Raw genomic sequence first — 144,179 nt, forward strand, 5'->3', positions numbered from 1 at the left:
CCTGTCCAACACCAACTCCCAGAGTTCACTCAGACTCATGCCCATCGAGTCAGTGATGCCATCCAGCCATCTCATCCTCTGTCATCCCCTTCTTCTCTTGCCCCCAATCCCTCCCAGCATCAGAGTCTTTTCCAATGAGTCAACTCTTCCCATGAGGTGGCCAAAGTACTGGAGTTTCAGCTTTAGCATCATTCCTTCCAAAGAAATCCCAGGGCTGATCTCCTTCAGAATGGACTGGTTAGATCTCCTTGTAGTCCAAGGGACTCTCAAGAGTCTTCTCCAACACCACAGTTCAAAAGTATCAATTCTTCAGCGTTCAGCCTTCTTCACAGTCCAACTCTCACAACCATACATGACCACAGGAAAAACCATAGCCTTGACTAGACGAACTTTTGTTGGCAAAGTAATGTCTCTGCTTTTGAATATACTATCTAGGTTGGTCATAACTTTCCTTCCAAGGAGTAAGCGTCTTTTAATTTCATGGCTGCAGTCACCATTTGCAGTGATTTTGGAGCCCAGAAAAATAAAGTCTGACACTGTTTCCACTGTTTCCCCATCTACAGATGCTTTTAAAAACTACTGATGTCAGGACCACACCCCAGATCACTTAAATAGAATTTCAGCCCAGAGTCCATCCAGGCAATCACTATGTACAGTCAGTATGAGGACTCTGTCTTTATTGACTTCTTATGAAACACTCTTTACTCTATAAGTTCTATGAGCTCTTCTGTTGAGTTAGTTGATTAACATTAATCTCTTTTGTGCATTTACAATTCAATCTACACTAATATCTAATCAATATATCTTACCAATATCCCATCTGATATAATTTTAGAAGTCATGATACATAACTGGTTTTGTTGTAAGATAACCCAATATGTAGTCTCGTGAAGATAATTTAGAAAGAAAGAAAGAAAGTGAAGTCACTCAGTCGTGTCCGATTCTTGTGACCCCATGGACTGTAGCCTACCAGGCTCCTCCCTCCATGGGATTCTCCAGGCAAGAGTACTGGAGTAGGTTGTAATTTCCTTCTCCACGGGATCTTCCCGACCCAGGGATCGAACGCAGGCGTCCTGCATTCCAGGCAGATGCTTTAACCTCTGAGCCACCAGGGAAGCCCCACTAACCCATCACGAGGGGCTTTCCAGGTGGCACTAGTGGTAAAGAACCCACCTGTCAATGCAGGAGACGTAAGAAATGCGGGTTTGATCCCTCGGTGGGGAAGATCCCCTGGAGGAGAGCTTGGCAACCCACTCCAGTATTCTTGCTTGGAGAATCCAAAGGGCAGAGGGGCCTGGTAGTCTACATTCCACAGGGTCACAAAGAGTCAGACAGGAATGAAGTGACTTAGCAAGCATGCACCTACTATGAAGTTTCTGTCATAAAATTACAAATCATCAGTTTAACTGCAAATGAAAAAGAAAAACAAAAGTATTTTATCAGATTATCTTGTAAATACAGACCATTTTTATTGAAATTAAATATTTTGCATTATTCATATTTATTTAAATGTCCACACATAATATATATCCCTGTTTCATGATTATGAGAATTCATAATTATATTTGTATTATTGACCATATATCAGGGCTCTAAACCAAGAGTTTGGGGGATGTGTAGAGTTCAATCAGATACGAATCTAGCAAGAGGATTATGATTTATTAAAGAAGATAAGCTAGGTATGAACCTAAATGACTATATTCTACAATAGGAAATGATGCAGTATGATTGGTAGAGATAAAATGGTTGTAGGATGAGGAAATATGAGCACATCTCTAAGGTATAAAATGCAAACTGTCTTAAGTCCCCTAAATATTTCAAAATAGTTGTAACAGTATTTCCCCTTTGAGACAATAAAAAGTGCTTCAAGTGCTTCATGTGCTTCTATATTATATGCACATAGGAAACCTTTTACTATTTCCTAGATGATATTTGTGTTATAATCTAGTTTACAATTCTTTTGATATGTTTGGAAATAACTGGGAAAAATAATTGGCAAAATATATTTCTCTCTATAACAGTGGCATAAAATATGTATGCTAATCACCAACAGATTTAAGAAACTACTCCAGAAAAGAATTTGAAACACAAATCTCTCATGCAGCTGGCTGTTATATTGTGTCATCTCCCTATTGAAGAACCATCATAGGTAAATGAAGAAAAATTTTTTTATATTTTAGATTAGCCACAAGAGGGAACTCACAGAGACCTGTTAATGCTAGCGAAATATATTAACAATGATAAAAAAAAAATGTTAGTCTGCAGAGTTCAAACAAAGTTCATTCTCTCTTACTAGGTTTTAGTGCTGTGATACTTGAAGATTTGATGAAAACAATTATTTTCCTATAGTTCCTGAACTTGTTTCACAAATTTAAAAGGGTTTTTTATTGCCCTATTATAAGATTTAATTATTTGATTAATTATCTCTTTTTAAGGGAGCCTCAGACGGTAAAGAATCTCCCTACAGTGCAAGAGACACAGGAGCCATGGGTTCAATCCCTTGGTCAGGAAGCTGTCCTGGAGAAGGGAAAAGCAACTAAATTCAGTATTATTACCTGGAGAATTCCATGGACAGGGAGATCTGACAGGCTTATAGTCCATGGGGTTGCAAAGAGTAGGATATGACTGAGTGACTAACATGAGGCAAGTATTAGAGATCCTTAATAAACATAGTTTTGAACTGACTAAGCTGCTTTCACTGCAGTTTCACTTTAGGATCTTGGAAGTCATTTAGTCTTTTTTCACATTATTCTATCTATTTCTTAAATAACGACACAAATTAATTAATATTCACACCTTTGTTTCAAAAAGTGCTTCAATGTCAGTGATATAAATCCAGAAGTAAATAGTAGTAATTGTACTATAGTATTGGCATTTTTAAGTTTCAACCATATTTGGCCCTAAGAAGATCTTAAATCTTATTCTCTCTCTAAAAAAAAAAAAGAAGAAGAAATCCAGAGTGGAAATAAGTTAAACTACAAAACTAGCACATTTTTTTGTAGCATTAACCTAATCAGATAATAACCTATTTAAATATTTACCAGAAGCTATAGAAACAAGAAATATCAATAACCTCATATATGCAGATGACACCACCCTTATGGCAGAAAGCGAAGAGGATCTAAAAAGCCTCTTGATGAAAGTGAAAGTGGAGAGTGAAAAAGTTGGCTTAAAGCTCAACATTCTGAAAACTAAGATCATGGCATCTGGTCCCATCACTTCATGGGAAATAGATGAGGAAACAGTGGAAACAGTATCAGTCTTTGTTTTGGGGAGCTCCAAAATCACTGCAGATGGTGACTGCAGCCATGAAATTAAGACTCTTACTCCTTGGAAGGAAAGTTATGACCAACCTAGATAGCATATTCAAAAGCAGAGGGACATTACTTTGCCAACAAAGGTCCGTCTAGTCAAGGCTATGGTTTTTCCAGTGGTCATGTATGGATGTGAGAGTTGGACTGTGAAGAAAGATGAGTGCTGAAGAATTGATGCTTTTGAACTGTGGTGTTGGAGAAGACTCTTGAGAGTCCCTTGGACTGCAAGGAGATCCAACCAGTCCATTCTAAAGGAGATCAGTCCTGGGTGTTCATTGGAAGGACTGATGTTGAAGCTGAAACTCCGATAATTTGGCCACCTCATGCGAAGAGTTGACTCACTGGAAAAGACTCTGATGCTGGGAGGGATTGGGGGCAGGAGAAGAAGGGGACGACAGAGGATGAGATGGATGGATGGCATCACCGACTCTATGGACATGAGTTTGGGTTAACTCTGGAAGTTGGTGATGGACAGGGAGGTCTGGTGTGCTGCGGTTCATGGGGTCGCAAAGAGTTGGACACGACTGAGCTACTGAACTGAACTGAACTGAACTGAACTGAATTGAGGATATAAAAACCATTTTTTACATCTTATATATTTGGTCTAGCCTTTAATAACAGAAAATACCAGTTGGTGATACTGTGACAAGTTTTAAGCAAGTATAAGGACATTGAATTAAAAATAAGCAAGTGAACATACTTTCCTTTATTACTCATTTAATGCAAAAAAGATTTCAAGTAATGCATTTCAGTGTATGGTCCTGAAATTGAACACCTTTAGATCTAAGATACTGACATCATAACTAAGTTGATTTTGTGTTAACAGTTGAGAAAGGGGGATATTTAAAGTATAGTTAAATATCTTTATGAAAAAAGTCAAAAAATTAATAAGGATATGAAGTAGTGCCTAGGTTACAAAAATTAGACTAAAACCAATCTCAGCATCTTTGTGGACATGTTTTAAGACCATATTAAATACCAACGCAATTTGTCTTTGAAAAAACAAACAAAAAAGTCCATGCTGTTGAATTTTTAACTCCTGTTACTTAAAGGTAAGAAAATGTAATAACAAAAATTTAGCATCCTTAAGTAAACAAAATGCTTCTAATATTGTTGTTTCATCATATTTTCAAAGATTCTCCACATCCCAGAAAGTAAAATTTATACAACTTTTAAAGGCAGAAAACAACCTGAATCCTAGGTATCGTTATTAATTCTTGGATTATCTTTGTACTTTTCTTGCAACTATTAAAAGTTCTGTGGGAGGATACATTACAGAATATCTCAGAACAATTGAGACCTTGTTAGCTTTTTTTTTTTATTGCAATCTTGGCTGAAATTTTATTATTTGTTGTTTAATCCCTCAGTAGTGTCCACCTCCTTGCAACTCCTTGGACTGCAGCACGCCAGGTTTCCCTGTCCTTCACCTTTTCCTGGAGGTCGTTCTAACTCATATCAATTGAGTCTGTGATACTATCCAACCATCTCATCCTCTGTCGTCCCTGTCTCCTGCATTCAATCTTTCCCAGCATCAGGGTCTTTTACAGCGAGTTGGCATTTTGCATCAGGTGGCCAAAGTATTGAAGCTTCAGCTTCAACATCAGTCTTTCCAATGAATATTCAGGACTGATTTCCTTTAGGATGGACTGGTTGGATCTCCTTGCAGTCCAAGGGACTGACTCTCAAGAGTCTTCTCCAACATCACAGTTCAAAAGCATTAGTTTTTCAGCACTCAGCCTTCTTTATGGTCCAACTCTCACATATATACATGACTGCTGTAAAAAAAACCATAGCTTTTAATATATGAACCTTTGTCAACAAAGTAATGTCTCTGCTTTTTAATATGCTGTCTAGGTTGATCATAGCTTTTCTTCCAAGGAGAAAGGATCTTTTAATATCTTGGTTACAGTAACTATCTGCAGTGAGTTTGGAGTCCAAGAAAATAGTCTTTCTCTGTTTCCATTGTTTCCCCATCTATTTGCCATGATGGGATTCTATGCCATGATCTAATTTTTTTAATGTTGAGCTTTAAGTCAGCTTTATCACTCTCCTCTTTCACCTTCATCAAGAGGCTCTTTAATTTCTCTTCACTTTCTACCATAATAGTTGTGTCATCTGCATATATGAGGTTGTTGATATGTCTCTCAGCAATCTTGATTCCAGCTTGTGCTTCATCCAGCCTGGCATTTTACATGATGTGTTCTGCATAAAAGTTAAATAGGCAGGGTGACAACATACAGCCTTGACATACTCCTTTTCCAATTTGGAACCAGTCTTCAATGTCTTCAAATGTCCAATTTGGAACCAATGTTCAATGTCCACTTCTAACTGTTGCTTCTTGACCTGAATACGAGTTTCACAGGAGGAAGATAAAGTGAAAGCTGCTCAGTTTTGTCCTACTCTTTGTGACCCCATGGACTATACAGTCCATGGAATTCTACAGGCCAAAATACTGGAGTGGGTAGCCTTTCACTTCTTCAGGGAATCTTCCCAACCCAGGGATCTTCCCAACCCAGAGATCCCAGGTCTCCTACATTTCAGGCTAATTTTTTTTTACCAGCTGAGCCATTAGGAAGCCCAAGAAAACTGGCGTGGATAGCCTATCCCTTCTGCACTGGATCTTCCCAACTCAGGAATTGAACCAGGGTCTCCTGCATTGCAGGTGAATTCTTTACCAACTGAGCTGTTAGGGAATCCCAGTTGTTTTGGTATTTCCATCTCTTTAAAAATATTCCACAGTTTGTTGTGATCCACACAGTCAACGGCTTTAGCCTAGTCAATGAAACAGAAGTAGGTGTTTTCCTGGAATTCTCTTGCTTTTTCTATGATCCAACAGATGTTGGCAATTTGATCTCTGGTTCCTCTCTCTTTTCTAAATCCAGTTTGTACATCTTGAGGTTCTCAGTTCACATACTATCAAAGTCTATCTTGGAAGATTTTGAGAAATTACTTTGCTAGCCTGTGAAATGAGTGCAATTGTGAGGTAGTTTGAACCTTCTTTGGCATTGCCCTTCTTTGTATTGGACGAAAACTGACTTTTTCCAGTCCTGTGGCCACTGAGTTTTCCAAATTTGTTGGCATACTGAGTGCAGCAATTTTCTTAGTTCTTCAGACACTCTGTCAATCAGATCTAATCCCTTGAATCTATTTGTCACTTCCACTATATAATTGTAAGGGATCTGATGTAAATTATACCTGAGTGGTTTTCCCTATTTTCTTCAATTTAAGTCTGAATTTTGCAATAAGGAGTTCATGATCGGAGCCACAGTCAGCTTGGTCTTGTTTTTGCTGAATGTATAGAGCTTCTCCATCTTTAGCTGCAAAAAATATAATCAGTCTGATTTCCATATTGACCATATGGTGATGTCCATGTGTAGAGTCATCTCATGTTGCTAGAAGAAGGTGTTAGGTATGACCAGTGTGTTCGCTTGGTAAATCTCTTTTAGCCTTTGCCCTTCTTCATTTTGTACTCCAAGACCAAACTTGGAGTCTGTTACTCCAGGTATCTCTTGACTTCCCACTTTGCATTCCAACACCCTATGATGAAAAGGACATCTTTTTTGGTGTTAGTTTAGAAGATCTTGTAGGTCTTCATAGCACCATTTAACTTCATTTTATTTGGCATTCATAGTTGGGGCATAGACTTGGATTACTATGTTTAATGGTTTGGCTTGGAAATGAACTGAAATCATTCTGTTGTTTTTGAGATTGCACCCAAGTACTGCCTTTTGGATTCTTGTTAATTATGAGTTTTACTCCATTTCTTCTAAGGTATTCTTGCCCAAAGTAATAGATATAATGGTCATCTGAATTAAATTCACCCATCCTGGTCCATTTTAATTCACTGATTCCTAAAACGTCGATGTTCAATCTTGTCATCCCCTATTTGACCACTTCCAATTTACCTTGATTCATCAACCTAACATTCTGACTCCTCTGCAATATTGTTCTTACAGCAGCGAACTTTACTTTCACAACTAGACACATCCACAACTGGGCATTGGTTCTGCTTTGGCTCAGCCTCTTTATTTCTACTGGAAGTATTTTTCTGCTCTTTTCCATTTCCCAAACCACTGAGTCCGTCTTTCAGTGTCATATCTATTTGCCTTTTCATACTGTTCATGGGGTTCCCAAGGCAAGAACTTAAGGGACTGTCTGTGGGAAAAACTGGGTTTTGCTCTGGTGGGCAAGTAAATATTTAATCCATGCTCAGTAAATCTTTAATCCAATTTTCTACTGATGGTTGGGGCTGTCTTTCCCTGTAGTTTGACCTGAAGCCTTCAAAAGAACAAAAGGACTTATACCAGCACATGGTGCCTCCCAGGATTGCTGTGATCAGTGCCCCTGACCCTGCTGCAGGCCACTGTTGACCTACACCTTGGCCAGAGACTCCTGGACACTCACAGGCAAGTCTGGCTCTGTCTCTTTTGAGGTGACTGCTCTTTTCTCCTGGGTCCTGGTGTGCACAGGTTTTGTTTATGCCCTCCAAGAGGGTACACATAATATTTTTATTAAATACAAATTTATTTGTCCTGCCGTATCATTAAATAATGGGGATGTGTGTTGGTATTTTAAAAATCTATGTCTGATACCATTTTAAAGAAATGTCATGAGATATTTAGTAAGTGGATTTATTAGCCTCTGTAGTTACTATACATTCATCTGTAATGTCTATCTTAGTCTTGATGTGGTAGGCAGAATAATAACCTTTCATAGATGTCCATGTCCTAATTCCAGAAACCTGCACATTTGTTAGATCATGCAGCAAAGGGGAATTAAGGTTGCAAACAAAATTGTTGTCATTTAGTCACTAAGTCATGTCCAATTCTTTTGTGACCCCATGGAGTCCACCAGTCTCCACCCAGGGATCAAACCGTATCTCCTGCATTGGCCAGTGGGTTTTTTACCATTGAGCCATCTGGGAAGCGCTGCACACAAAATTATGTTTATTAATTAACTCTCCTTAAAATAGGGACATTATATTGGATTACTTAAGTGAATCCAATGCATTTTAATAATCACAAGAGTCCTTAAAAGCGTCTCTGTGAGGCAGAAGAAAAGGATCAGAGGAAGATGTGCTGATACAAGAATGATCAGAGAAATGCAACATTACTCGTTTTGAAGATGGAGGAAGGGGGTCATGATCCAGTAAATGGAAGTGGATTGCAGAAGCTGGAAGACAAGGAAATGGATTCACTTCCTTTCACTACCCAGAGCCTTCAAAAGGCAATGAAGCCCTGTAAATGCTCTGGATTTAAGCCAGTGAGAACCAAATCAGACTTCTAACCTACAGAAATGCAAGATGATAAATCTGTGTTGGTTTAAGCTACTAAGTATTTAGTAAATTGTTACAAGTCTATATAAAAGTATTATAGATTTTGGTACCCAAAAGTGGAGTGCTACTGTGACAAATACCTAAAAATGTGGAAGTGTCTTTGGAAGTAGGAAGAAGCTTAAAGAATTTCAAAGGTCTTGATAAAAAACATCTAGATTTACTTGAACACATGTATACCTGTGGTGGATTCATTTTGATATTTGGCAAAACTAATACAATTATGTAAAGTTTAAAAATAAAATAAAATTAGAAAAAAAAGGTAAAATAAATAAATAAAACATCTAGATTTACTTGAATAAACTGGTAGTATTAATATGGGTTTAACAGCTGTGCTAGGGAGGAGGCAAAGTTGGAAGTATGATAGAGAAAACATATACTGCCTTAGAGATTACCTAAACTATCTGAATACACTATAGAAATATGAGCACTAAAAGCACTGCTTGTGATAGTTCAGAAGGAAATGGAAATTGGAAATTTGGGAAAGAGGATTCTTGCTACATGAAAGAAATATTAGCAGAATGATGTCCCATTATTATATGAAAAGCAGAACTTGTAAATGAAGAAAATGGATTTTTATCTGAAAGAATTTCAAGCAAAATGTTAACGGTATGACCAGGTTTCTTCTTACATTCAAAGTAGAATGAGAGAGGAAAGAGCTGGATTAATGGAAGAATTGTTAAACTAAAAAGAAAGTATGAAAATTTCTTCATGACTCAGAAATTTTTTAGCCTTCACTGATAGCAAAGGACTCTACAAAGAGAAAATCCTATGGACAGAGGAGCCTGGTGGGCTACAGTCCGTGGGGTCACAAAGAGTTGGACACATCTGAGTGACTAACACTTTCAATTTCACACTACAATTAAGAGATCCATTCTTCATAGAGAAAATGCTGGGGAATCATATTTGAAGTGGTCAATTAGAAAAACAAGCTAAACTGAAAGTACCAAGCAAGATTTTACTTACTACAAGACTTTGGATGGGTACCAAATTTGATGTTTTGGGAACAGATTTTTCTCATGAAACCTGCCCTGTAATTGTCTATAGTTGGCCCCAGACGATCCCAATAGGATTTTGGCCCAGAGACAAAAATCCTCACAATCATTTTCAAATACAGTGCTTCAGAAAGATCAAAAGGTCAGAATATTTAGTTGAATAAAAAGCAATTGGAAGAGATTAAGGATGAATCGATCCCCTGAGCCATCTCAACAGAAGACAAAAATAGATATGAGGTTATTTAAGAAAAATCTGTGGAGGGATCTCTTGCCTAATGGAGTAATGTCTCTGACATACACTGGAGATCCACAGAATTTTTGAGAATTTTAAGCTAGCAGAAATATTGTATTTTGAACCTGAAAGAACATAGACATAGAGAGTATATGAAATGAAAAAAGGCTATTGAATTCTCAAGTATCTAAAGGTGAGAAAGTCTGATAAAACTACTGAGCTGCAAACATGTGGTCTGTCATGAAAAGAAAAGAATGACTCAAAGAGTGTAGTCATGGGCCTGGAATGCACCACCTATTCACAGACCTTAAAACCTAATGGAATTTACCCAACTTCATTTTGATAATGCTTGCGCTAGTGATTCCTTTTTCCCTTCCATTTTCTCCTTTTTTTGAATAGAAATATATACTACTATTCCTATTTCTTTCTTACAACTGTGTTCTAGGAATAGATAACTTGATTTCTTGTTTCCCAGACGCACAGATGGAAAAGAATTTTGCTCCAGAATTAATTATACACAAAGCCTCACACAAATCTAATTCAGATGATGAAATTTGAGACTTTTTAACTGTGGAGATTTGAGATTTTGCATTTTTTAGTTGATGATATAATGGGTTGAGAGTTTTTGGAGATCTTGATAAGAGGTGAATATTTTTCATATGTGGTGGACATGAACTTTTGTAGCCTACAGGGCATACCATGATAGGTACAATAATATCCCCTCCCCCCCCACACACACAAAATGTTTGCATACTAATCCATCTAACATATGAACATGTTTCAGTTCAGTCGCTCAGTCATGTCCGACTCTTTGTGACCCCATGGACTACACTACTCCATGCTTCTCTGTCCATCACCAATCCCTAGAGCTTACTCAAACTCAGGTCCACTGAGTCAGTGATGCCATCCAACCATCTCATCCTCTGTCGTCCCAATTTCCTCCTCCCTTCAATCTTTCCCAGCATCAGGGTCTTTCCCAAGGAGTCAGTTCTTCGCATCAGGTGGCCAAAGTATTGGACTTTCAGCTCCAGCATCAGTCTTTCCAATGAATAATCAGGAATTTAGGATGGACTGGTTGGATCTCCTTGCAGTCCAAGGGACACTCATGAGTCTTCTCCAACACCACAGTTCAAAAGCACCAATTCTTCAGCACTCAGCTTTCTTTATACTCCAACTCTCACATCCTTACATGACTACTGGAAAAACCAAAACTTCGACTAGATGGAACTTTGATGACAAAGTAATGTCTCTTCTTTGTAATATACTGTCTACGTTGGTCATAACTTTTCTTCCAAGGAACAAGCGTCTTTTAATTGCATGGCTTCAGTCCGTGCAATTTTAAGTCTCAAAAAATAAAGTCTGTCATTGTTTCCCCATCTATTTGCCATGAAGTGATGAGACCAGATGCCATGATCTTAGTTTTCTGAATGCTGAGTTTTAAGCCAAATTTTTCAGTCTCCTCTTTTACTTTCATCAAGAGGCTCTTTAGTTCTTCTTCACTTTCTGCCATAAGGGTGGTGTCTTCTGCATATCTGAGGTTATGAATAAGATTGAAGATGGATTTAAGGTTGCTAATTGAAAGTGAAAGTGATAGTGTTAGTCATTCAGTCCTATCTGACTCTTTGTGACCCCATGGACTGCAGCCCACCAGGCTCCTCTGTCCATGGAATTCTCCAGGCAAGAAAACTGGAGTAGGTTGCCATTTCCTTCCCCAGGGGAACTTCCCATCCCAGGGATTGAACTCAGGTCTCCCACACTGCAGGCAGACTCTATCAGGGAAGACTAAGCCACTTATAATTTGAAGGGAAGGCCTTCAAATTGCAGACATTTTCTTGGATTATCTAGAAAGGTCCAATGTAATCAGAGAATGCTTAAAATTGTAAGATAGAAGCAAGAGTCAGAGGGAATATGACTATAGAAGAACAATCAAAGAGGTGAAAAGTTGCTGGCTTTGAAGATGGTGGCAATGGGGGTCAACTAATTGGGACAATCTCTAGACGATGGAAAATGCAAGGAAATGGATTTATTCCTAGAGTCTCCAGAAAAGAATGCAACTCCACCAGTATTTCTATTTTAGCCCACTGAAATCTGTGTGCAACATCTAACCTTCAGAATTGTAAGACAGTAAATTTCTGTTATTTTCAACTATTGTTTGTAGTGACTTGTTATCGCAGCCTTGGGGGTGGTGGTGGAATTAACACACCTAAGATGGTGAAATCCTTGATTTGTTATTCTTAATTAAATAGTTTGCAATTTAGTCAAAAGTGCTGCAACCTAGCATTAACACAAATTTTAATGTGACTTTTTTTTTTTTAATCTCAGGAATATATATTCTTAAACATAAAAATCAGCTAATGCCTATTTTTTAAATAAAAGTCTAAAATAAATTGAAATAATCATTTGCATTTTTACATTACCAAATAATTTTAAGGATTCTATGTATATATCATTTTTTGTTCTACTTAGTGCCTACAAAACAGCACAGAAGAAAAAAAAATAATACAGATAATGAAACTCAAGATTGAATAAGCCTTTAAAGGTCAAGGATTCTAACAATTCCTTTAATGCTTTTATTCCTTTCTCAGCATCCCTTTCAATTTGATTCTAGACTTTCTTTTGTAATGCACTTTACTTTCTGAAGCATCCTAAGCCATCCCCGTATTCATCAAATCAATGCAATTTTTGTTATTTTGTTATCTATACTTTCCATAATGTTGAAGGTGTGGTTAACTGGTAAATCCCAAATGCATTACACCTAAACTGAAGTAGCAGTTTTTTATTTTAATATCAAAGTAGATGAATTTTGGAACATTTTCATTCTCTTGGCCTTCTAAGCAAGGCTTTTGTACATGATTCTGACACACTGAAAGTTGGCATTTACTACTTTGGTCCATCTGTCAAAATGGAATTTTGCCTATTTTAAAATGTGATGAGGCAACTATACATGAACATGAGACCCAGCAAAATATACACATAATTTTTAATTCTGCATAGCATTTCTAGCATTATCCTTTGGGTGTTATGATATCTGTGGCAGATTTGACTTTCAATGGAAAAAAAGAAAAAAAGATATGTTTTAAACTCCATATCCTGCTGGATTACATCTGATCTTCATGTCAAGTTTTATTTTTATCTCATGCCATGTTCAGCCATAGAAAAAAAAAGAATCACTGTTGTCTTTGTTAAAAAGCTATACTCCATTTAAAGATACTCAAATCAAATATGAGGATAATGTGTGAAAGTGTAAAATACTGCACAGGTATGAAGTGTTATTTTATAACTAAAAGTAGTATTGAGCTTCAATTAACACTATACTAAAATAGTTTCCTTGTATCATGATTTTGAAATAATTGTTTTTTAGTTACTTGGCATAGAAAAAGAGAAATCTTTTGCAGAATAGAACACATTATTTAACACACAAAGATGAAGCTCAGTCTTTGGCACTTCACTTTTCATAAGCAATGTGATTACTACATGGATAAGCCATTTTTTAACAGGTATAGAGCACTGGGTGTTTGCTTCTGAATAAGTCAAAACATGCTTAAAATTTGTTTTTCCCAGTTCTCTAAACTATTAGAAAAATGTCAAATGCTGAGTAAATATTTGTGCTAATGATAAAATTAGATAAAAAATAGGTTAAACATAAGACTCATTAAACATAACTAAGCATGTAGTTCCTATAATATTTTATATGATAAGCACATTTTATATAATATTAATACTTTTCCTTAGTATTTCTGTGCTTTTGAGGCAGTCTGCTACTGCTACTGCTAAGTCTAACATATATTAAAAGGTGAAAATAGATAATTTTCAGTTGAGTATGGTTTTTACTAACAGTCTTAATACTTTAATGTTAAACCAACATAAAGGGGCTTCCCAGGTGGCACTAGTGGTAAAGAATCTGAATGCCAATGCAGGAGATGTAAGAGATACATATTCAATCCCTGGGTTGGGGCAGACCCCATTGAGGAGGGCATGACAATCCACTCCAGTATTCTAGAAAATCCCATGGGCAGAGCCTAGTGGGCTACAGTCCATAGGGTCACAAAAAGTCAGCCATGACTGAAGAAACTTAGCACATATGCACACAAACTAACTTAAAAGGTACTAAATAAAGGATATGAAAAAATATATATAATCTAAAATTATTAACTTTACTCAGTGCTTAAATATTTAAAAAATAATATCTTAGCTGTTAAGATTTTTTAACTGTGTGTAAATTTTCCTATACCTGTGGCCTCTCTAAAGAATCAGGAAGGATGAAGAAGGAACATTTTACTTGGCTTTCAACATCATTTATTTGTCTTTTGTATTGGCTATATGTCTTTATACGGTCATTGTTCATAATCAAAAGAGTATACAAAATTATGCAATTTTTTTTCTCAGTCTTGGAAAATTAATTCAGTTTTTTGCTTCAAAAGCAACCAGCAACATCAATTTCTCATGTATTATTCCAAAGTTAATTTTGTCATACTGGAGAACAGTATGCTGCTGCTAAGTCACTTCAGTCGTGTCTGACTCTGTGCAACCCCATGGACTGCAGCTTACAAGGCTCCTCCATCCATGGGATTTTCCAGGCAAGAGTACTGGAGTGGGGTGCCATTGCCTTCTCCTGGAGAACAGTATGGAGGTTCTTTAAAAAACTAAGACTTACCATAGGATCCAGGGACCCACATTTGAGCATATAGTTGGAGAAAACTTATATTCAAAAAGATACACGTACCTCAATGTTCAGAAGAGCACTATTTACACTTGCCAGACTTGGAAGGAAAGTTATGACCAACCTAGATAGCATAATGAAAAGCAGAGACATTACTTTGCCAACAAAGGTCCGTCTAGTCAAGGTTATGGTTTTTCCTGTGGTCATGTATGGATGTGAGAGTTGGACTGTGAAGAAAGCTGAGCGCCAAAGAATTGATGCTTTTGAACTGTGGTGTTGGAGAACACTCTTGAGAGTCCCTTGGACTGCAAGGAGATCCAACCAGTCCATTCTGAAGGAGATCAGCCCTGGGATTTCTTTGGAAGGAATGATGCTAAAGCTGAAACTCCAGTACTTTGGCCACCTGATGGGAACAGTTGACTCATTGGAAAAGACTCTAATGCTGGGAGGGGTTGGGGGCAGAAGAAGAAGGGGATGACAGAGGATGAGATGGCTGGATGGCCTCACTGACTCAATGGACGTGAGTCTGAGTGAACTCCGGGAGTTGGTGATGGACAAGGAGGCCTGGCGTGCTGTGATTCATGGGGTTGCAAAGAGTCGGACACGACTGAGCGACTGAACTGAACTCAACTCAACTGAGATATGGCATTTCCAGTAATCATGTATGGATGTGATAAGAGTTGGACTATAAAGGAAGCTGAGCGCTGAAGAACTGATGCTTTTGAACTGCGGGGTTGGAGACTCCTGAGAGTCCCTTGGACTGCAAGGAGATCCAACCACTCCATCCTAAAGGAAATCAGTCCTGAATATTCATTGGAAGGACTGAAGCTAAAACTCCAATTTTTTGACTACTTAATGCAAAGAACTGACTCATTTGCAAAGACCCTGATGCTGAGAAAGACTGAAGGTGGGAGAAGAGGGGGATGACAGAGGATGAGTTGGTTGGATAGCATCACTGACTCGATGGACACGAGTTTGAACAAGTTCCAGGAGTTGGTGAAGGACAGGGAAGCCTGGCGTGCTGCAATCCATGGGGTCCCAAAGAGTCAGACACGACTGAGCGACTGAACTGAACTGAACTGAGCTAAAGACATGGAAAATGTCCATGTCCATCAACAGATAAATAGATAAAGAAGATGTGGCATATATACACAATGTAAGATTACTCAGCCATAAAAAGAAAGAAATAGTGCCATGTGAAGCAACATGGATGGACCTCAGTTCAGTTCAGTTGGTCAAACATGTCCGACTCTTTGTGACCCCATGGACAGCAGCATGCCAGGCCTCCATGCCCATCACCAGCTCCTGAAGTTTACCCAAACTCATGTCTATTGAGTCGGTAATGCCATTTAACCATCTCATCCTCTATCGTCCCCTTCTCCTCCCACCTTCAATCTTTCTCAGCTTCAGGTCTTTGCAAATGAGTCAGCTCTTCATATCAGGTGGCCAAAGTATTGGAGTTTCAGTTTCAACATCAGTTCTTCCAATGAAAATTCAGGGCTCATTTCCTTTAGGATGGATTGGTTGGATCTCCTCTCAAGAGTCTTCTCCAACACCACACTTCAAAAGCATCAGTTCTTCAGTGCTCAGATTTCTTTATAGTCCAATTCTCACATCCACACCTGACTACTGGAAAAAACATAGCCTTGACTAGACGGACCTTTGTTAACAGAGTAATACCTCTGCTTTTTAATATGCTGTCTAGGTTGGTCATAATTTAATGGCTCCAGTCACCATCTGCAGTGATTTTTGAGCCCCCCAAAATAAAGTCTGTCATTGTTTCCCCATCTATTTGCCATGAAGTGATGGGACCAGATGCCATGATCTTCGTTTTCTGAATGTTGAGCTTTAAGCCAACTTTTTCACTCTCTTTTTTCACTTTTGTTAAGAAGCTCTTTAGTTCTTCCTCACTTTCTGACATAAGGCTGGTGTCATCTGCATATCTGAGGTTATTGATATTTCTCCCAGCAATCTTGATTCCAGCTTGTGCTTACTCCAGCCCAGCATTTCTCATGATGTACTCTGCATATAAGTTAAATAAGCAGGGTGACAATATACAGACTTGACGTACTCCTTTTTCTATTTGGAACCAGTCTGTTGTCCCGTGTCCAGTTCTAACTTTTGCTTCCTGTCCTGCATACAAATTTCTCAGGTAGGTTAAGTGGTCTGGTATTCACATCGCTTTCAGTTTATTGTGATCCACAAAGTCAAAAGTTTTGGTATAGTCATTAAAGCAGAAATAGATCTTTTTCTGGAACCCTCTCACTTTTTCAACAGTGGAAGTGAGAAATAGATTTAAGGAACTAGATCTGATAGATAGAGTACCTGATGGACTATGGACTAAGGTTCATGACATTGTAGAGGAGACAGGAATCAAGACCATCCCCATGGAAAATAAATTAAAAAAAAAAAAAAATGGCTGTCTGGGGAGACCTTAAAAATAGCTGTGAAAAGAAGAGAAGCAAAAAGCAAAGGAAAAAAGGAAAGATATAAGCATTTGAATGCAGAGTTCCAAAGAATAGCAAAAGAGATAAGAAAGCCTTCCCCAACGATCAATGCAAAGAAATAGAGGAAATCACAGAATGGGAAAGACTAGAGATCTCTTCAAGAAAATTAGAGATAACAAGGGAACATTTCATGCAAAGATGGGCTCGATAAAGAATAGAAATGGTATAGACCTAAGAGAAGCAGAAGATATTAAGAAGAGGTGGCAAGAATACACAGAAGAACTGTACAAAAAAGATCTTCATGACCCAGATCATCATGACGGTGTGATCACTCACCTAGAGTCAGACATCCTGGAATGTGAAGTCAAGTGGGCTTTAGAAAGCATCACTACGAACAAAGCTAGTGGAGGTGATGGAATTCCAGTTGAGCTATTTCAAATCCTGACAGATGATCCTGTGAAAGTGCTGCACTCAATATGCCAGCAAATTTGGAAAACTCAGCAGTGGCCACAGAACTGGAAAAGGTTAGTTTTCATTCCCATCCCAGGAAAGGCAATGCCAAAGAATGCTCAAATATCACACAATTGCACTCATCTCACACGCTAGTAAAGTAATTCTCAAAATTCTCCAAGCCAGGCTTCAGCAATACATGAACCGTGAACTTCCAGATGTTCAAGCTGGATTTAGAAAAGGCAGAGGAACCAGAGATCAAATTGCCAACATCTGCGGGATCATCAAAAAAGCAAGAGAGTTCCAGAAAAACATCTATTTCTGCTTTATTGACTATGCCAAAGTCTTTGACTGTGTGGATCACAATAAACTGTGGAAAATTCTGAAAGACATGGGAATACCAGACCACCTGACCTGCCTCTTGAGAAACCTATTTGCAGGTCAGGAAGCAACAGTCAGAACTGGACATGGAACAACAGACTGGTTCCAAATAGGAAAAGGAGTACGTCAAGGCTGTATATTGTCACCCTGCCTATTTAGCTTCTATGCAGAGTACATCATGAAAAATGCTGGGCTGGAGTGGAGAAAGCACAAGCTGGAATCAAGATTGCTGGGAGAAATACCAATAACATCAGATATGCAGATGACACCACCCTTATGGCAGAAAGTGAAGAGGAACTCAAAAGCCTCTTGATGAAAGTGAAAGAGGAAAGTGAAAAAGTTGCCTTAAATCTCAAGATTCAGAAAACTAATCTCATGGCATCTGGTCTCATCACTTCATGGGAAATAGATAGGGAAACAGTGGTCATTGCAGCCACAAAATTAAAAGACGCTTACTCCTTGGAAGGAAAATTATGACCAACCTAAACAGTATATTAAAAAGCAGAGACATTACTTTGTCAACAAAGGTCCATCTAGTCAAGGTTATGGTTTTTCCAGTGGTCATGTTTGGTTGTGTGAGTTGGACTGTGAAGAAAGATGAGTGCCAAGGAATTGATGCTTTTGAAGTGTGGTGTTGGAGAAGACTCTTGAGAAACACTTGGACTCCAAGGAGATCCAACCAGTTCATTCTAAAGGAAATTAGTCCTGGGTGTTCATTGGAAGGACTGATGCTAAAGCTGAAACTTTATTTCTTTGGCCACCTTGTGCGAGTTGACTCATTGGTAAAGACTCTGATGCTGGGAAGGATTGGGGGCAGGAGGTGAAGGGGACAACAGAGGATGAGATGGGTGGATGGCATCACTGACTCGATGGACATGAGTTTGAGTGAACTCCAGGAGTTGGTGATGACAGGGAGGCCTGGCATGCTGTGATTCATGGAGTCGCAGACTCGGACACCACTGAGCGACTGAACTGAGCAGATGTTGGCAATTTGATCTCTGGTTCCTCTGCCTTTTCTAAATCCAGCTTCAACTTCTGGTAGTTCATGGTTCATGTATTGTTTAAGCCTGGCTTGGGGAATTTTGAGCACTACTTTACTAGCGTGTGAGATGAGTGCAATTGTGCGGTAGTTTTAGCATTCTTTAGCATTGCCTTTCTTTGGAAAGGGAATGAAAACTGTCCTTTTCCAGTCCTGTTGCCACTGCTGAGTTTTCCAAATTTGCTGGCATATTGAGTGCAGCACTTTCACAGCATCATCTTTCAAGATTTGAAATAGCTCAACTGGAATTCCATCGCGTCCACTAACTTTGTTCATTGTGATGCTTCCTAAGGCCCACTTGACTTCACATTCCAGGATGTCTGGCTCTACGTAAGTGATCACACCATCGTGATTATCTGGGTTGTGAGATCATTTTTGTTCAGTTCTGTGTGTTTTTGCCACCTCTTCTTAATATCTTCTGCTTCTGTTAGGTGGATGTACTTAGAGATTATCATACTAAGTGAAGTAAGTCAGACAGAGAAAAACAAATGTCACATGGTAAGGCTTATAGGTAGAATTTTTAAAAAATTAAAAATTGAACTTACTTAAAAAACATAAATAGATTCACAGACATAGAAATCAAACTCATATTACCAAATGTGATGGGAGGCAGAAAATTAAGAATTTGCTATTAAACTATATACACTATATATAAAACAGATAACAACAAGAACCTGCTGTATAGCACAGGGCCATATACTCAATATCCTGTAGTAATTTATAATGGAAAAAGTCTAAAACAGAAGAAAATATATATGTGTATATATATACATATATATATGCATAATGAAATTACTCTGCTGTATATTTGAAACTATATAATTTACAACATAGTAAAATCAACTATTTATTCAACAAAAAACTTAAATTTAAGAGAAGTGAGAGCATCAACCTTAGGGCAATCTGGAGAAAGAGTGCTCAAATCTGGAGGAAGAGTATGTTCAAAGTATGCTTGGGGCTAGTGCACTGGGATGACCCAGAGGGATGGTACGGGGAGGGAGGAGGGAGGAGGGTTCAGGATGGGGAACACATGTATACCTGTGGCAGATTAATTTTGATATTTGGCAAAACTAATACAATTATGTAAAGTTTAAAAATAAAATAAAATTAAAAAAAAATAAAATATAAAAAAAAAAAAGCAATTCAATAACAACAACAACAAAAAAGATCCCCTGAAACACTATAGTTTGGTACTTACTGGCAGATAAGCCAGAATACCTGAAGTATTGATAATAAATTTATGCAAATTACTTTATTTTTGGTGGTTTAGCTTTTTGATTTAAAAATAAAAACTCTAAGTGAATTTCTTCGTATGCTTATGTTAAATAATGTATTAAAATCACATAGCATATTGTTTCACATAAAACATTTTCTTTTCTTTGTTCATTATGTTCTCATTTGAACTCTAAAGTTGGGGGAAGCTACTAGACTATCATTATTATGGATTTTAGAACATCTTTGATGAGACTGTTCAAAACAATGGAAAGACAAAAGCAATATATAATTATTTTGAAGTTGTTTGAAACAGTTCTTACTCTTTTTTGCACACAATATGGAAATTTAAATAAATGAATAGATGAATAAATGAAACAAGTACACATCAACTACCTCAAATATTCCTGTTAGTAGGAAGTCAAAAAGCAATACACTTTTTAAAATATAAATTTACTTATTTTAATTGGAGGCTAATTATTTACAAAATTGTATTGGTTTTGCCATACATCAACAAGAATCCGCCACGAGTATACACGTGTTCCGATCCTATGTTCTCCTCTAGAAGTTTTATAGTTTCTGGTCTTACATTTAGATCTTTAATCTATTTTGAGTTTATTTTTGTGTATGGTGTTAGAAAGTGTTCTAGTTTCATTCTTTACGAGTGGTTGACCAGTTTTCCCAGCACGACTTGTTAAAGAGATTGTCTTTTCTCCATTGTATATTCTTGCCTCCTTTGTCAAAAATAAGGTGTCCATAGGCAAGTGGATTTATCTCTGGGCTTTCTATTTAGTTCCATTGATCTATATTTCTGTCTTTGTGCTGGTACCATACTGTCTTGATGACTGTGGCTTTGTAGTAGAGCCTGAAGTCAGGCAGGTTGATTCCTCCAGTTCCATTCTTCTTTCTCAAGATTGCTTTGGCAATTAGAGGTTTTTTTTTGTATTTCCATACAAATTGTGAAATTATTTGTTCTAGCTCTGTGAAAAATACCATTGGTAGCTTGATAGGGATTGCATTGAATCTATAGCTTGCTTTGGGTAGCATACTAATTTTCACTATATTGATTCTTCTGATCCATGAACATGGTATATTTCTCCATCTATTAGTGTCCTCTTTGATTTCTTTCACCAGTGTTTTATAGTTTTCTATATATAGGTCTTTAGTTTATCTAGGTAGATATATTCCTAAGTATTTTATTCTTTTCATTGCAATGGTAAATGGAATTGTTTCCTTAAATTCTCTTTCTATTTTCTCATTATTAGTGTATAGGAATGCAAGGGATTTCTGTGTGTTGATTTTATATCCTGCAACTGTACTATATTCATTGATTAGCTCTAGTAATTTTCTGGTGGACTCTTTAGAATTTTCTATGTAGAGGATCATGTCATCTGCAAACAGTGAGAGTTTTACTTCTTCTTTTCAAATTTGGATTCCTTTTATTTCTTTTTCTGCTTTGATTGCTGTGGCCAAAACTTCCAAAACTGTGTTGAATAGTAGTGGTGAAAGTGGGCACCCTTGTCTTGTTCTGACTTTAGGGACAATGCTTTCAATTTTTCACCATTGAGGATAATGTTTGCTATGGGTTTGTCATATATAGCTTTTATTATGTTGAGGTATGTTCCTTCTATTCCTGCTTTCTGGAGAGTTTTTATCATAAATGGATGTTAAATTTTGTCAAAGGCTTTCTCTGCATCTACTGAGAGAATCATATGGCTTTTATTTTTCAATTTGCTAATGTGGTGTATTACATTCATTGATTTGCAGATATTGAAGAATCCTTGCATCCCTGAGATAAAGCCCACTTGGTCGTGGTGTATGATCTTTTTAATGTATTGTTGCATTCTGACTGCTAGAATTTTGTTAAGGATTTTTGCGTCTATGTTCATCAGTGATATTGGCCTGTAGTTTTCTTTTTTTGTGGGATCTTTGTCAGGTTTTGGTATTATGGTGATGATGGCCTCATAGAATGAGTTTGGAAGTTTACCTTCCTCTGCAATTTTCTGGAAGAGTTTGAGTAGGATAGGTGTTAGCTCTTCCCTAAATTTTTGGTAGAATTCAGCTGTGAAGCTGTCTGGACCTGGGCCTTTGTTTGCTGGAAGATTTCTGATTACAGTTTCAACTTCCATGCTTGTGATGGGTCTGTTAAGATTTTCTATTTCTTCCTGGTTCAGTTTTGGAAAGTTGTACTTTTCTAAGAATTTGTCCATTTCTTCCACGTTGTCCATTTTATTGGCATATAGTTGCTGATAGTAGTCTCTTAGAGTCCTTTGTATTTCTGGGTTGTCTGTTGTGATCTCTCCATTTTCATTTCTAATTTTATGGATTTGATTTTTCTCCCTTTGTTTCTTGATGAGTCTAGCTAATGGTTTGTCAATTTTATTTATCCTTTCAAAGAACCAGCTTTTGACTTTGTTGATTTTTGCTATGGTCTCTTTTGTTTCTTTTGCACTTATTTCTGCCCTAATTTTTAAGATTTCTTTCCTTCTACTAACCCTGGGGTTCTTCATTTCTTCCTTTTCTAGTTGCTTTAGGTGTAGAGTTAGGTTATTTATTTGACTTTTTTCTTGTTTCTTGAGGTATGCCTGTATTGCTATGAACTTTCTCCTTAGCACTGCTTTTACAGGGTTCCACGGGTTTTTGGGTTGTTGTATTTTCTTTTTCATTTGTTTCTATGCATATTTTGATTTGTTTTTTGATTTCTTCTGTGATTTGTTGGTTATTCAGCAGTGTGTTGTTCAGCCTCCATATGTTGGCATTTTTAATAGTTTTTCTCCTGTAATTGAGATCTAATCTTACTGCATTGCAGTCAGAAAAGATAGTTGGAATGATTTCAATTTTTTTGAATTTACCAAGGCCAGATTTACGGTCCAGGATGTGAACTATCCTGGAGAAGGTTCCGTGTGTGCTTGAGAAAAAGGTGAAATTCATTGTTTTGGGGTGAAATGTCCTATAGATATCAGTTAGGTCTAACTGGTCTATTGTATTGTTTAAAGTTTGTGTTTCCTTGTTAATTTTCTGTTTAGTTGATCTAGCCATAGGTGTGAGTAGGGTATTAAAGTTTCCCACTATTATTGTGTTATTGTTATTTTCCCATTTCATACTTATCAGCGTTTGTCTTACATATTGTGGTGCTCCTATGTTGGGTGCATATATATTTATAAGTGTTATCTCTTCTTCTTGGATTGATCCTTTGATCATTATGTAGTGTCCTTCTTTGTCTCTTTTCATAGCCTTTGTTTTAAAGTCTATTTTATCTGATATGAGTATTGCTACTTCTGATTTCTTTTGGTCTCTATTTGCATGGAATATCTTTTTCTGGCTCTTCACTTTCAGTCAGTATGTGTCCCCTGTTTTGAAGTGGGTCCCTTGTAGACAACATATATGGGGTCTTGTTTTTGTATCCATTCAGCCAGTCTTTGTCTTTTGGTTGGGGCATTCTACACATTTAGGTTTAAGGTAATTATTGATAAGTATGATCCCATTGCCATTTACTTTATTGTTTTGGGTCCCAATTTATACACCGTTTTTGTGTTTCCTGTCTAGAAAATATCCTTTAGTATTTGTTGGAGAGCTGGTTTGGTGGTGCTGAATTCTCTCAGCTTTTGCCTGTCTGTAAAGCTTTTGATTTCTCCTTCATATTTGAATGAGATCCTTGCTGGGTACAATAATCTGGGCTATAGGTTATTTTCTTTCATCACTTTAAGTGTGTCTTGCCATTCCTTCCTGGCTGGAAGAGTTTCTATTGAAAGATCACCTGTTATCCTTATGGGAATCCCCTTGTGTTTTATTTGTTGTTTTCCCTTGTTGCTTTTAATATTTGTTCTTTGTGTTTGATCTTTGTTAATTTGATTAATATGTGTCTTGGGGTGTTTCATCTTGGGTTTATCCTGTTTGGGACTCTCTGGGTTTCTTGGACTTGGGTGATTATTTCCTTCCCCATTTTAGAGAAGGTTTAAACTATTATCTCCTCAAGTATTTTCTCATGGTCTTTCTTTTTGTCTTCTTCTTCTGGGACTCATATGATTTGAATGTTGGGGCATTTAACACTGTCCTGGAGGTCTCTGAGATTGTTGAAATTTCTTTTAATTTGTTTTTCTTGTTTCCTCTCTGATTCATTTATTTCTACCATTCTATCTTCTACTTCACTAATCCTATCTTCTGCCTCCATTATTCAACTATTTGTTGTATCCAGAGTGTTTTTGATCTCATTTATTGCATTAATCATTCTATATTGACTCTTTTTTATTTCTTCTAGGTCCTTGTTAAACCTTTCTTGCATCTTCTCAATCCTTGTCTCCAGGCTATTTATCTGTGATTCCATTTTGATTTCAAGATTTTGGATCATTTTCACTATCATTATTCAGAATTTTTTATCAGGTAGATTCCCTATCTCTTCCTCTTTTGTTTGATTTGGTGGGCATTTATCCTGTTCCTTTACCTGCTGGGTATTTCTCTGTCTCTTCATGTTGTTTATATTGCTGAGTTTGGGGTGGTCTTTCTGTATTCTGGCAGTTTGTGGAGTTCTCTTTATTGCGGAGTTTCCTCACTGTGCATGGGTTTGTACGGGTGGCTTGTCAAGGTTTCTTGGTTAGGGAAGCTTGTGTCGGTGTTCTGGTGGGTGGAGCTGGATTTCTTCTCTCTGGAGTCCAATGACATGTCCAGTAATGAGCTATGAGATTTCAGTGGTTTTGGAGTGACTTTGGGCAGCCTGTATATTGGAGCTCAGGGCTGTGTTCCTGTGTTGCTGGAGAATTTGAGTGGTATGTCTTGCTCTGGAACTTGTTGGCCCTTGGATGGTGCTTGGTTTCAGTGTAGGTATGGCGGCATTTGATGAGCTCTTGTTGATTAATGTTCCCTGGAGTCAGGAGTTCTCTGGTGTTCTCAGGATTTTGACTTAATCCTCCTGCTTCTGGTTTTCAGTCTTATTTTCACAGTAGTCTCAAGACTTCTCCTTCTATACAGTACCGTTGATAATACATCTCCTTTCGAAGACAATGGACTGCTTTTCTGGGTGCCTGATATCCTCTGCCAGCACTCAGAAGTTGTTTTGTGGAATTTACTCAGCGTTTAAATATTCTTTTGATGAATTTGTGGGGGAGAAAGTGGTCTTCCCATCCTATTCCTCCGCCATCTTAGGACCGCCCTCAAAAAGCAATGCACTTTTTAAAAGCCAGATTTATAAAGATACAAAATGGCAAAGTGAAAGCTTAGTTCACTAAATTCTAATACATTATATGTAGAATTGAGTTCAAATGTTTAAACAGGCTTACATTGCAAAGGGGAATTATTTATAAATCTTATTCTTTTTGCCATCAGGTGATATCATGTAATTATTTATATGATGGTATGTTAAAGGAAAGTAATTCTTCAGTATGATGTTTAGGCTTCATTACTACATTTGAGAGATTTTGTGAATAAATGTGGGTTATTTATTTGAAAATGGATATATCTTATATTTTATTCCTCACTGATACAGCTAAAAACAAGAGAAGAATGTGTTTTTACGTACTTCTATTTTCCTGTCTTGTATAGCTTGATTGGAAAATGAATTACTTTATACCTGAATGAAGATCAATGCTGTGCCTTCTCTCCATGGTTTCACTGTAATTGTGGAATATTAAAATAATCAGAAATAGAACATGTTCATTTACATGAGGTTGAAGTCAAGCTATTTTCAGTGATGGTTTATAAGTCTCTCTGAACACAACTGGATGCTGTACCTCAGTTCAGGGCTCCCTTTCTCAAAAGATGATGCATTTTCTGAATTCCAGCTTGACATCTGGCAAGAATATAGTGGTTGCATTTCCTGGTCACTAAAGGTCCTGTCAAGAATAATTTAGTTTGAAGTTCTTTTAGCCTTTTATAACACATGAAAGTAGTGGAAACCTTAAAACAAATGAAAAAATACTAAAACATGAGAGCAGTAATATGACATACAGTATTCTCCCAAGCACAATGACATGTGATATCCAGTTCTGTATTCTTTGGAATATAATTTTAACAAAAACTGAAGGCAGTGTTAGGTCCACATGTCTCCATGTGTTCTGTGTGTGTGTGTGTGTGTGTGTGTGCATGTGTGTGACAAATGTTAGTTAGAAATGGTAATGAGCACTATTTTAATCCAGTTCTTCAGTTGTTGAAATATGAATGATTTTCTCAGTTTTGCTCCACTGCTTCAATTAAATGCTGCTTCCCTTTGCTGTGAAAAATCATTCTAAATTTTTATAAGTGCTTTGCAATTATAGAATTTTTTTATACTTTAGAGGCCAGAGCCAACTACAATTGACAAATAGCTTTATAAAGAAGACACTTTTTAAAAAGAGGATAAGTAATATGCCATGCCAATTCAGAACACATCTCAGATGTTATAATTCTCTGCAAATCTATCTCATAATGATAGATTGAATGAAGTTTGCTGGAGGTTGTTCACTTTTATGCTTATGAAGTGTTTAAACAATTGATTTCAAAGTTTTGAAATAAGTATAATGATTGATAGAATTAGAATTGCTTGACAAGGTAGAGACAGACATCCTGGAATGTGAAGTCAAGTGGGCCTTAGAAAGCATGACTACAAACAAAGCTAGTGGAGGTGACGGAATTCCAGTTGAGCTATTTCAAATCCTGGAAGATGATGTTGTGAAAGTGCTGCACTCAATATGCCAGCAAATTTGGAAAATGCAGCAGTGGCTGCAGGACTGGAATAGGTCAATTTTCATTGCAATCCCAAAGAAAGGCAATGCCAAAGAATGCTCAAACTACTGCACAATTGCACTCATCTCACATGCTAGTAAAGTAATGCTCAAAATTCTGCAGGCCAGGCTTCAGCAATACGTGAACCATGAACTTCCAGATGTTCAAGCTGGTTTTAGAAAAGGTAGAGGAACCAGAGATCAAATTTCCAACATCTGCCAGATCATGGAAAAAGGAAGAGAGTTCCAGAAAAACATCTATTTCTGCTTTCTTGACTATGCCTAAGCCTTTGACTGTGTAGATCACAATAAACTGTGGAAAATTCTGAAAGAGTTGGGAATACCAGACCACCTGACCTGCCTCTTGAGAAATCTGTATGCAGATCAGGAAGCAACAGTTAGAACTGCACATGGAACAGCAGACTGGTTCCAAATAGGAAAAGGAGTACACCAAAGCTGTACATTGTCACCCTGCTTATTTAACTTATATGCAGAGTACATTATGAGAAACACTGGGCTGGAAGAAGCACAAGCTGGAATTAAGATTGCCAGGAGAAATATCAATAACCTCGGATATGCAGATGACACCACTCTTATGGCAGAAAGTGACGAAGAACTAAAAAGCCTCTTGATGAAGGTGAAAGAGGAGAGTGAAAAAGTTGCCTTAAAGCTCAACATTCAGAAAACGAAGATCATGGCATCTGGTCCCATCACTTCATGGGAAATAGATGGGGAAACAGTGGAAACAGTATCAGTCTTTATTTGGGGGGGCTCCAAAATCACTGCAGATGGTGATTGCAGCCATGAAATTAAAAGACACTTACTCCTTGGAAGAAAAGTTATGACCAACCTAGATAGCATATTAAAAAGCAGAAACATTACTTTGCCAACAAAGATCCGTCTAGTCAAGGCTATGGTTTTTCCAGTGGTCACGTACAGATGTGAGAGTTGGACTGTGAAGAAAGCTGAGTGCCGAAGAATTGATGATTTTGAACTATGGTGTTGGATAAGACTCTTGAGAGTCCCTTGGACTGCAAGGAGATCCAACCAGTCTATCCTAAAAGAGATCAGTCCTGGGTGTCCTTTGCAAGGAATATTGCTAAAGCTGAAACTCCAGTACTTTGGCCACCTCATGTGAAGAGTTGACTTATTGGAAAAGACTCTGATGCTGGGAGCGATTGGGGGCAGGAGGAGAAGGGGATGACAGAGGATGGGATGACTGGGTGGCATCACCGACTCAATGGACTCTGGGAGTTGGTGATGGACAGGGAGGTCTGGCTGGCTGCAGTTCATTGGGTCACAAAGAGTTGGACACGACTGAGTGACTGAACTGAACTGGACTGACAAGGTAGAAAGAATTTTATGTTATTTCTCATCTTCCCAAAATTTGTCCAGTGCTTTTCTTGAGAAAAGCAATTTTAATTAATGTAAAAAGGCAGAGAGTAAAGGAGAGAATGAAAGAAGAAAGAAGGGAAATAAAGAAGACCTCAACTTATAATTCTCAGTTTGGTGTAGGCAGAGTCATGACCAAGTCTTTACAAATCTCAATGAAGACTTTTCAATTTAGAATATAGATAGATCATAAAGTAATAGGTTTATGTCTTATCTGCCCTTCATGTATCAGCCTAATTTGCAGTCTTTCTCTAATTATCAACCTCAGTCTCTATATTTGATTACCAAAGACAAATAAAATAATACATATATATCATTTAAATTGATCTTTTCTTTCATATATAATTCACTGTTGACAGTATATTCACACTTGAAAAATGTCAGAAAAACAATATTTAACAGTTGTGAAATATAAGTGAAATATTCATATAAACTATCATATAAGACACGTAGAAGTCATTCAATAAATGGTCTCTATCTGTTTTATTTATCTGGTGTTCTTTGAGTTGAGAAAAATCACCAGGTTCATAGTGAAGTAAAGACAGTTTTTACTATATATAAGGAAATGAAGTCTACAAAGTCCCTCTGAAATATGTTCAATATTTTTTCATTAAATGATCAGCTAGGCATGGCCATAAGAGGGTCCACCCGAGAAAGACAGGGAAACAGTGTTTATAATACTCACATGATCCCCTGAGAACACCAAAAAGTGGGCTTCAGAAGCTGTGGGCAAGTGTCTTATCAGAGGTCAGGATAGAGAACACAAGCAAAAGATGTGAGAAGAGTTCATTAGTGCATTTGAATACTAGGTCATAGCCAGATGAGGGCAAGAACAACTTGTGATAGGGGTCAGCCTTATCACACTGTTACACCTTTCACCTGGGCAGAATGCTCACAACTTGCTTGTGGGGATGTTGAGGTAGCAGGAAAATAAGAAATTTAAAGATTTATAATATAAGGCTGTGTGTGTACTCAGTCACTTCAGTCATGTTTGACTCTTTGTAACCTTCTGGACTGTAGCCTGACAAGTTCCTCTGTCCATGGGGTTCTCCAGGCAAGAATACTGAACTGGGTTGCCCTGACCTTGGGGAGGTTGGGGATCTTCCCAACCCTGGGGTTGAAGCTGTGTCTCCTGTGTCTCCTGCATTGCAGGTGGATTCTTTACCCACTGGACCACCTAGGAAGCCTGTAATATAAGGTTATACACTACTATTAGCAATATACCACAGTGGGCAAAGGCAAGCCACCATGCAAGTATTCTTTTGTTACACCACAAGCAAATGCTGAAACTGGGATTTGAACTCAAGGTATTTGATTTTAGACCCCTTAGATTTGATTGCTTCCTGGCATTTCCTTGAAGCTAAATATTATATTTTGTCAGAAGATATTCCTTATAAGCTTATATAATGAAAAAAATTAATTCAGAGGGGCCCAGAATGTGAATATATTGTTTAACACAATTGGAGAATTGCCATGGCGCTTCTGGGAAAAGACAATGAGAGAGAGGAGAGAAAGAACCTGGGCAGAGGAGTGAGCAAGTCCTTACTATTTCTTGATCCTTTTAGCACCCCCAGATCATCTAGCAAGTATTTGGCAATCATAAGTGATGAAAGAGAACTCTTGGAGAAATCACTGAAGATTAAAGATCCCTTAGCAACTAGATTTCTGTTAATTAAACATTCGTCTGCACCCTCCCCATTGTCTTTTCAAGGGTAGGAGCTAGGTCATGGTAAGTACACAGTAGGGATTTTGAACAAGGAATTAGAAGCTCTGGGATCCTCCCCCAGCTCTGTCACTCACTTGAGTGAGTTAAATGATCTAATTTTTGTCTCAGACTTCTAACCCTTCTGGGCCTAAGAGTTTATAATATCATAAGTAGAGTTGTTCTTTAAAGTTTTCTATAAAATACATAAATATATTGTTATGCTTTTTCAAAGAGAATTTCTTCATCACATGATTAATTGGTCATGGATTAAATCATAAATATAAAATAATATTCTATTAATGTAAATATGTCATATATTATGAATAACAAATATTTTGGAAACTTTTTTCCTTGTTTCTCAACTATTTTAGAGTTATTACTAAACATAATTTGGATTATTGTTTAGTTTAAGAGTCCTACAATTAGGACACTTTTGTTTAAATGAGCATGTGTCACTACATAGTGGGTAGAAATAGCCTAAATCTTACTAACTCTAGTGATTGCTCTCATAACCATTTCAATGGAAAAATGTATGTTGCTGCCAAATATTATCCAATAAATTAAGTCTCTTTGGTTTCATAAGAAGATAAACTAATCCTGGAATATAACATATTCCAAAAATCTGGTGGTTCATGAGGTGAGAAATTATGGGCTTGGGTTTTTATAAAATTTGAAAAGTCAAGAGGGTAAGCAGATGGCTAGCTGTAGAATATATTACACATTAAGCAATTGTTTTTATGTGCCAGGCAAAGTTCTGGAAGCTTATGAGATTGTAAAATCCAATGACCCTGCATTAGACTGAGGGTTCAGACTATGATACACATGCAATTTTAGAGACCACATTTATCACTGGTTTATTAGCTGTCAGAAACTCACACGATTCAACACGATTAATACCCTGCACTGTAGTTTTTATTACTGCTCTTTTTTTAACCTTCCCCCCCCCACCCATCTTGCTATTTTATGCTTCTTTTACAATATTACCAACTTCAGGATAATCAAGTGACAGTTCAGCAATGCTGAATGATTTTCCACTAACTTTTCAGTACTCATAAGTAATAAAATTTTATAAGGGATATAAAGAACTTAGATACTCAAGCCCACATACTGTCTTCAATGTACATGAATAATTTCATTGTCATCAGTTGGAGTTCTGAATAAAAAGAACGGCAGTAATTTTTTTCACAACTATGGAAAATGTCTAAAATAAATTATCTTCCTTAAAAAATTTTAATCCTAAGAAGGTGATTTGTAATAGGATGGTTGCTAAACCTTTCTCAAATCAAAAAAAAAAAAAAAAGCCAAAGGCAAATGACCATTTCAGAGACTTTGAGTTCAGTTCAGTTCAGTTGCTCAGTTGTGTCTGACTCTTTGCGACCCCATGAATCCCAGCATGCCAGGCCTCCCTGTCCATCACCAACTCCCGGAGTTCACTCAGACTCACGTCCATCGAGTCAGTGATGCCATCCAGCCATCTCATCCTCTGTCGTCCCCTTCTCCTCCTGCCCCCAATCCCTCCCAGCATCAGAGTCTTTTCCAGTGAGTCAACTCTTCCCATGAGGTGGCCAAAGTACTGGAGTTTCAGCTTTAGCATCATTCCTTCCAAAGAAATCCCAGAGCTGCTCTCCTTCAGAATGGACTGGTTGGACCTCTTTGCAGTCCAAGGGACTCTCAAGAGTCTTCTCCAACACCACAGTTCAAAAGCATCAATTCTTCGGCACTCAGGCTTCTTCACAGTCCAACTCTCACATCCATACATGACCACAGGAAAAACCATAGCCTTGACTAGACGGACTTTTGTTGGCAAAGTAATGTCTCTGCTTTTCAATATGCTATCTAGGTTGGTCATAACTTTCCTTCCCAGGAGTAAGCGCCTTTTAATTCCATGGCTGCAGCCACCATCTCAGAGACTTTAGGAAATGCTTTTCTGGAGGTTGTTTTTAGTATGATACTAATAAAAGTCTACAAGTATGCTATGAAACAGCCTGCCATTGTGCTCCATTTCAGGAGTTTCTCATAGATGATGTCTAATAACTTAATATTTACTCAAAGCCAGCTTTAAAAAATGTACTCTCCCTTCTGAATTTCAGTAAATATAGTATTTCTAATTTTTAAGAATGCTATATGAGAAATCACAATGTCATTAAATGTACTATTTAAAATTCAAACGCTTAGCATTCTAAACTTGTGACTGGACTAAATCATAGTTTATTACTATGTTCTTTCTAAGTTACTAATTTTAAGTGCATTTAATTTTGTTTAATGGAAGCTCCATATTTAGGGCAAACTTGACTAAGCAGTCTTGAATAAAATATAAAAGACTTTTTAAAATAATCAAGTGATAACATTTCTGCTCCACACTTTTTTGTAGAAAATAACAACATAAGTGTCAAGATATCACACCTGAAAGAATGCTTTTTAAGATAAAACTTAATTCACTGTCCTCATTTCAGGGTTTATTTAGTGTAGAGGATACTGTTGGTAAAGATTTTCACTCTCTTTCAATTCCCTAGGACACTCACTAAATATAGCTGATATTTAATCTAGTAACTATGTCTATCTTCACACCAAATTAAAATAATTTTAGGAGTTATTTATTTCAAATTGTGGGAGAAATTACTATCATTCAATTACAGGCTATCTTGCCCCATAGGCTCTTATTTAAGAAAAGGTTTAAATACATGCTGAACTATTTATCAACGCAGGGACTCCCATCATGTGGGCTTTAAAAAAAATTAATACTAAAAAACAACCTACTGCGGGGATGTAAAGGGTCCGGATGATAAAAGGCAAAAGTATTATATGATCCTGAGAACACTGGGGTATGCTCTTGACAGAAAATGAATCTGTGCAAGATAGTGTACTTCTCTGGGACTAAGTTCAATTTTCTATTTAAAAAAGAAAAAAAAAAAATTGGACTATAGATCATCTTTAAAGTGGTGCCGCAAAAGTATGGTTCTAGTAGGAGGAACCTAAATTTGCTTGGAGACAAACTTAACTGAAGTTTTTTTTTTTTTATTTATTTATTTTTTATTGAAGGATAATTGCTTTAGAGAATTTTGCTATTTTCTGTCAAACCTCAACCTGAATCAGCATATTTATTTTTAATGTGTATCATCCATATCATCATATCTTCCATGTAGCACTGCTATGGAAATTAAATGAGATAAATTTATCAAGACAAAACTAATACAATTTGTAAAGTTTAAAAATAAAATAAAATTAAAAAAAAAAGAATCTAGTTTAGCATAGGACATGTATGAGATGTTATTTAAAAATATGTATTCCTTCAATGGCTCAGTTGGTAAAGAATCCACCTGCAATGCAGGAGACCCTGGTTCAATCCCTGGGTCAGGAGGATCCCCTGGAGAAGGGATAGGCTACCCACTCCAGTATTCTTGGGCTTCCCTGTGGTTCAGCTGGTAGAGAATCCATTTGTCTTCTCTGGCTCTTTCTCTTCATTCTAAGTTCAAACGATTTACATCAAGATATTTTATACCCAGGTCTCCAAAAGTTCTTGAACTCAGATAATTATCGTAGCACAGGAATTCAATTGAGGAGTACGTTCGGCTTCAGATCATATCAATATGGAAAAAAACCCCAAGGTGTAAGGTATCATTGAAAACTTAAGAGAATTCATTCGACTTAAAAGTAAACTGTAGGAAATATTGCCCAGAGATAGGCACAACTCAAATATAAGGAACAATGTTTTCACATTAAACAATATTATGAATTCAGTGAAATTTTATTTTATTTTATTTTTTTGATTTGCTGTTCAGTCACTAAGTCAAGTCTGACTCTGCCACCTCATGGACTGAAGCACGCCAGGCTGCCAGGCTCCTCTGTCCTTCATTATCTCCTGGAATTTGTTCAAATTCATGTCCATTTGAGTTGGTGATGCTATGTAACCATCTCATCCTCTGGTGCCCCTTCTTTTTTTACCTTCAGTCTTTCCCAACATCAAGGTCTTTTCCAAAGAGTTTGGTCTTCTCATCAGGTGGACAATGTATTTGAGCTTCAGCTTCAGCATCAGCCCTTCCAATGAATAGTCAGGGTTGATTTCTTTTAAGGTTGACTGGTTTGATCTCCTTGCTGTCTAAAGCACTCTCAAGAGTCTTTTCCAGCACCACAATTGGAAAGCATTGATTCTTTGGCACTCGGCCTTCTCTATGGCCCAACTCCCATATCCATACATGACTAACAGAAAAACCATAGTTTTGACTATGCAGACCTTTGTCAGCAAGGTGATGTCTTTGCTTTTTAATAGGCTGTCTAGGTTTGTCATAGCTTTTCTTCCCAGGAGCAGGCTTCTTTTATTTATTTATATTTTTTTGATAATCTGTAGAAATATATGCCTCTTGTGTTATTATTGTGTGCTAAGTTGCTTCAGTCATGCCCAACTCTTTGCGACCTCATGGACTGTAGTCTGCCAGGATTCTTTGTCCAGGGACTCTCCAGTCAAGAATACTGGAGTGGATTGCCATGGCCTCTTCCAGAGGATCTTCCTGACCCAGGGATGGAACCCACTTCTCTTGTTTCCAGCCTTGGCAGGTGGGTTCTTAACAAAAGCGCCATCTGGTTATTAGTATTATCTTTATAAATTGAGCCACTGTTTGACAAAATCATGTAAGATAGACAAAATTCAAACTGATTAATTTTTAAATGTCTGTAAGAGTTGTATCTAATGAACGGAAAGGAATGCAACAGTATATAAAGTTCAATGTCTTTATCATTGGACAGAATATATTCTTATATTTATTAAGATACCATCTAGGTCAAATGCTGTTTGAATATAAAGAAAAAAAGAAAAAGTATGTATATATCTTAGAATTTCAAATTCCAAAGAATTTCAAATTTCAAAGATTATTTCAAATTTAATAATCAAATTTGGTAGAAGCTTCTGGTTCTACAGGTAGAAAATAATCAAGTAATGTATATATTCTGAATATCAGGAGTTAAGTTAGATCAGTCTCTCCTCTGTGTTATGGAATAATTAACAAGAAATTCTATATATAGGATTTCATGTGACCCAATGATGTCACCTACACAATTCTGATAAGCATCCCAGTCAATATCCCTGGTTTGTCATAATTTCAGGTATACTGAAAAAGTCACTCCCAAAATTACTTGGGTAGATACAATAGCTTTCTGGATTGATAGTGAAATAAGTTGCTCTTAATGTCTGCAGGTTCAAGTTTCACACAAGGCCAGACTATCTAGTCTTCAGAAACCTTAGATAATAAAGATGGTAAACTAAATATTTTCACACTGAGGAAAATTTAGAGTTCAGTGTAGGGTCTGCTGCTGCTGCTGCTAAGTCGCTTCAGTCCTGTCTGACTCTGTGCGACCCCATAGATGGCAGCCCACCAGGCTCCCCCGTCCCTGGGATTCTCCAGGCAAGAACACTGGAGTGGGTTGCCATTTCCTTCTCCAATGCATGAAAGTGAAAAGTGAAAGTGAAGTCACTCAGTCGTGTCTGACTCCTAGCGACCCCATGGACTGCAGCCCACCAGGCCCCTCCGTCCATGGGATTTTCCAGGCAAGAGTACTGGAGTTGGGTGCCATCGCCTTTGTTTAAAAATTGGTAACATAACATTAATATTTTGTTTGAGAAGAAATTATTGGCATTTTTTGTGTGTACTATAAATTTTGTCTATTGGAGCAATAACCTTAGAGCTTCAATTTGAAGAGAGTAATTAAGAAATCTGTAATTTTAATTCCAAACTGAAATATTACAAAATTTGTACAGTATTAGAACATTTAAGAGAATTTTAATTCCTTCATACTGTATTTACATATTTAAGTTATTAAACATTAAAGTCTATTTATCATTCAGAAAACTTTTGTTTGATAAGTGAGATAACTGAAATACTTATGAAGGGAATCAAATATATTCCAATTTAAAATTCAGTTAAAATATTTGAAAATATTTAATTAAGTTTGTAAATGGAATCAGACATTGCTCAAAGCTTACAAAAATTGCTAATACTCTGTAAATGTACAAACAAAATAATAAAATTTGTTTGCTTAACTTAAAGGCTTAAAATGTTTTTGCTATAATTTTAATAGTTTACATCTTAACACTAAAAAAAAAATCTCTGAATAATCATTTTGTATGTATGGTAAGAGTATGAAATGCATTCTCTTGAATTTTTAAGCACAATACAATACTGTTAAAGGAAGTACAATGTTGTATAACAGATTTCTAGAATTTATTCCCTTGCTTAACTGAAACTTTATACCCAAAGGATTATTAGCTTCCCTATTTTCCTCTGCCTAGCCCCAGGCAACCACCATTCTACTCTTTGATTTTGTGAGTTTCACTATCTGAGATACCTTATACAAGGGAAATGATGCAGTATTTGTCTTTCTGTAACTGGCTTTTTTCAATTGGAATAATGTCTTCAAGATTCATCCAGGTAGCACATATTGCAGAATTTGTTATCTTTTAGGGTGAGTAGTATTCCATGATATGTATATAGCACATTGCCTTTATCCATTTATTTATTGATGAACATTTTGGTTGTTTCAACATTTTGGCTTTCATGAATAGTGTTTCAATTAACATAGCAGTGCTAATATCTCTTTGTGATCACTATTTTAATTATTTTGAACTACCCAGAAGTGAGATTATAGGATTATATTATAGATCTATTTTTAATTTTGGGGGTAATCTGTGTACTGCTTTCCATAGCGGCTACACCATTTTGAATTCCCATTAATAGCGTGCAGAGATTTCAATTTCTCTACATCCTCACCAACACCTGTCAGTTGCTTATTTTTTTTTTTAAATAATAGCCAATTGACAGGTGTGAGGTGGTATCTGATCATACTTTTGATGAATAGTTTTTCAAACATACAAAAATCACCACCATTGAGGGAGTTCCCTGGTGGTCCAGTGGTTAAAACTTGGCACTTTCCCTGCCTTGGCCTGGGATCAATCCCTGTTTGGGGAACTAAGACTCTGAAATCTGTGCTGCGTGGCTGAAAAATAAAAAAACAAAAAACACTCTTGAGAAATCCATAGTTCTTACTGAACTGCAGAGTCCAGTTTTACTACTTTTGTCTTAAAATTTCTAGGATATTAAGAATATAAGTTAATTTTACTCAGCCTTAGAATTTAACCTGGAAAAGGGGGATAAAAGCAACTATTTAATACAATTGCTTTAAGGATTGACACAAACAACATTTATGGAGTGCTGATTAAGTGCTTGGCACCTTTATGCACAACAACTACTGTTACTATCAAACTCCTTCAGTTCAGTTCAGTCGCTCAGTCGTGTCCGACTCTTTGCGACCCCATGAATCACAGCACGCCAGGCCTCCCTGTCCATCACCAACTCCCGGAGTTCACTCAGACTCACATCCATTGAGTCGGTGATGCCATCCAACCATCTCATCCTCTGTCATCCCCTTCTCCTCCTGCCCCCAATCCCTCCTAGCATCAGAGTCTTTTCCAATGAGTCAACTCTTTGCATGAGGTGGCCAAAATACTGGAGTTTCAGCTTTAGCATCAGTCCTTCTATAGAAATCCCAGGGCTGATCTCCTTCAGAATGGACTGGTTGGATCTCCTTGCAGTCCAAGGGACTCTCAAGAGTCTTCTCCAACACCACAGTTCAAAAGCATCAATTCTTTGGCGCTCAGCTTCCTTCACAGTCCAACTCTCACATCCATACATGACCACAGGAAAAACCATAGCCTTGACTAGATGGTCCTTTGTTGGCAAAGTAATGTCTCTGCTTTTCAATATGCTATCTAGGTTGGTCATAACTTTCATTTCAAGGAGTAAGCATCTTTTAATTTCATGGGAACTTCTAACACAACATTATTTTTCTCTTAGTAATTAAAAATGCTTTTTTGAAATACAAATCTGGCCATCTCAATGCCGAAATGTGAAACAGCACTTAATATGATATCTTTTATTGAATACCTCCATTGTAACTAGTCTGTGGAAATGTGTGGAATATTTAGTAAATTAGGCATTCCAAGGCTCTCTAGATATACACATTAGAAGCAGTTTGTCATATTCATATCAAGACTGTGCTTTGCTAAAGAAGTTTTAAAACATATATATTTTTGGCTATAAATTTTTAGTTCAAGTAATTGCAGCTGTTATTCAAACTTTTGCAACTCCTAGGACCATAGCCCACCGGACTCCTCTGTTCATGGGATTTCCCAGGCAGAATACTGGAGGGGGTTGCCATTTCCTTCTCCAGGAGATCTCCCCAACTCAGGGATGTAATCTGTATAGGCAGGCAAAGTCTTTACCGCTGGGCCACCAGGGAAGCCCAATTCTTGCTCTTGTTGTTGTTCAATTGTTTAGTTGTGTCTGGCTCTTTGTGACACCATGAACTGCAACAAACCAGGATTCCCTGGCCTTCACCATCTTCCTGAGTTTGCTTAAATTCATGCCCACTGAGTTGGGGATGCCAGCCAGCTATCTCGTCCTCTGTCATCCCTTCTTCTGCCCTCAATCTTTCACAATATCAGGGGCTTTTCCAATGAGTCAGCTCTTTGCAACAAGTGACCAAGTATTGGCTTGTCAGCCTCAGCATCAGTCCTAAACAAATATATGCTAGGGTCTGGCACAGATTTTCTTGTTAGCTTTTTAAATTCACTAGGTGACTCATCTAAGAGTATAAGATTACCTTTGGCTTAAACAAAACATACAAATCTTCTCCAACAATAGAAATTGCAATAGTAAAATGTATGTTGTATAAAAAATAAAGAGTGCCATATCTCTACATATCCAGGATAAATTCATGCCTTTAGATCCGTGTCACCAGGAGCTTCCCTGGTGGCTCAGATAGTAAAGAACCTGCCTGCAATGCAGGGGACCAGGGTTTGATCCCTGAGTCAGGAAATCCCCTGGAGAAGGGAATGGCTACCCACTCCAGTATTCTTGCCTGGAGAATTCCATGGACAGAAGCTACAGTTCAATAGGTCACAAAGACTTGGAAACAACTGAACACCAATGATTTCACTATCACTTTCACGAATGTAGCCATCTTTCCTAGCTAAAGAGGTAACACTTTTAACTACTTCAGAAACATAAAATTGAGAAATCAATGGTTAGAGAATGTTAAGATTTATTAGGTACATGTATTTTTAAGCTTAGGGATTTCCTGCCATACATCAAAAACCAGTAAGTTGATAATACACATTGTGGAATTAAATGCTATTTAAAATTGAGCATGACTGAAATTTAAAGTTTTTTCCACATTAAAGAAAGAAAATAATCTCAATATAACATTTTATAGAATAATTCCATTGAAAGAGAAATTAAAATTCATTAAATCATTGTGATATGTGTGAATATCTAGGTAATGAATATACCAACAAATAAGACATTATAATATCTATTTCACATTATGTTATCTATTTCTTTGCAATTAAATAATTTTGGGAAAAGAAAGAGTCCATGTAATCAATTTGGGCTTGGTCCATTGTGGTGAAATTATTTCGGTTCAGTTCAGTTCAGTCACTCAGTCATGTCCAACTCTTTGTGACCCCATGAACCTCAGCACTCATGCCTCGATGTCCATCACCAAATCCCAGAGTCCACCCAAACTCATGTCCATTGAGTCGGTGATGCCATCCAACCATCTCATCCGCTGTCATCCCATTCTCTTCCTGCCCTCAATCTTTCTCAGCATCAGGGTCTTTTCAAATGAGTCAGCTCTTCGCATCAGGTGGCCAAAGTATTGGAGTTTCAATTTCAACATCAGTCCTTCCAATCAACAACCAGGACTGATCTCCATTAGGATGGAATGGTTGAATCTCCTCGAAGTTCAAGGGACTCTCAAGAGTCTTCTCCAACACCACAATTCAAAAGCATCAATTCTTCTGGGCTCAACTTTCTTTATACTCCAACTCCCACATCCAAACATGACCACTGGTAAAGCCTTGACTAGATGGACCTTTGTTGGCAAAGAAATATCTCTGCTTTTTAATATGCTGTCTATGTTGGTCATAACTTTCCTTCCAAGGAGTATCTTTTAATTTCATGGCTGCAATCGCCATCTGCAGTGATTTTGGAGCCCCCAAAAATAAAGTCAGCCACTGTTCCCACTGTTTCCCCATCTATTTGACATGAAGTGATGGGACCAGATGCCATGATCTTAGTTTTCTGAATGTTGAGCTTTAAGCCAACTTTTTCACTTTCCTCTTTCACTTTCATCAAGAGGCTTTTTAGTTCCTCTTCACTTTCTGCCATAAGGGTGGTGTTATCTGCATATGTGAGGTTATTGATATTTCTCCTGGCAATTTTAATTCCAGCTTGTGCTTCCTCAGGCCCAGCGTTTCTCATGACGTACTCTGCATATAAGTTAAATAAGCAGGGTGACAATATACAGCCTTGACGTACTCCTTTTCCTATTTGGAACCAGTCTGTTGTTCCATGTCCAGTTCTAACTGTTCCTTCCTGACCTGCATATAGGTTTCTCAAGAGGCACATCAGGTGGTCTGGTATTCCCAACTCTTTCAGAATTTTCCATAGTTTATTGTAATCCACACAGTCAAAGGCTTTGGCATAGTCAATAAAGCAAAAATAGATGTTGTTCTGGAACTCTCTTGCTTTTTCCATGATCCAGCAGATGTTGGCAATTAGATCTTTGATTCCTCTGCCTTTTCTAAAACCAGCTTGAACATCTGGAAGTTCACGGTTCACGATTGCTGAAGCCTGACTTGGAGAATTTTGAGCATTACTTTACTAGCGTGTGAGAAGAGTGCAGTTGTGTGGTAGTTTGAGCATTCTTTGACATTGCTTATTTTTCGGATTGGAATGAAAACTGACCTTTTTCAGTCCTGTGGCTACTGCCAAGTGTTCCACATTTGCTGGCATATTGAGTGCGGCACTTTCACAGCATCGTCTTTCAGGATTTGAAATAGCTCAATTGGAATTCCATCTCCTCCACTAGCTTTGTTCATAGTGATGCTTCCTAAGGCCCACTTGACTTTGCATTCCAGGATGTCTGGCTCTAGGTCAGTGATCACACCATCATGATTATCTGAGTCGTGAAGATCTTTTTTGTACAGTTCTTCTGTGTATTCTTGCCACCTCTTCTTAATATCTTCTGCTTCTGTTAGGTCCATACTATTTCTGTCCTTTATCGAGCCCATCTTTGCATGAAATGTTCCCTTGCTATCTCTAATTTTCTTGAAGAGATCTCTAGTCTTTCCCATTCTATTGTTTTCCTCTATTTCTTTGCATTGATCGCTGAGGAAAGCTTTCTTATCTCTCCTTGGTATTCTTTGGAATTCTGCATTCAGATGCTTATATCTTTCCTTTTCGCCTTTGCTTTTCACTTCCCTTCTTTTCACAGCTATTTATTTGTAAGGCCTCCTCAGACAGCCATTTTGCTTTTTTCCATTTATTTTTCTTGGGGATGGTCTTGAATCCTGTCTCCTGTAAAATGTCATGAAGCTCCATCCATAGTTCATCAGGCACTTTGTCTATCAGATCTTTTCCCTTAAATCTATTTCTTACTTCCACTGTATAGTCATAGTGAAAGTGAAGTCACTGAGTCATGTTCGACTCTTTGCAACCCCAGAGACTGAATACCAAGTTCCTCTGTCCATGGGATTTTCCAGGTAAGGGTACTGGAGTAGGTTGCCATTTCCTTCTCTAGGAGATCTTTTCCACCCAGGGACTTAACCCAGGTCTCCAACAGTTGCAGGCAGATGCTTTACCATCTGAGGCACCAGGGAAGTCAAGGGATTTGGTTTTAGGTCATTACTGAATGGTCTAGTGGTCTTCTCCACTTCCTTCAATTTCAGTCTGAATTTGGCAATAAGGAGTTCATGATCTGAGCCACAGTCAGCTCCCAGGCTCGTTTTTGCTAACTGTATAGAGCTTCTCCACCTTTGGCTGCAAAGAATATAATCAATAAGATTTTGGTGTCGACCATATGGTGATGTCCGTGTATAGAGTCTTCTCTTGTGAAATTACTTATTTTTGTATAAGTAGAACTCCGTAGGTGAGTTTACTGTCAGATAAGTTTAAAGGTAATTATGTGAAGTCTTTTTGCTTATTTAGCAAATATTTATTGAGCAATTACTAAAACCAGGCAGACACTTTTAACACAGCAACAATAGAATTTTAAAAGGCCTTAATTTATAGAATTTATATTACAGTAACAAAATTATAAGATTTTATTTCTCCTCTTTTACTGATTCATGTAACACAGTTATTTTGATTTTAATATTAGTCTTAGAAGTGTTAATTAAATAGCTAGCAAACCATTTTTTTTAAGAGACAAAGACTCAATCTGAAATTAAGCCAAAACACTGACATTATTCTTGTTCATCTGTCCTGGCAATGTTAGGATACAGGCAGATTTCAGTAAACCAAAAAATAAAGGTAAAGAATAAAAGAAGTATCATGCCCTTCCTTTGTCAGTTCCAATATGAGCAAAAAAAAAAAAACAGAGACTTTATTTTGCAAACAAAGGTCCATATAGTCAAAGCTATGGTTTTTCTAGTAGTCATGTATGAATGTGAGAGTTGGACTATAAAGAAGGCTGAGGCTGAAGAATTAATACTTTTGAACTGTGGTGTTGAAGAAAACTCTTGAGATTCCCTTGGACTGCAAGGAGATCCAACCAGTCCATCCCAAAAGAAATCAGTCCTGAATATTCACTGCAAGGACTGATGCTGAAGCTGAAGCTCCAATATTTTGACCACCTGATGTGAAGAACTGACTCACTGGAAAAAATCCTGATGCTGGAACAGATTGAAGGCAGGAGGAAAAGGGGATGATAGAGGATGAGATGGTTGGATGGCATCACTGACTTGATGGACATGAGTTTGAGTAAGCTCTGGGAATTGGTGATGGACAGGGAAGCCTGACATGCTACAGTCCAAGGCATCACAAAGAGTCACACAGGACTGAATGACTGAACTGAACTGAAATAAACTGAATACTGTTGAAAGTTTCAAAACATTACCTAGCAACTAAGCAATAGAGAATTGAGCTGATAAAAGGCAAAGGTTTTCATCATGCATTCTTGTTTGTCTCACTGACATAAGAGAAAATTGGTACACTATTCATTTCATAACAGCAACTGGGATACATTTTTTGACTCTTTGGTTGCAAAATAGTATATCAAATGAGTTTATATAAGCATTAGTCTGGTGTTCATGTGTGTGTGTGTATTTTTTTAAGTTGGGCAAAATAATATTTATTTTTTCAATGTTCTAAGAAGTTAGAGTTAGTCATATAGTAGGTTCACTTGCTTAATACTTATTGAATATAATAAAGATAAGAAAATTAGAATTTAAATAAAGAATATAATTAGTGTATTGAGTATATATGCTTTCTTCTAAGCAGATAAATAATTATATATATCTGCTCAGAGGGAAACATAGATAAATTAAATGTAAACACACCTCACACTTGGATTGATACTAAACATGTGCTTGAGATTATATATAAGAAGAAAAGTATGGGTAAAGATGTATTGTTTGGTTTGCTTTATTTCCTTGGTCATTTTTTCATATCCTGCAGGTGTAATTTTCTTTCAAATCATATTTTACACTATTAAAAATTCATTTACATGCATTTATTTTATTAATTATCATTATTATAAAATGCTGCAGCTCAATACTTCTCCAGTCCACATGGATATGAACTGGATTTTTTAGACCATGTTCTTTGAAAACCTGATAAAAATAATAACCTCTTGTTTTCTCTCTATATTTGCTTTCAAGGTGTGTTTGCCATTATGATTTACCCAATTAACATTTCATACTGATTTCTCAGACATTCAGAGCAGAGAATTACAGGGCTAAGTTCCTTGAAAGTCAAAGAAAAACTGAGTCACTGGGAATTGCAAGAACTTTTATTTGATTTTTCTCTAAATGTTTAAATAGGTTTTAAAGAAAGCATTGATAAACTAACAGGTATAAAATGTAAACCCTTTAATATGGTTGATGGAGAGCAAAGTCTGGCAAATAAAACTTGCAGCATATAGAACTGCCTTAAGCAACCATATAATTTATCATCTAAACTGATCATTATGAAAGTGTACTATTAATAACTACATTAGAAATTTGTGTAACCTGCATCAGTGCTTGGCAAATAGGATTGTGAAAACCCTAGTAGTCAACATACATCATTACAGAGATAACAGGGTAATTATTATGGCTTTTTCTCAAAAGGAAAAAGAAGCAAATGCTTTTTCAAATTTGAATTAAAATTTAAAAACATAATTTAAAAATAGATATTTCACTGGAAAGTTTATATGGTTAACAACTTGTTACTTTTCAAATGGCCATTTCCTTGTATACATATAGAGCTTCTCTGATAAAGAATCCATCTGCAATGAGGACACCCCTGTTGGATTTCTGGGTCAGGCAGATCTGCTGGAGAAGGGATAGGCTACCCAGTACAGTATTCTTGGGCTTCCCTGGTGACTCAGACAGTAAATAATCTGTCTGCAATGCAGGAGACCCGGGTTCAGTTCCTGGGTTGGGAAGATCCCCTGGAGAAGGGAGAGCAAACACTCTCATCTAACAACACAAGGTAAGACTCTACACGTGGACATCACCAGATGGTCAATACTGAAATCAGATTGATTATATTCTTCACAGCCAAAGATAGAAAAGCTCTATACAGTCAACAAAAAAAGGACTTGGAGCTGACTGTGGCTCAGATAATGAACCAATTTATGTCAAATTCAGATTTAAACTGAAGAAAGTAGAGAAAACCACTGGACCATTCAGCTATGACCTAAATCAAATACCTTACGATTATACACTGGAAGTGAGAAATAGATTCAAGGGACTAGATCTGATAGATAGAGTGCCTGAAAAACTATGGATGGAGGTTTGTGACTTTGTACAGCAGGCAAGGATCAAGACCATCCCTAAGAAAAAGTAATGCAAAAAAGCAAAATGTCTGTCTGAGGAGGTCTTACAAATAGCTGTGAAAAGAAGAGAAGGGTAAGACATAGGATAAAAGGAAAGATATACCCATTTGAATGCAGAGTTCCAAAGAATAGCAAGGAGTGATAAGAAAGCCTTCCTCAGTGATCAGTGCGAAGAAATAGAGGAAAACAGTAGAATGGGAAAGATTAGAGATCTCTTCAAGAAAATTAGAGATACCAAGGGAACATTTCATTTAAAGTTGGGAACAATAAAGGACAGAAATGGTATGGACCTAACAGAAGCAGAAGATATTAAGAAGAGGTGGCAAGAATACACAGAAGAACAATACAGAAAAGATCTTGATGACCCAGATGATCAGGATGGAATGATCACTCACCCAGAGCCAGACATCCTGGAATGCAAAGTCAAGTGGGCCTTAGGAAGCATCACTATGAACAAAGCTAGTGTAGGTGATGGGATTCCAGTTGAGCTATTTCAAATCCTGAAAGATGATGCTGTGAAAGTGCTTCACTCAATATGCCAGAAAATTTGGAACACTCAGCAGGGCCACAGGACTGGAAAAGTTCAGTTTTTACTCCAATCCCAAAGAAAGGCAATGCCAAAGAATGCTCAAACTACCACACAATTGTACTTATCTCACACGCTAGTAAAGTAGTGCTCAAAATTCTCTAACCCAGAGTTCAACAGTATGTGAACAATGAACTTCCAGATATCAAAGCTGTATTTAGAAAGGACAGATGAACCACAAATCGAATTGCTAACATCTGCTGAATCATCAAAAAAGCAAGAGAGTTCCAGAAAAACATCTACTTCTGCCTTATTGACTATGCCTAAGCCTTTGACTGTGTGGACCACAAAAACTCTAGAAAATTCTTAAAGAGAGGGGAATACCAGGCCACCTGACCTGCCTCTTGAAAAATCTGTATGCTGGTCAGGAAGCAACAGTTACAACTGCACACGGAAAAACAGACTGGTTCCAAATAGGGAAAGGAGTACTCAAGGCTGTATATTGTCACCCTGCTTATTTAACTTATATGCAGAGCACATCATGAGAATTGTTGGGCTGGATGAAGCTCAAGCTGTAATCAAGATTGCTGGGAGAAATATCAATAACCTCAGATATGCAGATAACACCACCCTTATGGCAGAAAGTGAAGAACTAAAGAGACTCTTGATGAAAGTGAAAGAGGAGAGTGAAAAAGTTGGCTTAAAGCTGAACATTCATGAAACTAAGATTATGGCATCCGGTCCCATCACTTCATGGCAAATAGATGGGGAAATAGTGTAAACAGTGAGAGACTTTATTTGGGAGCGGGGTACCTCCAAAATCACTGCCAATGGTTACTGGAGCCATGAAATTAAAAGACGTTTACTCCTTGGAAGAAAAGTTATGACCAACCTATACAACATATTAAAAACAGAGATGTTACTTTGCCAACAAAGGTCCTTCTAGTCAAAGCTGTGGCTTTTCCAGTAGTCGTGTACGGATGTGAGAGCTGGACTGTAAAGAAAGCTGAGCATTGAAGAATTGATGCTTTTGAACTGTGGTGTTGGAGAAGACACTTGAGTGTCTCTTGGACTGCAAGGAGATCCAACTGGTCTATTCTAAAGGAAATCAGTCTGACTATTCATTGGAAGGACTGATGCTAAGCTGAAACTCCAGTACTCTGGCCACATGATGTGAAGAATGGACTCATTGGAATAGACCTTGATGCTGGGAAAAATTGAGGGCAGAAGGAGAAGGGGACAACAGAGGATGAGATGGTTGGACGACATCACCAACTCAATGTACACGAGTTTGAGTAAACTCTGTTAGTTGGTGATGGAACAGGATGCCTGGCGTGCTACAATCGTGGGGTTGCAAAGTGTCGGACATGACTGAGCGACTGAACTGAACTGATATGTGGCATCTAATAAAACCAAACTTAAATAAAGAGCAGAATGGCAACTGCCAGAAACTGGGGAGGGGTCTGGGGAGAATGAGGAGATATTGGTCAAAATGTATGTACCTCCAGTTATAAGACAGATAATTTCTGGAGATCTAATGTAGAATAGATAGTTAACAGTATTGTATTGAAAGTTGCTAAGGAAATATATCTTAATTGTTCTCACTACACACATAAATAAAATGATAATTATGGAGGTGTTATGGTGGCAATAATTTTCAATATGTAAATATTAATATATTATTTGTTATGTTGTAGACATTAAATTGGATTTCCCTCATAGATCTGTCAGTAAAGAATCTGCCTGCAACGCAGGAGACCGGGGTTCGATTTCTGGGTCAGAAAGATCCCCTGGAGAAAAAAATGGCAACCCACTCCAGTATTCTTGCCTGGAGAATCACATGGACTGAGGAACTTGGCAGACTACAGTCCATGTGGTTGCAAGAGTTTGACATGACTTAGTGACTAAACTACCACCACTACACATTAAACTGACTCATTTTTATATGGTAATTATTTCTCAATAAAGCTGAGAGAAAACTCCTCCTAGTTACTGTGTGGCAACAATTGAGATTTCACTGCCTTGATCAGTAGAGTAAACCTCTTTTCTCAGGAAAGGTCAGTGGCATTGAAATAGGAGGGAAAAGGGCAGGGCACAGCAATTAAAAGAATGACATGGCCATGGAATATGACAAAAACTGGTTGGAACCAACTAGGTCCAAGATGGTAGAAGATTTGACTTCTGAAACTTGAGTCTCATTATAGGTTCATTGCAATATATGAGGATGCTAAATGATATACCACCAGTGCCATGAGAGTTCTGAGGTCAACATAAAAGGTCAAAAAGTGGGCAGTGGCTCAGTTCCTGAAAATCTCCATTCTTTCCCTGAAATAATTGAAAAAATCATCCCATTCATTAGCCTATGAAATTACACAGCCTATAAAAACTAGCTAAACAATAATCCAGGGCCTCTCACCTTCTGAGATGGCCCATGTTCTGTCTGTGGAGTGTGTTTCCCTCTAAATAAATCTATTTCTTACCTTTCACTTGATCTCTCACTGAATTCTTTATATGATGTTACATCATGAACCTGAGATTCATTAAATCCTGAGACCAGGTGTATGATCTCAATTAAAAGATTGTGGGCTCAAGTCCCAAACTGAGGTGCACAGTTTCAGCATGAGGAACATAAAGTTGTAGAGCAGGCTTCCACATCTTATGTTCTGCTTTTGTTTTCTTGAAATCTTAATAATTTTAACTGTGAACTTCTGTTGTGGATGTGAAGTTTGACAGGACATTTGAAGATTCCTGTGAATAGAGTAAACTGTGCAATATGCATGTCTTACACTGTTTCTTGTCACTTCTTTCAAATATAGTATTTGCAATATCCCCTAAGCACTCTCTGGGACATAAAGTCTGGGACATGAAGCCTGGCGTGCTGCAGTCCATGCGGTCGCAAAGAGTCGGACATGACTGAGTGACTGAACAACAAAAAATAAGCGCAGAATTCCAGTGGCTCCATTATGCATGAGAGTTCAGTGAGATTCAAAGCACATTCAAGGTCATTATGCTGTGTCTACAACTGAGTCAGGGGAAACATTGACAATTTGTCATTGAACCAGAGCATGTTTCAAAAGCAAAAAGAAACCAACAGAGTTATAAGAAACATGAAAGACCAAGAAACCCTGTCATATTCTTTCTCACTCATGTTAATCCGTGTATTAGTTATTCATTTACACTGAAAATGACACAGAGAAAGAAAGAAAAGGCAAGTACAGTTCTTTTTTTTCTTTTTTCTTAACTTAATTAGTAAGTCCTTCCTTTCTAATTCTGTACTAAGCCACAGGTCAAAAGTTTTGACAGAATGTGCACATATCAAGAAGTGAAATAAGTTAATTAAATTAGTCTCACACAGTATTTCTATTCTTCTGGTTACAACAAAAATGCATATTCATGTATAAGCTATGAAAAATGAATTGTATACTTTTTACAATTCTGAGTATGAGTTCAATGCTCTTTTAAATTAAATTTGCATTTAAAATTGTCATTGCAAAATAGATGATAAATTGAGAGACTTAAAGAAAAGAGAATGTTTTATATTTTAGTACTATTAAAGTTACTCTCCTGTCTTTTGAACATTTTGATTTTGTTCTTGGGCCCACAAATAGGAACTCCCTTTTTCCAATTGAAAAAGGAATAACAGTTAAATTACAATCTCTACCTTGACCAACTTAAGCATACTGAAGAGATATGCAAGCATTTTGAAGCTCTCTCTTTTCATAGCACATTTTTAATGAACTTTGTGAAGGATATAGTAGAAAAGTATGACTAAATTACACAGAAAAATAAGTTCCAACATTCCCAACTCTCTAGTCCTTAAAATCCTTCAACATTTAAAGGAAATTCAGGCATGACAAACTCACTGACTGTGATTCAAGACTTAGATTAACCAATACAACTGACTAATAAACCACTCAATCATAATTAAACCAAAATGTTGAAACCTGAGTTTTGAGTGTGAGACATTCACTAATAAATTCAGTCTAATGAAGCATTATATGCCTTCTCTGGTGGCTCAGATGGTAAAGCATCTGCCCGCTATGCGGGAGACCTGAGTTTGATCCCTGGGTTGGGAAGATCCCCTGGAGAAGGAAATGGCAATCCATTACTGGCAAGCTTTATATATTTTTTCCCTGGGCTATTCTTTTTCATACGATTATATCTTCCCAGATTCCTGCTGATGCAAATTAGCCACCCTTTCTCTGTCTAAGCTGACATCTCTCAATGTAGACCGGTACTAGTGTGACTGATTGGAATCACTCAGGTGGGGCTTGGGGACTTATAATACTAAAAATAAAGGCATCTTTTTGTATGGAAAAGTCTAACCACTAAAAGTCTTTTATACAGAGGAAAGCTGAATTCTTCAGTAGGAAGGAAAGCTGATTCTGCCAGATAGTTAGTTACAATAGGATTTATAGGTGTACATTTCTACCTTTGTCTTTTTGTTTGCCTAAATATCCCTATGCCGTGTCTCAGGGTCCACTCCTCCCCACACCTTAGTATAAGAAATCAAGTACCAATACAGGCTTGTTTCCTGTGTTGCTACTCAACTTTTATAATCAGACCCTGAACTTGATTTTGAAATATCTTCTCTGAAATTCTTCAAGAGGAGAGAGTCTATCAAGGCCAGCATGAGACTTTCTGATTTTATACCAGTGTGCTAAGTTGTGCTTCTCAGGTTCAGTTTGACCTTTTACTTGTATATGCTCACAGTGACCTTCCAAACCAGTCTCCCAAGTCACAAGCTCAGTAATCACCAACAATGATGCCACCTAAGTGCATAGATTATTAGTACATCACCACCCTCTACAGATAAATCACCTGTACTCCTCAAACATGTTAAAAAATGAATCCAAAATTCCATTGTGAAGATCTGCCCACTGCTAATGCCATGGTTCCAGAGTGATTAAAAAAAGCATTCTTTGGGACTTCCCTGATGGCTCAATGCTAAAGAATCCACCTGTCAATGTAGGAGACATGAGTTCAATTCCTCATCTGGAAGATCCAATATTGCCATGGGGCAATTAAACCGTTGTGACACAGCTATTGAGCCTGTGCTCAAAAGCCCAGGAGCCACAGCTAATGAGCCCACACTCTCCAACTGCTGAGTCAAAGAGCCTGTGCTCTGCAGCAAGAGAGTAGTTCACACTTGCCATAACTAGAAACAAGCCTAAGCAGCAATGAAGACCCAGCACAGCCCAAACTAACCAATTAATTTTTTTAAATAAATTATTCAAAAAAGATAGCATAAATTACACACCCCATTTAAAAGTCAAAATTGTACAAAATTACTATCAAAAAAGCAAGATGATTTCAAACAAGGAGCCATAATAGATTATTTTTCTTTTACAATCTGTACTTTCTTTCTAAATTGTTATACTAAATATTCAATGCAAATTAAAATGTATTGTTGAATTTAGTTGCTAATATTTTGTTGAGAAGTTTGCAGCTATGTTCACCAAAGATATTGTTCTGTAATATTTTTCTTCTGTCCTTGTCTGGTTTTTGTATCAGGATGTTTGCCTCATAAAATAAATTTGAAAGAGTTGCCTTCTTTTTTTATATTTTTCAAAGAGTTTGAGAAGGATTGGTAATTATTCTTTCTGGAATGGTTTTTACAATCTGCCAGTGAAGTCATCCGGTTCTGGGGGTTTTATTTGTTGGAAGGTTTTCAATTACTGTTTTAATTTTCTTACTAGTAAACAGTTCGGAGAAGGCAATGGCAACCCACTCCAGTGCTCTTGCCTGGAAAATCCCATGGACGGAGGGGCCTGGTGGGCTGCAGTCCATGGGGTCGCTAGGAGTCAGACATGACTGAGCGACTTCACTTTCACTTTTCACTTTCATGCATTGGAGAAGGAAATGGCAACCCACTCCAGTGTTCTTGTCTGGAGAATCCCAGGGACGGGGGAACCTGGTAGGCTGCCGTATATGGGGTCGCACGTCACACAGAGTTGGACACGACTGAAGCGACTTAGCTGCAGCAGCAGCAGCAGCAGTAAACAGCTGTTCACATTTTCTATTTCATCATATTTCAGTCTTGGAAGGTTGTATGTTTCTAGGATTTTATCCATTTATTCTAGGTTATCCAATTTGTTGTTGCATAATTCTACATATTAGTCTCTTATGGTCCTTAGTATTTCTGTTACTAGTAATATCAGTTGTTATTTTATTTATGATTTTATTTATTTTGGACTTTTTTCTTTTTTTTCTTAGTGAGTGTAGCTAAAAAGCTTCTTAATTTTGTTTATCTTTAAAAAAAAAAACAACTTAGTTTCATTGAACTTCTGTACTTCTTTTCAGTCTCTTTTATTCACTTCTGTCTATTCTTTGTTATTTCCTTCTTTTTATTAACTTTAGGCTTCGTTTGTTGAGAAAAGTGTTGCTTTTTTTTTAATACATTGGAATATATGCATTCAACATGTATTTTCCAAAGGAACACACTGAAAACAGATATTTCTTAAATACTAATTTGTTTTTAAATTTTATTAATGAAATTTTATTATAAATATGTTCATCAGGAAACAAAACTTTCTTTGATGAAAATGTAAGCCAATTGTAGAATGCTATAAAGTATGGTAAACATGAGATACAGAAATAGAAGTTTAGTTTCTTTTCTAAATTGCCTTATGTATGAAATCTTATTTCTCATCATCATTTAACATAATGCAGAAAAATATAGTATAAGTAAGAAATTAATTATATGTAGTCATTAGACTTCATTGAATGTAGTCCCTGTATTGATTCTTACATTTATCTTAGGATCAAATTGCTCTTTATTTTACTTTGTCTTCTCTCTGTGCATTTGATACCTTTCTTTCTGAGGTGAGATGCATTTATTCTCTACAATTGGAACAGAATTATATTAAGAACTTACAATGGCATAAAACAGTGAAAGGCAAACATTAGCTTGGAAACTAATAGGTTAAACATTCCCACTTTTCTATGTCACTAAATATCCTGCAGCTTGAATTTTTAACCTAGGTTTTAGCATAGATGTTGTGGGGATCACGGTGAAAATATACTCCAGTGAACACTTTATACTTTCCAATCAATGGCTTCCATAATTTGTCACTTGATTGTTGAAAATTCTAGGATCATTGAATGAAAAGACTGTCCATTCTACCTCTATCATCTTTCTCTACTCCTGACTTTTCAATGCACTTGTGTTGAGCACATTTGTCACAATGATTGTTTTAGTTATTGTGCTAAAACATTTGGCTTAAATCACCCCATTAATTCCTTACAACAACCATGAGAATTAGATATGATTAACATGCCCATTTTACAGAAAAAGAACATAAGAACTTGAAATAGCTTAATAAATCTACCCAAAGTAACAAGAAATAGGAAGAACTGTCAGACAGCAAAGTTCAAGAAAAGATGAGTACAGTTCATTTTCTCATTAAGCTTTTTATCCTTTTTTATGAGAAAAATTATGATTTCACAACTATTTGTATGGCTATGGGCTTACCTGTTCAAAATATTATTCCATTTGGTATTGGTGAGGAAAAAAAAAAAATCAGGGAATGAGAATGCTGTAATAACCAGTGGGATTTTTATGTAAAGCCTGTCTGACATTCAAAAAGGGCAAAAGTTGCCAACTGCCTTTCCTATCATAATTCATAGTGAGTATACTTATTATTAGTCTCACCCAAAACTGAACTCCAGGGAATTTACAATGATGTAAGAAAATCTGTTCTCTTAATGATTCACATTTCAATTCTAGTAGAAAAAGGGTGATGAGGGAGTTAATGCAAACTATGGTGTCCAGGTTTAGAAAGAAGGCTTAGGCACTACACATAAAATCTGACTTTCTCTATAATCTGGCTGTTATAGCTTTTGTGTTTAGATACTTAATAAAATTATATATATATATATATGTTTAAAGCAGGAATTAAAAGGTGCTTACTCCTTGGAAGAAAAGTTATGACCAATCTAGATAGCATATTGAAAAGCAGACACATCAGTTTGCCAACAAAGGTCCATCTAGTCAAGGCTATGGTTTTTCCTGTGGTCATTTATGGATGTGAGAGTTGGACTGTGAAGAAGACTAAGCGCTGAAGAATTGATGCTTTTGAACTGTGGTGTTGTAAAAGACTACTGAGAGTCCCTTGGACTGCAAGGAAATCCAACCAGTCCATTCTAAAGGAGATTAGCCCTGGGATTTCTATGGAAGGAATGATGCTAAATCTGAAACTCCAGTACTTTGGCCACCTCATGAGAAGAGTTGACTCATTGGAATAGACTCTGATGCTGGGAGGGACTGGGGGCAGGAGAAGGGGACGATGGAGGATGAGATGGCTGATGGCATCACCGACTCAATGGATATGAGTCTGATTGAACTCCGGGAGTTGGTGATGGACAGGGAGGCCTGGTGTGCTGGGCTTCATGGTGTCGCAAAGAGTTGGACATGACTGAGTGGGTGAATTGAACTGAACTGAAAGTAGGAAAGTCATAAGGTGAGTCTGAAACATTCTAATGGACCAGAAAATAAGGAAATGACTGGAGTTGTATCAAAAGGACAATGTAGCCTATTTAAAGTTGGACACACAACCAAAAGGTTAGTTAAGATGAATAGCACATAGCAAAAAGACTATTCTTGATATAAACATATTTCACAGGTAAAAATCCAGTAGTCTATAATAATCTCAAAATAGCAAAAGCAAAATAAGCCTATTTCTACAATTTGAAGTGTGTAACTAAAATGCCAACTACTTACTCTCAAAATTACTTCTTAAAAGGAAGGACTTAGGCTTTAAACCTGTTTTGCAGTAGACTATGTATAGTCATAGTTGATTCAAGAAAGATCATTTTCTTGTTGAGCTAGTTGATAAACAGTTATTATATCAGTTTCAGGGGTACAACATAGTGATTCAAAATTATTATAGATTATATTCCATTTATAGTTATTATAAAATATTGGATAAATTCCCTGTACTGTACAATATATTCTTGTAGCTTATTATTTTATACATTGTGGTTTGTACTTCTTAGTCCCTTACCCCTACTTGCCCTTCCCCTAGACAGATCTTTTTAGTAAAAGAATGAAAATAATTAAATTTAGAAAGAGTGATAAAATTAGTAAATCAACATTTTGTAATCCACAGAGTATGTCATGAGAAACGCTGGGCTGGAAGAAGCATAAGCTGGAATCAAGATTTCTGGGAGAAATCTCAATAACCTCAGATATGTAGATGACACCACATCTTATGGCAGAAAGTGAAGAGGAACTAAAAAGCCTCTTGATGAAAGTGAAAGAGGAGAGTGAAAAAGTTGGCTTAAAGCTCAACATTCAGAAAACAAAGATCATGGCATCCGGTCCCATCACTTCATGGGAAATAGATGGGGAAACAGTGTCAGACTTTATTTTGGGGGGCTCCAAAATCACTGCAGATGGTGATTGCAGCCATGAAATTAAAAGACCCTTACTACTTGGAAGAAAGGTTATGACCAATCTAGATAGCATATTCAAAAGCAGAGACATTAGTTTGCTAACAAAGGTCTGTCTAGTCAAGGCTATGGTTTTTCCGGGGGTCATGTATGGATGTGATAGTTGGACTGAGAAGAAAGCTGAGCACCAAAGAATTGATGCTTTTAAACTGTGGTGTTGGAGAAGACTCTTGAGAGCCCCTTGTACTACAACGAGTTCCAACCAGTCCATTATAAAGGAGATCAGCCCTGGGATTTCTTTGGAGGGAATGATGCTAAGGCTGAAACTCCAGTACTTTGGCCACCTCATGTGAAGATTTGACTCACTGGAAAAGACTCTGATGCTGGGAGGGATTGGGGGCAGGAGGAAAAAGGGACGACAGAGGATGAGATGGCTGGATGGCATCACTGACTCGATGGACGTGAGTCTGAGTGAACTCCGGAAGTTGGTGATGGACAGGGAAGCCTGGCGTGCTGCGATTCATGGGGTCGCAAAGAGTCGGACACGACTGAGTGACTGAACTGTACTGAACTGAATCCCCAATAAAATGACTGATTCAGACAATGATCATCACTGATCCTAAATCTTTATCTAAAACACTTATGAGACATATTTGTGTTATATCAAAGTATCATTCCATACATTATTTGTTCTCAATGACTGAAGCCAACTTTTGTTACTTTATTAATAGTCAGTGATCTGTATTAATCTCACTTAACCACCTGACATCTTCCCATATGAAATTCACAGCATCCCTGCTGAAATGTGTTTGCAAAAAATATTTAGCCCAAAATATTCCATCTCCTAGATTCAACTTTCTGGTTACAGTAATTCAGATAATGAATGAACAACTAAAGTAAAAACATTCAAAAAGTTCAGAAGGTAGGACATTCTGGGAGCTCTTCTACAAGTCAGTACCATCAAGGAAATAAAGGGTTTGTGTGTCCATGAGTGTTTGTCTAGGTGTTGTCTTTTAGATTAAAGTGAATTAAAAGATATACCAACCAAAAGGAATGATACCTCATTATGGATATTCATTAAATGAAAACAGCATAAAAGATATTTGGTGAACTGGATAAATAAATGTGACTAAAACCAGTTTTTAGATCATGAGGGAGTTATTTATTCTGTTATATCTGAAGATATAATGGTAATGTTACTAACATTATCTTATATGTACAGATGTCAACTGAATTATTTATGTCTGGTATGATATATTTTAGAATTATAACTTAAAATACTTCAGTGAAAGCAAAACTAGATGGACCAAATGTAGCAAAATATCAACAGTTGCTGAATCTTATTGAAAGGCATTAGGTGCTCTTCGCTTCTCTATATGTTTTAAATATGCATTACAAAAAAATTACAAAAAATGCTTCATAAAACTTATAATCAACTTGGCTGTTACTTATTCCACAATTTAAAATTGAAATTTGATTATTCATTATATTTATGCACACATATAATGTGCTTGGGCTTCCCTAGTGGCTCAGAGGTTAAAGCATCTGCCTGCAATGCAGGAGACCTGGGTTCAATCCCTGGGTCAGGAAGATCCCCTGGAGAAGGAAATGGCAACCCACTCCAGTATTCTTGCCTGGAGAATTCCATGGACAGAGGATTCACTCAATCGTGTATAAATCTTTATGATCCCATGGACTGTATAGCCCACCAAGATACTCTGTCCATGGAGATTCTGCAGATGAGTATACTGGAGTGGTTTGCCATGCTTTCTTCCAAGAGATTTCCCAACCCATGGATCAAATCCAGGTCTCCCACATTTCAAGCTACCATCTGAGCCACCAGGGAAGTCCATAAATACTGGAGTGGGTAGTCTATCCATTTTCCAGGGGATCTTCCTGACCCAGTAATCAAACTGGCATCTCCTGGATTGCAGGTAGATTCTTTACCAGCTGAGCTACCAGGGAAACTGCACACACATAATATATATATATACAAAAATACATGTGTGTGTATATATATATATATGTATGTATATATATATATATATATATGATAGTGTGACAACAAGATTACCTTAAATTGTACCAATAAAGCCAAATTTGTGGAAATGATTACCGAATGACAAACTAGAAACCTTGTTGATTCTCTTAAGGTACCTCACCCACAGCTTAACTATTAGGAAAAAGCAAATTTCTTGTAAACGTGCATACTCTGGTCACCAGATGCAAAGAGCCAACTCACTGGAAAAAACCCTGGAGTGGGGAAAGATTGAAGGCAGGAGGCGGGGCAGCAGAGGTTGAGATCATTGGATGGGGTCACCAACTCAATGTACATGAGTTTGAGCAAGCTCCGTGAGATGGTGATGGATAGGGAAGCCTGGCATGCTACAGTCCATGGGGTTGCAAAAAGTCAGACGTGACTTAGTGACTGAACAACGACATCCTGTTTCTGAATGCAAGGGTGGAATGTCTCATTTTTTTTTCTAGCTTTCTAAGTTAGAATAGACTGTCATATAATATTTAATATTTTGTCACTGAAGGATCAATACACTAACTGAAAAAATAAGCTTGTGAAATAGAAAACAGTATCCATTACCTGATATATGGAGTATGGACATTAAGCAGAAAAGCTAGAATCCCTGTTACATTATTGATGCTTTTCTAAGAGTAGCTTTCTAAGGATAGTTTCAGACTTCCTAAGTAGCTCAGATGGTAAAGAATCCACCTGCAATGCAGGACCCAGGTTAGATCTCTGAGTCTGGAAGATCCACTGGAGAAGGGAATGGCAATCCACTAAAGTATTCTTGCCTGGAGAATCCCATGAACAGAGAAGCCTGGTGGACTATAGTCCATGGGTTTGCAGTAAGTCAGACATGACTGAGAGTCTGAGAGTGAAAGTGGAAGTGAAGTCACTCAGTCGTGTCCGACCCTCAGTGACCCCATGGACCGCAGCCTACCTGGCTCCTCCGTCCATGGGATTTTCCAGGCAAGAGTACTTGAGTGGGGTGCCATTGCCTTCTCCATTCATCTCCATAAGCAACCGCTTTTCCCAAAACTCGAGTCTTTGAGTCGGGAGTCAGTGTTTGTTCCAAGATATACATCACATCCTTCCAAGTGAGGTCATAAAGCAGAGTAACACCTTTAAAAGCTCTAATATATTTTCTGGGTCCTCTAAATAGTCTCCCAGATCCTCCTTGACTCTTTGTATTTCTTGATAAGAAAAAGGCTTATTAACTCTCACAGACTGATTATTTCTCCCGGTGGGTGTTTCATAAAGAGGCAACAGCTTGTGTGGCTGTTCCTCAGTCTCTCTGGCTGCTCTGCGCATATGATCCCAGGGATAGATTGGAGAAACCTGTTTTTCTTCTTCTCTTTGTCTCCTGTCCTCCATCTCATCTCTTACTTCTATGGTCTGAGTTTCTACTGAAACCAGAGTAGTCTGAGGTCATACTGAGACAGGAGTTGTTTGGACCTCCAGGTGGGCAGTTTGAATCTCAGTTTGGATTTCCACTGAGACCAAGGCAACCCTTCTGAGGGGGGTTCTCTGGCTTTCAGTTTGCTCAGCTTGGAGCCCCAGGTACGGGGGCAAAGTAGGAGGACAGGAGGGAGCTGAAGTTTTCACACCCAAATCTATACCCTTAGGACATAAGTCTGGCATATTTCACAGAGAGAAAAAGGGCAACACATATGCCACTTCTACCCATTTCCCTTGTTCCTTACAGAACCAGTCTAATTGTGGAACAGTATTATACTTAAGAGACCCTCCAACTGGCCACCGTTGGCCATCCTCCAGTGGGTATCATGGCCATGCAGTATCACATAAGAAGACCAGGTGTGTCTTCTTTAAGCCCTGGGGATCAAATCTATCCCAGTTTTTCAGGATACAGTTCAAAGGAGTGAGGCTGGAATTGTTAGCTCCCATCTTGTCCTGAAGGATCCTGAACGAGCCCCCAAGATGAAGGGTTGTTGTTGAATCACACGAAGACACCGGGATTCTTGGCCCCCAGAGGAGAAGAATTCAATCCAGGGCCAGAGACGAGGCTTGATTTCTCAGAGCTTTTGTGTAATAAAGTTTTATTAAAGTATAAAGGAGATAGAGAAAGCTTCTGACATAAGCATCAGAAGATGGCAGAAGCAAACATAAAAGATAGTTGTATCTATAAAGAGGAAAGGATTTATAGGATGCAACAGTAAGCATTCCACATTTTGAAATTAAAACACCTGCTTTGGGTCTGTGCCATGGAAAGAATGAAAGAGACTGCCATATGGAAAACTCATGGAAAAACATTTGGTTTAAAGGAGGTAAATAAAAAAAGAAACAAAAGACAAAACAAACAGAAAATCCTGCTGAACCAGCCTTTTGGGTCATAGCAACATACAGTTAAAAATATTTCAGAACATGTTTCCCAAGAATATTTCATTTGTGAGAGATAACCAAAATATGAAATTCTAGAATTTCTATTGACTATAATTGGCTTTAGTTGTGCCTTAAAGTTACCTGAGTTTGACTATATGTTGCATTTTAAAAAACCTTAATATATATTCAGGGATAAAAAATGAATTTTAAGATGATAGCAATTCTAACATGATCCCTTACAATTATAAGGGGAAGTGACAAAAAGATTTAAGGGATTAGATCTGATGGACAGAGTGCCTGATGAACTATGGATGGGGGTTCATGACATTGTACAGGAGGCAGTGATCAAGATCATCCCCAAGGAAAAGAAAGGCAAAAAGGCAAAATGGTTGTCTGAGGAGGCCTTACAGATAGAAGAGAAAAGAAGAGAAGCTAAAGGCGAAGGAGAATAGCAAAGAGAGAGAAGAAAGCCTTCCTCAGGGATCAGTGCAAAGAAATAGAGGAAAACATTAAAATGGGAAAGACTACAGATCTCTTCAAGAAAATTAGAGACATGAAAGGAACATTTCATGCAAACATGGGCACAAGAAAGAACAGAAATGGTATGGACCTAACAGAAGCAGAAGATATTAAGAAGAGGTGGCAAGAATAAACAGAAGAGCTGTACAAAAAAGATCTTCATGACTTAGATAACCATGATGGTGTGATCACTTACCTAGAGCCAGACATCCTTGAGTGTGAAGTCAAGTGGGCTTTAGGAAGCATCACTAAAAACAAAGCTAGTGGAGGTGATGGGATTCCAGTTGAGCTATTTCAAATCCTGAAAGATAATGCTGTTAAAGTGCTGCACTCAATATGCCAGCAAATTTGGAAAGCTCAGCAGTGGCAACAGGACTGGAAAGGTCAGTTTTCATTCCAATCCCAAAGAAGGGCAATACCAAAGAATGTTCAAACAACTGCACAATTGCTCTCATCTCACATACCAGCAAAGAAAGTAATGCTCAAAATTCTCTAAACCAGGCATCAACAGTACATGAACCATGAACTTTCAGATGCTCAAGCTGGATTTAGAAAAGGCAGAGGAGCAAGATATCAAACTGCCAAAATCCGTTCCATCATCAAACAGAAAGAAAGTCCCAGAAAAACATCTACTCTTGCTTGACTGATTATGCCTAAGCCTTTGACTGAGTCAGTCACAATTGTGGAAAATTTTTGAAGAGATGAGAATACCAGACCACCTTACCTGACTCCTGAGAAAACTGTATGCAGGTCAAGAAGCAACAGTTAGAACTGGACATGGAACAACAGACTGGTTACAAATTGGGAAAGGAGTACATCAAGGCTACATATTGTCACCCTGCTTATTTAACTTATATGCAGAGTACATCACGAGAAATGCCTGGATGGATGAAGCACAAGCTGGAATCAAGATTGCTAGGAGAAATATTAGTAACCTCAGATATGCAGATGACACCACTCTTATGGCAGAATGCGAGGAACTAAAGAGCCTCTTGATGAAAGTGAAAGAGGAGAGTGAAAAAGCTGGCTTAAAACTCATTCAAAAAACTAAGATCATGGCTTGGGCTCCCATCACTCCATGGCAGACAGATGGAAAAACAATGGAAACGGTGACAGACTTTATTTGTTTGGGCTCCAAAATCACTGCAGATGGTGACTGCAGCTATGAAATAAAAAGACACTTGCTACTTGGGAAAAAAGCTATGACCATCCTAGATAGCATAGTAAAAAGCCATAGACATTACTTTGTTGACAAAGGTCCATTTAGTCAAAAATATGGCTTTTCCAGCAGTCATGTATGTATGTGAGAGTTGGACTGTAAAGAAAGCTGAACACTGAAGCACTGATGCTTTTGAATGTGGTGCTGGAGAAGACTCTTGAGAGTCCCTTGGACTGCAAGGAGATCCAACCAGTCCATCCTAAAGGAAATCAGTCCTGAAGATTCATTGGAAGGACTGATGCTGAAGCTACAATACTTTGGCCACCTGATCCAAAGAACTGATTTAATGGAAGACATCCTGATGCTTGGAAAGACTGAAGGCAGGAGATGGGGACAACAGAAGATGAGATGGTTGGATGGCATCACTGATTCGATGGATGTGAGTTTCAGCAAGCTATGTCAGTTGGTGATGGACCTGGAAGCCTAGTGTGCTACAGTCTGTGGGGTTGCAAAGAGTTGGACACGACTGAGTGACTGAACTGAACAGAAAAAATGAATTCTAACATGATACCAAAACTCGTGGTGATCCAGACTCAGAATTATTCAGTGCAAAGTATTTTTGTCAGCAACATTTGAAGCCTTAGATCAGATCAGATCAGATCAGTCGCTCAGTCGTGTCCGACTCTTTGTGACCCCATGAATCGCAGCACGCCAGGCCTCCCTGTGCATCACCAACTCCCAGAGTTCACTGAGACTCACATCCATTGAGTCAGTGATGCCATCCAGCCATCTCATCCTCTGTCGTCCCCTTCTCCTTTTGCCCCCAATCCCTCCCAGCATCAGAGTCTTTTCCAGTGAGTCAACTCCTCGCATGAGGTGGCCAAAGTACTGGAGTTTCAGCCTCAGCATCATTCCCTCCAAAGAAATCCCAGGGCTGATCTCCTTCAGAATGGACTGGCTGGGTCTCGTTGCAGTCCAAGGGACTCTCAAGAGTCTTCTCCAACACCACAGTTCAAAAGCATCAATTCTTTGGTGCTCAGCCTTCTTTACAGTCCAACTCTTACATCCGTACATGACCACAGGAAAAACCACAGCCTTGACTAGACGGACCTTTGTTGGCAAAGTAATGTCTCTGCTTTTGAATATGCTATCTAGGTTGGTCATAACTTTCCTTCCAAGGAGTAAGTATCTTTTAATTTCATGGCTGCAGTCACCATCTGCAGTGATTTTGGAGCCCAGAGAAATAAAGTCTGACACTGTTTCCACTGTTTCCCCATCTATTTCCCAGGAAGTGATGGGGCCAGATGCCATGATCTTTGTTTTCTGAATGTTGAGCTTTAAGCCAACTTTTTCACTCTCCACTTTCACTTTCATCAAGAGGCTTTTTAGTTGCTCTTCACTTTCTGCCATAAGGGTGGTGTCATCTGCATATCTGAGGTTATTGATATTTCTCCCAGCAATCTTGATTCCAGCTTGTGTTTCTTCCAGTCCAGCGTTTCTCATGATGTATTCTGCATATAAGTTAAATAAACAGGGTGACAATGTACAGCCTTGACGAACTCCTTTTCCTATTTGGAACCAGTCTGTTTTTCCATGTCCAGTTCTAACTGTTGCTTCCTGACCTGCATACAAATTTCTCAAGAGGCAGATCAGGTGGTCTGGTATTCCCATCTCTTTCAATTTGTTTTTAATTATCTAATGCCATTTTCATCCGGTCTGTAATATGCAATACTAGAACTATTCCTCAGAAAATCTGACCATCTTAACAGGTAAATATGCAATTATAACCAGTGTAAAAAGCAGAAGATTTTCTAACTTCTCATAAACTGATTTTTTAATGTCAGAGCTGAGGCACTAGCAGTTCTCTAGAATTTACAGATTTAAGTGTTAAGAGTGTTGACATTTTCAAGAACATGCCACTATTTTTATTCATTCAGAGTAATTATGGGTTCTTATAAAAATTCACACACATTACTTGCTTGAAAAAGTAAACAATCTTCTCTTATTTCTTATCTTATTGTCAATAATAATAGGTTTTTCCTGGTAATGTTGCTTTTACAAAAGATATATTCATATTTTAGAATTCATTTGTATTAATGAAATTAATCAGTTCTATTTCATATGTTAGAAATCAAACTAATAAAATAAAGCATCCACATAGGCAGAAAGCTGCTATTTATTTTAATTTTTACCATGAATCTACTGTCCTCAGAACTGAGAGTAACTGCAACTGAGGCAATAAGATTCTTGTGAAGGATTTGAGGGTTAAGACTAACTCTGAGGGTCTCTGAATCAGAGACTTTACCAGGCATTGGAAAAACTTATACAAAGGACCTACATAATAGATTTGAAATTTTAAAAAATTCCAATAGCGAACAAAAGAAATAGTATTACATGAGGGCAATGCTAGTAGAAACAAGACTGGTTAGGAAGCCCTTGCTTTTATATAGGGGAAAAAGGGTGTCAGCATGAAGTAGATATTAATGATGTCAATGAATGTTTCTAAGAGGCTGACTTTAAAGATATGGTGAAAAATAAATGGGAGAAGATGGAGGATGGCATCGAAGGATTTTAGTTGGTTCATTCAGGGAGGAATATTGTTCATGTGACTGAAATATAGCAGTTAGAGAATTATGTTTGTGTTTTATCTAAGGCCTGGGGGGAAAACCCAGTTTATTCTTTTGAATTTAGACAGAGGCATGGGATGTTGATCTTGACTTGAGAAATCTAGAAAACAAGCAAAGGCTTGGCTGTTTCTATAGCAGACATAGGTGCAAGTGAGCACCTGCTCTGCTTCTTAGAGACTGTGAGGTGAAGGAATGGTGAGTGCCGTTGGGAGGAGCTGTGGACCACCAAGAGAGAGTCATAGAGAAGGAGGAGCCTTGGGACACCCAACAGTAAAACCTGTAGTGTGGATAGAGAGGAAGAAGGGCATTGAAGTAGCTCCAGGATAAAGGACAAAAATTGCCAACAAAATCCTTCTGGTCAAGGGTAACAATGCTGGTGATCAGATTGAGAGGAGATCAGGGTTCTCAAATCCTAATCCCTTTTCTGTTAGAAAGCAGCTCGCGGCACTTATAGCTGTTAGTTGCTCAGTTATGTCTGAGTCTTTATGACCCCCATGGACTATAGCCTGCCAGGCTCCTCTATCCATGGAATTCTTCAGGCAAGAATACAGGCATGAGTAGCCATTCCCTTCTCCAGGGGATCTTCCTGAAGCAGGGATTAAACCTGGGTCTCCTGCATTGCAAGCAGATTCTTTATTCATCTAAGTCACCAGGGAAGCAGCAGTTATAGGCTTTCAGTCAAAAGTAGCCTGAGATTAGGGAAGGGAAACCACTTAGCATTAACTTAAATATTGTGGTTTGAAAAAAGTCTTGTATGCTCTCTAGTAACTAAACTGACATTTTGATTGTGACATAACCTAACACTTAAGAGAGGATGGATACTGGAGTTTTCAGTAAGAGAAAGAGGTTACTCTAAACGGGGAAATTAAAGGGAAAAGAGGGAGAATGACTCAATTTGAGCTCTGGTATAAGCTTACTCAGTGCTTGTTTAACTTACTTGACACAACTGTGTAGCCCCTAACTCTCCACCCTCACCTTTATGCTTCAGACATATAGGAGGCCACCTCTGCCTTCCTAAAATATATACAATTTTTCTTTCAATAGAGTATTTACACATAGTGTTTCCATGACCAGGAATGTTCTTTCCCTGGTAGCTTGCATGTTGACCCCTTTTGAAAATTCACTATTGGATAAAGTTTGAATCTTTCAAATATCCTTCCCTAGCCACTGTCACATAGATTAATAGAAGAATAAAAAGATGAACAGAGAGAAAGGGAGGTTACTTGTAGCTCCACTCATTTGTATATAGCATATACATATACTCATATAGTATATATGTATATATAGCATATATATAGTATATATAGCATATACATATACATATACTCATATAGTATATACATATACTTATATGGTATATAGCATATGTCACTCATTTGTGGCATTTTTTAATTGTTTCTTTGCCTATTATATATCTTCTCCAGTAGGCTGGAAGTCTCACAAAGGCAGATGTTTTGTTCTTTTCATATACATTGTACACCTAGCACCAAGCTCAGTACATATGGTGACTCAACTCATTAGATATTTATGGAATAAGAGAGAATGAATATACTAGGAAGCACATTGAATCACTGTAGTATTTTAAAAGCATCATTTCCCAACAGTTACAGAAATTGAATAATTTGTAATACATGCATATACTAGAATATTAGAAAGCCACTAAAAATCATGCTTCAAATAATTTCCATGACTAAATGAAATGTTTAACATATAGCAATGAGGAAAAATCCAGGACAGAATACTATGTATACACCAAGACCATGATTTTATATATTAAGCTGCCTTTTATCGAGTCCTATTATAAGTAAAGTGTGCTTTGTGGTATATTAAAAATAGGGTTTTAATTAATACAGTTATGAATTTAGATAATGAATTTTTTTATATTTTATAAAACCCTGGTTTGTTGAGATTAAATAGTAACCCTAATGTCATATTGCTAACAAATAGCAGTGTTGAAAATATGGATGCAGTTATGATTTTAAAACACTCTTTGCCAGTAAGCTACAACTTACATGTTAGCAGTAAGTATCTATGACTGGGAGGTTTTTGTTTGTTTGTTTTTTTCCTTAATCTTTAGAGTTTTTCCTAATGGTTAAAAATTACATTTTATTTCAGAAAAATAAATCTTATTTAAAAAACTAAGTTTTTCTTGTTAAGGATACTGTTAGTTCCCAGATTTTTTTTTCCTCCTTATAATGGTTGACCTTTTAAAGTCTGATGTACTAACACTTATTTAGCTTTCTTAATGTCATACTTTGTTATTTCAACACCAATTCAAAAATGACTTTAAGCCTTTATAGGATTTACTATTCAAAGTTATCTTTGTTTTATTACTATTTTTAATTTCAGAAGTATTTAGATGTTAAAGAATACTGGGGGGTTATTATAGGTAGCATAGTGTAAATCCAAACTTTTAAGAGTTAACAAATGTGTACTTTTTTCACAAATTTGGAATGTTCACTTTAAATGTCCAAGTTTGTCATTTAAATTTGTATCAATGTACCTAATATAAAATTGTGTGTGCATGCTAAGCCACTTCAGTTGGCTTCAACTCTATGGACTGTAGGACTAGAGTCACCAGGCTCCTCTGTCCATGGGGATTCTCCAGGCAAGAATACTGGAGTCTTCCTAACCCAGGGATGGGATTCGTATCTCTTACAATTTCTGCCTTGGCAGGAGGGTTCTTTACCACTGCTGCTGCTGCTGCTGCTAAGTCGCTTCAGTTGTGTCCGACTCTGCGCGACCCCATAGACAGCAGCCTACCAGGCTCCCCTGTCCCTGGGATTCTCCAAGCAAGAACACTGGAGTGGGTTGCCATTTCCTTTTCCAATGCAGGAAAGTGAAAAGTAAGAGTGAAGTCCACTAGCGCAAGAATTGTAGATGGATATTAATACTAGTAAGTAGGTCTGCATGGTGCAGTGCTTTATGTTAGCAATAGTGAGACTATTTTCTATATATTTTAGACTTTGAGCAAAGGCATGAACATATTGAAGATAGTGGGAGCCATATTTCATATGTTTGGAAAGAGCTGCAAAGAGAGAGAGGAAAGATTAGGATGTATCCTCTGTCATTGGGTTGGAGATTAAGGTATCAGTATGACATCCATCTTTCTATCTCTTTCTCTATCTCCATTTCTATCTCCCCAGTTGACCATTGAACAACTTGGAGGTTAATTTCAGTATATTTTTAGTTAGTCTTCTGTATCTGAGATTTCTCTGAATCTGTGAATTCAACCAACTATGAATAGAGCAGTATGATAGTATTTACTGTTGAAAAATACCCACGTGTAAGTGGACCTGTGCCTTGTTCGAGTCAATTATGTATTTACATCTATGTATCTGCTTACATATCCACACTCATCTATATATCTACATGTGTATCTATATACATATGTATCTATCTATCTATATATATACACACATATATGAGAGTATGTATATGTATATCCCTCCAAATACATTATAAGTATTTTATATAATATATATCATCAGTATAATTTTGCTTTATATTAATATATTTTAAAATATTTTATAATACACATTTGTGCATTAAACATTACTATACATATGCTTTGGATATTTCATATGTGCTTATTTCATGTGTTTTATATTTTACAATATGCAATCAATTCTTATTATTCCGAGTTCATATTTGTCAATTTACTCACTTACAAAATATATTTTCAATCCCAAAATCAACAGCCACAGTGTTTTTATAGTCATTTGCAGACATGTACAGTGTGGTGAAAAACTGGAATTGCCTGGGGCACCTGTTCTCAGCTTAGATTGAACAAGGAAACTCTGCTTTCATGTTTCAGTTCTCATGCTGAATACAAGTGTACTGCTCATGGAGTACTTAGTGCCATTTTTTTTCACATTTGTCTGTTCTTCATTGGTGATTTTGCTGTTTAGAATTGCTCCTGTGTGTAGTGCTGCAGTGCACTAGAGTGCATCTAAGCACAAGAAAGCTGCAGTGTACCTTAGAGAGAAAATTTATGTGTTAAATAAGTTTCACTTTGACATAGGTTATAGCGCTGTTGGCTGCAGGTTTAATGTTAATGAACCAACAATGGTGTACATTCAAAAAAAAAAAAAGGAAATCACCCATTTGCATGTGAAGCAGCTCTGGAAAGTGCTAACGTAAAATAGATAGCAGGTGATGAAGTTATGTAAAAGATATAAAGATGACTGATAAAGCACAGCACAAGGCATTATAGTGAGACTAAGAGTCAAAGAAATCGTTACTCAGGGTTGCTTGTGTGTATGTGTATAGTCACACATTTGTGTCTTACTCTTTACAACCTTTTGGGCTGTAGCCCACCAGGCCTGGCTGTCCATGGGATTTTTCAGGCAAGAATGCTGGAATGGGGTGCCATTTCTTTCTTTAGGGGATCTTCCTGATGCAGAGATTGAACCCATGTCTCCTGTCTCTCCTGCATTGCAGGCAATTCTTTACCAACTGAGCCATGGGAGAATCCTCATTACCCAGGAAAACGTTAACCTTTTCATGACTCTTCATTTCTTTATTACAAACAAATACCATATAAAATTAATTATTTGCTACATATAGTGTCTTTAAACATACATACACATTAAGAAGGTTATATATTGATCAGTGTATGGAAGTGCTGTAGCCTGGGGCTTGTAGGAATCTAACTCTGTATTTCTCCTAAGAACAATGACTCAGTATTCACTAAATCAGTGTTTGTGGCCACTTTGTAGGATAAAACCGCTATAAATAAAGAGATTGTCTCTATGGACAGAGAAGTAAATAGGACAGACAGACAGACATAGAGATAGAACTTATTTATATATGTTTCACCTCTATCCATTGATAGTACTTAGGGACAAGGATATACTAGTGGCATTAAATTTATTGTTCAGTCACTCAGTTGTGTCCGACTCGTTGTGACCCCATGGACTGCAGAACCCCAGGCTTCCCTGTCCTTCACCATCTGCTGGAGCTTGCGCAAACTCATGTCCATCGAGGTGGTAATGCCATCCAACCATCTCATCCTCTGTCTTCCCCTTCTCCTCCCGCCTCCAATCTCTCCCAGCATCAGGGTCTCTTCTAACGAGTTGGCTCTTCACATCAGGTGGCCAAAGCATTAGAGCTTTGGCTTCAGCATCAGTCCTTCCAATGAATATTCAGGACTGATTTCCTTTAGGATTGACAGGTTTGAAGTCCTTGCAGTCCAAGGGACTCTCAAGCATCTTCTCCAACACCACAGTTTAAAAGAATCAGTTCTTCGGTGCTCAGCTTTCTTTATAGTCCAACTCTCACATCCATACATGACTACTGAAAAAACCATAGCTTTGACTAGACAGACCTTTGTCAGCAAAGTAATGTCTGTTTTCTTAATTTATCATCTAGGTTTGTCATTGTTTTTCTTGCAAGGAGCAAGCATCTTTTAATTTCATGGTGGCATTCACCATCTGCAGTGATTCTGGGGCCCAAGAAAATAAAGTCTATACTGTTTCCACTGTTTCCCTATCTATTTGCCATGAAGTGATAGGATCGGATGCCATGATCTTTGTTTCTGGAATGTTGAGTTTTAATCCAGCTTTTTCACTCTCCTCTTTCACTTTCATCAAGAGGCTTTTTAGTTCCTCTTCCCATTCTGCCATAAGAGTGGTGTCATCTGTGTATCTGAGGTTACTGATATTTCTCCCAGCAATCTTGATTCCAGCTGTGCTTCATCCATCCTGGCATTTCTCGTGATGTACTCTGCATATAAGTTAAATAAGAAGGGTGACAATATATAGCCTTGATGTACTCCTTTTCCAATTTGGAACCAGTCTGTTGTTCCATGTCCAGTTCTAACTGTTGCCTCTTGATCTGCATACAGTTTTCCCAGGAGTCAGGTAAGGTGGTCTGGTATTCTCATCTCTTGAAAAATTTTCCACAGTTGTTGTGATTGACTCAGTCAAAGCCTTTGTCATAATCAGTAAAGCAGAAGTAAATGTTTTTCTGGTACTCTCTTGCTTTTTTGATGATCCAAAGGATGTTGGCAGTTTCATCGTTCATTCCTCTGCCTTTTCTAAATCCAGCTTGGACGTCGGGAAGTTCTTGGTTCATGTACCACTGAAGCCTAGCTTAAAGAATTTTGAGCATTACTTTGCTAGCATGTAAAATGAGTACAATTGTGTGGTAGTTTGAACATTATTTAGCATTGCCTTTCTTTTGAGCATTACTTTGCTAGCATGTAAAATGAGTACAATTGTGTGGTAGTTTGAACATTATTTAGCATTGCCTTTCTTTGATATTGGAATCAAAACTGACCTTTTCCAGTCCTGGACTACTGCTGAGTTTTGCACATTTACTGGCATATCAAGTGCAGCACTTTGACAGCACCATCTTTTAGGATTTGAAATAGCTCAACTGGAATTCTATCACCTCAACTAACTCTGTTTGTAGTGATGCTTCTTAAGGCCCACTTGACTTCATAATCCAGGATTTCGGCTCTAGGTGGATGATCACACCATCATGGTTATCTGTGTCATTCAGATCTTCTTTGTATGGTTCTTCTGTATATTTTTGCTACCTCTTCTTAATATCTTCTGCTTCTGTTAGGTCCATACTGTTTCTGTCCTTTATTGTACCCATCTTTGCATGAAATAGCTGAATTAAATACACCTGTAAAAAAATTCACAAATAAAAGTAACCAGGGTTCATGGATAATTACTCAGCTGAGTAAGAGAAATTACAAGATGAGCCTAGTGCATTTTATTGAGCCAGGAAGTTAGGAGAGGCTTAAAGAATCTTGGAGATATGTGAAATGGACAATAAAAGTAATGAAAGGTGCATGCACTGGTCAAATCTAGGACTTTACTTGAGCATTAAAACCAATCATGATAATAATGGATTAAAACCCATTGAATAAAATAAGAATTCATTTTAACGTTGACATTAATGAATGAAATAATGTCATTTGCAGCAACAAAGATGGATCTAGATATTGTCATTCTGAGTGAAGTAAGTCAGAGAAGTAGAAATATCATATGATATTCATTATATATGAAATTTAAGAAGAAATGATATCAAAAACTTACAAAACAGAAACAGACTCACAGAGTTAGATAATATGGTTGCCAGGGAGAAGGATAGGGGTGAGGGGTAGTTAAGGAGTTGACATGTACACACTGCTATATTTAAAATGGACCATCAACAAAGACATTCTGTATAGTACATGGAACTCTGTTCAATGGTATATAGCAGTGGGAGATGAGCTTGGAGGAGAATGGATACATGTGTATGTATGGCTGAGTGCCTTTACAGGTCATCTGAAGCCATCACAGCATTGTTTATTAATTGGCTACGGTAGTAGTGATTTAGTTGCTAAGTCGTGCCTGACTATAGCAACCCCATGGACTATAGACTACCAGGCATCTCTGTACATAATATTTCCCAGGCAAGAATACTAGAGTGGGTTTCTCCCATACAAAATAAAAAATGTTTAATAAAAAGGAAAGTTCTTCCTTAGAACACAATAAATGTGTGATTGATGGACTAAAGCTAGTCAGTAAGCCTTGTGGTAAGGAACAGGATAAATGCATAGTCTCAAAGTATCTCCTAACAAAATATTTATTGAAAAAAAAAAAAAGAAAACACAGTGACTTTACAATGGTGAAAACTACAGGATACTTAGACCATCTGAATTATCTAAGCTAACATCATTAACATTGGGACAAACCTGCATCAAGCCCCTCCTGAGAAGATTCACTGAGGACAGTTTCATTTCAGTGATATTTTTGCCAAAAATATATGACCTAATTATAATCATGAAGAAATAATGGAATAACCCAATACTGCTTTGTAAAATAATTGACCTATTCAAAAATTCATATTAAAGAAATACAAAGAAAGGCTAAGAGACTATCTCTGATTAAAGTAGACTAAAGTGTTATGACAACTCAATAAAAAGTATGATTCTGGTTTGGATAATGAACTGCAAATCTTGATGAAATTTGCATGTGGACTTTGGATTGGAAAGTAGTTTTATATCAGTGTTATCAATAAATTGTTTTATTTTCATAACTATGCTGTAATTAGGTAACAGAAGGTCCTGTTACTTGGAAAATATACACTGAAAAATTTAAAGCTAAAGGGATATATTTTACCCTTTCTCTCAAAAAATTCAGAAAAAAAGTATTTTTATACATGTGTACAGTATATACATTATGCAATATACATGTGTATATACATAGAGAGAGAGAGACGGTCAGACACAACTTAGTCAACTGAATAACAATGTATTATATATATGTGTGTGTTGTGCAAGTATATGTGTGTATATAAAACTCTAAAGCATATGAAGCAAAATGTAAATAATTGTTGACTCTGGATAAAGGGTATATGGAATTCCTTGTACTATTTTGAAAATTTTTCTGTATGTTTCAAATTCCATCAAATAAAAAGTTATAAAATAATAAAGATGAAATTTTATAAATCACTCCAAATGATAGTAGTGCAAAATTTTCTCTTTTTAAAGAAAACAGAACAGTTTATACACATCATATAGGCTGAGCAATTTTTTGAAAAATCTTGCTATGATGATATTTTTTTAAGATAGTAGTTACCTAAAACAAACAAGCAAACCCTGTTATTCTGCTCGAGAATCTAGTCAGAGTAAATAAAAATTAAAAAAAAAAATTAGAATTCTTTATAAATATTTCTGGACTTCCTTTGTGGCTCAGGTGGTAATCAGCCTGCAATGTGGGAGACCTGGGTTCGATCTCTGGGTTGGGAAGATTCCCTGGAGAAGGGAAAGACTACCCACTCCAGTATTCTGGCCTGGAGAATTCCATGGACTGTCTAAGTCTATGAAGGATCTAGTTCAGTGGCAATAGGACTTATTGTTAACAATGGACTCTCATAAGAAAATAATCTGAAATGTCCATTTTAAATCCATTTATCCCAACTCAATTCATGTTAATATATAACACTGCTTAAACTTAAAGCTTTTGGTATTCATCACAGTAAAAAGTACCACATGTCTTTTTCTCTGATTTGAGCCATGTAATATTCAAAATATAAAATATATATTTGATGAGACAGTTGGTAATTTTAAATGTGGTGAATAAAACTGATCATTTTAAAACAATATAGTGACAAGAATATTATAGGTATGTGCTAATTACCATTTCTTTAAAGATGGCCTGTTATTTTAGGGTTATCATGGAATGTGTGATAAGAACATTGTCTTTGAAGCCAGATTGTGATAGAAAATTCTGGCATAAATGCTTACAAGTTGCGTGCTTCCTGGCATTCTTAGTTAACTTGTCAAGACATTAGTTTCCTTACTGTATAAATAATAGTGGTATCTAATAATAAGATATGAATAATAATGGCATCTACTTCATGGGATGGTTGTGATGAATGTACAAGTTGAAATTTGAGCTATTATATATGAAGCATATAAACATTGTCTATTCTGTAAGTTAACATTAAGTTCTGGCAATTGTTATTCTCAAAATTAAAGAAAATAAATTAACAATCAAGTTAGTAGCATAAAAACAACACCATGTTAATACTGAAAATATTTCCTTGAATCCATGTTTAATTGAGAATTATTGAAAGCAAAGAAGGTCCTCCAGGTAATGCAAAATCAATGAATAATTGTCACACATCTTATTTTTAGTGCACAATTGTCCTTGCACTGTACATAGCTGTAGTTGTAGTGTTAGTCATCTCCAACTCTTTGCGATCCCATGGACTGTAGCCCACCAGGTTCCTCTGTCCATGGGATTCTCCTGGCAAGAATACTGGAGTGAGTTGCCATTCCCTTCTCCAATATTGCACATTATTGCCACCTATTCTTATTTCTAATTTAAACTTTTTAGTATACTTCATGCTTTTATTTCTCTTGTCTTCACCAAGTTGTCTATCTCATTCAATATTTTTAACTTTCATATCTTTTGTTTACTTGGTCATTCTTTTATTTTCTTTCACTGAGTGTCTTTTCCACTCACTTTTCTAAAATATTTCCTGGTCTGTGCTGTCACTAATCTATCTTCTACTGAAGTTTGGTTTCTTCTGTTTTGTGCAGACTGTCCCTCACAGTTGAAACATCTTTGGAGGCAGGTGCTGTAGTGCTAGTATGTGAGGGCTTCACTCCTTAGATTTTGCTCTGTAGTTAACAATTACTACTTCCCAGTGGGAGTGGAGGCAAAGGCTAAGGGTTTAAAGGCCTGAGTCCACACATGGCCTGTTGCAGACAAACTTCATGTATATTAGGTGGGAAGAATCTCAGTGCCAAACTGCCCTTCTAGGCTGCCAGTTAAGAGCTACTGTGCAGACAACTCAATCCTCCATTCATGTATCCTACCACTTCTTACCAAATTAATAATTTCTTGTGAGTGCCACATCCCTTCATATCACATCTCTTAGGAAATATGTATTTGAGGAAATACATGCTTATTTACAACTTACATGAATAGAGATACTACTGACAGTTATGCTGAAAAATCATAAAAACATTTGTCTCTTCAGAATGACTGGCTGAAAATTTTCCTCAAAAACTCAGGAAAAAAAAGCATATATCATCACATTGCTCCAGGCATGCTTTTTAAAAAGCAGAAAAATGTTAAAAGGATCAAATCAGATTTGTAAACTTGTTTGTCTGTGTAGTTGTATCAACTCACTTACCAACTAGCACTAAATCATGTACAAATTATTTTCAACATTAGTCAAAAGTAACATACAAACTCATAAGAAATACCTTCATTAGGTTATATGTAAATATACATTTTAAAATAAGTATTAAATTTATTGCATGAGTGTTTTAACATTAGTAGATGTGACTTTAAACATCTTGGATATTCCCTTAAGAAACCAGTTATTTAGAAGATAGGTTTCTAAATGATATATTCACCTATCACTGATTCCATTGGTATTTTTTGTTTAATAAAGTTTGGAAATTATTTGATTACAGTTAACAAAGCATAAGTTATAAGGTTTAAGTTATAAGTATATGAAGTGATAAAGTTTTATTATGAGATAAAATGAGTTACCTGACATACTCTCTTAAAAACACCTGTGATACTTCTCTGGATTTGATTCTACACTAATCAATTTTTGATAAAGTGATCTCTTTTTATTTTCATTTTTAAATCATGATTTGGTTTTTAGCTTGTGAAGTTTCAGCAAACAGGAATCTTATATGTTAGAAATGCCAAAATTTATTAAAGAAATAGTAGGAAAAATTGATATCACATTTTCCAAAGACTTTCATTTGCTATTTGTATTGCTTTTTCTCTGTGATCTATGAAACAGCATTCTTACAAAATGAATCCTCCCAAAGAAAGCTGAGTGTCAAAGAACTGAGGCTGTTGGACTGCAGTGTTGGAGAAGACCCTTGAGCGTCCCTTGGACTGCAAAGAGAGTCCATCTTAAAGGAAATCAGTCCTGAATATTCATTGGAAGGACTGATATTGAAACTGAAACTCCGATACTTTGGCCACCTGATGCAAAGAACTGACACTTTCAAAGAGACCCTGATGCTGGGAATGACTGAAGGCTGGAGGAGAAGGGGACAACAGAAGGTGAGATGGATGGATGGCATCACTAATGCCAGGAGTTGGTGATGGACAGGGAAGCCTGGTGTACTGCAGTCCATGGGGTCGCAAAGAGTCAGACATCAATCTAATAAGATATTCCCTTTCTGGTATTTTAACTATGGTTTGAATAGACATTCGCATAACTGCAACAGACTTCTGTGTAGTCAGGCATAGAAGAATCCATTTTTAGAACTTACAATAATTAATCTCTATGTTTAAGTGTGCAGGAAACTGCTATGAAGGATTGTGAATGTGCATGTGAATCATAAATTTTGAATGTGTATTTCAGAGTCCTATGTTAATTGATGATGACATATATTCCAATTTAATTATTCAAGAAGAAAAATTATTTTTAAACTCTATTCATACACAAACTAGCTATGCCATACCAAAACCATTACAAATTTTTAAAATTAATTTATTTATTTTAATTGGAGGCTAATTACTTTACAATATTGTAGTGGGTTTTGCCATACATTGACATGAATCAGCCATGGGTGTACATGTGTTCCCCATCCTGAGCCCCCCTCCCAACTTCCTCCCCATCCCATCCCTCAAGGTCATCCCAATGCACCAGCCCTGTCTTATGCATTGAACCTGGGCTGGCGATCTGTTACACATACGGTAATATACATGTTTCATTGATATTCTCTCAAATCATCCCACCCTCGCCTTATCCCACAGAGTCCAAAAGACTTCTTTACATCTGTGTCTCTTTTGATGTCTCACATATAGGGTCATCGTTATCACCTTTCTAAATTCCATATGTGTGCGTTAGTATACTGTATTGGTGTTTTTCTTTCTGACTTACTTCCCTCTGTATAATAGGCTCCAGTTTCATCCACCTTATTTGAACTGATTCAAATGCATTCTTTTTAATGGTTGAGTAACATTACATTGTGTGTATATATACCACAGCTTTCTTATCCATTCATCTGCCATTGGACATCTAGGCTGCTTCCATGTCCTGGCTATGTAAACAGTGCTGTGATGAACACTGGGGTACACATTACAAATTGACTAACATAAAGGTGAATTTGAAAACACAAAAACACTAAGTTGGAAGAGAAAAGTCAATCTTGCATTTCCCTATTTTAGCATAAGTTGAACAAGTACAAAAGGATAAGATGACATCTTTCTTACTGTCTGTAAACACAGGACTATTTCTCTATTTAAACCTGTTTGAGAAGCTGTTAAGAAAATAACTGAGTGGGAAAATAAATGAAGCTTGAGACAGCAAATTACTGAAGAAGAAAGTAATGTGTATTTCTTCAACAAACGAGATAAATATCTGTCATCTCTACTAAAGAGGTGTTCTGAAAGAAAAAAAAAAAAAAAAACTGAATTATAATTGAAGTAATTCACTCTCAGAAGTTGTAAACAGGTAATTCCTGTCTGTACCTATAGCAGCAGGGAACAACTCTCCAGACACTCAGATTTTACAGTACAGGGAATATAAATATATTATTATTATACTTTTGTTATTGCTATCATCATTACTATAATTTCAAGGGATGTGGGGATTGGCAGAAATGAACAGTTTGAATTTCCTGAGTTCTCTCTGAGTAAATTAAATTTAAATTCAGCAGAAGGCACTCAGTAGTCCTAGGTGTTTTGACACCTTATCTTTTCCCTGTTTATTCCATTCTTAGACAAATTAATTTGTATTAGTATGAAAGCAAAGTATTCTATTCCATAGTGTCTTCCAGCATGTGGATTAAAGAGAAGTCAAATTATTGGTTACAACTGAAGTGCAAGTGAGGCTGACATGGCTTCTTGGAAATTTTTACTTCATTTAATATTTCAGTAGCAGTCCCACCTCCAAGAGTGATCCCTAAGTACTTGAAGGTCAGGTTTGCATGCCTTAGCACCAATTCCAAGCTTGGAGCTTCTCAGTTTCTGTTCTTGTACTTGTTCTGCTTTCAGTTCAGTTTAGTCACTCAGTCGTGTCCGACTCTTTGTGACCCCATGGAGCGCAGCACCCAGGCCTCCCTGTCCATCACCAACTCCCGGAGTTCACTCAAACTCACATCCATCGAGTCGGTGATGCCATCCAGCCATCTCATCCTCTGTCGTCCCCTTCTCCTCCTACCCTCAATCCCTCCCAGCATCAGAGTCTTTTCCAATGAGTCAACTCTTCGCATGAGGTGGCCAAAGTACTGGAGTTTCAGCTTTAGCATCATTCCTTCCAAAGAACACCCAGGACTGATCTCATTTAGGATGGACTGGTTGGATCTTCTTGCAGGCCAAGGGACTCTCAAGAGTCTTCTCCAATACCACAGTTCAAAAGCATCAATTCTTTGGTGCTCAGCTTTCTTCACAGTCCAACTCTCACATCCATACATGACCACAGGAAAAACAATAGCCTTGACTAGACGAACCTTTGTTGGCATAGTAATGTCTCTGCTTTTCAATATGCCATCTAGGTTGGTCATAACTTTCCTTCCAAGAAGTAAGCATCTTTTAATTTCATGGCTGCAGTCACCATCTGCAGTGATTTTGGAGCCCCCCAAAATAAAGTCTGACACTGTTTCCACTGTTTCCCCATTTATTTGCCATGAAGTGATGGGACCAGATGCCATGATCTTCGTTTTCTGAATGTTGAGCTTTAAGCCAACTTTTTCACTCTCCTCTTTCACTTTCATCAAGAGGCTTTTTAGTTCCTCTTCACTTTCTGCCACAAGGGTGGTGTCATCTACATATCTGAGGTTATTCCATGAATATTTGGGGGGGAATTTGAATTTTAGAAAACTAGAGATTTAGAACTCAAGTCACAAAGATACATGTGCAAAGATAATTTCAGAACTCCTCACAGATTTTTTAAATGGAACTGTTTTAGAAAGTTTTAAATGTATTGTTTAGTTATAAAGTTTTGCATAATTTTTAAGTAGAAGCATGCTTAACTAGAAAAGAATTCTGAGCTCTTGCTACTGATCTCTGGGCCTATTTAAGAGAACAGAAGCTGGATTTACAGAGGAAATAGGTTTGATGCTGTTGAGGAGGCAGTGTTCCCTGAGATTAGAGTAGCAATGACTATGCATATCCCTGAGATAAATTTCATCCCCCATCCTCTGCCAATGTCTGGGCACACACTTGAGAAGAGATTGCTAATAGATATTAGGTAAAAAGAGATTAAATATGAGGGATAGTAACAATTTCTACCACCCAAATATTTCTCTAGCTCATCTTCTCTTCTAGTTTCCAAATCCTGTATTTTATTTCTGCCCTTTATTCTTTCTGTTCTCTGTTATAAGATTTCCTAAAATGTTACCCTATTTCTTCTTTTTCTGATCTTCCATCAATTTTTAAAAAATGTTTTAGGCCACATCATGTGGCATGTGGGTTCTTAGTTCCCCAGCCAGGAATCAGACCCGTGCCTCCTGCATCGGGACTACAGAGTCTTAACCACTGGACAGCCAGAGATGTCCCCATCATTCATCTTTATATTAGGTACAAATTATTTTTACAAAAAAACAAAATGTGATAAACCTCTTCAAAACATTTTGATAAATGAGCAAACTGTGGTTAAATAAGAAACACACACACACACAAATCTACCTTTATATGTTTCTACTACCATATACCAACAGTAAAGAATCTAGAGGAAACTCTTGCCAATCAAGAAGATAGCTTTTATTCCCCACTGATTTTGGGGACTAAAAAAAGAACACACTTTCCTTGACTCTGTTTTTTAACAAAGCAGACCCTATATTCTACAGCAACTTATTCTATTTTATTTTCTTTGTTGCAGTCAAAAGTATTTGGATATATGTGTATCTCTACATATAATTTAGACCTTTTATTGGTCATCTATCTCTTCTCTATATCTATCTACATTATTCATAGTACATTAAGTAGATTAAATAGATACATAGACAGATATATAGACAGATAAAAAGGAAGGAAAGAAAGAGAAAGACAGAAGGAAAGAAAAGCTATCATTTATTAGGTGTCCTATTCATTATCAGTTTCCCTCTTCTGTATTTACACTGTTTAAGAGAAGAAAAAATATTTCCTTCATTGCTGTCTAAAACATTATTTAGCAAACAATTCTTATTGAATAAATTGATGATTACCAAATGCTTTCTGGCTGTGGTATAGGGAAATGGTTAGCCTCACTGATATACCACTAAAGGGAATGAATTAGTACTTCTTCTAAAAATCATTTTGTTTGGATGTCTACAGTTGATTAGAAACATGTATTTACTTGATCCAGTAACTACTACTTTGAGAATCTATGCAAATAAGACTCATTTTCACAAGGAAAATGAAATCACATTTGTTTTTAAACTTATGAACTTACCACATTGGCATACATATTTTCTTTTCTCTTTCTTGTTATGATAACAAAGATATTTCTACTCATTTCTAAGGTTAATCATTCAACTTGTATAAAATTGCCTTCTATAAGACACACAATAAAGCTGTTCTATTATTCTACTGATTTATGGATTTTCCACAGTCTTCTAAACTCTCCTTCATTTTAACTCATCTGTCTTTAAAGAAGTAAAAAAAAAAAAAGCAAACAAGGAAAAAAACCCTTCGAGATCTACAACCAGTGATGGGTAATCTTTTCTACTCTATTTTGAAGTCATTTTTAATAAAAGGTTTTATATAATAATTACCTTCATTCCCCTCAGTAGCTACTGTCGCTCAGTTGTTAAGAAAATCAATGACTTCTTCAGTCTATTATATAGAAATCATCATTGTCCTACATGTTTCCAAAACAATAATAACAAAACAGTACTAATAGTAACAACCAGTGCTTGTACTCATATTGCTTAGGTGGTGTAATATGTATTTAATGTACACATTTACATTTAATCTTCTTAGTAGTCCTAGGAAATAGGTTCTATTGATGACCCTATAACTGGCACAGTTGATAAATCTATGTATTAACACAGTTAAAAGATTAGTCTAGATTCACAGAGTAAGTTATTGGCCAAGCTGGGACTTCAATTAAATCATATCTGACACCATTGTTTATGGTCCTCACAACTCTGTTGCACTATTTCCACAGTTCTTTAGAATATTTAACAGTTATCTATATTTTTTAGGGGTTTTTGTGTTATAATCTAAATTTTAGTGTTGTTTTACTGGCCATAAAGGGCCTATTCACCACAATTATATCGATTAATTTAAATATCAGATTTTATATTTTTTAATTTTTATCAGCTGACTAAATGAGAAAATGCTAAATGAATATATTATTTACTTAAGACAGAAGTCATTTTTAGTATACAGTCAACATCCAAATTAATAACACATATAGTGAACACGACTGAGTGACTAAACAACAATAGTGGAATAACTTCTAAGGTAATTTTGATGGTTTGTATTTAACTTTAAAATTTTATCCACCTGAACAGTCAGAAAATTAAGCATTTTTTTATTACAAAACTCTACAAGTGGATAAGAGAAAGGACTGTGTATTGAATGTAATGTGTTAGTCACTCAGTCATGTCCAACTCTTTGAGATCCAATGGACTGTAACCCACCAGGCTCCTCTGTCCATGGAATTCTCCAGGCAAGAATACTGGAGTGGGTAGCCATTCCCTTCTCCTGGGGATCTTCCTGAACCAGAGATTGAAGTTGAGTTTCCTGCATTGCAAGCAGATTCTTTATCATCTGACCCACCAGGGAAGCCCACTGAACTGTAAACGTATTTATTGAATGTAAAGACAAGTAGAAAATAATTAAAATGATAGTAACTCCCTAGTGGCTCAGATGTTAAAAGGAGACCTGGGTTTGATCCCTGGGTTGGGAAGATTCCCTTGAGGAGGGCATGACAATTCACTCCAGTATTCTTACCTGGAAAATCCCCATGGATAGAGGAGCCTGGAGGACTTCAGTCCATAGGGTTGCAAGAGTTGGGCATGACTGAATGACTAAACACATAAGCACAATTACCCACTACTCCATCTCCCTCGTCCCAACCACATAATAGAAGATTCTTGAGTTTCTGAGACTCTTATCCCTCTTAATATATAACTTGCTAACTTGTTAGATATTTTTATGACTTTTGATCTTGGCTCTGTTACTTAGCTTTATTTCTGTAGTTTCAGAGAAAGAAAAAGAAACATAGAGAGAAGTTATCATTGTATTGAATATAAACTAGATCAGTCACAACATGTGCTTATGGGACATGTCTTCCTAGTGGCTCAGTTAGTGAAGAATCAGCTTGCAATGTGGGAGACCTGGGTTTGATCCCTGGGTTGGAAAGATCTCCTGGAGAAGGGAACGGCTACCCATCCCTGTATTCTGGCCTATGGAATTCCATGGAGTGTATAGTTCAAGGGGTCACAAAGAGTCAAAGATGACTGAGTGAATTTCACTTTCAAAGCACACTTCTCTGGACACCCTGCCTACAGTAATGTCCTTCAGAGTGAGAAGAGAGGAAAAGCTCTATCTCTTATTACCTAATAATGAATGGTTCAGTGGCTGTATAGTTTGTCAACTTTAATAAATCTGTGCATTCCTCTAGCAGGTAGATGAATTTTTGCTCTCTCCGCCTTGTTTTGCTTGCAGATTCAAACCCCTTCTCAGTTTGTGGGAAACCACAGTTGTGGAGCAAGCAGTTTTGAAGGTATGACACTGTTTTCAAATTTGAAGCCAAGGGTTTGCACATTAGAATTGCATGCAGTTGTTAATTTAGATGAGCAAAAATTTGAGAAATGTATGTTGCTATCAATTCTGAAAGAGCCTTATCTAAAGAGGAATAAAGCTTTTAATCAGTGTTGCTTCCACACACATGTACTTGCCAGAAATCTTGAATTCAGTATTTAAGAAATTCTAATAAAATTAGAATTCTATTAATTCTAATCATAATATGGATGGTATCACCTACTTGATGGACATGAATTTGAGCAAGCTTCAGGAGTTGGTGATGGACAGGGAAGCCTGGTGTGCTGCAGTCCATGGGGTTGGAAAGAGTTGGATGCAACTGAGCAACTGAACTGAACTGGGGCTGAATCACCTGGGGCTTCCCTGGTGATTCAATGGTAAAGAATCCACCTGTCAATGCAGGTTTGATCCTTGAGTTGGGAAGATCCTCTAGAGGAGGAAATGGCAACCTACTCCAGTATTCTTGCCTGGGAAATCCCATGGACAGAGGAGTCTGGTGGATTAGAGCCCATAGAGTTTACAAAAGAGTCAGATAGGACTAGGCAACCGAACAATAATATTTCCTACTAGTTGACTGCTGCTAAGTCACTTCAGTTGTGTCCGACTCTGTGTGACCCCATAAACGGCAGCCCACCAGGCTCCCCCGTCCCTGGGATTCTCCAGGCAAGACTAAAAATATTCAAAAAAATTTCATGATAGCAGGAATTGAAGGATTAGACACATCACTCAAGATTTTGGTAAAGACTGGATAGGGTATTGAGGAGGTTTTAATAGTTACTATTTACTAAGCTGAAGGCCAAATGCAGCAAACCACAAAGGAGGATGCTATCCCTTTTCATGAAGCTTAATTTATAAAGAGAGACAGATACAAAAAGAATATGCTAATGAGTTCTATGAAGAAAAATAACATGTGAAAACAGGATGGCATTTTGTGGAATAAGAAGTGATAGTTTATATAAGATAGTGAAGGAGTACCTCTCTGAAAAAGGAGTAAACGGCATATATATTTGAAGGAAATGCCTTAGTGGTAGAAGTATTTACAGAGCATAGGCTTGGAGGTGCCAGTATTCTTGGAATATTTAATAAATAGCAAGACAAGCAAGTGGCTTGTCTTCAAGGATAAATGAAAGTAATACTATCCTGTACATGCAAAATGTTTGTATAAGTTTACTTTTTTTTTTTTTTTTATCTGAATCTCAATCCCAAATTCTTTTTTCAAGACAATTGAATTTGTTCAACCTTAGTTATTTGACCATAGTTATTTGGCATTACAATCTACTCTGCTAGGTTAGGATGAGTCAGTTTAAACATTGCTGGTAGTGTTCCCTAAAGAGAAGGGGGATGGCTTGTTATTTCTGAAAAGTATGCCAAGATTGTCTCCTATAGGTATAAGAAGACTGAGCTCTCTAGGTCAAAATCTTCAGAATATACGGACCTAGCTTATGTGACATCATTTAGAGGAAGCTGAGTATAAGGAAAATACCATAGGCTTATATAATACTTGGGTTAGAAATGAATTAAATATTTTATGTCCAGTCACTATATCAAAAGTGAAGTCAGAAAGTTTCAGAGGGGTTAAATTACTTTTTCCCCCCCAAGGTTAGGATCACACAGCTAATTAGTGACAGTCCAAGGATCAGAACGCATATCTTGATTCCTTATAATTGTTGACCTAGAAAATAATCTGACTTAGTCCTGAAGAAGCATACTTTTCTAGAAGAGTCTCTGAGAATACTTCCAAACACAATTAATTAAAATGGAACTGATGGCAATGTTAAAAGAAATCTGAAAACAGCACTAAAAACAGAATAAATTTAATGTACATCAAAGTGTGTCATCATGGGAATGGCTCTTGAACCAAACCCTGAAGGAGAATAATGTGGCCTCAGATCATTTCAGAGCCTAAGGCATAAATCTTCTATGAAAAATGCTGTTTGTCTGAAATCTTAAAGTAAAAATATGGGCTTTCATTAAAAGAAAATTTCATAAGGAGAAAGAGAAACCCACCCAAAATGTTTGTGCAAAATTTCCTTACTGTGTTAATACAGCTATGAAAAATATCAAGAAGTGTGAGTTTAAACTTTCAAGTCCAAGTTATCTTTATTTTACTCTTTTCTTGGTCACATATTAAATATACAAGAGAGGGCAAGTGATGCAATATTTCTGAATTGCAACTTTTCCTCACTAATTTTTAAAAAAATGGAGTTTCCTCATTTATTTAAAAAATAAAACAAAGCAAAATGATCAAGTTGGATTCCACTTAATGTTGCCAGCAACATTTTGAGGATTATTACATTTGGCATGCAAAATATCATACACACTTGTTGACATGTTTTATGTGTGTAAAGTGATTTTAGAATAGCCAGAGACATCATTTGACACAAAGTATTTCCAAACAAATAACTTTGTGTTATTGATCTAGAGAAATTTTCTTCTATCTTATTCATTATTCTCAGTTTCCTAACTAATATATCAGATGTAGTTATTGGAAGTGAAATATAGTGAAAACAGTTGTTGTTTCAACTAATGAGCAATACTAGACTTCTTGAGGCATGCAAAGACTAACAGTCTAATAAAGACAATACCAAGTATTTGACAAAAAAAGGTTAAATTAGAGAATCAGAAATTTTGAGCTCAGGGAGAAGGCTCAAAAATTCAATGACCTAATTAATAAAGGAAATGACAAATGATTGATTGGTCTTGATGTTTTAAATAAAATAAAAACCATGGATGTCATGGGGGTAACAGAAAGGACTAAATGGTTTCCTAAGAAAGAATGAATTAGGACAGTCTTTTGGACTCTGTGGGAGAGGGAGAGGGTGGGATGATTTGGGAGAATGGCATTGAAACATGTATAATATCATGTTTCAATATCAATATCATGAAATGAGTTGCCAGTCCAGATTCGATGCATGATACTGGATGCTTGGGGCTGGTGCAATGGAACGACCCAGAGGGACGGTACGGGGAGGGAGAAGGGAGGAGGGTTCAGGATGGTGAACACGTGTATACCTGTGGTGGATTCATGTTGATATATGGCAAAACCAATACAATATTGTAAAGTTAAATAATTAAAATAAGAAGAAATCTTATTAAAAAAAAAAAAAGAGTTCTTTGAAATTAAAAAGTTTCCCATGGCATTTCCTTAATCTATGTAAACAAATTTGTGTTACCAATAGCAATTCAGAAAGTCTGTAGAGCCGCTCCAGGCCTATGTTCTGGGCTGCCTGCATCAGCAGCTCCTTGAAGCGGGTTCTGTGCATCCCAGCAGTCCCCCTGACTTTGCTGTGAAATGAAACCATGAGACGTGGCTCTGCACTCGCTTGGATAACTGTGTGACCTTCAGAACAAGGTCAGGAGGGGCGGCTGTGAGGAGATACCCCTTGTCCAAGGTAAGGAGCAGAGGCTGCACTTTGCTGGAGCAGCGTGAAGAGATTCTCCACGTCCAAGGTAAGAGAAACCCAAGTAAGACGGTAAATGTTGCGAGAGGCATCAGAGGGCAGACACACAAACCATAATCACAGAAAACTAGTCAGTCTAATCACATTGACCACAGCCTTGTCTAACTCAATGAAATTAAGCCATGCCATGTGGGGCCACCCAAGACAGGCGGGTCATGGTGGAGAGGTCTGATACAGTGTGGTCCACTGTAGAAGGGAATGGCAAACCACTTCAGTATTCTTGCCTTGAGAACCCCATGAACAGAATGAAAAGGCAAAATGATAGGATACTAAAAGAGGAACTCCGAGATCAGGGGAGAACTAACTCCAAGAAAGAATGAAGGGATGGAGCCAAAATCACAGTTGTGGATGTGACTGGTGATAGAAACAAGGTCTGATGCTGTAAAGAGCAATATTGCATAGGAACCTGGAATGTTAGGTCTCTGAATGAAGGCAAATTGGAAGCGGTCAAACAGGAGATGGCAAGAGTGAACATCAACATTCTAGGAATCAGGGAACTAAAATGGACTGGAATGGGTGAGATTAACTCAGATGACCATTATATCTACTACTGTGGGCAGGAATCCCTTGGAAGAAATGGAGTAGCCATCATGGTCAACAAAAGAGTCCAATACTTGGATGCAATCTCAAAAACAACAGAATGATCTCTATTCGTTTCCAAGGCAAACAATTCAATATCACAGTAATCCAAGTCCATGTCCCAAACAGTAATGCTGAAGAAGCTGAAGTTGAACGGTTCTATGAAGACCTACAAGACCTTTTAGAACTAAGACCCAAAAAAGATGTCCTTTTCATTATAGGGTATTGGAATGCAAAAGTAGGAAGTCAAGAAACACCTGGAGTAACAGGCAAATTTGGCCTTGGAATACGGAATGAAGAAGGACAAAGGCTAATAGAGTTTTGCCAAGAGAAGGCATTGGTCATAAAAAACACCCTCTTCCAACAACACAAGAGAAGACTCTATACATGGACATCACCAGATGGTCAACAATTGATTATATTCTTTGCAGGCAAAGATGGAGAAGCTCTATACAGTCAGCAAAAAAAAGACTGGGAGCTGACTGTGGCTCAGATCATGAACACCTTATTGCAAAAGTCAGACTTAATTGAAGAAAATAGGGAAAACCACTAGACCATTCAGGTATGACTTAAATCAAATCCCTTATGATTATACAGTGGAAGTGAGAAATAGATTTAAGGGCCTAGATCTGATAGATAGAGTGCCTGATGAACTATGGAATGAGGTTCGTGACATTGCACAGGTGACCGGGATCAAGACCATCCCCATGGAAAAGAAATGCAAAATGGCTGTCTGGGCAGGCCTTACAAATAGCTGCAAAAAGAAGAGAAGCAAAAAGCAAAGGAGAAAAGGAAAGATATAAGCATCTGAATGCAGAGTTCCAAAGAATAGCAAGGAGAGATAAGAAAGCTTTCTTCAGCGATCAATGCAAAGAAATAAAGGAAAACAACAGAATGGGAAAGACTAGAGATCTCTTCAAGAAAATTAGAGATACCAAGGGAATATTTCATGCAAAGTTGGGCTCAATAAAGGACAGAAATGGTATGGACCTAACAGAAGCAGAAGATATTAAGAAGAGGTGGCAAGAATACACAGAAGAACTGTACAAAAAAGATCTTCATGACCCAGATAATCACGATGGTGTGATCATTCACCTAGAGCCAGACATCCTGGAATGTGAAGTCAAGTGGGCCTTAGAAAGCATCTCTATGAACAAAGCTAGTGGAGGTGATTGGATTCTAGTTGAGCTCTTTCAAATCCTGAAAGATGATGCTGTGAAAGTGCTGTACTCAATATGCCAGCAAATTTGCAAAACTGAGCAGTGGCCACAGGACTGGAAAAGGTCAGTTTTCATTCCAATCCCAAAGAAAGGCAATGCCAAAGAACGCTCAAACTACCGCACAATTGCATTCATCTCACACGCTAGTAAAGTAATGTTCAAAATTCTCCAAGCCAGGCTTCAGCAATATGTGAACCATGAACTTCCAGATGTTCAAGCTGGTTTTAGAAAAGGTAGAGGAACCAGAGATCAAATTACCAACATCCGTTGGATCATGGAAAAAGTAAGAGAGTTCCAGAAAAACATCTATTTCTGCTTTCTTGACTATGCCAAAGCCTTTGACTGTGTGGATCACAATAAACTGTGAAAATTCTGAAAGATATGGGAATACCAGATCACCTGACTTGCCTCTTGAGAAACCTATATGCAGGTCAAGTAGCAACAGTTAGAATTGGACATGGAACAACAGACTGGTTCCAAGTAAGAAAAGGAGTATGTCAAGGCTGTATATTGTCACCCTGCTTATTTAACTTATATGCAGAGTACATCATGAGAAACGCTGGGCTAGAAGAAGCACAAGATGGAATCAAGATTGCCAGGAGAAATCTCAATAACCTCAGATATGCAGATGACACCACCCTTATGGCAGAAAGTGAAGAGGAACTAAAAAGGCTCTTGATGAAAGTGAAAAGAGCAGAGTTAAAACAATTGGCTTAAAGCTCAACATTCAGAAAACGAAGATCATGGCATCTGGTCCCATCACTTCATGGGAAATAAATGGGGAAACAGTGGAAACAGTGTCAGACTTTATTTTTTGGGTCTCCAAAATCATTGCAGATGGTGACTGCAGCCATGAAATTAAAAGCCGCTTACTCCTGGGAAGGAAAGTTATGCCCAACCTAGATAGCATATTCAAAAGCAGAGACATTGTTTTGCCAACAAAGGTCCATCTAGTCAATGCTATGGTTTTTCCAGTGGTCATGTTTGGATGTGAGAGTTGGACTATAAAGAAAGCTGAGTGCCACAGAATTGATGCTTTGAATTGTGGTGTTGGAGAAGACTCTTGAGAGTCCCTTGGCCTGCAAGGAGATCCAACCTGTCCATCCTAAAGGAAATCAGTCCTGAATATTCGTTGAAAGGACTGATGCTGAAGCTGAAACTCCAATCCTTTGGCAACCTGATACAAAGAACTGACTCATTCGAAAAAAAACCTGATTCTGGGAAAGATTGAAGGTGGGAGAAGGGGATGACAGAGGATGAGATGGTTGGATGGCATTACTGACTCAATGGAAATGAGTTTGATTAATCTGTGGGAGTTGGGGATGGACAGCGAAGCCTGGCATGCTGCAATCCATGGGTGTGCAATGAGTCAGACACAAGTGAGCAATTGAACTGAACTTAACTGCTAACAATATTACTAATAGTGCACTGTTCTGCCTTTAATTTCCTGTTTGTATCATACCTTGCCTCATAGTATTCCCTCAACTTAAAATATCTTGCCCACCCTCTTTCTAACCCATACAAAGACTTCTCTTCTACTAGAAAGAACATCTGAGTAGATTAGCAAATTGTATGACAGCAATGTATCAGAACCATGTTTTTCATGTTAAACCTAACAGTCTGATTTGTGTGTCTGTTTCTTTTTTTTTTTTCTGTTTATGTCCTACTTTTATGCAGTGCTTCATTTATTCTGATTTAATCTCTCAGTTCAGTTCTGTCGCACTGTCATGTCAGACTCTTTGTAACGCCACAGACTGCAGCACTCCAGGCTTCCCAGTCCATCACCAACTCCCAAAGCTTGCTGAAACTCATGTCCATTGAGTTGGTGATGCCATCCAACCATCTCACCCTCTCTCATTCCCCTCTCCTTCTGCCTTCAATTTTTCCAGGGTCTTTTCCAATGAGTCGGCTCTTTGCATCAGGTGGCCAAAGCATCGTCATATTATCTTTACATTTTATACTGTATCCTTCACGCCCAGATTTTTATAATTAGAGCACAACAGTGACATCATATTCATTGTTTTACTTGCAGGTTCACACAGTGTTTTTTATTAGAAGGTGCTTAATAAATGCTCATTAAACAAAAGGAAAATAAACAGAGTGTGTACCTTTCAGACATGTCCACATACAAGCATATACTTGGAATACTTATTTGAGGCATCACATTCTTTTTTTGACATACACTTCAATCAGATCCAATGTACTTTTTCAGAAAACAGACAAAATTCTAATTCCTCACCAGAGAGCAGCTGATGGGAGAAGTGGGAAGAATCAATCATCAATCTCTTTCATTCACTCTCTCTCTCTCTCCTACAAACTACAGCATTATTGTTAATGATGTTTTGTGCATATAAAAGGTACTTTGGGAAGAAACAGATCTTCCTGATGTTGAATATAAATTAATTGTAAAACATGATCTGCTTCTTTTTTTCCAAGCGGATACAATATACGCATGATTCTGAAGCTCTAAAAGGCTATTCTGAAACTATCTGCAGACAAGGTTGCTATGGAAACCATCTTTTTTGGAATAGTACAATAAATAGTCATCTAAAAGAACACTGAACACAGTGCACCTTGCTCTAGTAATTATAGGTGGTCTAGAATTGAAATATCTATATGTTTTGCCTTCAGGAGTGCCACCAGAGCATTTCTATTACCACAGCAGAATATTTTTGTAAAGAAGTGAGGTGCAAAATGTTTACTCTCAGCAATAACTTGAGTAATGGAGGAAAAAGGACAAAGATTTTTACTTCAAAGTCCCCAAGACTCCCTCCACCGCCACCTTACCTACACATGCACTTCACATATAAACTGAAGAGAATAGGCTGGAGACAATAAATTGGAAGATTCATTAGAGATCTAGCAACATGGAAAACAAACGTATTTAAAGAGATGTACATTCCACAAATAGTTCTAAATCCTCTTTCCTCATACCTCCCAATTTCTTACTGAGAGACTTGAGACCAAAATGGACACAAAGAAGGAGAGAGTAGAATTTGAAGATATATTATAGAAAGAATACGATGGCAGGCTTTCTGTGTCTTCTCCCTAGGGGATTGGGGTGTGAAAGGCTGCCAAGAAGCTAGGGGATGGTGTCTGAACACAAGGACTAGTCTTGCTTCTCAGGAAAACTTCTGCTGGCAACATCTACAGAAGTATTGATACTTAGAGCTTTCTGAGTTGAGAGGACTGCCTTGAGTAGTGACACAACCCAATGTGAACTTGTCCATCTAGGGGACTTAATTTTTTAGGTGAGTCCTAGGCTAACCATGGGCTCAAGCAATCACCCAGAGGTATAAACAGTGTAATATATTTGCTAGACATAAGGATTAGGGGAAGAGGGCCTGTCTCCATACCTCACAAATGCACAGAAGCAGAAGAGATGCATAATTATCCCACATAACAGAGTCAATATTTGTCACTCTCCTTGGTGAGAGAGAAGGAGAGAGTTCAAAGAATAAGCTTTGAGCTGGACAGGGGCAAAAACTTTTTTTAAAGTCTGTATACAGTGAAAATAAAGGAAAAAAATCTCTATCAAGAGACTAATCATTTTAAGAAATTTTCTCATAATCATTTTTTCTTTTAAAAATACATTTTGTCAAATAAGATAAATGATGTGAGATGTGCATGTGTACAAAACCACAGAAGTAGATACAGAAAAAAGAGAAAGAGAGCTCTAAAAAGTGGATCATCACTAACTCAGAGAACACATTTTTCTGTTTTAAAAATGCCTTTGCTATTAAAAAGAAAAAGTGCCTCAGGCTGTCCATGGTCTCCAGTTATACATTTTAAAAGAGGCATCATCTCATGCCTATCAGAATGGCCATCATCAAAAAGTCTACAAACAATAAATGCTAAAGAGGGTGTGGAGAAAAGGGAACCTTCATACACTCTTGTTGGAAATGCAAACTGGTGCAGCCACTATGAAGAACAGTGTGGAGATTCCTTTAAAAACTGGTAATAGAACTGCCATATGACCCAGCAATCCCACTGATGGGCATACACCCCAAGGAAACCAGAATTGAAAAAGAGACACGTGTACCCTAATGTTCACTGCAGCACTATTTACAATAGCTAGGACATGGAAGCCACCTAGAGGTCCATTGGCAAAAGAATGGATAATGATGTTGTGATACATATACCACAGTGGAATATCACTCAGTTATAAAAAGGAATGTATTTGAGTCAATTCTGATGAGCTGGATGAACATGGAGCCTATTATATGGAGTGAATTAAGTCAGAAAAAGAAAGACAAATACTGTATATTAATGCATATATATGGAATTTAGAACCATGGTACCAATGATCCTACTTCAGGGCAGCAAAGGAGACACAGATGTAAAGAACAGACTTTCAGACTCAGTGGGAGAAGACGAGGGTGGGATGATTTGATAGAACAGCACTGCCACATATACGTTACCATGTATAAAATAGATGGCCAGTGCAAATTCAATGCATGAAGCAGGGCACCAAAGTCAGTGCTCTGGGACAACCCAGAGGGATAGTGTGGGGAGAGAGTTGGGGGAGAGCTTCAGGATGAAGGGGACACATCTATACCTGTGGTTAATTCATGCTGATGTGTGGCAAAAGTCTTCACAATATTGTAAAGTAATTATCCTCCAGTTAAATAAAAAATAAATTCTTAAAGCTATGTTTAAGACAAATAATGTTCTTCCTATTTATATGTGTCACTCTCTCCTGAAATTCACGCTTTATCTTAGAGAAAAGAACACTTCATCAGGGACATCCCCTTGCTGCTATTAGAAGGAGCCAGGGAAAGGCAGACACAAACAGGCAAACTGTGTAAACCTCCTATAGACATGGTGTGGTGAGACTGATCAGGAAAGAAATTGACACTTGAGCTGATATCCATTCACCACAAGTTTCCCCAAGTAGCTAGTTTTCAGCAACACCTAAGAGACAGCAAAGTATGGAGACAACTTCTAAATTAGATATTTTTAATCTGTCCCAAAAATGAATTGAAATGATTAGGAAAACAAAACAGAACTTCTTGGTATAGTTAAGTTCATGATTATATACTGAAGTGAACAGTTAAAAGAAAGCTTTATTAAAAATTTGTTGACCTTATTTCAATGCATTTAAGTCCAACATAAAAATACATAGCCTTACTACTGCTATTTTTTCAATATATATAATAAGCAGTAGTAAGGCTATGTATTTTTATGGTACATATACACAATGGAGTATTACTCAGCCATTAAAAATAATACATTTGAATCAGTTCTAATGAGGTGGATGAAACTGGAGCCTATTATACAGAGTGAAGTAAGCCAGAAAGAAAAACACCAATACAGTATACTAACGCACATATATGGAATTTAGAAAGATGGTAACAATAACCCTGTATATGAGACAGCAAAAGAGACACTGATGTATAGAACAGTCTTTTGGACTCTGTGGGAGAGGGAGAGGGTGGGATGATTTTGGAGAATGGCATTGAAACATGTATAGTATCATATATGAAATGAGTCGCCAGTTCAGGTTCGATGTATGATACTGGATGCTTGGGACAACCCAGAGGGATGGTATGGGGAGGGAGGAGGGAGGAGGGTTCAGGATGGGGAACACATGTATACCTGTGGCGGATTCATTTTGATATATGGCAAAACCAATACAATATTGTAAAGTTAAAAAATAAAATTTTTTAAAAATAAAATAAAAATAAAAAGTAAATAGTAATATCAATTTTAAAGTAATATATTTAAATAAATCTGAATTTTTTAGTATTAAAAATTAATATAATTACAATTATTGACTTATAATTGCTTTCTGTTACAAAAACTACATAATTGTTGGATACTTTAGTTATCTGTTGTTTCATAATAACCAGTCTTAAAGCAACAATGAATTATGTTGTTTTAGAGCCTTAAAGCAATAATACATTATTATCTTTGATGACACTATGGGTTGCCTTGGCTCAACTAAGCAGGTCTTATTTAAAAGGTCAGCTAGTCAGTGAAACACTAACACTTCAGTCAATGAAATTCTCATTTGGGTTGACTATTGATTATGACTTTTGAATTTATTTCCACTTTTGATTTCCATCACAAATCTACACAGATTTTTTATTATAGTTAAAACTGAATAATCATTATAATTTGAACACTTCCTAGGCAAACTCATTCTTTTCTTTATATCATCTCTGGAACATTCTTTTTATACCTCAGCCATTTAGAATAGCAATTTACACACAGCAAAGTCTCAATAACTATGTGTTACATTAGATGGAGTTGCTTAGATTATTACTATACTCATGCATTTGATTATTACTTTTGCACAGAAGCATCTGCATAGTGTAAGAATTACATGAGATTAAAAATCCTGAAGTTTAGGAGTTCACAATTTATTGAGATTTCTGCCCAGAAAGCTTTCTTATGCTTTTATATTATTTACTTTGGAAGAAAGAAATAATAAATTAGTAAGAACAATAAATGGCATGGAGGTTTCCCTAAAATTAAAAAAAAAAGGACTACCATATGATTTAGCAAGGACCTGATACCAGTTTTTACTCCAGATTTGATATTCTTGACTACAGGCTTGGACTTCCCCAATGGCACAGGGGGTAAAGAAATGGCCTGCAATGCAAGAGATGCAAGTTTTATCTCTGGGTCAAGAAGATCCCATGGAGGAGGAAATGGCAACCCACTCCAGTATTCTTGCCTTTTTGGAAGTTTACAGCACTCCTCAAAGAAACTGTCTAGAAGCAAATATTAATAATTACACATTTATGCATTAGGAAACACAATATGGTCCAATGGAATACTTAAAAAGGCCATACTTCCAAATAACCACCAGTTTGGAACTATTAGACTGAATCATGTGAAATTAGAATCATGCAGGTTATAAAATTTTGATACTGACAATTTTATTTGAATCAAACTAATATTAAGAGTATAATTTAAGCAATATGTGTAACATTGGAAGATTCTAATTACTTTTTCTGTTTTAACACCTTTACACACAAAAAAAGGATAAATAAACCAGTTTTAGGCCAGAAAGTTTCCAATGTCATAATAAATATAACAGTGTCAGATATATTAAGAAGAATGGCCTTGTGAATGATATCAAAACATCATCATAAAGCAAGAAACTTAAGCCTGCTTGATTGTGTTTTTATAACAAGTGATAACGAGTGATCTAGAAGCTGAACTTATTCCTTTATTGATATAAATCTATTTTCACAAAATTGCTATGAAGTAAAGAATTTTTCTGAAATTTAATTTCTGCAATGAACAACAAATCCTTAAAGTGAGCATTTTTTAAATGCATATGTGCGTGTGTGTGCATGCACACAGGAGAGTGTATGTGTATTCTGTATAATTACATTGATAAAAATGAACCAGGAAAAAATGATTGATAAACATGTAAGAAAAAGTCAGTCAGCTAGGGAAGGTCAGCTTGCTAACTGGCTGTCAAGAGTTCTTTCCAGTTGGCATTTGCTTTCATATGTTTGTCTCACTGCAGTATCTGGCACTCAATTTTGCAGGCTTAGAGACTTGAATTTATGAGTGTCTCAAAGTTGACAGGGCATGCTAATATTGATGCAAAACCACAAACATTATAAGAAAATGTATTCTTTTTTTAGCATATCTATTTAGTAATTTATAGATAGACGTATATGCCTACTAAATCAGACCAGCACATCACTTTTCAATATATTTTCTTCCAGTAGATAATCTACATGGGACACACATTATAATCAGAAGTTTGCAGGGAAAGAATGGAGTATAAGTGAAAAGAACCAGTTTTAAAATTCACAGGCTTGATGGCGTAAGATTAGAGAGGACTGAGTCAGAGTTCCAATATACATGAATTGTTCTTGCCTTTCCATGCAGACAGACAGGATTTTTTGGCTACAGAACACTCTTCCCTGGACAGAGCTTGAATGGAAACTGAAGTGGAAAGGTTGATCTTTGTCTATATGCCTCTGTAAGTTTTAAGGATACATGCCTTGGCAACTCCTGTTACCAAGATGTTATGTCTCTGTTTCTACCACTGGCCTCAGATATTTTGGACTAATAGTAAGCATTTGATCCCAAACGACTGACCTCCAGGCTGGCCAACCATCTCTGACCACACTGTGTCCTGAATGATGAATTAGTCAGTTTCCTTTCTCAGGATTTTAAATGGGAATGGAAATAAAATCATTACTTTGAAGTTATAAGAAACTATAAGGAAACTGAAATAGTCATCTGCCAATGTAAGCAGAAAGGATAAAGAGTAAAAGGTGTGTCAATAGAGTAAGGACAGTGAAGTCATTCTATAAAGAGAATTAAAGAGAATGTATACTCATTGCTAAGTATTTTAAGCAAAATTATTTCCTCCATGCTATTTAAGTAACTTTGCTTTTATAACTCATATCCCAGTTAAAGAAGCAGCACTGAAATATCCTCTATGAATTTTGTTTTTCTATTGCTTATGTTTTATGAAGGAACATTTTTAATGTTTTCATTGTGATATAAAACATATATTTTTTGAAAAATTTTAGTTTGTATTGCAGTATAGCCAATTAACACTGTTGGATATTTTCAGGTGAACAGCAGAATAAAGACTCAGCAAAACATGTACATGTATCTGTTCTTCCCCAAACTCCCCTCCCATCCAGACTGCTAAATAATATTGAGCAAAGTTCCATGTGCTATACAATAGGTCCTTGCTGGTTATCCATTTTAGATATATTAGTATGTACGTGTCCATCCCAAATTCCCTAACTACCCCTTCCCATCATCCTCTGGAAACCATAAGTTCTGAAACATACTATCTTAACCATATTTAACTGTACAGTTCAGTGGCTCTAAGTAAATTCGCACTGTTGTGCAACTCTCACCATCATCTGTCTCCCAAATCTTTCACTTTCGTAAACTAAAACTATGTTCCCATTAAACACTAAGCCCTCATTCTCCTCCTCATTCCCTCCCCTGGTCCCAGGCATCTAACAGTATACTTTCTGACCCTATGAATTTGACTATTATAAGTACCTTGTTTAAGTTGAATCAAATTATTTGTCTGCACCAAATAGGAAAAGGAGTACGTCAAGGCTGTATATTGTCACCCTGCTTATTTAACTTATATGCAGAGTACATCATGAGAAACGCTGCGCTGGAAGAAACACAAGCTGGGATCAAGATTGCCGGGAGAAATATCAATAACCTCAGATATGCAGATGACACCACCCTTATGGCAGAAAGTGAAGAGGAACTAAAAAGCCTCTTGATAAAAGTGAAAGAGGAAAGTGAAAAAGTTGGCTTAAAGCTCAGCATTCAGAAACGAAGATCATGGCATCCGGTTCCATCACTTCATGGGAAATAGACGGGAAAACAGTGGAAACAGTGTCAGACTTTATTTTGGGGGGCTCCAAAATCATTGCAGACGGTGACTGCAGCCATGAAATTAAAAGACGTTTACTCCTTGGAAGAAAAGTTATGACCAACCTAGATAGCATACTCAAAAGCAGAGACATTACTTTGCCAACAAAGGTCCGTCTAGTCAAGGCTATGGTTTTTCTTGTGGTCGTGTATGGATGTGAGAGTTGAACTGTGAAGAAAGCTGAGCACCAAAGAATTGATGCTTTTGAACTGTGGTGTTGGAGAAGACTCTTGAGAGTCCCTTGGACTGCAAGGAGATCCAACCAGTCCATTCTGAAGGAGATCAGCCCTGGGATTTCTTTGGAAGGAATGATGCTAAAGCTGAAACTCCAGGACTATGGCCACCTCATGCGAAGAGTTGACTCATTGGAAAAGACTCTGATGCTGGGAGGGATTGGGGTCAGGAGGAGAAGGGAATGACAGAGGATGAGATGGCTGGATGGCATCACTGACTCGATGGACGTGAGTCTGATTGAACTCCGGGAGTTGGTGATGGACAGGGAGGCTTGCGTGCTGCAAGTCATGGGGTCGCAAAGAGTTGGACACGACTGAGCGACTGAACTGAACTGAACTGAAGGTATATTGGAATCGAATGCCCCTTTTTGATCAACATATTATTTGTACATTTTAGTATCAACTTTCCCACTTTAGTTACTCTTTCTCTTCCAAGATGGGATGGTTTTATCACAGATTATTTTATGAGTTAACTCAAAGGGAAACCCAATTTATCTTATTTTCAACTTAAGTGACTGCATTTCATGGTCTCATAATGTTTACAGTATTAATAAAGTAATAAATGTAATTTCAATATAACAATATTTATCCTCTGTAACTTGGTATTTAGTTTAAGTCTAGTTTGTTAAATAATTAAATTTAGTAATGCATTTCCTTAAAAAAAAAAAAAAACAGACCAGGCATGAGAAATGTATCATTGAGATGTCTGAGGAACCAAGTAGCAGAGTTTAAATAATATATTATTTTAATAATTGTATCTATATCATACCTCTCATATTATTATAAATAATTTATTCTTAAGTAATTTTAAATATTTTATATGAACTTTTAAACTTTTTAACAAATATTCCAATATTCAATATGTTATGAAACCTGAAGTTTAAAAAATTCAAGTGTATCCATGACAGCTTATTAAATGTAAGTGTAGGTACTTAAAAGTGTCATGAATGCTTCCTCTATTATAATCTAGTTTGTTTGGCCCCCAAAAAACTATTTTATCATATTTAAGACTCATGGAAGTATAACAACATAGATTTGACACAATATGGTTTTAGTTATTTCTACAGTGAATAGTATGAATTCAAGAATAGATTTCACTAGTTTTAAAAAATAAGTCTACATTTTTCATCTACATTTTCAAGTCTACAAGTCTACATTTTCAAGTCATCTTTACCTGTCTTATTCCCTTTGAATGCATGCTTTTATGTTCCCTAAGAACATACTGATGCATTTTCATTGCGTGAATTTGATTCAAGGATGCAGCATTGTGTGAAGATAAGCTACTATCTCAAATTCTCAAATCAACATGGAAATCTCAATGACTTTTATTATTGTTGGTGGTTGAGCTCAATCTGAATTATATACCAAATCTGAAGCAGCAATCCAATCTATCACAAAAATACAGTATCTTAGTCCATGGTCTTAGTGAAGACTAACAGGGAAATCTCAGATCTTATTTTCTAGATGTTAAACTATTTATTTAAATGATTTATTTTTATGTAATTAATAACTAAGTTTTAATTTCCAGAATATAATTAAAACTCTTAACAGAGTAATGTGTATATCATTTTGAAACTATTGTTACTCTTACCTAGTTCTTCTCCACCTCTGAAGGTGAGAAGAGATATTGTTTATTAATGTGCATGGGTAGTTATCTATTCAAAATTTACTTAGGCTAATTATATGTTTACCTCTCTTCTACCACACCTACTGTTCAACACAATAATAATTTTGATCCAAAAGAATGACTGAGCCTCATTGTCACTATATATTTAATTATAAGCTATCATGCTTTATTTCTTAAAATGATAACTAAAAGGCACATTTATATACAATATTGAAGAAGGGAATGGAGACCCCACTCCAGCATTCTTGCCTGGAGAATTCCATGGATGAAGGAGAAGAGTTAGACAAGAGTTAAGTATCTAACATACATACATATACAAAATATACATCTGTTTCTCATCTTCTTTTTACCTAGACAGACTTCATTAATTCTTTGATAGTTTCCATTGACTCTTCAGTTTACTTTTTTGTTACTTTTGGACTCTAAAATAATATTATTGTGTAGTCCAATTATGATTCATAACTTTTGTCAATGATAATTTTTATATCAAAAGACATTCCTTCTTATCTACCCATATGATGATTTTCACTTTAATAATTGTCTCATGAAATAACTGTAATTTTGAAATTTCTTTTCAACTAGGCTTTCCTTGGAGAAGGAAATGGCAACCAACTCCAGTGTTCTTGCCTGGAGAATCCCAGGGACGGGGGAGCCTGGTGGGCTGCCATCTATGGGGTCGCACAGAGTTGAACATGACTGAAGTGACTTAGCAGCAGCAGCAGCAGGCTTTCCTAAAGTAAACAAAGTTTTGTTCCTCCTAATTATTTTATAACTGTATTTCTCAGCATGTAAAATATGAGGTGATACTGGGTTACAGCAACTGTTTGATGTCCATTCCCATGTTTCTAAGTGATCACTTCCTGTACATAGCAACAATAAGAACAAGCATCAAAAATATCTTTGAAGGTACAAGTTAGGGTTCACAAATAAGCTCCAAAGAGCACCTGGTTCCAATAAATGCTAATAAACAATCTATGAAAAAAAAGATACCTTAATAGAAAGTTGAAGTTTCTCAAAATTTCCCAGAAAAATCAATATTGAATTATCCCCTTCCACACACACACACACACAGAGTACATCATGAGAAACGCTGGGCTGGAGGAAGCACAAGCTGGAATCAAGATGGCTGGGAGAAATATCAGTAACCTCAGATATGCAGATTTCACCACCCTTATGGTAGAAAGTGAAGAAGAACTAAAGAGCTTCTTGATGAAAGTGAAAGAGAAGAGTGAAAAAGTTGGCTTAAAGCTCAACATTCAGAAAACTAAGATCATGGCATCTGGTCCCATCACTTCATGGGAAATAAATGGGGAAACAGTGGAAACAGTGGCTGACTTTATTTTTCTGGGCTCCAAAATCACTGCACATGGTGATTGCAGCCATGAAATTAAAAGACGCTTACTCCTTGTAAAGAAAGTTATGCCCAACCTAGACAGCATATTAAAAAGCAGAGACATTACTTTGCCAACAAAGATCCGTTTAGTCAAAGCTATGGTTTTTCCTGTGGTCATGTATGGATGTTTGAGTTGGACTATAAAGACAGCTGAATGCAGAAGAATTGATGTTTTTGAAGTGTGGTGTTGGAGAAGACTCTTGAGAGTCCCTTGGACTGCAAGGAGATCTAACCAGTCCATCCTAAAGGAGATTGGTCCTGAGTGTTAACTCTAAGGACTGATGTTGAAGCTGAAACTCCAATACTTTGGCCACCTGATGCAAAGAGCTGACTTATTTGAAAAGATCCTGATGCTGGGAAAGATTGAGGGCAGGATAAAAAGGGGATGACAGATGAGATGGTTGGATGGCATCACTGACTCAGTGGACATGGGTTTGGGTGGACTCCAAGAGTTGGTGATGGACAGGGAGGCCTGGCGTGCTGCGCTTCATGGGGTCCCAAAGAGTCGGACATGACTGAGCGACTGAACTGAACCAACACACACACACAAAATACATTTAGTTTAGGAGTCATAAATATTAAAAAACTATGCTCAAGACATCAAGTGTTAGTAAGAGAATTTGAGGCTATTCTCTGCAAACATCAAGAAGTGAAAATTGTTTCTGCATTGTTAGAAGTTCCTGCCTGAGCGTATATACAACACTGTATATGAGTGTATATAATATGTAGTAGATATAGACCATGTATTATATATGTTATGCTATTTTGTTTTAGTCACTAAGTCATGTCTGACTCTTGTAACCACATAACTGTAGCCCTCCAGGCTCCTCTGTCCATGGGATTTTCCAGGCAAGAATATTAGAGTAGTTTGCCATTTCCTTCTCCAGGGGATCTTCCCAACGTAGGGATCAAACCCTAGTCTCCTGAACTGACAGGTGGATTCTTTACCAGTGAGTCACCAGGGAAGTCCTTATATGTTATATATAATATATGAAATAACCTTAAAGGCTCTGAAAAAATACATCCATTTAATTTTGTTTATCCTCATTTTTCTCAAATTTTGTTTATCTTGGAATATTGTTTCTACATGAGACATTTTAAATTTTATTGTAAGAACTCCAAGAACACAGTTGAAACATTACTGTATATACTAATCTATCACTCTGATAAACTCAAAATATCCCATACCTGGAAAAAACTATTTAAAAAAAAATTAAGATACATTTCAAGCATGAACCATACATGCATTTTAAAAAACTTTGTATTTTTTATAAATATGCAACATTTTGATCGAGTAAATATTAATTTTGATATGACCTGATGAGCCAGACTGAATAGAACATGACTTTATGACTCAAGCATGTTTAAAGGCAAGTCCTGACTTTCCTATTGCTAAAATGAAAGTAAATACTATGAGCAATAAAGCATTTCAGTAGGATTTACCAAACAATGCTAGTATAATTCTAAACTCTAAAGTGAAACGTGCACTTTTAAAATAAGTTGAGGATTTCTCAAGGACTAAACGAAGCATTTTCTTAACTTAATGCATTTATCTCTTAACACCGTTTCAGTGACCCTGTTAAACATTTCAGGAAGGCAGTTCCCATTCTGTGGTTTATTGTCCATAAGAACACCATTTAAGTCATGGGAAATAAACAGTTTCCAATAAACAAACTAATTCTTCAGAAAATTCAATTTAAGCTAGTTATTTCATACTCAGAATTGTAGTTTCCTTTGGAAGCAATGCTGGCACTAGCCAGGGGATATAATATATCACATCTTTAACTAGGCCACTTCATCACCTTTCATAAAATGGTTTTCTATTATAACACTTAAGCAACAATGACAATAAAACTGGCTTTCTCACTTTCTATTATGAATTGTTGTATAATCAAGTTAAAATGTTTTGAGCAGGCATTCTACTTGTTTGGTAAAAAAGTCCTATATCCTGCTGCTATTGCTAAGTTGCTTCAGTCATGTCCAACTCCTTGTGACCCTATGGATTGTAGCCCGCCAGTCTCCTCTGTCCATGGGATTCTCCAGGCAAGAATACTGGAGTGGGTTGCCATGCCATCCTTCAAGGGATCTTCCCAACCCAAGGATCACGCATGTGTCTCTTATGTCTCCTGCATTGGCAGGCAGGTTCTTTACAACTAGTGCCACCTGAGAAGCCCCCTATCTCCTGAGTTAATATGAAATAAATTTCTGTTGATTGAACTCTACAAAACTATGCTGGCTTGAGTATGAAAATTATACCAATAAATCTTAAATTAGTTTTTCAAATATGCTCATGTAGTTATAAATATCATCTCAGTGTTTTTTAATTTGCTGTGGTCCATATATCCATTGAAAAGGTTATTGATGTCTATAGATCATTTTCCTAGAAAAATAAAAATTGAAGTTCCAAAAGGGTTACATTTAGGCAGTTCATAGGTGCTGAAAACTGACTCATGATCTCCAGTGTTAGTGTGATTTTCACCAAAATTGGAAGGTATTCTCTTGAAAACTGAAAGTGTCAGTTTCTCAGTTGTGTCCAACTCTTTGTGACCCTGTAGACTATAGCCCACCAGGCTCCTCTGTTTATGGAATTCTCTGGACAAGAATACTGGAGTGGGTTGCCATTCCCTTCTCCATGGGATCTTCCTCCAGAGACAGAACTCATGTCTCCCGTGTCTCCTGCATTGGTAGGCAATTTTTTACCCTCTGAGCCATCAGGGAAGCCTTTAGGGGTCATTCTTTTAAAACATTGGAATTGGAAATTGCTTCTGCATATTTGAAAGTTCTTGACTGATAGCTCAGTTGGTAAAGAATCCACATGCAATGCAGGAGACCCTGGTTTGATTTCTGGGTTGGGAAGATCTACTAGAGAAGGGATAGGCTACCCATTCCAGTATTCTTGGGCTTCCCTTGTAGCTCAGCTGGTAAAGAATCCACCTGCAATGTGGGATACCTAGTGCGGGAGACCTGGGTTCAATCCTTGGGTTGGGAAGATCCCCTGGCTAAGGGAAAGGCTACCTACTCCAGTATTCTGGCCTGGAGAATTCCATGAATTGTATAGTCCATGGGGTCACAAAGAGTTGGACACAACTGAACCTGAATATCATTTTCTAATAGATGCTTATAACTACAACTATGTTTCCATGTTTTATAAAGGCAGAGGAACAAGAGATCAAATTGCCAACATCCACTGGATAATCGAAAAAGCAAGAGAGTTCCAGAAAAACATCTATTTCTGCTTTATTAACTATGCCATAAGCCTTTGACTGTGTGGATCACAATAAAATGTGGAAAATTCTTAAAGACATGGGAATACCAGACCATCTGACCTGCCTCTTGAGAAACCTATATGCAGGTCAAGAAGCAACAGTTAGAACTGGACATGAAACAAAAGACTGGTTCCAAGTAGGAAAAGGAGTCAAGGCTGTATATTGTCACCCCACTTATTTAACTTATATGCAGAGTACATCATGAGAAACACTGGACTGGAAGAAACACAAGCTGGAATCAAGATTGCCGGGAGAAATATCAATAACCTCAGATACGCAGATGACACCACCCTTATGACAGAAAGTGAAGAAGAACTAAAGAGCCTCTCGATTAAAGAGAAAGAGAAGAGTGAAAAGTTGGCTTAAAGCTCAACATTCAGAAAACTAAGATCATGGCATCTGGTCCCATCACTTCATGGCAAATAGATGGGGAAACAATGGAAACAGTGGCTGACTTTATTTTTCTGGGCTGCAAAATCACTGCAGATGGTGATTGCAGCCATGAAATTAAAAGACACTTACTCCTTGGAAGGAAAGTTATGCCCAACCTAGATAACATATTCAAAAGCAGAGACATTACTTTGCCAACAAAGGTCTGTCTAGTCAAGGCTATGGTTTTTCCAGTGGTCATGTATGGATGTGAGAGTTGGACTGTGAAGAAAGCTGAGCACTGAAGAATTGATGCTTTTGAACTGTGGTGTTGGAGAAGACTCTTGAGAGTCCCTTGGACTGCAAGGAGATCCAACCAATCCATTCTAAAGGAGATCAGTCCTGGGTGTTCTTTGGAAGGAATGATGCTAAAGCTGAAACTCCAGTACTTTGGCCACCTCATGCGAAGAGTTGATTCATTGGAAAAGACCCTGATGCTGGGAGGGATTCAGGGTAGGAGGAGAAGGGGACGACAGAGGATGAGATGGCTGGATGGCATCACTGACTCGATGGACATGAGTTTGCTTGAACTCCGGGAGTTGGTGATGGACAGGGAGGCCTGGCGTGCTGCGATTCATGGGGTCGCAAAGAGTCGGACACGACTGAGCAATTGAACTGAACTGAACTGATGTTTCCATGTAACAATCAAATAGCACACACACACACATGCACACACACATACACACATAAAATTTGGTATAATATTTGAAAATCTGTTAATGCTTAATGCAGAGAGATGAAACACTTGCTTGGATATATAGTAAAGTCTGATAGACTTATTTATAGATTAGTTGCTATAAGACACTAAGTATATGAAGGAAGTTATAGAAAGAAACATCCCTGTACAAGTGATATATGTTTAAATCTTGTGACTTAACAAAAGATTTTCCCTGTCTTTTTCTATTACTCTTTTTCCAGAAGCTCCATCCAAGGCACATAATGTGCTGCTGCTGCTCCTGCTAAGTCACTTCAGTCGTGTCCGACTCTGTGTGACCCCATAGATGGCAGCCCACCAGGCTCCTCCATCCCTGGGATTCTCTAGGCAAGATCACTGGAGTGGGTTGCCATTTCCTTCTCCAATGCATGAAACTAAAAAGTGAAAGTGAAGTCGCTCAGTCTTGTCCGACCCTCAGCAACCCCATGGACTGCAGCCCACCAGGCTCCTCCATCCATGGGGTTTTCCAGGCAAGAGTACTGGACTGGGGTGCAATCGCCTTCTCCAGGCACATAATGTAGGTAGTTTGAATTCAGATGAGACTGAAATCTGACTGAAGACTGAATTGTAGGGCATAGAGGATGGTGATTCCTTATGGCCTATATGAGTCTTCATTAGAAATAGACACCCTTGTGTAAGGACTGAAGAGTAACTTTGAGGGTTTTCCATTTGATATTTTGACATAATAAGAAAAATAGGGGCTCCCAGGTTATTGAAATCAAATTAATCTTTTAAGTTAGAAACCTAAAGTCCTTAAATACTGTGCCAAGCCTTTGACAAAAATGAAGTCAAATTTTCTTATTAAGAAAGCATGTTATTAGCTTTTGAGCAATGTTCATTATCTCACACAGAGATCCCATTAGTGAACTGGGCTTCATCATCAACATCTGCCCAGATGAGCTGGAACTGTATCCTGATGTCAATTTATGTAGGAATAGAGAGCACAGGAATGATGATTTAAGCTTTTTGATCATAAATGCTATTCCCACACAATTCCATCCCTTTGAACTGGCATTTAATTTTATGTAATGCTTAATTTTACATATAAGTGGAAAGAAAAGCCAACAATTTAATTTGTCTAATTATTTTCACAGATGCAAGTAATAATCTCTTAATTCAAGGAGATAAATTTTTAAGTATCCATTTCTGCTCAGGTAACCAAGTTTAACTGTTAGATTCAGATTATTTAAAAAAATAATTTAATTATGTAATCTTCCATGATAAAAATGCTCAGCATTCTTTTATGAATTAATATGGAATCCATATCACACACAAAGGATGAATTTATTTATAGAGAACCTGACATGACTAAATTGTTCCCTTTTGCAGGTCTTTTCCTATTTATTTATAAGATATGTAAAATTAAATGCAACTTTAGCACATAAATATTCATAGACCTTATGTATCTGAATATTTATATAGCACCTGCCAACTAGTTTGACAGGCATGATAGGTTAGAATGCATATTATGAGGAATGGAAAGCATATTTATTTGGCGTTAAGTTTTAGGTCACTTTTAAAACAAATGTGGTTTAAATTCATACAGGCACAAGCAAGAAAAATACAACATTGCTTAGAAATGGACAGATCATGGTAGGTTTCATTGCTATAACCCTTATAAATATTGAGTTAATATAATCTTTATATGGTGAAATTTAAGAGTCCATTTTAATTTTGTTAGTTTTGCAGATGAAAAGTCTTTTCTTGGAAAAAAAAATTTGATTTGGGCCTTTAAATATCCAGGCATGCCACCTACATGAAGACATGAGATGATCCTTTCAATAAGTATGTAGAGTAAGAGACTTAGTTTTCATAATAACATTTCAATATAACTACCCTTTCTTTGGTTTCTAAAACTCTTAGAACTGCCTTAATGAGCAGGCTTACAATTCTGCTGGCTCCTTCTACATAAGGCAAGCTTATTGCTTTATTCATAACTCTCATGAAAAACTTGACATAGAGAAAAATGTAGAGGAGTTAACCCAAGAAACATGCTATTTATACAATACTTAAACCTAAGAATTTAATGAAGAGTTCCTTGTTAAATTTGAGTACTGGAAGACTACATATTTTGAGCACAAAATACTTGCCCTTTGCATTTGCAAGAATTGATTTTAGTGCTATGTCTTCAGCATATATCAGAAGTCACAACATATCCTTTCCACTTCCAATCATTTTCATTAGTGTTCTGCAGACTTCTGCTCAAGGTCCCTCTCTAGAATGTGAAGTAAGACTATATGTTCCAGTGCCAGAATGACTTGATTTGACTTTCAGGTCTGACATTTTATAAGCAGTGTGAACTTGAGAAACTTATTAAATTGCTCTGTAAAACAGCATTATAGTAGACCTCATAGGATTGCTATGAGTATCAAGAATTAAAGTGAAACATTTAGACCTATGCCTCAAACAGTAAACTTCCCTGAGATTTTGGAATCACTGTGTAAACTCCATTCTTCTCACTGAGAAATAGTTCCTTGAGGAATCAACACCCACTTCCTTTGGCTGACATTGCTATTTATTGGCTGATGATCACACAATTATTAACCATTTAGCTCTATTGGCCTACTTAGAGATTTTTACTGAACTGCTCTTTGAGAAAAAAAAATCTCTGTCCCACTTTAAGAGAATTAGAATCTTGGCTGCCTCCAGAACAGTCACTGCATTCTACTCTCTGATATTTTGCTTCATTTTATGTGTTAGATGGAGACACTAATTTTGATCTAGTAACAACCAAACACTCCACTTTTCTATCATCATCTCTAAGAATGTAGCCCCATGTGCATATCCATTTCCTTTTTACACTCATCTACCATGCCCTGGAGATCTCACTTTCTCATTCATAGCTCTCTACTTTGTCTAAGATTTCAATCCTCTGCAAAGGAAAATTCTTCCTTTCTTTAATGGTTATTTCTGATATTTAACACTAAAGTATTTTTCCCAAGAAACTTTAGTTCCTCTTTGATTTTCTGAATAGATATAATCCCCACAGACAGATTATTCAAGACACAGGACTATACATTGTCCTTCTTCGCCTTTGGATTTGCAGTAATCTAGGAATTTAATTTTTGTGTTCCTCTAACAAAATTTATGAAAATGGAATACATTTTAAAAAAATGAAATAGGCTTTTATTTCTATTAAAAAATTATCTACCATTCTGTATATGAAGCTCTTATATGAAAACTCATAATCATGGCTTCTAAAATTCCCAAATCCAGAGTCAACTTTTCATCATATAGATAAGGCTATCCTAATCAACCCCAAAGAAATTTGAAACATTAATAGGAGCGAAATTTTACTGCTAATCTAGTACAACTTACTTATATTTCGAACTAACAGTTTACTGCCAGAATATCCTTATTTTGCCATAGATCACATGTAACTCAGCTGTTTTTGAATTTTTAAAGATGTAGCTTCCTAAGCTGGCTGAGCATCACAGTGCAAACAGGAAATACTATTATTAAAATACTTTCATTTCAGTGTGATTTCCCAGGATCCAAAAGTCTCTCTTAAGGTTACCCCACCCCTGTCTCTCTCTCATTTGAAATTTTAAGAAAATGCACATGGTTTAAGGTCTGCTGTTGCAGCCCACACAGTGAGGCTCCTATGACTGTGTTTACCAAGGTTTCCATGGTAGCCATTTGCCTGTTCCCCCAAGCCTATTATTTTCTAATTTTTCTGTAGCCAGTGACTGCTAAAACTAATATAAGGCATAATGACATCCTGAAGCAAAATGTCCATTATGGTTGTATTTACTCAAGTTTGAGGCCTAAAACCACAATAGCCTATAAATGGGTAGCATCAATTTAAAGAAAAACAAAGAAGTGTGGGACCACTAACATTCTTGCCACATCCTCTGCATCTCCAAGACCTCTGATCATAAGAGATTATTTTTAGTTCCTAGAGCACACTGAGTACCTGTCTCTAAGCTCTGCATGGCCAACATTTACTTGTCCTCAGGATTTATCACTTTCTCCTGGATATTTTTCTTAACCCTCCTCATTAAATTAGTTGCCTGTGTTTATGTGTATTATATTTCTCATAGCAGACCACTTAGCGTATTTTATGGTTTGTTTGTCTCTTTCATTATATTTAAATTATATTGATACAAGGATTTGAAAGAGAGACAAAGGAGATCCACATGGACCACTAGATCTATGTGAACCGTGTGAATGAGTCCTGACAATCTATGGGGATTAGGTAAATAAAATTTTCTACTAGAAGAGAACACTGTTCTGCTTATCTCTATATTCCTGTCACATGGTGGAATTCTTGACTTATGGTAGGAATGCACTGAATGTATAGAGTATGTAACAAAGCTCTATAAGCATCCCCTTTCATTTCACTTTGAAACTGTTCAGTATGTTGCCTAAGACCTATTTTTTATAATAATTCTTTCCATATCTGATGTGAAGGGCTTCCCTTGTGGCTCAGCTGGTAAAGAATTGGACTGCAACATAGGAGACTTGGGCTTGATCCCTGAATTGGGAAGATCTCCTGGAGAAGGGAACAGCTACCCACTCCAGTATTCTGTCCTGGAGAATTCCAGAGACGGTATAGTCCATGGGGTTGCAAAGAGTCCGAAACTAGTTATGTTTACTTCACTTCACTTCTATATGGTTTGAAGAATATATTGGATTCCCCTTGGAAATTAATAACAAACTGAGCTTACCTTTTTCATTTATTAGACAGAAGTTTTAGATCATCTTGTACTCTCAATCCTTCTAGAGTTTGCTTTAATCTCATAGTGGTAGATAGACTGACAAAAAAAAAAAAAAGAAAGAAAAGAAAAGAAAAATTGCTATGAGTTCTTCCCTGATTGTATCCATGCCAGGTAGCAATAGTTTTTTCAGGTTTTCCAATAGGTAGAGGAATCTATTTCTCCACCCCATAAATCTGAGCTAGACTTGTGACTTGCTTAAACCAACAAAATGCAGTGAGAATTATGTGTCAGCTCCAAGCTTGCATTTCAGGAGGCTTCACGTACATTTTCTCATACCTTTGAAACTCTTCCAATCTGGCAAGTGAACAGTCCTGAGTTAGGTTTCCAAGTAATATACCCAAGGTCGAGCCATTTACGTAAACCCAGTCAATAGCCTGAAAAATTCCAGATACGTGAGAGAGTCCATTCTCAATCAAGCAGTCAAGCCAACCCACCATGTGAGTGTAGATGCATGACTGGATCTAGCCAATATCAGCTGAATGAGGTCTTTACCTGTAAAACTACCTGGTTTTACCCAACTCTCATTTTAAGCTACTAACCTTTGAAGTGGTTTGTTAAGTAATTGTTTCTTACTCAGACTTTACTAAATGACCTTATTTTAAAATAGCAACTTCTCTCCCGAAGTTTTGCTCCAGCATTCCCTGTCCTTTCCCCATATTTCCATGTGCTTCTTCAGCAATATACATTTATATATCTGTCTGGGGAGTGTAATTTCCTCAGTTCTGTCTTGCCACAGCAAAAAATTTGAAGTGATGGATAGACCAGTGTTACAGCTCTGTTACAGTTCAGTTTTATTTGGTAAGCAAAGGAAAATACATCCTCGAGGTAGGCTGACCCAAAAGAAGTGAAGAGAAGAGAAGAGAAAGCTCAGCTTTGGCTCCTCTTTTTATATGTTTTTTTTTTTTTTTTCCTCCCCCTGAGCCTGCCTTTTGTAAATTGGGCTAGCCAAGGAGGGCTGTTTGCTTCACCTGAGGTTCTTTCTCACTCAGGTCCTTTGACCTTCCTTTGTTCTATTTTTGTGCACTTTTCCTTTCTTTGTCTTTTAGCCAGTACCATTCTGGACTCCTTTTCCTATTCTAACTACCTAGTTGAGTTCAGTTCAGTTCAGTCGCTTAGTCGTGTCCAACTCTTTGCGACCCCTTGAATCATAGCACGCCAGGCCTCCCTGTCCATCACCATCTCCTGGAGTTTACCCAGACTCACGTCCATCGAGTCAAACATATCTATATTTATTTATTTATATGGTTTCTCCCAATCCCAAATCAGAATGGAAACTCCATGTGCACAAGGATCTTATTTTATTCTGTTTTCTGCTATATCTCCAACAGCTAAAATTGCCTTGGACAGAATGAAAATGGAATTAAGTTTTTATAATTAATCAATTAATTAATCTTGCCCATTTTATTCATTCATATATATGGATTATTTTGTTTCTTTCATCTAAAATCCTCATCTACCTTGCCCCTCACTTGACTAATTCTGTTGCACCTGTCAGATTTGCTACCCAGCATACTCATTATATTAAACAGAACAAACTGAATGGATGCATAGGTCACTGCAAGAATGCATGAAAACCTGTTCTAATATATAAAAATGATAACTCTTCCCAGTGAGATTCAGCCATAACACTTATTTAGAAAAATAAAATCCCTGAGTTTATTTCAACTTCTTATTTAAGAAACTAATAAACTTAAGAACTTTACAGAGTATAGGTAGTTGATTACTTGTTTTCAAGAAATCTCTTCCTGTTATTAATGATTCACCATCTCCAAAAAACACAGGAATATATTGATGTTTCTAGGAAAACAAGAATGGTTACTTCTACACTGTATCTCATTCCCTTCAAGTAAGCAAGCACACAGATTAGGAATATGCAGTTTGTTGATGAACATAAAACTAGCCTTAGGATGAAACTAAATCTAGAAGGCAATTGATAGTACCTTCCCTGGTGGCTCAGATGGTAAAGAATCTACTTGCAGTGCAAGAGACTCAGGTTTGATCCCTGGGTCAGGAAGATCCCCAGTAGAAGGGAGTGGCTACCCACTCCAGTATTCTTGTTTGGAGAATTCCATGAACTGAAGAAACCTGGCAGTCTATGGGGTCACAAGGACATGACTGAGTGACTATTTCTTTTTCCTCTAAGTAGATTAGTATCACATTGTACTGTATATGCTATTTAAGATGCAAGAATTTTAAGTTATCATCTAAAATAAACTGGATATATAACAACCTAAAAAATGACTCAATTTAACACAAAAATTATTAAATGAGAAAGCATTAATCCACACAAAGTACACTTATGGAGTTGAAAAAATAAAAGATGTCATCAAGAGTTCAGTTGTGTTACTTTTATTATTCTATATAGATTTTATTCTAATATTCAAAGCTCATTTCAAAATGAAAGTACTTTTAAGTCTTTTTCTCAAGAGTTAAACATGAAAATTCTGTTTAACAATTTTAGAAGAGTTGTAAAAAAACTGAGAATATTTCAGATTTCTTGATGATAAAGCAAAGCATAATTTTTCAAGTCATAGTGATTATGCTGGCTATCACCCCATTACTGATATAATGTCAAGCTAATAAGCCAAGTAATTAGTATGCTCTAGGTCAGAATCTTCACCTTAGTGACTGGAGGGTAAATGAAGACAAAGCAGGGTAATATTAAACATACAAGCAAAAGAGTAGTAATATATTATAATAAAAGTCTGAAACAAGTTAAGTAGTATATTTTCATTTGTGCATTGAAGAAAAATATAAGCAATTGATTTAATCTTTATGCTTAGATAAAGTTAAGACATTCATTTGTGTTACTAATGGGTGTTATTAAATATATAAATGCTTAAGTGGAATGGGCATGCATTAGATAAGGCTTACCTGGTAGCTCAGTCAGTAAAGAATCTATCTGTATTGCAGGAGACCTGGGTTCAATCCCTGGGTCAGAAAGCTTCCCTGGAGAAGGAAATGGTAACCCACTCCAGTATGCTTGCCTGGAAAATCCTATGTACAGAGGAGCCTGGCAGGCTACAGTCCATGGGGTCACAAAAGTCAGACAGGACTTAGCAACTAAATCACCATGATTAAATCAATACGCAGATCTTAATTAGCTACTGCACTTTCTTAACTGTAATTAGTTTTTGTTGTTGTTTTTGTTGTCTTGAAGAAAAACAGATAAAATTTAAACTTGCATCTTAGAGTTGGTGCACTCATAAAAAGAGAAAAAAGTCAAATGTAATCAGATGTTGAGAGGAGTTTTCCTATTGTCTAATTACTGGGGCTAACCACAATCTGAAGCCAAAAGAGCACATGACTCCCCACTTCTATGTTCAGTATAATACTAGAGATAAGAAACAGCTTCCACTATGTAAAACTTCTTAAGACATACAGAACTGGTACTGAATACACCAGCCCTTACTCCACCCCAGAGAGAGATTTATTTATTTCTGGGAAGTACAGTGCTCTAAATAGAAGTTATTCCCTTCCCTTAAGAGTGGGGGAGTCTTTGCCATCTTCCTCAGGTCAAGGTTCATATATGGAAGGATACATATAAGGTAGAAGGATACATATAAGGGAGCACCCTTGAGACCAACACCTGTGAAAGTGAAGGCAAGGAACTAAGGATGAGTTGAGATAGAAGTTGAGTTATGATACAATGAAGTTAAGATGAAGGACTCAGTCTGCTCTTTAGAGAGTTCTGGAGTTGATGGCTCTTCAGTGGAAAAGTCACAACTGTGGGCTAGGCATTTAACCTAGCCCTTTTAAGTTAAATGGGCTAATTTAGCCCATTGGGTTAAACCTAAGAATTTAACCTAAAATTCGTAAGAAAACTGAGGACTATGGGTCATTTTCTAACAACACTCTCAGAGCTGCAGGAATAATCTCTTTTCTTGAGAGTAATTTGGGAGGCATGTTGGCATTCATTTTGCTGAACTTTTAAATCTTGGCAAGAGATACAATGGAAAACTTACACATAGAAAAGGGGCAGAATTGCCACCACTGATCCTATCACCTCTAAAGGTCCAAGTGATAAAAATGATCATTACTAGAGCTCAATAACTTACTGAAGAGAGTAGATGAGATTAAGGACATGCACCTTGTACAAAAAAAATTAGTATGAGTGTGTGGAGTTGTACAAAGCTATTGTGGGCATAGTGATGGGTGTGGGTTGTCAGCTAAAAGTGGTTGCCAGATATCACAAGAGAAGACCAATTTCTAGGGGGTTTGTACAATAACTGGTCATTTTGTGTCCATACTTAGCTGGAGACATGAGTCAACCACAGAGGAGATCACAACACTGTTTAATTAAATGGTCTTTTCTATGTTCTTTTCTCTGTTCCATACCAGAGAGCAGGGTGAAGAAAGGAGAGAGGGGAGAGTGAACAAAACATCATACTTAATCCCCCCTACTCCAAACTATTAAAGCCACACATAAATCATAGATTATTCTCAGTCCATAGGGTTTCAAAGAGTCAGACATGACTGAAGCGACTTGTCAGTTCAGTTCCACCGCTCAGTCATGTCTGACTCTTTGCGATCCCATGGACTACAGCATGCCAGGCCTTTGTGTCCATCACCATCTCCCAGAGTTTACTCAAACTAGTGTCCATTGAGTGGATGATGCCATCCTCTGCCGTCCCTTTGTCCTTTCGCTTTCAAACTTTCCCAGCACCAGGGTCTTTTCAAATGAGTCACCTCTACGCTTGAGGTGGCCAAAGTATTGGAGTTTCAGCTTCAGCATCAGTCCTTCCAATGAACACCCAGGACTGATCTCCTTTAGGATGGACTAGCTGGATCTCTTTGCAGTCCAAGGGACTCTCAATAGTCTTCTCTAACACCACAGTTCAAAAGCATCAATTTGTCAGCACTCAGCTTTCTTTATGGTCCAACTCTCACATCCATACAACTCTCTCACATACATGAATACTGGAAAAGCAATAGCCTTGACTAGATGGACCTTTGTTGGCAAAGTAATGTCTCTGCTTTTTAATATACTATCTAGGTTGGTCATAACTTTTTTTTCAAGGAGTAAGCATCTTTTTATTTCATGGCTGCAGTCACCATCTGCAGTAATTTTGGAGCCCAAAAAAATAAAGTCAGCCACTGTTTCCACTGTTTCCCCATCTATTTCCCATGAAGTGATAGGACTGGATGCCATGATCTTTGTTTTCTGAATGTTGAGCTTTAAGCCAACTTTTTCACTCTCCTCTTTCGATTTCATCAAGAGGCTCTTTAGTTCCTCTTCACTTTCTGCCATAAGGGTGGTGTCATCTGCATATCTGAGGTTGAGATTTCTCCCAGCAATCTTGATTCCAGCTTGTGCTTCTTCCAGCCCAGCATTTCTCATGATGTACTCTGCATATGAGTTAAATAAGCAGGGTGACAACATACAGCCTTGACATATTCCTTTTCCTATTTGGAACTTAGCACACATCATATCTATTCTGGGGGCTTCCCTGGTGGCTCATCGGTAAAGAATCTGCCTGCAATGCAAGAGCCATAGGAGACAAAGTTTCCTTCCCAGGATCGGGAAGATCCCCTGGAGGAGGAAATGGAAACCCATTGCAGTATTCTTGCCTGGAGAATCCCATGGACAGAGGAGCCTGGCGGACTATAGTCCATAGGGTTGCAAAGAGTCCAACAGGACTGAAGTGACTTAGCACACACATTATGCACAATACAGAAGTATTGAAGATTTAAGGTCCTTGGGGCCACAGTTGACTTTTAAGGAATTGAAGATAAGGGTTTAAAGCCTCTACATTTGTCCTTCAGAGCAGAATATTCTAAAATGCATTATAAGACTCCTTATAATCACCTAAAGGAAATCAGCATGCATGTGTGTGCTCAGGCATGTCTGACTATCTGAGAACCCATGGACTTCTAGGCTTCTTTGTCCACGGGGTTTTCCCAGGCAAAAATATGGGAGTGGGCTTGCATTTCCTACTCCAGGGGAACTTCCTGATCCAACCTATGTCTGCTGTGTCCCCTGCATGGGCAGGCAGATTCTTTACCACTAAGACACCTGGGAAGCTGAAAGGAAATCAGCACCAGTGGCTTCTAGAGTATCCAACTTAATAAATTTTCTTGCATTTTCCTTCTTTGCTCTCTTGTTTCACTCTCCTACTCTTCTTTAATTTCCTTTCAGGGGTCTTTGTATTGAAAGTATAATTTTGTTCCTCATTGAACTTGATCAAGGAGACTTGATTGTATGTTTTCTCCCCATATCATAGATCTTGTCAGATTTATATTGCTGTTTTAGAAATGTGATAGTCTTAGAAATATTTCTACTTAAATTCTCAAGCACCAGAAAACTGTAAAAATAATGTATTACAACCTTGGGTTGGACTTGTATTTAAATAATCACAGAGACTATTCTAGGTTCTCTTTTTGAGAAACTACAGTTGTAGGGCTATCAAAGTCACACTGAAATATTCATGTTATAACTTATATATAATATCAGACCTTCTAATAGCGCACACTTTCCCTTCCACTTTATGGTTTCTGCAATTTTTTTTCCTCTCAGGAAAATGAATACACCTTGGACATTTATATAAATCATCACTAGAGAAATATTTGTACCTATCAAGCTGAACAAATGTTCTACACCCCTTTCGTTGCCATGAATCTACCAACTGACTGCTGGTTTATTCATTCTGCTTACATGTTTGATTTATAAAGGAACAAAGAAAATCCAAATGATTGGATACATTCAGCATTACATCATTTTTAATAGTGAATCAATGAATAGCTTTGGTAGGTTTGAAGGAATTTTCAATTAAAATAAATGCTGAGGATATAAACTTTAAATTAAAAGAAATTTGATCTGAAATAAACATATATTGAACCATCATATGCAAAAAAAAAAAAAAAAAAAGTCAAGATAAAGCATTTATTTAAAGCATATTTTCTTGAAACTGAAAGTAAAGGAGATATTTTATATGAAAAAGTTGCCAAATATAGGAGAGGGGCGGAAAGCATGTATAACCACTATGCTTACTCAAAATGCTTCTGAAAATATGGATGTTGTGGTGTGACTGTATATGTTAACATAATGTGTTACGATTCATTTGGAATCCATTATATTTGTCATAGTTCAATTTTTTTTCTCTTTTTTTTAAATAAGAAATTTCTTTTATCAGAAATAACATTGGTATTTGGTTAGTGGTTCTTGAAAGGTTGTTGTTGAATCACACGAAGACACCCGGATTCTTGGCCCCTGGAGGAGAAGAATTCAAACCGGGGCTAGAGATGAGGCTTGATCGCTCAGAGCTTTTGTGTAATAAAGTTTTATTAAAGTATAAAGGAGATAGAGAAAGCTTCTGACATAGGCATCAGAAGGGGGCAGAAAGAGTACCCCCTTGCTAATTAGCAATGAAGTTATATACTTTCCAATGAATCCAAAGAATGTCTGGAGGTTGTAAAGACCTCACCAGACCTACTCCCATAATTTACATTTTAAGATAACAGAATTAGCCAGAAGGTTTAATCCAGAGACTGTCCTCAGACAGGATACATTATTGTTATATAATCCTAAGGAATGTAGAGAAAGAAAAAAAAGTTTGTCCTTTCTTCCTCCTTGAGAATTCCAGACCCCTCTCTCCTTGTGGACCCCTAGACTCCTTATCAACCTGCCTAGGAAATGACTCTCTCATTCCCCTGTTTTCTTTTAGGAGAATTATGTTGCTTAAGGAAAAGGGGTGTCGTTCTCGTTCCATAACTGCTTCCGAGCTGACAAGGGGCGTTGTCCCTAAATTGGTGAGGCAACATATTCTCCTAATCCTCATATTGACGATATCTGATCCAGGGGCCCCAAATAGTAGTTGGAGGAAGCTGCAGCAGTAGCAGGAATTTGAGCAACCATCTGTAACTTAAAAGCTTTCATGAGGCTAGAAACAAATCCAGTTATTATACAGTTACAGATGCAGGGAGCAAACAGCAAAAACAAAACAATCAGAATCAAAATTAAAAGTTACATTATGTCCATAGTTAAAGTGCAACGTGTTGCACCAGTCCATTTTAGGGTTGGTAGATGTCATCAGATGAAGAAGAGTCATCGCATGTGATTGTTGTCGAAGGTATTCACAGACTTGGAGAAAGTCTTTTCCTTGAAGTGGATATGTCCACCTCCAGAAGCCTTCCACTGATGAAGAGGGGAATGCTCCACAGACCCAGCAGTTAGACCGATTGTAGAATGCAGCGGAGGAGTGTGCCCAGGACCAGGACAGGAAGGCATTGTCTTGAGGATCAAACGGCAAACTCAGGATTTTTGGAGTCAGCAGAAGTAAACTCACATAGATTATCAGGCCCATCTGCTGCCCTTTGCTTAACTCTAGAGCTCGGTCAGAGCCACAAGCTCTGCTAACTGAGCACTGGTTCCCTGGGGGAAATATTTTGCTTCCAAAACCTGTTCAGCAGTCACCACGGCATAACCTGCTTTACACTTTCCATCCCAAACAAAAGAACTGCCATCTGTAAATATTTCCATGTCAGGATTGTCTAATGGGGTATCCTTTAGATTCTCCCAAGCTGCATAGTTTAAAGTTAGGAATTGAGAACAATCGTGATCAGGTGTTTCATTTTCCTTCTCAGGAAGGAAAGTGGCAGGATTTAAATTTCCACAAACTTGAAGCTTAGTTACTGGTCCTTCTAACAACAATGACTGATACTTAAGAAGCCTACTGTCTGTCATCCAAATATTAACCTTAGAATTTAATATTCCACTCACATCATGAGAAGTAAGTAAGGTAAGGTTTTGTCCATTAATTTTTTTTTTTTTTTGCCACTGATTCATTGTTTATTTAAAAATGAAATTAAATTATATGGTAATGAATTTCCCAAGCACATGTGGATCTCTGTATTAGTGCTAACATATCAAGTCTTTTATTTTTTTTTAATTTTATTTTATTTTTAAACTTTACAATATTGTATTAGTTTTGCCAAATATCGAAATGAATCCGCCACAAGTATACATGTGTTCCCCATCCTGAACCCTTCTCCCTCCTCCCTCCCCATACTGTCCCTCTGGGTTGTCCCAGTGCACCAGCCCCAAGCATCCAGTATCGTGGATCGAACCTGGACTGGCAACTCGTTTCACACATGATATTATTTATTATAAAGCTTCAGGTGCTAATAAAGCCGCTGCCCCAATTACTCTTAGGCAGTGGGGCCACCCACGTGAAACTACATATAATTCTCTGCTTAGATAAGCAATAGGTTGCTGGTGAGACCCTCGGGGTTGTATCAAAACTCCCAATGCCACACCTTTTCTTTCAGTGACAAACAAATTAAATTCTGACCCTGTGGGCAAGCTCAAAGCTGGAGCTTGCAGGAGAGCAGTCTGAAGAACCTTAAAAGCCTTTTGAGTTTCTGGAGACCAAACCAGTCAGTTTGGGCTGCTGAGTTTCAGCTATAAGTTTATATAAAGGCCGGGCAAGTTCCCCATAACCCAGAATCCAAATGCGACAGTAACCTGTGATTCCCAAAAATCCTCTCAATTGTCTTAAAGTCATAGGTAGGGGGTGATTTAGTATAGGTTTAATTCTCTCAGGGCCTGTGGCCCTAGTCCCTTCTGATATGATTAGGCTCGGATATCTAACTGATTGTTATCAAAGCTGAGCCTTTCTCTTGATGCCTTGTAACCACAGCCTTCCAGAAAGTTTAAGAAATCTTCTGAGGTTCGCGAACAAGCTTCCTCTGTCTCAGCACAGAGTAAAATATCATCTACATATTGTAACACCACCGCTTCAGAGCTATTAAAGTTTTGTAGATCCCGTGACAAACTTTGTCCAAATAAGTGAGGACTGTCACGAAATCCCTGGGGCAAAACTGTCCAGGTTAACTGAGAAGCTGCTGTGTAGGGTCTTCAGAGGCAAATAGAGATTGACTTTCTTCCGCCAAAGACACTGAATAGAAGACATCCTTTAAATCAATTACTGAGAAATATTTGGCCCGTCCAGGAATTTCAGACAATAGAGTATAAGGATTAGGCACCATGGGGTGTAAAGGAACTACAGCCTCATTTATTATTCATAAATCTTGAACTAGTCTCCATTTACCATTCGATTTCTTTATACCCAAAATAGGAGTGTTGCAAAGACTGTTACAGGGAATTAATAGTCCCTGCTCCTTTAAATTTTCGATGATGGGTTTTAACCCTTCCTTAACTTCAGGTTTCAATGGATACTGCTTCTTATGTGGAAATACGTGTGGGTCTTTGAGCTTAACAACTACAGGAATAGCATTTTGTGCTCTACCCACAGATTTTCCATCAGCCCATACTCTAGGATTTACATTTTGTTGAACTAAAGGGAGAGAAAGGAAGGGCTCCATATTCATGAAAACAGAGGCATGGACCTTGCTCAGTATATCCCTTCCCAAAAAGGGGTGAGGGAAATTTTGGCACGATCAGAAACTTGTGTGAAAACAGCACAGAATCCCAGTTGCAAGATAAAGAATAACTGAAATAACACCTTTTGGCTCGTCCAGACAGTCCCATTATGGAAGCGCATCAGGAAGAAAGTGGGCCAGGGGCTTCAGTAAGCACAGAATAAGTTGCTCCAGTATCTAAAAGGAAATCGACAGATTGGCCCCCCACAATTATTAATACCTGGGGTTCCTCAGGTGTAATTAGGACAGGAGCTTGCGTGGGGACCCCTGGGCACCTTCAGTCCTGATTGTCTTGAGAGTCTGACCCTGGAGACCTACACCTCTGGGGGCAGTCTCTCTTCCAGTGTGGTCCTTTGCAGACCGGACATGGAGCCTGGGGCAGCTTAGATGCCTGAGGGCAATCCCGCTTGAGGTGCCCCTCCTTTCCACAGTAATAGCAAGCCCATCCCTTTTCACCTGGGCCCCTCTGGGCATTTTTCTCAGGCTGTTTAAGAACGTTTTTCATAGCCATGGTGAAGGCTTCTGCCTTTTCCTTTTTTTTTTTTTTTTCCCTTTCTTTCTTTTCCTCATATTCCCTACCATAATAGACTGTCTGAGCCAGTTGTAACAGAGTATCTAAAGACTGATTTGGTCCATACGCCTGTTTTAATAGCTTACTGCGGACATCTGGAGCCGACTGAGTGAGAAATCTATCCTTTAAGATCACTTTTCCCTCTTCACTTTCGGGATCAATCTCAGTGAATCTGCGAAGGCCTTCTCTCAGTCTATCTAGGAATTTACCAGGAGCTTCCTTCTCCTCCTGTTCTATGTCTGCCAATTTGCCATAGTTTGAAGGCTTAGAATGCGCCTGCCTAAGTCCTTCAAGAATACATCTAACAAAATGACTCTGATCCCATCTTCCTTTAGCTGTGTTGTAGTTCCAGTCTGATTCTATAGTTGGGACCACCTGATTCCCAGTGGGGAGGGCCGCTACCTTGTTCTCCCTCTTCCCTACTGATTCATTACCAAGCCATTCATCTCCATAAGCAACCGCTTTTCCCAAAACTCGAGTCTTTGACTTGGGAGTCAGCGTTTGTTCCAAGATATACATCACATCCTTCCAAGTGAGGTCATAAAGCAGAGTAACACCTTTAAAAGCTCTAATATATTTTTCTGGGTCCTCTAAATAGTCTCCCAGATCCTCCTTGATTCTTTGTATTTCTTGATAAGAGAAAGGCTTATTAACTCTCACAGACTGATTATTTCTCCTGGTGGGTGTTTCATAAAGAGGCAACAGCTTGTGTGGCTGTTCCTCAGTCTCTCTGGCTGCTCTGCACATATGACCCCAGGATAAATTGGAGAAACCTGTTTTTCTTCTTCTCTTTGTCTCCTGTCCTCCATCTCATCTCTTACTTCTATGGTCTGAGTTTCTACTGAAACCAGAGTAGTCTGAGGTCATACTGAGACAGGAGTTGTTTGGACCTCCAGGTGGGCAGTTTGAATCTCAGTTTGGATTTCCACTGAGACCTAGGCAACCCTTCTGAGGGGGGTTCTCTGGCTTTCAGTTTGCTCAGCTTGGAGCCCCAGGTACGGGGGCAAAGTAGGAGGGCAGGAGGGAGCTGAAGGTTTCACACCCAAATCTATACCCTTAGGATATAAGTCTGGCATATTTCGCAGAGAGAAAATGGGCAACACATATGCTACTTCTACCTATTTCCCTTGTTCCTTACAGAACCGGTCTAATTGTGGAACAGTATTATACTTAAGAGACCCTCCAACTGGCCACCGTTTGCCATCCTCCAATGGATACCGTGGCCATGCAGTATCACATAGGAAGACCAGGTGTGTCTTCTTTAAGCCCTGGGGATCAAATCTATCCCAGTTTTTCAGGATACAGTTCAAAGGAGTGAGGCTGGAATTGTTAGCTCCCATCTGTAAGAGAGAAAAAAAGCGACCAGGGCCATTTTTCTACCGGAGGCATCCCTCCCTGCTCTAGATGGGGGTGTAGACAGACATTACACCAAAAGCTTTTCCTTCCCGGTCGGACTTAGTCTGTCCCTTACCAACGCAGGTGCAGTCCGCGTCCCTCCCGGTTCTACCACCAAGATGGGGTGGGGATGTACCAGGGGTAGACTTGATAGCATCCCTACTTGACGTCCAGCTCTTCACCTTTAACCTTGCTTGCCTCTGATGTCACCCGGGGTGAATCAGAGTAACCTTCTGGAATGCTTCCCAAGCTAAGACTGCTGGGGAAAACATTTGTCACCTGAGTGCCTGTGCACGACCCTGAGTATTTCCTGACCACATAAGACCGATGCGAGCATAAAACTGAGATGTTCTTTCCAAGCATCACCACAACAGTATAACAGCCTCCTCTGATCCATTAAGAGCCGGCGTTACCAAAGGAAAAAACCCATTGCAGTCCCAATCTGAGTAACCTTTAACCTCAGAAATGTTCCTGGAGCTAGAGCTCCATCTAGCTTCTGAACTTTCGATTCCTAGCGAGGCTAGGTGCTTTCTTGAATACCAATCCAAGTTTGGGACTAAGCCAAAGTACACAGTAACAGTATAGATCACAAGCCCCTTGAAAGTCTATGATCTGATAGATTAAGTTAGTACTTCTAATTCCCAAGGAGTTATGAAATGGTCAAAGAGACCGAAAAGTTTGACCGAGAAAGGAGAGTGCAGTCCACACGCTTTGCCCATTTCTGGTCAGTTCCCGAAGGAGACATTGGGTGCCTCTTGGCATTGGCAGGTTGATATAACCCCCTGACAGGTTTCTGCCATAAGCTGTATGAGATCACCGTGGAACTGCAGAGCAGGGCTCCTTACTTGCTTCACGCAGGACATGCCATTCATTCACACAAGCACACTGTAGAGTTAATAAAGCACAGCAGAAAACGTGTTTGCTAAGAGAACAAAGAACTAAAGCTCCAAGCATCCTTACCTTGTCCTGAAGGATCCCGGACAAGCCCCCAAGATGAAAGGTTGTTGTTGAATCACAAGAAGACACCGGGATTCTTGGCCCCTGGAGGAGAAGAATTCAATCTGGGGCCAGAGATGAGGCTTGATCGCTCAGAGCTTTTGTGTAATAAAGTTTTATTAAAGTATAAAGGAGATAGAGAAAGCTTCTGACATAGGCATCAGAAGGGGGCAGAAAGAGTACCCCCTTGATAGTATTAGCAATGAAGTTATATACTCTCCAATGAATCCAAAGAATGTCTGGAGGTTGTAAAGACCTCACCAGACCTACTCCCATAATTTACATTTTAAGATAGCAGAATTAGCCAGAAGGTTTAATCCAGAGACTGTCCTCAGGCAGGATACATTATTGTTATATAATCCTAAGGAATGTAGAGAAAGAAAAAAGTTTGTCCTTTCTTCCTCCTTGAGAATTCCAGACCCCTCCCTCCTTGCGGACCCCTAGACTCCTTATCAACCTGCCTAGGAAATGGCTCTCTCATTCTGACTGACTGAGTATATTCTTTGGAGCCAAAGATGGAGAAGCTCTACACAGTCAGTAAAAACAAGACCGGGAGCTGACTAGCTCAGATCATGAAACTCTTATTGCAAAATTTAGACCAAAATTGAAGAAAGAAGGGAAAACCACTAGGTGATTCAGGTATGACCTAAATCAAATCTCTTACTATTTTACAGTGGAAGTGACAAATAGATTCAAGGTATTAGATCTGATAGAGTGTTGAAGAACTAGGGATGAAGGTTTGTAACATTGTACAGAAGGCAGTGACCAAAACTATCCACAAGAAAAAGAAATGCTAAAGGCATTTGGTTGTCTGAGGAGGCAAAATGGTTTTCTGAGGAGGCCTTACAAAGAGCTGAGAAAAGAAGAGACAGGGTGTGGAGAAAAGGGAACCCTCTTACACTGTTGGTGGGAATGCAAACTAGTACAGCCACTATAGAGAACAGTGTGGAGATTCCTTAAAAAACTGGAAATAGAACTGCCTTATGATCCAGCAATCCCACTGCTGGGCATACACACTGAGGAAACCAGAAGGGAAAGAGACACGTGTACCCCAATGTTCATCGCAGCACTGTTTATAATAGCCAGGACATGGAAGCAACCTAGATGTCCATCAGCAGATGAATGGATAAGAAAGCAGTGGTACATATACACAATGGAGTATTACTCAGCCATTAAAAAGAATACATTTGAATCAGTTCTAATGAGGTGGATGAAACTGGAGCCTATTATACAGAGTGAAGTAAGCCAGAAGGAAAAACATAAATACAGTATACTAACACATATATATGGAATTTAGAAAGATGGTAACAATAACCCTGTGTACGAGACAGCAAAAGAGACACTGATGTATAGAACAGTCTTATGGACTCTGTGGGAGAGGGAGAGGGTGGGAAGATTTGGGAGAATGACATTGAAACATGTAAAATATCATGTAGGAAACCAGTTGCTAGTCCAGGTTCGATGCACGATACTGGATGCTTGGGGCTAGTGCACTGGGACGACCCAGAGGGATGGTATGGGGAGGGAGGAGGGAGGAGGGTTCAGGATGGGGAACACATGTATACCTGTGGCGGATTCATTTTGATATTTGGCAAAACTAATACAATTATGTAAAGTTTAAAAATAAAATAAAATTTAAAAAAAAAAAAAAGAAAGACAAAGGAGAAAAGAAAAGATATATCCATCTGATTGCAGATTTCCAAAGAATAGCAAGGAGAGATAAGAAAGCCTTCCTAAGTGAACAATGCGAAGAAATAGAGGAAAACAATAGAATGGGAAAGACTAGATCTCTTCAAGAAAAGTAGATATACCAAGAGAACGATTCATGCAAAGATGGGCACAATAAAGGACAGAAATGGTATGGACCTAACAGAAGCAGAAGATATTAAGAAGAAGTGGAAGGATACACAGAAGAGCTATAGAAAAAAAGATCTTCATGACCCAGATAACCACGATGGTATGATCACCCACCTAGAGCCAGACATCCTGGAATGCAAAGTCAAATGGGCCTTAGGATGCATCACTATGAGAAAAGCTAGTGGGGATGATGGAATTCCAGCTGAGCTGTTTCAAATCCTAAAGGATGATGCTGTTAAAGTGTTGCACTCCACGTACCAGCAAATTTGGAAAACTCAGAAGTGGCCACAGGACTGGAAAAGTCAGTTTTCACCATAACAGTGGTTCCTGTATAATACTGCCTTTTTCCAGAATATACCTTAATATCAAGAGTAAAAGTTTGGCTGTTCTGTTTTTCCTCTTCTCTTTACCCTAGTATTGACTAACTTCTTCTTCCTTCATCTTGCTCTTAATTGTATATGAGAGTTAAAACAGAAATGTTATTGTAAGATATTTAACAGTACTTATCAAAAGCAGACCGAATTCAGAGTTCTGTATTCAAATTTCTCAACCAAGCTCTACAAGAAAAAAGTTGAGGCTACTCCTTAATTTCCCACTCATTTGTTTTGACTACATGTGAAGAAAAGATCATTTTATGAAGTGAGATTTAATCTCCTATCCATATTTCAGAAATCAGGTCCAGCTCCTGAGAGACACAAATATAAAATCCATGTAATCAACAATTTAAAAAAAAAAAAAGGAGAGGCAAAAATGAAGCCAAGTCCTAAAGAAAAGGCATCTTCCTTATGAAGCACAAAGAAACACATGGATGTAGTATAGACTGGGAGGGAGTATGTCTGGAACTGACCTCTGTGTATTCTATATGTGTTTACGTAAGAAGAGGTACATGAAAAGCCATTTGTGTTATGATAGTAAGTGGGAAAATAACAAATAAGCAGGAATAAATCTCTAATATATTTTTTAAACTGGAGGACAATTGCTTTACAATGTCATGTTAGTTTCTGCTGTACAAACATGTGAATCAGCTATAAGTAAGCAAACATCCCCTCCCTCTTAAGTCTCCCTCCCACTGCTCCCCCTCCATCCCACCTTTCTAGTTCATCATAGAACACTGAGCTGAGATCCCTGTGTTATACAGCAGCTACCTCCTAGCTACCTATTTTACTCATGGTGGCATACAGATGTCAAGGCTACTATCTCAGTTCATTCCACCCTCTCCTCCCCCAGCTGTGTCCACAAGTCTATTCCCTATGTCTGCATCTCTCTTCCTGCCCTGCAAATTGATTCATCAGTACCATTTTTCTAGATTCCATATCTATGCATTAATATATTTGTTTTTCTCTCTCTGACTTACTTCATTCTGTATGACAGACTCTAAATTCATCAACATCACTAAAATGACCCAATTTTGTTCCTTTATATGGCTGAGTAATATTCCATTTTATACATGTACCAAAACTTCTTTATCCATTCATGGACATCTAGGTTGCTTCCATGTCCTGGCTATTGTGTAAATAAGTAGTGCTGCCATGAACCCTGGGGTTCATGTGTCATTTTGAATTATGATTTTCTCAAGGTATATGCCCATCAGTGGGATGGCTGGGTCCATATGGAGATTTATCCCTAGTCTCTTAAGAAATTTCCATACTGTTCTCCATAGTGGCTGTATCTCTAATGATTTCAAACTTCAGAGCTAGTTGCCTCTTTCTCTCTGTGTGTTTGTGCATGCATGCATGCATGCTCAGTCATGTCTGACTCTGAAACTCATGAACTATAGCTCACCCAGGCTCCTCTGTCCATGGAATTTCCCAGGCAAGAAAACTGGAGTGGTTTACCATTTCCTACTCCAGTGGATCTTCCTGACCCAGGGGTCAAACCTGCATCTCTTGTGTCTCCTACCTTGGCACATGGGTCCTTTTACCAACTGAACTACTGGAGAAGCCCCCTTCCCTCTTTACTGCTCATTTATTGCTGTACCAACCTATTATTGAATGTTTGTTCCATGCCAGACACTATTTTACTTATTAAATTTCTAGAGTAAATTTGTGAAGTAAAATACATTATTTAACTTTTAAGAAGGAAGAAACTTAGGTTGGAAAATATTACAAATATTGTACAAACTCTATAACTGATAAATATCAAAGTCAAGATTCTGTCCTTGGTCCTTGGTTTTAGGAGTCCAGTCTGCTACTGCAACATATCTAAGGCCCTCTATGCCAATCACCAAGTCTATCAATCTGTATCTGTGAAATGTTTCCACCAGAACCAGTAACAGGTCAGTTCACATCATCTTCCACTAGATTATTTTTAACATATCTCCTTCCTTCCAATTTTTCCCCACTTCAATATCCAAATTGCTGCCAAAATTATGTTTATAAAATGCAATTCTGTTCCTGTCTCTCCCTTATATAACACCTTCAAATTTATGATTTGTTAGTTCATGACTCATAATTTTCACTGTTAAGCTGTACAGTAGTAACATAGGGCATCCTCTATAATCATTGTACACATTTACCTTCCCTACAGGCTTAGAGAATAAATTGAAGAACTTTGAATCCAATATTGACTTTCATGATGGTGTGCCATTATTTAGTCTAAGACAAACAATTCAGTGTATATTTATGTGCAGGCTGTGTTCTAATGAGAAGAGCCAAGAAATATCTACCAGGTGGAACTGAGAAGAGAATAGTGGCACCATGAAATCTGTGGATTTGCCATCCTGTAACTTCTCTAATTGCCTGCAAAGTCTTTGCCCACATACTAAATCAAGCATTGCCTCCTCTTTGAAATCATCATCAATTCTTCTTTAGAGGAGAGTTAAGCAGCCTTCTGGGCTTCTCTGATAGCTCAGTTGGTAAAGAATAAGCAGTCTTCTATGGCTTTGCATGACAATCTTGTAGATTGGTATTTAGCACTGATTATATTAGATTAGTCAAAGGTTTATGTGACTGTCTCTTCAATTTCAGAAATTCTTAAGGGTAAAGACTATATCTTCCTCAATTTTGTATTCCCAATGCATAATACAGATCTGACTTTTTATAGATAGTTACCATATATGTAATTAATTAGATTTTAATGATCAACTGAATGCTTTTAGTGGATATTCCTAAAGTTTTCAATCTTGTATGTTTTGCTTTTTTGATGAATTAAGTATATATTTAATACAAGAAAAGGACAACTTCCAAACAAAATAAACATTTATAACTTGGATTTAACATGTCTTAAAATACTAAGGGTTTTGCAGTAATAGAAATGTGTATAAATTTTTAAAAATTGATGCAACAAAATATGAAAACAAAATAAACTAACAAAAATTGCTTAGTGTATTAATAATAAGTTCAAAATATAGCTTCATAAAATTATTATTTATTTTGTATTATTGACCAGGCTTCCCTGATAGCTCAGTTGGTAAAGAATCCTCCTGCAATGCAGAAGACCCTGGTTCAATTCCTGGGTTGGGAATATCTGCTGAAGAAGGGATAGGCTACTTACTCCAGTATTCCTGGGATTCCTTGTGGCTCAGCTGGTAAAGAATCCACCAGCAATGCAGGAGACTTGGGTTTGATTCTTGGGTTGGGAAGATATTCTGGAAAGGGGGAAGGCTACTCACTCCAGTATTCTGGCCTGGAGAATTCCATGGATTGTATAGATCATTGATAAAAAAGAAAAACATTTTTCTTGAATTGTTACACATAAGCAGTAACATAATATTGCAACATATGTTGTAGTTATATTTTAAACTATGATTTTGGATTATATTAACAAAATACTATTAATTATTTACTTAATAATTAAGGCAGTCTATCAATTTCATCTTTCAGATCTCTTTTCTGAATCTCATGACTTCCTGTAATTTTCTACAGCAATTTCATGAAAAATAGTATATAGGGAGTAACACATTTACAGTTTGCATGTGGCAAAATATTTGCATATAGCCCTACCATTTAATTGATACTTTAGTTCAACACTGAAATAAATAACAGATAGTATTTTCCTCAAAGACTTTCTAGACATGGCACCATTTTCTTTTAGATTTTTCAGGAAGCTCTAATATGTGATGCTGTTTCAATCCCTGATACTCTGATGGAAGCCTTTTTGTTTGAGCTTGGCTTAGGTTTTACTCTCTGCAAACTTATCATTTACTACCTGTTACCACTATTGTGACATTGGAAAGTGATGTGTCTTTTGGTTTGTGATCTCCCAGAAGCAGAGAATGAGATAGAATTTAAGTGCGCACACCTGGGATAGTTACTTCAGGGAACATAGTGTTCTCGGCAAGTGAGACAAGGGAAAGAAGGAAGTCAGTAAAGGGTTTATTATCAATCCAGTTACCACTGAGGGTAACTGGACCTAATGTATTGGTGAGTTCTGGATAAAAGCATAGGAAATATCTCAGAGTTATCCTAACCAGAAGTAAAGGGTCTGTATATACATTAACTGCACATTAGGAAAAAACAGCACTAAGAGTCAACAAAATCCAAATTTGGTATCAGAAAAACATAGATTAACAAATATGACAGTTTCTTTCAAGACCAATGTGTGTGTATATGTATGTGTGTAAGGAAAAAAAAAAAAGAGAGAGGGAGGAAGGAAAGGATGGAAAGGGAGATGATATTAGGAATAAACACAAAAATGACACAAAAAGGAATTAATACTCAAAGTTAAGAGAATATTGAAATAACTGGATGTGACTCAATACCAGTTATATGTCAAAACTCAGCCTATTGAAATTGTACCAACACTGATGACTCAATACCTCCTTCTATTATACATAGGTCCATAGCCCACAAAAATTGAGGTGCTGGATAAGACTTTTGAGAGTCACTTGAACAGCATGGAGATCAAACCAGTCAATCCTAAAAGAAATCAACCCTGAATATTCATTGGAAGGACTGATGCTGAAGCTGAAGTTCCAATACTTTGTGAACTGTCCCTGATGTGAACAGCCGGCTCACGGGAAAAGACCCTGATGCTGGTAACAATTGAAGGGAAAAGAAGAGGATGGCAGAGGATGTCATGGTTGGATAGCATCACCGACTTAATGGACATGAACTTGGCAAGCTCCAGGAGATAGATCAGGGAGGCCTGGCATGCTACAGTCCCTGTGATAATAGAAAGTTGGACACAACTTAGTGACTGAACAATAACAACAATGCCTTGAAAGTTGTGGTAGTCATCTTGTTACTTGCCAAAATATCTGAATAACATGTTACTCATTAGTGAATCTTCATTAAGTATTAGGTGATGAGGTAATAAATATATTAATGGCATTATGTTGAATTTAATAAAATAAAAATAAAATGTATCTAACTTATAGGCATAAGAATATTATTTGGCCTAGAAAGACAGATTCTGAATTCATCAGTACAGTTAATTGCAATTTCTAGTTTTGAATAGTATTAAATTCTATTTATCTTGTATTTGTAAGATCAAAATAATTTGAGATGACCACTTAGAAGTTGTTTGCTTCTTAAAAATCATGTTTTTCACTACTGGCTATGATCAAACATCCACAATATTGATGGAATGTGTAGTATTTATTATCCAGCATGAAACTATTCAGAGAAATGATTATATGAAACTATACATTTCTTTGAATAGTTTTATTCACATCTGAATATAAGAAGAGAAGAATTTTCTACAGATCCTTTGAAAAATATTTAACAGTGTTTCAGTTGCTTTACCACTCTCCCCTACAACCCTAGTGCAACCTTAAAATAAAACTGGAGAACATATATCCTGTAATAACCTCATGAAAAGTTATTGTCTAAAACTCCTATATTTATTAAATACTGTACAGCTGCTGAGCCTGTCTGCAAGAAAAGCACTGTAAACATGGATCTCTGGACATGAAACAACATGAAAAGAGTGGACAAGATGGAAAGGTAATGTAAAGAAAGAATATATCTCTGTCTACCAATAGACTGTAATGGAAAACGATTGAGATGAGAAAAAAGTGATTCTATCTGGAAAAGTGAGATAGTTACTATTTTGAATAATCTGAATCACATATTAGTTGAATAGAGAGTAAGTTCATTTTTACTATGTTATGAGAAAGCAAGACAGAGCTTGATGATATATAATATAGACATAATAATGTAGAATAATAAAGTATAATAGTGTATATTATTTTATTTCCCTTAATCTACACTTTTAGTGTAGTACATTTTAGTACATCTTTATAATAAGAAAGAAAATGTAGGATCTCTGAATATAAGTACTTTCTATTGATTATATTTATGTCATCCAAATACAGTCATTTTCTTGGCAAAAACTATTTTTTTACAAGAAGGCCAAATTGGATGTGTCTGTGTTCTACTTAAGAAATAGCCAGTCATTTGAAAAAACTGTATGGTTCATCTCTGTTTTATAGCTTTATTTGTGTAAGGTTGTCTACTTTCTCAAGTGTAGGGATCTTTATTTCCTTAAATGCATGAATTTTTTAAGGCACCAAAAACACAACAAAGGCTTTCTATCATTTTTCCTATGATAACAAGAATGTTGTGATATAAAAAAACATGAATACTCACTCAATATGTAACTTTTTAAATTGAAATATATACCAAAGAAATAAAAATATTGCACACAATTTATTTCACCACAAAGGCCAATATCCTTATTTGTATAAAAAATGAAGAAAAGAAATGGAAAAGAGGGACGATGAGACAGAGACACACAGAGGGAGAGAAAGAAGTGCTTGAAATTAAATTGAAAACATAGACCAGAAAGAAAGATAAGACTCCAACAACACTGAAAAGACACAAAGAATTGAATCTGTTATAAATGATTTATGCTCCAGGATCATGAGGTTAAAAAGGCAAAAGCTTTAATGCTCACTCATGCGAGAATGTCAAGTCACTGGCCTAGATAAAGAATTTGACAGTAATAAGATTTTAAAAGCGGATATTTTCTGGTAGCATTGTCTGCCATAATAAATAGAGGTCATAAAGCTTTGGTCTAAACATATTCAGGGGGGATTAATACTACAAGCAGATCATTCATCTGAACTTTGAGAATGTACTTATAGGCCAATTTAATAAATGGATAATGACATAAAGACTATTTGTGAGTCTTAGGGAAGCACATGTCTCTTCTGAGGTTTTTCTTTTTCCAGTATTATTCTTCTAGTAGATATTTTTTTTATTGCAAATTCGAACAAAGTCATGCTTCTTTTAGAGTCAAAAATATATAAATCATTTATGTTAACCACAAAAACAGAAATGTCAACACCACCATCATTAATTCCCATATGCCCAAAAACGTGCTCAGAAAAGTGAGCCACATAATAGAAATGGATTTATTTTTAAAAAGATAATTTGAATTTTAGTGAATCGCTCATTAAAAAAAAAATGATTCATCTTTTCTGAGTTCATCCTTTACAGAGATTGATGTTTGACAAATAATCCCATTCATTTAAGCAACATATCCACTTAAAAGAAAAGTCAAGTTTGTTTCAAGGGATGTGAGTTAATGACTGTGCAAAATGGTTTGAGTTTATCTGGTACATATATTGGAAATATCTGACATTAGTTTTGTACAAAAACAAAATTAAAGTTTCCCTTTGACTTCTAATACTAATTTTCATATACTAGCTGTTTATAATTTGTAAATACACTAGTTGTATAATTATGATTTATTATCAACTTAATTAATTCACAGCACTTTGAAGATTTTAACACTTCCCTTGTTGGGCTTCCCTGGTGGCTCAGACAGTAAAGCGTCTACCTGTAATGAGGGAGACCCAGATTCAATCCCTGGGTCGGGAAGATCCCCTGGAGAAAGAAATGGCAACCCACTCCAGTATTCTTGCCTGAAGAACTCCGTGGATTGAGGAGCCTGGTAGGCTACAGTCCATGGGGTCGCAAAGAGTTGGACACGACTGAGCGACTTCACTTTGCTTTGCTTCACTTTGTATATAAAGATATAGTTGCCCAATACAACACCATATAAAATTCTTTTTAAAAATTGTACAGGAAAATTTAAATGCTTTAGAAGCATGCCTCTGTCACTGGCCCACAGATAAGCCTATTATTTTATTACTATTAGTCACTGGTAGGTAGGAGAGATATGTTTCTTAGAATTTATATATGTATGTGTGTATGTGTTTGTATGTATTTGCTAACAAAATTACTGAGAATTTGGAATTTGTATGACACAAGAAGAAAACAGCATAACCACTAACAAGATCCAAAAACAAATTGTATTAGGTTTTAATACATATGCCATATTGCAAAGAATTTCATATATGCAATTTCCCTTTTTAAAAATATCATAAATCATCAACAGTTTACCATTTTGGTGGCTGCAAAACATTACTTGTCACTTCACTTTACCCCTATTTAATTAAGTACTATTCTTTCCCCTATTGAATGGTTTTGGGAATTCAACTTGAATACAGATTATATATATTATATAACAGGAACATTTTACATCAATTTCTGATCTCTCAAATATAGCTGATATATTTTGAAAGAAAGATGAAAAACTGATATCCTCCTCTGTAAGACAGATCTATCTATGGGAATTTATATACTAAAATAAATGAAATCTTTACTACAGGTAATTGTTATGAAACATAATAGTTCATAACATTCTACTCACTTCATGTTTACACACTCATTAAGTACTCATGAGAGCCATATGGAGTGATTATAATTATTTACCCAGTTATATGAAGAAAACTGAGGCAAAATTATTTGTAGCTACCAAAGCTAATCTTAGTAAGAAGTCGAAATAGGATTCCAAACCATCTGACTCTGGACCCAAACTCTTAATCGTTGCCTAATTATAGTACAATTTCATTTAAAAATCTTGGTATGGGATATTTTAGTCTTAGAGTGTTCTTTTATATTATTAAAATTTATATTGGTGTGCATGCAGTTCCTTAAGAGAATTTTGAAAATGTTGCTTCCTGTCTTGCAGTCCCCAGTGGCTAGCAATCATTTGAATTTTGTTTCTTTTTGCAATTATATCCCTCCCTTTATCTTTAAATGTTTTGATATTTTGTATTTATTATTGATATTATGAAATTTTATTATTATAACCCCAGATGTGAACCCTTTACTCATTTCTGCTCATTCTTTTGCATGTCATTTTTTCAGTTTGGGTGATTTTCCTGTTAATGATTATTCCACTAGCCTCTCTCTTGGCTCTCTCTCATTCTCTTTTCTCTTCCCTAATGGAACTCTTATTATATGCAAGTTGGAAATTCCCAATTCAGCTCCTTAATATTGATACTTTAATTTTTCACCGTATCAAACTTTTACATACACTTTTCCTTGTGCTAAGTTCTTTTGAAATCTCTATAAGGCATACTTGAGAAGTTCTTGCAACAGCTTTAAGCCTATACATATCTGGGTGTCATCTGTGAAGTTCTTTGTATGTTCATTCATTTGTTTCAAATAATGGTCTTCTGAATTTCCAAGATCTTAAATAGTTGATATCCATAAAAATAGGTCACCCATGTTCTTGTCATAGGTATATGATATCCTCTTTCAAAATTCTGAAGTTAAGCATTATATTTATTTTGAAGAATTAGGAAGATTACTCTATTAATCCTAATTAATCAAGTTTCAATGATCATTTAATGACTTTTTATGTTGTTTTTCTGATATATTCAATATTCTTTTCCATCCTGCTTAAAATTTAGGGTTTTAGTTTCTTATTTATTTTCAATTAAAGTATTGTTGATTTACAATGCTCTTTCCTTCTTTGTCTTTAATTTCATTGACATTTGTGTTTTAATAGTAGAGAGAATTTATTGTCAGGCTTCCCAGGTGGCTCAGAATCTTCCCGCCAGTGTAAGACATGAGGGTTTGATCCCTTGTTTGGGAAGATCCCCTAAATTAGGAAATAGCAACCCACTCCAGTATTCTTGCCTGGAAAATCCTTTGGAAAGAGGAGCCTGACATGCTGCAGTTCATGGAGTTGCAAAGAGTCGGACACGACTTAGTGACTAAAAAAACAAACAAATTTATGATCAGAATCAATTCTCTACAAATCTCTAGCTCTCTAAAATCTAGGCATTAATAGCCCATTTGCTTTATGACTGTCTTTTTAAGAATGTTTGTATAAACAGACATCTCCAGAAAAATGGAGAAGTGACTCCCTCTGAAGGAGATGTATTTACAGTCTCAAAATGGAGATTGAGATATCCTCCTTACCTGTTATATCTGAGAGTAAGAAGAAAACCTCTTTCCCTTCCTTAGAGAGATTTGCTTACAACTCAGGGTCTTTCTCTCTCCAGAAAGACAGATGCCCAAATTTGCCAGTAACCTTTGTGTAAGTAAGTGTCTTCTAATTTCTGGGTTTTTCTTCTTCCCTGGTGGCTCAGAGGTTAAAGCCTCTGCCTGGAATGTGGGAGACCTTGGTTCGATCCCTGGGTTGGGAAGATCCCCTGGAGAAGGAAATGGCAACCCACTCCAGTACTCTTGCCTGGAGAATCCCATGCAGGGAGGAGCCTGGTAGGCTACGGTCCATGGGGTCTCAAAGAGTCGGACACGACTGAGCGACTTAACTTTCACTTTCACTTTTCTTTCTTCTGTAACATATTTCTACTATATGAGCAGGTAACACTGGACTCCTGGAAACTGGGGCTTAGGAAACCCACCAATATGTTACTGGAGTGGGTTGCCACTCCCCTCTCCAGGGGATCTTCTCAACTCAGGAATCGAACCTGGGTTTCCTGCACTGCAGCAGATTTTTTACCAAATGAGCTATGAGGGAAGCCCCAATATGTTACTACTTCTGTAAGAAATAAACTTTCCAAATTCATTCAGAGTCAGTTTTTTACCAGCAAAATCTTTGGAAGTGTTGCAAGCCAATGTAATAGCTACCACCATGCTAAGGATCGGTTGCTGCTTAACTTCTTTATTGTGTAGAATTTCCATCCCCACTTGGGTATTCCTGGTGTTTCCTTGTGATTAGATTCAGCTTATATATTTTTGGCAGGAATACAACATAATATTATGTCATTCTCAGCACTATAAGAAAAAGCACATGATGTTCATTGGTACTACTACTGGTGATGTCAGTTTTGATCACTTAAAATGACTTAGTAAGTAATTTGTAGGGAGAAGTTTTGATTGTGTATAAATATTCTGTTCCTTACTAGTCTTGATATCCATTGATGTTTATTTCCTTAATTAATTATTACTATGATGACAGGTAAATAGTGATTTTTCTACCGTCATTTTTTATATGAATGAGTGGCCATCCTACTATAATGAAGAGCTGTTACTTTTTATATATGTACACATTATGAGTAGGGATTACAGATTATCACTTTATTCAGTGATGTATAGACTACTGCTGTCATTATTTTAATATTGTGAATTTGGGCAGTGACAGTCTCTGGGACTCTTTTCACACATTTTTCTATAAGATTGTTTTTGCTTTAACAATTTATGGAAAATCAATTATTAAGCTTTGCCTCAGTCCTACCTTAAGATGCTCTAGATCCTTTAAGTGGAAAACAATACTTAAGAAATCAATACGTGGGTGCTGGATTTGCTCATTGCTACTGACATATTATTGCTTATATGTATTTCAGGAGGTAGAGACTGTGAATAAGTTCAAGATAAATTATGGGATATTCTGTTATTTGTTCAAAACAATGCTATTGAAAAGAGGAAGTTTGAGAAGATAAATGAAGAACAAAATGAGTCATAATCATTGAATGTAATTGATGAAAAGCTGGGGTATATCAAACTATTTTATTTATTTTGGAAAATGTTTGAAAAATTCCTTAATAAGTTCAGTAAGTTCAGTCACTCAGTCGTGTCCAACTCTTCGCGACCCCAGGAATCGCAGCATGCCAGGCCTCCCTGTCCATCACCAACTCCCGGAGTTCACTCAGACTCACGTCCATTAAGTCAGTGATGCCATCCAGACATCTCATCCTCTGTCGTCCCCTTCTCCTCCTACCCCCAATCCCTCACAGCATCAGAGTCTTTTCCAATGAGTCAACTCTTCTTATGAGGTGGCCAAAGTACTGGAGTTTCAGCTTTAGCATCATTCCTTCCAAAGAAATCCCAGGGCTGCTCTCCTTCACAATGGACTGGTTGGATCTCCGTGCAGTCCAAGGGACTCTCAAGAGTCTTCTGCAACACCACAGTTCAAAAGCATCAATTCTTGGTGCTCAGCCTTCTTCACAGTCCAACTCTCACATCCGTACATGACCACAGGAAAAACCATAGCCTTGACTAGATGGACCTTTGTTGGCAAAGTAATGTCTCTGCTTTTGAATATGCTATCTAGGTTGGTCATAACTTTCCTTCCAAGGAGTAAGCATCTTTTAATTTCATGTCTACAGTCACCATCTGCAGTGATTTTGGAGTCCAAAAAATAAAGTCTGACACTGTTTCCACTGTTTCCACATCTATTTCCCATGAAGTGATGGGACTGGATGCCATGATCTTCATTTTCTGAATGTTGAGATTTAAGCCAACTTTTTCACTCTCCACTTTCACTTTCATCAAGAGGCTTTTGAGTTCCTCTTCACTTTCTGCCATAAGGGTGGTGTCATCTGCATATCTGAGGTTATTGAGATTTCTCCCGGCAATCTTGATTCCAGCTTGTGCTTCTTCCAGTCCAGCGTTTCTCATGATGTACTCTGCATAGAAGTTAAATAAGCAGGGTGACAATATACAGCCTTGACGAACTCCTTTTCCTATTTGGAACCAGTCTGTTGTTCCATGTCCAGTTCTAAACTGTTGCTTCCTGACCTGCATACAGACTTCTCAAGAGGTAGGTCAGGTGGTCTGGTATTCCCATCTCTTTCAGAATTTTCCACAGTTTATTGTGATCCACACAGTCAAAGGCTTTGGCATAGTCAATAAAGCAGAAATAGATGTTTTTCTGGAACTCTCTTGATTTCTCCATGATCCAGCAGATATTGGCAATTTGATCTCTGGTTCCTCTGCCTTTTCTAAAACCAGTGTGAACATCTGGAAGTTCACGGTTCACGTATTGCTGAATCCTGGCTTGGAGAATTTTGAGCATTATTTTACTAGCATGTGAGATGAGTGCAATTGTGCTGTAGTTTGAGTATTCTTTGGCATTGCCTTTCCTTAGGATTGGAATGAAAACTGACCTTTTCCAGTCCTGTGGGCACTGCTGAGTTTTCCAAATTTGCTGGCATATTGAGTGCAGCACTTTCACAGCATCATTTTTCAGGATTTGAAAGAGCTCAACTGGAATGCCATCACCTCCACTAGCTTTGTTCGTAGTGATGCTTCCTAAGGCCCACTTGACTTCACATTCCAGGATGTCTGGCTCTAGGTCAGTGATCACACCATCATGATTATCTGGGTCATGAAGGTCTTTTTTGTACAGTTCTTCTGTGTATTCTTGCCACCTCTTCTTAATATCTTCTGCTTCTGTTAGGTCCATACCATTTCTGTCCTTTATCGAGCCCATCTTTGCATGAAATGTCCCCTTGGTATCTCTAATTTTCTTGAGGAGATCTCTAGTCTTACCCATTCTGTTGTTTTCCTCTATTTCTTTGCACTGATCACTGAAGAAGGCTTTCTTATCTCGTCTTGCTATTCTTTGGAACTCTGCATTCAAATGGAGATATCTTTCCTTTTCTCCTTTGCTTTTCATTTCTCTTCTTTTCACAGCTATTTGTAAGGCCTCCCCAGACAACCATTTTGCTTTTTTGCATTTCTTTTCCATGGGGATGGTCTTGATCCCTGTCTCCTCTACAATGACATGAACCTCATTCCATAGTTCATCAGGCACTCTATCAGATCTAGGCCCTTAAATCTATTTCTCACTTTCACTGTATAATCATAAGGGATGTGATTTACATCATACCTGAATGGTCTAGTGGTTTTCCCAACTTTCTTCAATTTAAGTCTGAATTTGGCAATAAGGAGTTCATGGTCTAAGCCACAGTCAGCTCCTGATCTTGTTTTTGCTGACTGTATAGAGCTTCTCCATCTTTGGCTGCAAAGAATATAATCAATCTGATTTCAGTGTTGACCATCTGGTGATGTCCATGTGTAGAGTCTTCTCTTGTGTTGTTGGAAGAGGGTGTTTGCTATGACCAGTGCATTTTCTTGGCAAAACTCAAAATTCCTTAATACACAACTTTAAATCAACAAAAACCCAAACTCAAAAAACAAAAACAAAATTTCTAGTACTAACAGTCTTTCAGGTTGAAAGTTATTTAAATGGATATGTAAGTATTTGGCATTGCCACAATACCTAAAGAAAAAAAAATTATAAAAATAGCAAGATTCTACTGTACATGTAAACAATCATTTCATATAATTAATTTACTTTATTTCCAAATTTTATTTCTAAATTCTTCTGAGTCAAAACTAATTAATTGTGTTTAATGTCTTTGCTCTTTTGCATATAGTTTAAATGAGGGGCTCAGTGGTAAAGAACCCACCTGCCAAGCAGGAGACATGGATTCAATTCCTAGGTTGGGAAGATCCCCTGAAGAAGGAAATGGCAGCCCACTCAAATATTCTTGTCTTGGTAATCCTATGGATAGAGGAGTCTTGTGGGCTACAGTCCATGGGATCACAAGAGAGTTGGCATGACTGCAGACTAAAAACAGCATAGTTTAAACAGGTGCTTAAATTCTGGATATTATATAAAACTTCATCATCTTATCACATAGCCATATTCTTCTCCATCTACATTTGGGAGCTGTCCCCCACTACCAAGTAAATATTTTTCTTTGTCATTGCATGCTTTTTACTCCTGTGATAACTAGGATACAAACATGGCCCCCATTCTCAAGTGTCTCAGGTGCCCTCACAGCATCATTCTGTGTTTCATGTCAATGTCTCCCTGTCTTGGGAGATTTTATATAGTGGATTACATAATGGCTCACGTTTAACAGCCATTATCTACAGAGAAAAAAAGACCCTATTCACTTAACTCTCACTTTTTAATACCAAGAAAGCAATTTAATCACTTCAGTCTTTGTCAAGTGTCCAAATTTGTTGCTGAATGTAAGGAAATTATGCTTGGCTATCCCCTCTAGAACCGAAAAAAAGAAAAAAAAAGGAAATGCAAGTCCTAGAAAAAGATGGTAGAAAAAATTACTGGGAATATAAAAAAATTAATATATGCTCACTTATTCTTTTCAATATATTGTGGACCAATTTATATGTTTAATTTATCTCTAAAAAACCTCTGCTTTATAAAATTATGAACTCATTATATATTATTTAATTCTACTCACCATTAATGGACATTTTGTTCCTAATTCTATAATCACTTTACAGTAAAAATATCACTGGGAATTTAAAATTATGAATTATAATTCTACAATTTTTCAATTCATTTAAGATAAAGTTTTCAGTCCTTTGGGCTTCCCATGTGGCTCAGCTGGTAAAGAATCCACCTGCAATGTGGGAGACCTGGGTTCAATCCCTGGGTTGGTAAGATCCCCCGGAGAAGGAAAAGGCTACCAACTCCAGTTTTCTGGCTTAGAGAATTCCATGGACTCTAAAGTCCATGGGGTTGCAAATAGTTGGACATGACTGAGCGGCTTTCACTTTCACTTTCAGTCATTTTCATCGTCATATTAAATGATTACTGGAAAATGATTACAGTTAGGTAATAGACTCTTTAATAAATACATGTTAATACAACTTTTCTTAATGCAATCATATAAAAATAAACATTTGTTGAACTAAAAGATTCTTTGTTGAATACCTTTTCCTTATAAATAGTATGTATATTAACAAATCTATAAAAGAAAAGATTATTTGGTTATGGTTGAGATACATTTGCAAAATAATAGCAGAAACCTACTTGCAGTTATAGCTAGAGTGTAACTCAATACATAGGTTCTTCCTGAAACACACTATACAAACACTACCTTTGTTATCAAATAGACAAAAATGTTAAAATCACTGAGAAAAAGAACATCATATGAGTTAACGAGCATGGAAAATTTGTAATGCTGCCACTACAGAAAATGTTGGTTTGGGGGTCATTTAAACTTTATAGACTATAGTAATTTCTATCATAATTCTGATATCTGCATTTTTATACTATCCTGTTAAAGATATTTTTCATTGGTTTGTTGGAGGGCAAGGATCCCCTGAATCTTTTTTCTTATCCCCTCCCCAAATTAAACACAAATATTATTTAATATTTTCACACAAAAGAAAACTCCACAACTCAAAAGGTCCAAGAATTATCAACAAAATGCAGTTAGTACCAGTATACATATATCATAAGCTCAGTTTTAATTTAAGTAAGATTTGTTTTCCTTTTTTCCCATTTTTTTCTTTGTAAAATAATGTTTCTGTATATGTGTTTTTTTAAAATACTAAAAATGTAAACCCTATCAGAAGATATCTTTTTATCATAAATTTTTCTTCATTGGCTTTTTGTGTGTATTACCACATGGCTGTCCATTACTTTATGGCTCAGTTCATAAAGAATCAGGCTGCCTGTGAAACCACATCTTGATAAGAATCATCCAGTCATGGCATATCCCTAAGCATCTGGTTTGGGAAAATGGAATACATAGTTTAAATATCTACACATCTGTATGAAACACACTGGAGCTGGTTTCATTTGTTTGTTTCCTTTCTACAGTTTAGAAAATGAAAGCTGATGCATTTGAGGCTTACAATAATGATAGCAAATATTCTAAAGGCTTTCATATGCAAAATATTTTAATTGCCAAAGACGGAGAATAAATTTTGGCTCACTTTCACTGAAACTTCTGTCCTTGGGACTTTGCTTCATTTTTCACAGTTTTTATTATTAGTATTCCATCAAATTTTGCATAAGATTTCTTTCTCTTGATGCCTTAAACAGTAGACACAAAAATCAACCTCTGCCCCCCCTCAAAAAAAGAATAGAATTCAGTCTCACACTGAAATTGAATTTCATAACTAATGTTCAGGCTACAGTAATGTTCTTAGAAATTTTACATAATAATGAGTAAATCAGCAAATCTAGTCTATTCCACTTTGAAGCACCAGGCTTTTGAAATTCTTAAGAAACTGTGATGGTGATGTAAAACTTGAAGAGATGTGAAGTCTAACTAAAGCAACATTTCTCTCAGAAAAAAAAAATTTATTATGATAGTATCAATTGGTATGAACTCAAATGCTCTTGAGTTCTAGTCCTTGTGTTCTCCTTCTACTTAAGACAGTTGAAGTAGATTAGCTTTGGCAGTCTCATTTACAATTCGATGAGGTCATGAGATGTATTTTTGTCAGTATAAGGTAAGATGAAATAATACCTACAATATAAATGTCTGGCTCATTAAAAATAAAAATCATGTTTGATTCTGTCACTATCTTTCTCCATCTCCCAGCAGTTGAGACAGAGGCACCGTCACTGTATTCTAGGGCTCCGTGGGATGACAATGCCACAAATAGAAGGCACTGTCGTTATTGAGATTCCTCACACATTACTAAGTACTTATTTATAAAAGTATTTATTTAATAAAAATATTTATTAAACCTCATTTTGATTTTAGGGTTTAATAGCAATTATTGTATTCTGACTTCATCTTCAAAACTATCTTGGCTATTTTTAGTCCTTTAAATTTCCATAACATTTTTTTGCAATCAGCTAGTAAACTGCCGAACACACATGCACACATGTGTATGGACACCCAAAAAACAGCTGCTAGGAATGGGATTGCAGTTGTCTTGAATCTATTTATAGATTAATTTCAGGACAGTTTACAGCCCAGCCTGAGAGTATTAAACTTCTCCCCCAAGGCCATATCCCTTTATTAAGTTCTAGTTATTTTTTTCAATATTCCATTATAGTTTTCTACGTAAATGTCTTGTTTATTTTTTCATTAGATACGGTATTGGATAATTTTAGTTTTCTAAATTATGTATTTTTAATTTCTTTGTTTTTTATCATTTATTGCTAATGTATGCCAAAATATTATTTTTAATTTTTTGAGGTATAACATACAGCAAAGTGCACTGATTTTAAATGTACAGCTTGCTAAAAGGTTACATATGTTCATAGTAGTGTAACAAACACAGAGATCAAGAAAAAGAACTTTTGCAGAAACCAGTAATTTCTCTTCTCTTACATAAGAGAAGTAACCATGAAATAGCCCCTATTCTAACTTCTATGCTAACAATAACCCTGTGTATGAGACAGCAAAAGAGACACTGATGTATAGAATAGTCTTATGGACTCTGTTGCAGAGGGAGAGGGTGGGAAGATTTGGGAGAATGGCATTGAAACATGTATAATATCATGTATGAAATGAGTTGCCAGTCCAGGTTCAATGCATGATACTGGATGCTTGGGGCTAGTGCACTGGGACGACCCAGAGGGATGGTATGGCGAGGGAGGAGGGAGGAGGGTTCAGGATGGGGAACACATGTATACCTGTGGCGGATTCATTTTGATATTTGGCAAAACTAATACAATTTGTAAAGTTTAAAAATAAAATAAAATTAAAAATAAAATAAAATAAATAAAATTTAAAAAATAGATTATGTATATATATTTTAAATTTCTATAAAGGGAACCATATAATATATACTCTGTGGTCTCTTGTGCTCAATATAAAGTTCGAGATTTATTCATATTATTACTTATAACAATAGTCCATCCAGTTTCATTGCTGTATATGACTACACAAATATAGTTTTATTTACTTATATATTCTCATGTTGATGAATGTTTGGATTATTTCCCATTTTGTCAATTTGGGGAAAGAAGCATGATTAATATATCTGTATGGATTCTGATTCAGGACAATGACATAAGGTGAACCTGAGCCAATGTCCTCCCACAGATACATCAAATCTACAGCTACATACGGAGAAGTTCCTCTGAAAAACAGTAAAATCTGGTGATGTAACTAACCCTTTACATCAGGCAAATGAGGGAGAAACCACCTAGAAGCAAGTAGGAATATCTGAGACCCAATCTCTTTGTAAATCCTACCCTTAGTGCAGCAACCCACAATCGAGAGGAAACTCAAAAACCCAGAGCTTTTCCCTAAGAAAAGGTTTATACCCCAGCTTTTAGGAGCAACACGTGAGAGATGAGCCCCCAGAGCATCTGGCTTTGAAGACCAGTGGGCCTTACAATCTACCAGAACTGCAAGGCTGTGGAGAACTGACCAATGACTCTTAAAAGGCTTATTCTTGTGGACTCCACAGCTCAAGGATCTAGTGCAGAAGCAGCCCTTTGAAAAGTATCCAGACTTTTTTTGGGGAAAAAAAATCATTTGCTAATTTTAACATCTTGGTTTGAGCGGCAAGGCCCTGCTGGGATACTCTCCAGTAATAGAAGCAGGCAGATGCCATCTTCCTGCCCTCCTACCCCCTTGCTAAAGCTGGTAGAAGCCACCATTTTTTTTTTCTCCTTCCTTCCAAATAGGTGCCATCCTTATGCTGTAGCCACAGGCACCGTTTTTATACTTGCCCTCTGGCTAACTAAAACCTTCAGATGCCATCTTTTTAAAAATTGCTTTTCTTTTTTCTTTTCTCTATTTTCTTTTTCAAGAGGAGCCATCTTTCCACTCCCCTTCTGTCATGCTTGAGAATGACAGTGTTCCCAGAGGGAGCTTGTACACATAATCTCTTACCACATTTTGACTGTGTGGATCACAATAAACTGTGGAAAATTCTGAAAGAGATGGGAATACCAGACCACCTGATTGCCTCTTGAGAAACCTATATGCAGGTCAGGGAGCAACAGTTAGAACTGGACATGGAACAACAGACTGGTTCCAAATAGGGAAAGGAGTAGGTCAAGGTTGTATATTGTCACCCTGCTTATTTAAATTATATGCAGAGTACATCATAAGAAACACTGGGCTGGAAGAAGCACAAGCTGAAATCAAGATTGCTGGGAGAAATATCAGTAACCTCAGATATGCAGACGACACCACCCTTATGGCAGAAAGTGAAGAGGAACTAAAAAGCCTCTTGATGAAAGTCAAAGAGGAGCGTGAAAAAGTTGGCTTAAAGCTCAACATTCAGAAAACGAAGATCATGGCAGCTAGTCCCATCACTTCATGGCAAATAGATGGGGAAACAGTGGAAACAGTGTCAGACTTTATTTTGGGGGGCTACAAAATCCCTGCAGAGGGTGACTGCAGCCATGAAATTAAAAGACGCTTACTCCTTGGAAGAAAAGTTATGACCAACCTAGATAGCATACTCAAAAGCAGAGACATTACTTTGCCAACAAAGTTCCGTCTAGCCAAGGCTATGGTTTTTCCAGTGGTCATGTATGGATGCAAGAGTTGGACTGTGAAGAAAGCTGAGCGCCGAAGAATTGATGCTTTTGAACTGTGGTATTGGATAAGACTCTTCAGAGTCCCTTGGACTGCAAGGAGATCCAACCAGTCCATTCTAGAGGAGATCAGTCCTGGGTGTACTTTGGAAGGAATGATATTGAAGCTGAAACTCCAGTACTTTGGCCATCTCATGCGAAGAGTTGACTCATTGGAAAAGACTCTGATGCTGGGAGGGAATGGGGGCA

This window comes from Bos indicus x Bos taurus, chromosome 2 (assembly GCF_003369695.1).
Source record: "Bos indicus x Bos taurus breed Angus x Brahman F1 hybrid chromosome 2, Bos_hybrid_MaternalHap_v2.0, whole genome shotgun sequence".
In the NCBI taxonomy this organism is placed as follows: domain Eukaryota; kingdom Metazoa; phylum Chordata; class Mammalia; order Artiodactyla; family Bovidae; genus Bos; species Bos indicus x Bos taurus.